The 144,179-nt window shown below is 45.6% G+C and overlaps 2 protein-coding genes and 3 long non-coding RNA genes across 9 annotated transcripts; 3 read left to right on the top strand and 2 right to left on the bottom strand.

Annotated features, from left to right (window-relative positions):
* The first annotated feature begins 36,725 nt into the window (after window positions 1–36,725).
* Window positions 36,726–79,598, top strand: LOC121576995 (vesicular glutamate transporter 3-like). 2 transcript variants are annotated; one of them, XM_041890664.2, is made up of 12 exons: window positions 36,726–36,988; window positions 43,543–43,795; window positions 63,652–63,770; window positions 66,687–66,801; window positions 67,033–67,120; window positions 70,208–70,294; window positions 73,919–74,061; window positions 74,376–74,525; window positions 75,100–75,232; window positions 76,897–77,007; window positions 78,181–78,308; window positions 78,593–79,598. In XM_041890664.2, the coding sequence occupies exons 1-12, from the start codon at window positions 36,888–36,890 to the stop codon at window positions 78,932–78,934; spliced, it is 1,770 nt and encodes a 589-aa protein (XP_041746598.1). In that variant the 5' UTR covers window positions 36,726–36,887; the 3' UTR covers window positions 78,935–79,598. The 2 variants fall into 2 exon arrangements, with proteins under 2 accessions (XP_041746598.1, XP_041746599.1); XM_041890665.2 differs by lacking the exon at window positions 74,376–74,525.
* A 7,921-nt stretch (window positions 79,599–87,519) lies between these two features.
* On the top strand, window positions 87,520–122,865 carry LOC121576996 (bile acid receptor). 4 transcript variants are annotated; one of them, XM_041890667.2, is made up of 10 exons: window positions 87,520–87,704; window positions 100,224–100,386; window positions 106,175–106,552; window positions 109,963–110,103; window positions 114,962–115,095; window positions 118,594–118,689; window positions 119,008–119,107; window positions 119,652–119,798; window positions 121,774–121,887; window positions 122,164–122,865. In XM_041890667.2, the coding sequence occupies exons 2-10, from the start codon at window positions 100,290–100,292 to the stop codon at window positions 122,400–122,402; spliced, it is 1,446 nt and encodes a 481-aa protein (XP_041746601.1). In that variant the 5' UTR covers window positions 87,520–87,704; window positions 100,224–100,289; the 3' UTR covers window positions 122,403–122,865. The 4 variants fall into 4 exon arrangements, with proteins under 4 accessions (XP_041746601.1, XP_041746600.1, XP_041746603.1 ...); XM_041890666.2 differs by having other exon boundaries at window positions 87,521–87,704; window positions 118,591–118,689; XM_041890669.2 differs by lacking the exons at window positions 87,520–87,704; window positions 100,224–100,386 and adding an exon at window positions 105,222–105,339 and having other exon boundaries at window positions 118,591–118,689.
* A 6,507-nt stretch (window positions 122,866–129,372) lies between these two features.
* On the top strand, window positions 129,373–130,124 carry LOC123491996. The gene is made up of 2 exons (XR_006661573.1): window positions 129,373–129,668; window positions 129,861–130,124. It is a non-coding gene; the product is annotated as an uncharacterized LOC123491996 (long non-coding RNA).
* On the bottom strand, window positions 129,665–131,355 carry LOC123491995. Its single transcript, XR_006661572.1, has 2 exons — window positions 130,583–131,355; window positions 129,665–130,504 (listed from the first exon to the last, which is right to left on the bottom strand). It is a non-coding gene; the product is annotated as an uncharacterized LOC123491995 (long non-coding RNA).
* Window positions 131,356–131,413: 58 nt separating this feature from the next.
* On the bottom strand, window positions 131,414–140,485 carry LOC123491997. Its single transcript, XR_006661574.1, has 2 exons — window positions 140,451–140,485; window positions 131,414–131,614 (listed from the first exon to the last, which is right to left on the bottom strand). It is a non-coding gene; the product is annotated as an uncharacterized LOC123491997 (long non-coding RNA).
* Between the last annotated feature and the right edge of the window lie 3,694 nt (window positions 140,486–144,179).

The raw sequence follows: 144,179 nt of genomic DNA, 5'->3' as shown, positions 1-144,179 counted from the left end.
TGCTCCCTATGGGTCTCCTGCGTAATCACAGTGACTGGTGCTGTAACCTCCCTAACAAAACCTGACCCTAATGGTCAACTGTCAAGTGCTTTGATGGGCAATGGAATGGACAGGGGAACCAATGTAATATGTAGACTAAGAGCTAAAGACCTGTCCATAAAGTTCCCAGCTGCGCCTGAATCTAACAGCGCCTTACACAGGGGAACTACCGTGTAAACAGGGAAGTTGACGTGGATGGTGAAATGCACAGCAGGGGGCTCTGAACAAGTGTGAGTTTGCGCTACCTGGGGTGATGCGAGAGCGCCCTGCCTGACGCCTCCAGAACCAGAAGAACTCTGACGACATCATGCAGCAGAATGTCCTCTCTTGCCACAAGAGTGACACTGGATCTGTCGTCCTCCGTTCTCCCGGATCGCTGCACCACCCAGCTCCATTGGAACGTGATCCGGGTTGAAGGGGGGTGAAATGGGCAGACCCTTTCCAGGACGTCCTCTCGAAGCCAGCAGGTTGTCCAACCGGATGGCCATGTCCACCAGTTGGTTGAAGTTCAACGTGGTTTCCCGGCAGGCTCCCTTCGGACATCCTCACGCAGGCTGCATCGGAAGTGGTCGATGAGGGCCCGCTCGTTCCACTTGCCTCTTTGGGGATGTCACTCAACGAGCGTGGCCCCTCCGCTTTCCCCGAGACATAACACGCTCCCGATCCGATGGAGCAGGCTATTTAATAGAGGTCCAGCTGCAGGTGGAAACCCTGGCAGCGGGCCGCTGTCCCGTCATATTCCCTCGGTCGAGACAGGTGAATACCTCTGGGTGCTGGGGTGTGGGTGGCTGGATCCGGTCGCTCAGCTGGTTCCGCAGGGTCGGGTCCTCTCCTCTCCAGGCGCTGGACGGCCTGGAGAACCCGATCCATCGCTTCCCCCAAGCTGGCTAACATGTTGGAATGCTCCTTGACCCGCTCAAAGACTCCAGGCATATTCCCCGCTTCTGCTGACTCCATGCTGTTGAGTGTGTGATTCTGTAGCGGGTGCAGGAGTCAGGCGCAGGAGGTGTAAATCACAGAATAATGGTTTATTCGGCCAATACAGCAGTTCGCAGCAATGCATAAAACAACTACAGTGCGAATTAAGGAAAAACAAAACACACGGGTGAATATCCCGGCGATAAAGTACATAATGCTCCAACGAGCTATCGACACCTCCACATGGAAACAATCAAACACAAAGACATGGGGGGCAGAGGGAATACTTATACAGGGACTGATGAGGGGCTATGAACGAGGTGTGTGTAAAAAACAAGACAAAACAAATGGAATGATGAGAAGAGGAGCGGCAGTGGCTAGAAGGCTGGTGACGACGAACGCCGAAGCCTGTCCGTACAAGGAGAGGAGGCAGCTTCGGAGGAAGTCGTGACAAATACGGCTATTGTCATTCTGTGTAACACAATTAGACCAGTAACTTGGAACAGCATTGTGTAAACCTTTGTCCATGTAAAAACTGTTATGCAAAAACAAATTATAGAAACATTTAAATTAAATTAAAGAATGGTTGAAATGAAAAAGTTTTGCATCACAAAATAGATGTACAAACTAATTTTCTTAAATAAGTCAGAAAATGCATTCCTGGCATAGGCGTCTGGAAACACAAATAGATATACAGTACATTAAACCAAAAAAGGCACTGTTGGAACACGCTTTGATGCTTTTAACTTCTTAAGAACTCTTTCATCACCTTACTCATTGGCCCTCCCACTGCCCCACTTACAGTCAGGTGCATATTTCAGGCAGGTTGACATCGCCTGTAGTATTTCTGCCTCTGTAGCCTTTGATTTGCCAAGACTCACACCTGCTGTAAAGGGGGAAAACAAATATTAGCTAGAGAAAGTATTCAAATGTCATGTAAAATGTAATGATTTTGACTCTATTTGCTGCAAAGGTTGGAGTCCTCAAAGGCCCTCTTCATGTTTTTTCCTTTCATGTTCACTGTTGACATAAGGCCATTTGTGACCGACCGGCTCGATTCGGTCTTATGTAGCAACATTTGAAATGGAGTTTTTTACATTGGATAAAAGTAGAGACTCTAGAAAATGGTACACTACAGTTGAGGAACAATGGGAAAGTAATTCTGCTTTGAAAGTTGATAAACTTGTAACCTCACTTTTGAGAAAATGGCCTTTGAATGTTTTGGTACCTCTTCTTTGTCTACACCCATTCAACATCGTTCACACCCTCTTAAGCTTTAGCCCCACCCATCTCTTTAAGGGTTGATCCGAGCTTTCTGTCCTAACAACAGCAGTCAAGCACCCAAGCTAGCTTGCGAGCTACTTCCAGACACAAATGAGAGAACAGCTCACTCTGACCATTTTACTCGCCCTAGCAGAGCTGGTTAGGCTGTTTTTATGTTCTCCAGAGCATTGGTGACTGCAACTGTGCTGCTGGCAACACTTTACGCTTTTTTGCCAATGTTTACTGACACAGCCATATTTAACGGGTGTTGAGCGTTCGTAAATTTGTCAGTTATTCTGTGCTCTTGCACACTCAGACGAGAGTGCTCTGAAATCGGAGTAGATAGCCAGAGTGAATTTATCAACTCCATCTATCAACAGTTGTCGCTGTGACATCATTAACATTCTATTGAAATGGTTACTTGCATAGTGGAGTCTTTTGTTAAGACAATGAACAATTAACCATAATCCCAACTCATGACGTTACTACCCTGCATGAATCTGCAGGTAGCTAACCAACCAGGTTCGATGTTAGCTAGCTAACATTAGGCTATAACTAGCAAAGCAAATGACTCTGAGATACAAATAATATTACTACATAGATCATACATGTAATGTTAGCTAGCTGACCTAACAGCAGCTGTCAAGCACCCAAGCTAACTGGCTAACGTTGGCTAGCTTGCTAGCTACTTCCAGACACAAATTAGAGAACAGCTCACTCTGACCATTTTACTCACCCTATTGAAATGGATACTTGCATAGTGGAGTCTTTTGTTAAGACAATGAACAATGAACCATAACCCCAACTCATGACGTTACTACCCTGCATGAATCTGCAGGTAGCTAACCAACCAGGTTCAATGTTAGCTAGCTAACATTAGGCTATACCTAGCAAAGCAATGGCTCTGAGATACGAATAATATTCCTACACAGATCATACACATAACGTTAGGTAGCAGGCCAGCCAGCTAACATTAGCTAGCTAGCTAGCTAGCTAACAGTACACTTTAACTTGAAATGAAAACAACTTAGACTAAATTAGAAACGTGTAATATCTGAAAATGTAGCTAGCTTGACTATCTTACCCGTATATATGGATGGACGCTTCTCCCTCTCTCATGGATGCCATGGTTGCCCTTAGTTTGAAGATGTAATCCGGAGACAGGTGTTTTCTCCATCTCCTTAGCTATCATACTCTAATTCCATTGATTTCAAAACTCGGTCCTCCAGAAGGTGGAGAGCAACACTTATGCAGTTCTACTACAAGATATATATTTTTTAAAAGCTGCGTTAGACAGGATTACCTGCACATACTGACCAGCTCAAATAGACAGAAGCGTGCTATATGGCAGACCAATCCGAACTCATCTCTCGGCATGTCCAGCCCACTCATTATCTCAGCCAATCATGGCTAGTGGCAAGGTTGCTGTCTTTTTCTGTGGCTAAACCAACTAGGTTTGTAATTTAACAATTTTATTCGTATTTACAGATGGCATACAAGTTTGTTATTAAGGCACATGAAAGTTCACATGTTCCAGATGGCATTTCTGCCCAAAAAAGTTTACGTTCAAATGGCTCTCCTGTGAAGTAGTGATGCGCGACATGCTCCTAGTTTCCTGAAACAAGTCACATTTTGTCAGAGTTCTGTATAGAACACAAAATACAGTATGTACTTTACAAGCAACACACCATGACCTAGTTTAAAAGTGAAACAAATATGGTAATAGTTTACCGGTAAATTGCTTTCTTCACCCAGTCCGGGATGTACAGTATTTCCCCCCAGCTTTGAGATCTGAGATATCTGTAATTTTACAGAAGGACACTAATGCATTTCAAGTGTACAGGATTTTTCCATCCAGTACTACATGTCAATATAATGTCATTCAACTCATACCAATGAAACATTCAATTTCTCGTATTTTCGAAAATAATTATCCATTAGCTGCACTTCCATCTTGAGTAAATCTTCCTCCGTCTCATTCAGGTTGTTGTCGAATTCCTTAACCGGCTCAGGCATCTGTCCTTTAAAAGGTCACGGATCTCACAAAGGAGATATAGGACGATTAAAAAAAAAAGTTAAACAAAGTCATTTTACATTTGTTCACTTCCAAGTATAACAGCCTAATTTCCATATTATTAAAAATGGTTTAAAAATATATGTCATACTTGCTTCCGGTATAGGAAAGGGGTCTGAGCCTGCAGCACTTTGGTGAGGGGGATCTCTCGTCTGAAGAGGCAGAAGGAGATCTCGGTCTCCCACATTACCTATTCCTGGAGCATGAAGGTTCAAGATTCTCTGCAGTAAAATATTGGACAACATTATGGCAATTCTTGGTACAATTAGAATACCTTTCCCAAATACATCGATCAAGAATGAGAATAAGGGGTTGGCTTATGTTGTGAAGGGTCCTCCTCACTATAATCACTTGGTGGCTTGTGTGGTGTTTTAGTTAGCCATTTTCCCTCACCACCAAGACTTGATGGCTTGCAGGGCGTTTTAGCCATTTACTTATTTTCTGGCATTTCGGAGCATATTACAGCGGGGGCTTGGGTAAGCCTAAAATAAATTACACATGCAAGTGTTAAATAACGTCCAGCATTTTTCTACACACATTTGTAAGGCAACCTAAAAGGCAACACAATCTAATTACAAATGTTTAAACCAAAATTCTAAATGGAGAGTTTCATACTTGCGTCTGTCACAGGAAAAGGGTCTGATCCTTTCCAGCGATTTGATGAGGGGGATCCCTCAATTACAGTATGAAGACAGAAGGAGACCTCAAGCCCTCAGCTCCAGGGTTAAGACGTGAGAGACCAAGATGATTATCACAAATAAAATACCATTTTTATTCTAATTGTTTTTACAATTAGAATACCTTTCTCAAATACACTGATCAAGAATACGGAGTTGGCTTACGTTGTGAAGGGTCGTCCTCACCATCATTACTTGGTGGCTTGTGCTGCGTTTTAGCCTTTTACTTCTTGGTAGCAGTGGCACAGGTTTTCTGGTGCTTCGGGGCATATTTTGGTGGGGGGGACCTTTGCCTGAAAATAAACATGCAAGTGTAAAATAACACCAAGCCTTTTTCTATACACATTTGTCATGTGTTTAAGTTTTATTGAAGTGGAAGAAGACTTTTATAAAGTCAACCTAAACACATTACCAAACTTTAAACCAACGTTTTACAACATGCCAAAGTTAACCTCCCAAGCCCCTATCCCAGAAATCCAGACAGATTTCAACTCAGTTTCACGTTTGTTTCACTACACTAACAATGGTGAAACATGGAGTGATTCCGTCTGGGTTGAGGCTACCTTCCCACTAACCACACGCTTGTAGATTTGAAAGGATCAGTTAAAGTAATACAGTAAAAGGTCCTCCCGGTCTATCAAAATGCAAGGTGGTTGTTCAAATCCTAATGAGTTAATTGTTATATGATTAATTTAATCGGGTAACAATTAAACATAGTTCGTTAATTAGAGAAATAACAGTCATCAGATTAATGTTAAGTCACGACAGCGGTGTTTATACCCACAGCTGTGCTCCCTGTCATGATACCTTTGCAAGGCTATGACATCAATGTCTGCCTTTACCTTCTGACCAGCTACTGTCAACATACAGAGGGTTGTTTTAACGTTGCCTAAAGATGAATGTCTAAAGGACTGATGTCCTAAACACCCACGTTGGCCTGTATTTCATGTGCAGTGTGTGAGCAAGCACCCATTAAGGTTCTGAGCCATTGTATGGCGCCACAATGGCTCCATTAAACTTAATATGATGTTGTAGGCTACCCTGTAAGGCTAAGTGGCAGATTTCTTTCCAGCTAACTGTCACGATCGTTGAGAGACGGGTCGGACCAAGGTGCAGCATGAAAAGCATACATGTTTATTAACTAAATAAACATTAAACGAAACAACGTAACGTGAAGTCCAAAGGGCTATACACATTCCAGCCTAACCGGAACAAGATCCCACAATACACAGTAGGCAATGGGCTACCTAAGTATAATCCCCAATCAGAGACAATGAGCGACAACTGCCTCTGATTGGGAATCATACCCGGCCAGACATAGAAATAGAATAACTAGAACGTAAAACATAGAATATATAACATAGATTTCCCCCACCCTGACTCAACAAACAAGAGTTCTATAGGTCAGGGCGTGACAGTACCCGCCCCCAAAGGTGCGGACTCCGGCCGCACAAACCTGACATGACAGGGGAGGGTCCGGGTGGGCTTCCCGCTTCAGTGGCGGCTCCGGGCGTGACGACCTCTCCCTCTCTGCCTCCCCGTTGCGCCCCTGGTCTGGTCTGGACCTCGGCGCGATGCTTCCCCTCTCCTTCCTCCAACGATGTACCAAGCCCTGTCTGGACCCTGGTGTGGGAGACCCCGAACCTGGAGAGGGGCTGACGTCTGGGCTTGGATCGGCCATCCTCCCGCGATACACCAAGCCCTGTCTGGACCCTGGTGTGGGAGGCCCCGACCCTGGAGAGGGCTGACGTCTGGACCCGGAGTAGAGCCGCTGACCGGAGCTGAACTGGACCCCGGTGAAGCGGAATGCTCTGGCCCCGGAGTGGAGCCGCTGACCGGAGCTGGACTGGACCCCGGTGGAGCGGAATGCTCTGACTCCGGAATGGAGCCGCTGACCGGAGCTGGACTACACACCGGTGGAGCAGACTGCTCTGGCTCCGGAGTGGAGCAGCTGACCGGAGCTGGACTAGGCACCGGTGGAGCGGATTGCTCTGGCTCCGGAGTAGAGCAGCTGACCGGAGCTGGACTGGACCCCAGTGGAGCGGAATGCTCTGGCTCCGGGGTGGAGCAGCTGACCGGAGCTGGATCAGGCACCGGTGGAGCGGATTGCTCTGGCTCCGGAGTGGAGCCACTGACCGGAGCTGGACTAGACCCCGGTGGAGTAGACTGCTCTGACTCCGGAGTGGAGCCGCTGACCGGAGCTGAACTGGACCCCGGTGGAGCGGTCTGCTCTGGCTCTGGAGTGGAGCAAACTTCCGGACCCGTATCCATCCCCATCTCTGGAGCAGGACTAAATGCCGTGCCCAGCCTGGGCACCGACGCAGAGGAAAATTCCAGCCCTGTAGTACGACTGGTTGCCGGCCCCAGACTGGGCACCGACACGTTTAGGAGCTCCTGCTCCAAAACGGGGCTGTACGTCGTGCCCACCCTGGGCACCGACGCAGAGGTGGTTTCCAACCCTGTAGTTGGGCTGGCACCCAGACTGGGCACCGACACGCTAAAGTGCTCCCTGCAGGGGACTGTCGCTGGAGGTCAGGCGAGTTGTGTGGTTGGAGAAGGTGTAGAAACGCCACCTCTCTCCCATCGCTCCAATGTACTCACCACGCGCTCCATTGCGCTGCCGAGAGCCTGGATCCTGCTTGCCTGCCGTTGGATACGTTCCTCCAAAGATCCAGACGGACCAACTGTACCTGCTGACTCCATTTTAGGTGCGTGTTTCTGTCCTGGAACAGGCCGTGCCGGACTGGGAACACGCACCACTGGCTTGGTGCGAGGAGCAGGCACGGGCCGTGCCGGACTGGGAACACGCACCACTGGCTTGGTGCGAGAAGCAGGCACGGGGTGTACCGGGCTGGGAACTGGCGTTGGAGATGTACGACTGCTCCAGTCCTTCTCTCTCCGCGCCCAATCCTCCTCCAGTGAGGACTCCTCCGGGAGCCCCCACGAGTTAGGGAACAGAAACTCCTCGTCGTCGTCATCCTCCGACTCCTCAGTGTAAAACTGTTCCCATTCCTGTTCCCATTGTCGTAGGGACTCCAACTGGAACCCCACCGGGTGCAGTGGTCAGGGCTCTTCTCTCTCGATCCCCGACCACCCCTCTAGCCCCCCCCCAATTTTTCTATTGGGGTTGATTCTCGGGCTTCCTCAGCGGTTGGTCCCGTTGGCGTTGTCGTTGATCCTCTCTTGCCAGGGCCTGTACCTTCACCCAGGGTCATTTCCCAGCGAATATCTCCTCCCATGACCACCATTTGCCCACCTGTAACAAAGCTATTCGCTCCGCCTCGGGACGCTGCTTGGTCCTTTTGTGGTGGGATCTTCTGTCACGATCGTTGAGAGACGGGTCGGACCAAGGTGCAGTGTGAAAAGCGTACATGTTTATTAACTAAATAAACATTCAACAAAACAAGAAACAGCGTAACGTGAAGTCCAAAGGGCTATACACATACCAGCCTAACCGGAACAAGATCCCACAATACACAGTAGGCAATGGGCTCCCTAAGTATGATCCCCAATCAGAGACAATGAGCGACAGCTGCCTCTGATTGGGAATCATACCCGGCCAGACATAGAAATAGAATAACTAGAACGTAAACATAGAATATATAACATAGATTTCCCACACCCTGACTCAACAAACAAGAGTTCTATAGGTCAGGGCGTGACACTAACATATTCCCCACAAAACTTTGTCAACAATTCCACCATTTTAGAGCATTTGAATGTTGAAAATGGTAGCCTAAGCAAAGTTTCAATTCTGTACATAAGTGCACAAAACTTCCTGAGACCTTAGCTTGAGGGGAGAGAGACCTCAACATAGATATAGAACAAGTGTTGCTGTTTGACCTAGATATTGTATAACTGTCACACTGCAGCCCTCAGCCTGCCCATAACAATAACACGAAGACAAGGAACTTCTTTATGATCTTTTACATTTTTTATTTTATTTTATTTATTTCACCTTTATTTAACCAGGTAAGCCAGTTGAGAACAAGTTTTCATTTACAACTGCGACCTGGCCAAGATAAAGCAAAGCAGTGTGGAAAAAACAACAACAACACAGAGTTACATATGGAATAAACAAAACGTACAGTCAATAACACAATAGAAAATCTATATACAGTGTGTGCAAATGTAGTAAGTTGTGGAGGTCTGGCAATAAATAGGCCATAGTGCAAAATAATTACAATTATAATTTAGTATTAACACTGGAGTGATAGATGTGCAGAAGATTATGTGCAAATAGAGATACTGGGGTGCAAATTAGCAAAATAAATAGCAATGTAAATAACAATATGGGGATGAGGTAGTTGGGTGGGCTAATTACAGATGGGCTGTGTACAGGTGCAGTGATCGGTAGCTGCTCTGACAACTGATGCTTAAAGATAGTGAGGGAGATAAGTGTCTCCAGCTTCAGAGATTTTTGCAGTTCGTTCCAGTTATTTGCAACAGAGAACTGGAAGGAATGGCGACCAAAGGAGGTGTTGGCTTTGGGGATGACCAGTGATATATACAGTTGATGTCGGAAGTTTACATACACTTAGGTTGGAGTCATTAAAACTTGTTTTTCAACCACTCCACACATTTCTTGTTAACAAACTATAGTTTTGGCAAGTCAGTTAGGACATCTACTTTGTGCATGACACAAATAATTTTTCAAACTATTGTTTACAGACAGATTATTTCACTTATAATTCACTGTATCACAATTCCGGTGGGTCAGAAGTTTACATACACTAAGTTGACTGTGCCTTTAAACAGCTTGGAAAATCCCAGAAAATGATGTCATGGCTTTAGAAGCTTCTGATAGGCTAATTGACATCATTTGAGTCAATTGGAGGTGTATCTGTGGATGTATTTCAAGGCCTACCTTCAAACTCAGTGCCTCTTTGCTTGATATCATGGGAAAATCAAAAGAAATCAGCCAAGACCTCAGAAAAAAAAATGGTAGACCTCCACAAGTCTGGTTCATCCTTGAGAGCAATTTTCAAACGCCTGAAGGTACCACGTTCATCTGTACAAACAATAGTACGCAAGTATAAACACCATGGGACCACGCAGCCGTCATAGCGCTCAGGAAGGAGACGCGTTCTGTCTCCTAGAGATGAACGTACTTTGGTGCGAAAAGTGCAAATCAATCCCAGAACAACAGCAAAGGACCTTGTGAAGATGCTGGAGGAAACCGGTACAAAAGTATCTATAGCCACAGTAAAACAAGTCCTATATCGACATAACCTGAAAGGCCGCTCAGCAAGGAAGAAGCCACTGCTCCAAAACCGCCATAAAAAAGACGGACTACGGTTTGCAACTGCACATGGGGACAAAGATCGTACTTGTTGGAGAAATGTCCTCTGGTCTGATAAAAAAAAAATAGAACTGTTTGGCCATAATGACCATCGTTATGTTTGGAGGAAAAAGGCTGTGTTTTGCAAGCCGAAGAACACCATCCAAACCGTGAAGCACGGGGGTGGCAGCATCATGCTGTGGGGTGCTTTGCTGCAGGAGGGACTGGTGCACTTCACAAAATAGATGGCATCATGAGGAAGGAAAATTATGTGGATATATTGAAGCAACATCTCAACACACCAGTCAGGAAGTTAGAGCTTGGTCGCAAATGGGTCTTCCAAATGAACAATGACCCCAAGCATACTTCCAAAGTTATGGCAAAATGGCTAAAGGACAACAAAGTCAAGGTATTTGAGTGGCCATCACAAAGCCCTGACCTCAACCCTATGGAACATTTGTGGGCAGAACTGAAAAAGCATGTGCGAGCAAGGAGGCCAACAAACCTGACTCAGTTACACCAGCTCTGTCAGGAGGAATGGGCCAAAAGTGACCCAACTTATTGTGGGAAGCTTGTGGAAGGCTACCCAAAATGTTTGACCCAAGTTAAAAATGTAAAGGCAATGCTACCAAATACTAATTGAGTGTATGCAAACTTCTGACCCACTGGGAATGTGATGAAAGAAATAAAAGCTGAAATAAATCATTCACTCTACTATTATTCTGACATTTCATATTCTTAAAATAAAGTGGTGATCCTAACTGACCTAAAACAGGGAATTTTTACTAGGATTAAATGTCAGGAATTGTGAAAAACTGAGTTTAAATGTATTTGGCTAAGGTGTATGTAAACTTCCGACTTCAACTGTACCTGCTGGAACGCATACTACGGGTGGGTGTTGCTATGGTGACCAATGAGCTAAGATAAGGCGGAGATTTGTCTAGAAGGGATTTATAGACCTGGAGCCAGTGGGTTTGGCGACAAATATGTAGTGAGGGCCAGCCAACGAGAGCGTACAGGTCACAATGGTGGGTAGTATATGGGGCTTTGGTGACAAAACGGATGGCACTGTGATAGACTACATCCAATTTGCTGAGTAGAGTGTTGGAAGCTATTTTGAAATGACATCGCCTCAAGGAGTCAAGGATCGGTAGGATAGTCAGTTTTACGAGGGCATGTTTAGCAGCATGAGTGAAGGAGGCTTTGTTGCGAAATAGGAAGCCGATTCTAGATTTAACTTTGGATTGGAGATGCTTAATGTGAGTCTGGATGGAGTGTTTGCAGTTTAACCAGACAATTTTTAGTTGTCCACATATTCTAAGTCAGAGCTGCCTGAGAGTAGTGATTTTAGTCGGGCAGGTGGGTGCAAGCAGCGTTCGATTGAAGAGCATGCATTTAGTTTTACTAGCGTTTAAGAGCAGTTGGAGGCCACGGAAGGAGTGTTGTATGGTATTGAAGCTCGTTTGGAGGTTTGTTAACACAGTGTCTAATGAAGGGCCAGATGTATACAAAATGGTGTCGTCTGCGTAGAGGTGGATCTGAGAGTCACCAGCAGCAAGAGCGACATCATTGATATACACAGAGAATAGAGTTGGCCCAAGAATTGAACCCTGTGGCACCCCATAGAGACTGCCAGAGGTCCAGACAACAGGCCCTCCAATTTGACACATTGAAATCTATCTGAGAAGTAGTTGGTGAACCAGGCGAGGCAGTCATTTGAGAAACCAAGGCTATTTAGTCTGCCCATTATCATATTCGGCAACATGTTTCACAATCTTCTCCAAGCCTAACGGTTTCTCCCCTCCCTGAGTTGGGAGGCCTATTTTCTATAATTGGTTTCAATGTCTGTCGACAGTTCTCCTTCTCCTTTGTTGTCTGACCTAACTCCTACTTATATTGCTAAATAGTAACACAATGTCCTACGCACACACATTACTAGATTATAGTCTTATTATTCTAATACATTTCACACCGTTATATAGTTCCAGGGAGGAATATTTTAGTCATTACAAAATTCTTCTATCAATCCACCCTTTGACTAAATATTACACACACTTAAAATACATTGTTATAAAATGAAACACACAACAAAGCATACAACTTGTTTTGTATATAAAATGAATCACTCGTATGAGTCACACAATAAAAATACAATTTGTCTTGCATGCTATCAAATTTTACTTCCATTCATAACACTTCTTGTTAGGACTTTTGTTATGATCTTCATTGAAAAGATAGCATACTAACATTAAAAATTGTCTCATTCAATTCAGGTTAATCAGGATTGAAATCTTCTGCATCATCCACCAGAGTGGGAGGCATGTAGCGTTCATTCTATTGGTCTGAGTCTGGAATGGGTCCATATCTCACCATCTGTTGGGTCACCGCTTTCTCCAAGACCTCTCACACACGGGATTAGGCAACATCCACATAGCATCAGCATGAACATCCCAGCCAGAGCCGCCCCCAATACAGTCGCTACAATAGTCTTCCATTTTCCAAACATGTTATCGAACCAACCAGTTAGTGAGTTATCGATACAAGAGTTCTCAGCTAATTCGTTCGCCTGCGTGGTGAGTCCCTGAAGAGCCTTGGTCACTGACCCATCGGGCGCTGTGTTATTGGGGATGAAAGTACAGCACATAGATCCAAACATCACACAAACCCCACCCTTCTCAGCCAAGAGCATATCTAAAGCTATTCTATTCTGCCATGCCATTAAGCTAGATGCCGCTGTCTGCTCAGCCAATCCCTTTATCGCAGCACGAGTGTGGTTAATAAATCTCTGCTGGTTGTAGTAGATGTAATTTATCCAATCCACATTATTATTAATTGTTGACCACCAGAAAAGACTTGACTCAAACCCAGCTGCAATCTTATTCCTAGCTTTGAATTTGTCTGGAACCCCTCGAGGTACTCCTATCCCATTGATATACACCCTCTCATCAAAGGATCCCGGGAGGAGGACTCGCTTTCTACGCGACAACCCACCAGTCTCTGACATGTTAGATTGTTTGATGAGCATGAAAGGCATTACCAGCTGAGCCAACGCACAGGTTCCAGTCCAATTTGCATGGAGTTTGGGCCATAGTCTGTTACCACCACCCAACCACCAGTTGTCATCGCGGGCCTGGTTCTGATCCCTAAAATCCCTGGGCTGCAATGCAGAAGAGTGATTAGTCATAGACTCCTTAGATGTAACATTCTCTGTATGGGAATAGGAGCTGAGGTATCCTACCTCATACCCTGTTTTGTCCATCCTTGAAAAACAATAATAAGACTCCCCCGAGACTTCGAACGGGGGTTATCTAGGTCGAGGAGACTTCGATACCGGGGGATACAGATAGTGCAAGTTAACACAAGACTCATTCACCACATTCCCAAGTGGCTTGAACAGTTTAACCATGCAGGATAAACCTGACTGATATTTAAAGCCTGTCAAGGGGAACGGAGTAGTGTTTAACCTAGGCTTAGCTGTTCCACAGGTGTAACAGTCCTCCTTGGACATAGTTCTTGCCGTACACTGTATCCATTCCAACCATAGGTTCGGATCCCGGAACCCAGTCTCCACTTCCACAACTTCTTTTAGGTCCTTGGTCTCCACTACCTGTATCATTCCCATTGAATTTAATGGTTCAGTTTCCTGACCTTTAGAGGAATTCACTATTGTATTATCAGTGGTGAGGTTGTATTGTGATTTGACCTGCTGCTTTTTTACCCATAGGGGCACTACGGTATCCACTCCATTTTGGTCAAAACCTACATACCATAGAGCGAAATCCATCGGCTGTACCTTTTTTATGTTTATTCGTACTTTTAAACAATATTTCTGTTGTCTGGGGTTACACTCCATTCCCCTGATGTATTTGCCTGCCTTCACAACCGTCCATCTGGACCTGTAACTGGTGTTTAAATGTACATATCCTGCAGGCTCTGTATGAGCTACAACATGATTCCAGGAGTTACATGGTGACCTACAGACATATCGTCCTCAGGTTGTGAGACTCTTAGCCTGCCAATTAGCCAGATTCCCCACTTGGTCTATAAAGAACTTGAATGAGACATCCTTTCCTACAGTCACTAGTACTTCCCCTTTCCCTACGTCAAGCTGTCTTTTCTGCCTGCTTTTGCTTTCCCCGGGCATTACCTTCCTAAATTGAGTTAGGTTAACTACTACTTCTGGCGGGTGAGGAAAGGGTTTGGGTGTGCTAGGAATATGGCTCCCACAATCAGACGGCCACCTACCGTCAGGAAACATGTAAATCCCCACCCTCGTCCTGCGAACATGTCAGACGCCAGAGGCCAACCCATTGCTTTACCTTCTTTCGAACTCACACAGGGATGATCAGACAGGGTAAGGGAATCTTCGTTAAGGAGCCAAACCCCGAGCCCTAGTGGTGATCGGTTCTTTCTCCTAACTCTGTGTTTGTTCGTCAGGGGTGGCTGGGTTTACCTTTTTGCAGTGTGTGACATGCACCCAGGTGGATCTTTCCGCAATTCTTACAGCGAAGGCCGTCACCAACAGGACCTGATATGGACCTTCCCAACGGGGCTGCTTCCAGTCCTTTTTCTTTAAGGATTTGATCCACACCCAATCACCTGGTTGGATAGAGTGGGTTACCTTCTCCTTTAGTTCTCCTGTGGGGCACAAAACCTTTGACATACGGGTGTGGTTAATAAACAACCTTCTCATGTGTTCGGCTAGGGTGCTCTCAGTTTATATCTCTGCCTGCTCTGGTCCTCCTAACTCTGGCATTCTGTATGGTCTTCCAAATACTTTCTCGAATGGGGACAGTCCATTTTTATCTGGGGTTATCCTTATAGTCATTATTACTATTGGTAAGCATTGTACCCTATTTCTACCAGTGCTCATGTGTGTTTTCCTTAACACCTCTCTAATTGTACCGTTCATATTAGTATTTTCTTTTTAGACTGTACCCAAATAAAATAACAAATTCTGTAAGTATTTAGTCCTCTCCTCCGTCTAGTTATCTTTAATCCTACCATCTACCACCATCCCCCCTGTTGACACCTGTCACGATCGTCGGGAACAGATGAGGACCAAGGCGCAGTGTTGCAGGCAAACATACTCTTTATTGAGCGAAACGCGATCAAAACAACAAAGACGGTAACGTGACAGTACACGGTCAAACACAACCAACTTGAAACAAGAACCCACAAAAACCAAAGGAAAAACCGACAGTTTAAATATGGCTCCCAATCAGAGACAACCAGCAAACAGCTGACACTCGTTGCCTCTGATTGGGAGTCACTCAGGCCAACATAGAAATAGAGAACATAGATCTACACACCCTGGCTCAACATAACAGTGTCCCCAGAGCCAGGGCGTGACAACACCTGACTTTACCCATGTGTCAATATTGACCCACTTAATCAAACCAGGACTCCACGTTTCATTAAATTCACTAAACCTATAAAATAACAAACCCATAACCACTTTCCGGTAATCTACTGATTTAAACCTGTTGCATTAATTTATTAAAATATAAACCTATTGTTTAATAAATCCAGAACCTACGAAAATGTTTTACTACGCCATCAGCCTAATAGTAAAAAACGATCTCCCATTGTTCAATGTGAACTGTCTGCATAACTCATTGTTGCATAAACAAACTATTCAGACATCCGCTTCACAATACCCTCTGCTTCGTTTACTAAATCCTGGCATTAGTAAATTCTATCCACACAACACCAAAAACAAATAACAAATTTGTATACACATAACTAGAAAGCATGAATTTAATATCATTCTTGCTAAAACAATGCAATTCAACATTTCTCATCACCCAATTACTTTTTTCACACAGGAAACCCTCTACAATCTCTATCCTCTACCGCTGTCTTTCCATCTAACATTACTTTAACAGATAACCAATTATTTCTAAGTTATAGTCAAAACAAACAAAACATCTATTCCCAGAGATGCAACTTAAACTACTATGTTATACTATCCGCCACTATCCGTTTCTCTAGGCGTCGTAAACTACATCCTATTACCTCTGTTATAAACTACAATTATAGCCACCTCTTATGAAACCCCCAATCCGTCATTATTAAGAATACAGCAGATCTAGGCAACTCTCCTTTCTAAGTAGGCTACAAGTAACACCAAACACATGTCGTAGTTACCAGCATATATTGAATTTATATCCATAGTATTAATATCCAATGTAGTTGTCAGTGGGTGCTGTAGGTGGGTGTGGTGCAGGAATCAGGCGCAGGACGCAGAAACTTAGTCCAAAAGACTTTAGTGAACAATCACTTAGAACACGAGCCAAAAAGCCCGGAGGCGAGTAAATACGCACACAGGCGTAAAACAAAATGTGCACTAACATGTGCGAGAACCCTCTCCAAACAGAGGAGGAAACAACGAAGCACAGACAACCAACAGTAGCGCAATCACACACAACACCTGACAAACACAACGAGAACGTATAGGACAATAATGAACGCTAAACGATAACAGGTGTACAACATCAAGACAAAACCAAACGAACATCGAAACATACAACGGTGGCAGCTAGTACTCCGGAGACGACGACCGCCGAAGCCTGCCCGAGCAAGGAAGAGAGGCAGCCTCGGCCGAAACCGTGACAGTACCCCCCCCTTGACGCGCGGCTCCAGCCGTGCGCCGACCCCGGCCTCGGGGACGACCAGGAGGACGCGGAGCAGGGCGCGTCGGGTGACTACGGTGGAATTCTGTCAGGAGAGACGGGTCCAAAATGTCTCTCCTCGGCACCCAGCACCGTTCCTCCGGGCCGTACCCCTCCCACTCCACGAGATATTGGAGACCCCCCATCCGACGTCTCGAATCCAAGATGGACCGCACGGTGTACGCCGGTGCCCCCCTCGATGTCCAATGGGGGCGGAGGAGTCTCTCTGATCTCATCTTCCTGGAGTGGACCAGCTACCACCGGCCTGAGAAGAGACACATGGAACGAGGGGTTAATACGATAGTCACTAGGCAGTTGTAATCTGTAACACACCTCGTTCAATCTTCTCAGGACTTTAAACGGCCCCACAAACCGCCGACCCAGTTTCCGGCAGGGCAGGCGGAGGGGCAGGTTTCTGGTAGAGAGCCAGACTCGATCACCAGGTGCGTACACCGGCCCCTCACTGCGGTGGAGATCGGCGCTCGCCTTCTGACGACGGATGGCCCGCTGCAGATGGACGTGTGCAGCGTTCCACGTCTCCTCCGAGCGCCGCACGCACTCATCCACCGCAGGAGCCTCGATCTGGCTCTGCTGCCATGGTGCCAGAACCGGCTGGTAACCTAACACACATTGGAAAGGGGTTAGGTTAGTTGAGGAGTGGCGTAGGGAATTCTGGGCCATTTCTGCCCAGGGAACATACCGTGCCCACTCCTCCGGCCGGCCCTTGCAGTTTGATCTAAGAAACCTACCCACATCCTGGTTCACGCGTTCCACCTGCCCATTACTCTCTGGATGGTAACCCGAGGTAAGGCTCACCGAGACCCCCAAACGCTCCATAAATGCTCTCCAGACTCTGGAGGTGAACTGGGGACCTCGATCAGACACAATATCCTCGGGTACCCCGTAGTGCCGGAAAACGTGGGTGAATAGAGCTTCGCGGTCTGTAGGGCAGTAGGAAGGCCCGGCATAGGGAGCAAACGACAGGCCTTAGAGAACCGGTCCACAACGACCAGTATAGTAGTATTCCCCTGCGAGGGGGGAAGGTCAGTGATGAAGTCCACCGAGAGGTGAGACCATGGTCGTTGTGGAACGGGCAGGGGTTGTAACTTACCCCTAGGCAGATGTCTAGGCACCTTACACTGGGCGCACACCGAGCAGGAGGAGACATAAACCCTCACATCCCTGGCTGACGTGGGCCACCAGTACTTAGCACTAAGGCAGTGCACTGTCCGGCCAATACCAGGATGTCCAGAGGAGGGTGACGTGTGAGCCCAACATATCAATCGATCCCGAACCTCGAGCGGGACGTACGTCCGACCCTCCGGGCATTGAGGAGGACTAGGGTCGGTGCGCAACGCCCGCTCGATTTCAGCATCGACCTCCCACACTACCGGTGCCACCAGACAAGACTCCGGCAGTATGGGAGTGGGCTCCACGGACCTCTCCTCCGTGTCATACCGCCGAGACAATGCGTCTGCCTTACCGTTCTGTGACCCAGGGATGTACGTGATCTTAAATACAAACCGGGCCAAAAACATGTTCCACCGCGCCTGGCGAGGGTTCAGTCTCCTAGCTGCCCGGATGTACTCCAGGTTACGGTGGTCAGTCAAAATGAGAAAAGGGTGTTGAGCCCCCTCAAGCCAATGCCTCCACACCTTTAGGGCCTGTACCACGGCTAACAGCTCCCTGTCCCCTACGTCATAATTACGTTCCGCCGGGCTGAGCTTTTTGGAATAAAAAGCACAGGGGCGGAGTTTAGGTGGCGTGCCGGACCGTTAGAAAGCACGGCCCCTATACCGGCCTCTGACGCGTCCACCTCTACCTGAAATGGTAAAGCGGGATCCGGATGCGCCAGCACCGGAGCCGAAGTAAACAGGTCCTTCAGTCTCCCAAAAGCCCTGCCCGCCTCGGCTGACCACTGCAAACGCACCGACCCCCCTTCAAAAGAGACGTTATGGGAGCTGCCACCTGTCCAAAACCCCGGATAAACCTCCGGTAGTAATTTGCAAACCCCAAAAACTGCTGCACCTCTTTAACAGTGGTTGGAGTCTGCCAATTACGCACGGCTGACACCCGGTCAACTTCCATCTTCACCCCCTGACGCAGACAACTGATAACCCAAAAAGGAGATAGACTCCTGGAAGAACAGACATTTCTCTGCCTTGACATACAGGTCGTGCTCCAACAGCCTCCTCAACACTCGGCGCACCAGGGCCACATGCTCGACTCGGGTAGACGAGTACACAAGAATGTCATCTATGTACACGACCACCCCCTGCCCCTGCATGTCCCTGAAGATCTCATCCACGAATGATTGGAAAACTGAAGGAGCGTTCATCAACCCGTATGGCATGACAAGATACTCGTAATGACCCGAGGTGGTACTAAACGCTGTCTTCCATTCATCGCCCTCTCTAATGCGTACCAAGTTGTAAGCGCTCCTGAGATCAAATTTTGTGAAGAAACGCGCCCCGTGCAATGACTCCGTCATGGTCGCAATCAGAGGAAGTGGATAACTGTACTTCACTGTGATCTGATTGAGACTACGGTAATCAATGCACGGGCGTAACCCTCCATCCTTCTTCTTCACAAAAAAGAAACTCGAGGACGCAGGGGAAGTGGATGGCCGTATGTATCCTTGTCTCAGAGATTCGTCTATGTAAGTCTCCATAGCTCTCTTCTCCTCTTGAGACAGAGGATACACATGGCTCCGTGGGAGCGCAGCTCCTGCCTGGAGGTCTATCGCACAATCTCCCTGCCTATGAGGAGGTAACTGCGTCGCCCTCGACTTACTGAACACAATAGCCAAATCCTCATACTCGGGGGAATGTGCAATGCGGGCACCTGGTTTGGACTCTCCACCGAGGTAGCCCCCCACGGAAACACCCTAAACATCGCCCCACACACTGGGCAGACCACTCCATCAGAGCCCTCTCCTGCCACGAAATAGATGGATTATGGATACTCAACCAGGGCATTCCCAGCACCACCGGATACGCAGGAGAGTCGATCAGATATAGTTGGATAATCTCCTCATGACCCCCCTGCGTACACATCCTAAGTGGTGCTGTGACTTCCCTGATCAAGCCCGATCCCAACGGACGGCTATCTAGGGCATGAACGGGGAATGGGACGTCAACAGGAAGAAGGGGAATCCCTAATTCTGAACAAAATTTTCTATCAACAAAATTCCCAGCCGCGCCTGAATCTACTAGCGCCTTATGCTGGGAATGAGGTGCAACCTGTGGAAATAGCACAGGTATACAGAAGTGCGCAACAGAGAGCTCTGGGTAAGTGGGGCGCCTACTCACCTGGAAGGACTCCCCAGTGCGGAGCCTGCCGTCTTCTCCCCTAGGAGACCCTCCCCAGCACCTAGCCGCGGTGTGTCCTCCACGGCCACAGTTGGTGCAGGGACGGCCCCCTCGTGCTCCGACCCTCCTCTCTCTAGCGCCAGCACCCCCGAGCTCCATAGGGCTCGGCTCGGAGGTGCTGGAGGATGGAATGGACGGACCCCCCTCGGAACGTCCGCGGGTAGCCAGCAGGGTGTCCAGCCTGATGGACATGTCCACTAACTGATCGAAAGTGAGGCTGGTATCCCTGCAGGCCAGCTCCCGACGGACGTCCTCTCGTAGACTACAGCGGTAGTGATCGATGAGGGCCCGCTCATTCCACCCTGCATCCGCCGCTAGAGTTAAAGCGAACTCCTGGGCGCTCCTCCTCCCCTGCCGGAGGTAGAATAGACGCTCTCCCGCCGCTTTCCCCTCAGGTGGATGGTCAAACACAGCCCTGAAGCGGCGGGAGACCTCTGAGTAGGTGATAGTGGAGGCGTCTATTCTCCTCCACTCGGCGTTGGCCCATTCCAACGCCTTGCCGGTGAGACAGGAGATGAGGGCGGACACGCTCTCGTGTCCCGAGGGCGCCGGGTGTACGGTGGCCAGGTATAGCTCCACCTGTAGAAGGAAGCCCTGACACCCGGCAACGGTCCCATCATATGCCCTCGGGAGCGAGAGCCGAATTCCCCTGGGTTCCGGAGCTTGTATGGGCTGACTGGCCGATGGTGATGGCACGGAAGGTGAAGGGGTGGGTGTCCCTCTGGGCTCCCAGCGTTGAAGCGTGTTGATCACGTCCTGAAAGGCGGTCCCGATACGTAGGATCTGGTCGTTCTGCTCGCGGACCCGCTCCTCCAGAGACTCAGGTGCTGCTGCGGCTCCTGCTGATTCCATCTTTGGTGTGTGATTCTGTCAGTGGGTGCTGTAGGTGGGTGTGGTGCAGGAATCAGGCGCAGGACGCAGAAACTTAGTCCAAAAGACTTTAGTGAACAATCACTTAGAACACGAGCCAAAAAGCCCGGAGGCGAGTAAATACGCACACAGGCGTAAAACAAAATGCGCACTAACATGTGCGAGAACCCTCTCCAAACAGAGGAGGAAACAACGAAGCACAGACAACCAACAGTAGCGCAATCACACACAACACCTGACAAACACAACGAGAACTTATAGGACAATAATGAACGCTAAACGATAACAGGTGTACAACATCAAGACAAAACCAAATGAACATCGAAACATACAACGGTGGCAGCTAGTACTCCGGAGACGACGACCGCTGAAGCCTGCCCGAGCAAGGAAGAGAGGCAGCCTCGGCCGAAACCGTGACAGTAGTGATTGACATTACGCCACCATTCTCAATTGTTTATATAGCAAACTTTTAGGCATTGAAACAAAATTACTACCACGCAATCGTTTCAAACCTTCCCTTCTACATCACCAAACCAGATACTCTGTAGTATCCGTTGCAGCAACACATACCAGCAGATGAATTACACTCATAAAGCCAGATTTATTCACTCTATGCGATTGAAATGACAAATAAGTCCCACTAATATCGCAATTACAATGGTTTGTCTTCTTACCATCTGATACAAAATTACATTCCTTAATGGAAACCCTAAATTGGCTTTGTTCAATATAATAACTTACGTCTTTAACCACATTACTTATGGTCAGTTTATCCCTTAAACCTTATCTGTATCACATTATCCAACTACGGTACAAACTTAGAAAACCCATATTAATTATGTCCCACCCATGACGTACGTCTATTGGGTGAGCAAGTTAATATATAATTATTATACCAATTATTATTTTATGAAATCTCTAGTCTCTCATTCAACACATCCCCTTCATCAACAATACTCCCAGTAGAACCAGACTGTGATTTCCAGGACACTGCCCCTGTTCTGGCCTCCTATCTCTCCGAGAGTTGCCAGGAGATACTCAACTCCCTACAGGTCTTTCTTACTCCTCTTTTCTCTCCCGTTCTGCTCATGGTGAACGGCATACCTTTTAAACTCAATCAGTGTTGCTATGCCCCAGCCAATCAGGGTCTTTTTTATTGTTTGAGAAATTTCAGGCCTCATTCCGCTTAAAAAGGTTATTTATAATTGTTGATGATACGGCCCATCTGCTACCTGTTTGCATTCATGGATTTTAGAAAAATCTGCATGTCTATGGTAGTAATCTCTAAGATTGTTACATAGTTGATTAAGTTTATCTCGATACTCTCCGTCTACGGCCCACTGTAAAATAACTCTGTCCCCCCCTTCCTGGGGTCCAGTCTCCCTTCACAGCTGCCCAATCCTTTCCTACCACTATCTGTTTCACTGCCCTTTCCAATTCCCCTGTGTTTAACTTCAAACTTGCAGTGAGCCCTTCCATATCTCCCCTGAATCCCTCTATTCCTGTTTTCGGGTGTACCACCCCTTCTACAGCTCGGACCACATCTCTCTGGGTCCATGCCCTGTATACATCTAAGGTTGCCGGGGCTCCCTCAGCCCCTGCCAATGGATTGGGTACTGGCCCCCTCCTACTTCCTCATCTCCTGACTCATACTGACTCCCTCCTGAGCTCAGCTCTGAGTCCTCCTGTTCCTCCCTCCTAACTGGACTTTTGTTGTGGGGTTCAAGTCTCCTCAGGGACCTGGATTTTCCACCCTTTGGTCCCTTAATCCCCCTATTGTACCCTAGTACTCTAGTTACTTCCTTAGCCTTCTTTTTTCATATCTCTCTCTCTCTTTTTAATTTCTGCAATTCCAATTGGGTTTGCTGCTGTTGTTTCTTAAGAACCTCAACTGTACCTTCTTCCTTTTCTTCCTCCTCACCTCCTCCCTGTCCTCCCTCAGCTTCCTCTTGGTTCTGGTAAGGGAGTGGAGGCTCCAAGGCAGCAGCCTGCTGTGGCACCCTTCCCCCTACCACCACTACCTCATCATCTGGATTTTCCCTCCAGGCCTGATCTACCAAGGAGGGGTATAATCTGGATCCAGACCGTTCTACAGGGGGAGCTGTGGGTTCTGTCTTTCCTTTCTTACTTTCCACTTCTTTCTTTTTAACTTCCCTTTTCTGTCTCTTTCGAGCCTCAGAGAGCCACACCCTAGCTGCATCTAGTCCCTCTACTCGCTCTCTGTCTGTTCTACCCTTACACACTTTGTGTATCTGTTTTACCATGGATTCGAGTTTGTCTGCGTCCAGACGCCCCTCGAACCCATACCTCTCCCTCCATCTAGTTCCATAGTGGAGATTCCTCTTATCCTTAGACTCCATATATTTCCTTATCCCCGGTTATCTCCGGGACCTCCTTTGAGGATTTGCTTCCCATGATCGAAAAAGAAGAAATCCCCCCCCCACCCCTCGAATAATTATATTATGACTGTTGATCGATTATTAGGTCTCACATGTATACATCGTTTCTTATGACTCTTGACTGATTAATATATCTATTTCACAAGTCAACAATTATTTTCACCCCCGTTTTATATTTATCTAGAATACTGGCACATGGGTTTTCTCTAGATAAATGTCTAAAAACGCCGAAGTTCACTTCCTTCTTGTGATCTATTGACTATCCCGGATTGAACGCAACACAAGGTTAGTTTATTTTTGGTAATGGCCTCAACTACCTGGAGTCAATTGCGGAACCATACTCCGTTTTTGATCTTACACCCGGCCTCAAACATCGTTTTATATTTATCTAGAATACTGGCGCATGGGTTTTCTCTAGATAAACGTCGAAAAACAGTATACCAGATGACGATCCCGTTTTGGATTATCGACGGATTACCTCCCTCACTACAGTAGATTTAAACTGTTAATTTTTTCTACTTCAGTTTCCAGATATCAATCCCCCAAAATCCATTGATAGAAATTACTGACCTTATCCTTGCAGCTGGGATTTCAATTTTGATTGGATCTCGTCACCATTTCTATCCGGCCTGAAATAGACCCTCAATTTCAGAGGTCAGGTCTTTGTTTTATGGATCCTGGACCCACCCGTGCACGGTTTCGGGGTTCCCTGGGATGACAGAAAATGGGTGTTGAGATCCGGCTCGAAGGACCTCACATATCAGTCTTCATCATATTCTGCAACATGTTTCACAATCTTCTCCAAGCCTAACGGTTTCTCCCCTCCCTGAGTTGGGAGGCCTATTTTCTATTATTGGTTTCACAGTTGTCACAAGTTGTCTGTCGACAGTTCTCCTTCTCCTTTGTTGTCTGACCTAACTCCTACTTACAGTGGGGGAAAAAGTATTTAGTCAGCCCCCAATTGTGCAAGTTCTCCCACTTAAAAAGATGAGAGAGGTCTGTAATTTTCATCATAGGTACACGTCAACTGTGACAGACAAATTGAGAAAAGAAATTCCAGAAAATCACATTGTAGGATTTTTTATGAATTTATTTGCAAATTATGGTGGAAAATAAGTATTTGGTCACCTACAAACAAGCAAGATTTCTGGCTCTCACAGACCTGTAAGTTCTTCTTTAAGAGGCTCCTCTGTCCTCCACTCGTTACCTGTATTAATGGCACCTGTTTGAACTTGTTATCAGTATAAAAGACACCTGTCCACAACCTCAAACAGTCACACTCCAAACTCCACTATGGCTAAGACCAAAGAGCTGTCAAAGGACACCAGAAACAAAATTGTAGACCTGCACCAGGCTGGGAAGACTGAATCTGCAATAGGTAAGCAGCTTGGTTTGAAGAAATCAACTGTGGGAGCAATTATTAGGAAATGGAAGACAAACAAGACCACTGATAATCTCCCTCGATCTGGGGCTCCACGCAAGATCTCACCCCGTGGGGGTCAAAATGATCACAAGAACGGTGAGCAAAAATCCCAGAACCACACGGGGGGGACCTAGTGAATGACCTGCAGAGAGCTGGGACCAAAGTAACAAAGCCTACCATCAGTAACACACTACGCCGCCAGGGACTCAAATCCTGCAGTGCCAGACGTGTCCCCCTGCTTAAGCCAGTACATGTCCAGGCCCGTCTGAAGTTTGCTAGAGTGCATTTGGATGATCCAGAAGAGGATTGGGAGAATGTCTTATGGTCAGATGAAACCAAAATATAACTTTTTGGTAAAAACTCAACTCGTTGTGTTTGGAGGACAAAGAATGCTGAGTTGCATCCAAAGAACACCATACCTACTGTGAAGCATGGGGGTGGAAATATCATGCTTTGGGGCTGTTTTTCAGCAAAGGGACCAGGACGACTGATCCGTGTAAAGGAAAGAATGAATGGGGCCATGTATCGTGAGATTTTGAGTGAAAACCTCCTTCCATCAGCAAGGGCATTGAAGATGAAACGTGGCTGGGTCATTCAGCATGACAATGATCCCAAACACACCGCCCGGGCAACGAAGGAGTGGCTTCGTAAGAAGAATTTCAAGGTCCTGGAGTGGACTAGCCAGTCTCCAGATCTCAACCCGATAGAAAATCTTTGGAGGGAGTTGAAAGTCCGTGTTGCCCAGCGACAGCCCCAAAACATCACTGCTCTAGAGGAGATCTGCATGGAGGAATGGGCCAAAATACCAGCAACAGTGTGTGAAAACCTTGTGAAGACTTACAGAAAACTTTTGACCTGTGTCATTGCCAACAAAGGGTATATAACAAAGTATTGAGAAACTTTTGTTATTGACCAAATACTTATTTTCCACCATAATTTGCAAATAAATTCATTAAAAATCCTACAATGTGATTTTCTGGATTTCTTTTTCTCATTTTGTCTGTCATAGTTGAAGTGTACATATGATGAAAATTACAGGCCTCTCTCATCTTTTTAAGTGGGAGAACTTGCACAATTGGTGACTGACTAAATACTTTTTTCCCCACTGTATATTGCTAAATAGTTACACAATGTCATAATCTTAACTTGTCCTACGCACACACATTACTAGATTATAGTCTTATTATTCTAATACATTTCACACCGTTATATAGTTCCAGGGTGGAATATTTTAGTAATTACAAATTCTTCTATCACTAGCCCAGCTGATTTGTAGGGGTCAAGATTTTGCAGCTCTTTCAGAACATCAGCTATCTGAATTTGGGTGAAGGAGAAGCGGGGGATGGGGGCATGGGCAAGTTGCAGCGGATGGTGCAGAGCTGGTGGCCGGGGTAGGGGTAGCCAGGTGGAAAGCATGGCCAGCCGTAGCAAAATGCTTGTTGAAATTTTATCGGTAGTGACAGTGTTTCCTAGCCTCAGTGCAGTGGGTAGCTGGGAGGAGGTACTCTTATTCTCCATGGACTTTACAGTGTCCCAAAACATTTTGGAGTTAGTGCTACAGGATGCAAATTTCTGTTTGAAAAAGTTAGCCTTTGATTTCCTAACTGATTGTGTATATTGGTTCCTGACTTCCCTGAAAAGTGACATATCGCGGGGGCTGTTCGATGCTAATGCCGTACGCCACAGGATGTTTTTGTGCTGGTCAAGGGCAGTCAAGTCTGGGGTGAACCAGGGGCTACATCTGTTCTTAGTTCTGAATTTTTTGAATGGGGCATGCTTATTTAAGATGGAGAGGAAAGCACTTTTAAAGAACAACCAGGCATCCTCTACTGACGGAATGAGGTCAATATCCATCCAGGATACCTGGGCCAGGTCAATTAGAAAGGCCTGCTCGCTGAAGTGTATTAGGGAGCATTTGACAGTGATGAGGGGTGGTCGTTTGACCGCGGACCCATTACGGATGCAGGCAATGAGGCAGTGATTGCTGAGATCCTGGTTGAAGACAGCGGAGGTGTATTTAGAGGGTAAATTAGTCAGGATGATATCTATGAGGGTGCCCATGTTAACGGATTTAGGGTTGTACCTGGTAGGTTCCTTGATAATTTGTGTGAGATTGAGGAAACATTCACACACAGTGAATTGTTTATAATATGCAGATGACAAAAAACATTGTTTTTATATAATTGTCCATACAATGCCAATAAATTTCAAATATAGGCCATGCTAACATTATTTTCTCTAGTCCTTAAAAAGTGTAATCATCTGGTGATTTGAAGAATGTAAAATATTGAACCTTATATATGTGTTTAATTTAGCGATGAATAGAATAATTTAGCTAAATACATATGTTTTTTAAAGTCTTACCAATAGCCTATAGGGCCATTTAGGACACTAGTGGTTGTGGTTGCATAACCACTAGGGCTAGGCTATCTCTTTACAGCCATAAAGGCAGTCATCAGGCAGAGCTTACAATAACGATTGCAAAAGTTGTTTAAAACCAAACATTTTCACTCCTATTTGGAGAGTTTGTTAACAGTAACTGAAACAAAGTAGGTGATTTCTTCAATTAACACTTCAAACATGACAGTAATATAATCACACAATTTAGGGCAAATAACGAACACAAAATGCAACCCAAAACTGTTGGATGTTCTACAATTGTAGCAATCAAAGATAAAAAGTAGCCACACCATTTAGGCAACACCATGGACTAAATATGTGGCTATAGAATTTAAATGTATTGCCTTTCGATGCACAGATTAAATAGCCTATAGAAGTAGGCCCATCAAAAATGAAAAGTATAACTTTTAGCCTATTAATAAGATACATTTATATTCCTAAATGATGGGGGGGTTACATCTACATTTTAGAATAATAGTGAAGGCAAGGCATCAAAACTATGAAATAACACATATGGAATCATGTAGTAACCAAAAAAGTGTTAAAAAATCAAAATATATATTATATTTGAGATTCTTCAAAGTAGCCACCGTTTGCCTTGATGACAGCTTTGCAGACTCTTGGCATTCTCTCAACCAGCTTCATGAGGTAGTCACCTGGAATGCATTTCAATTATCAGGAATGAATGTGGAATTTCTTTCCTTCTTAATGTGTTTGAGCCAATCAGTTGTGTTGTGACCAGGTATACAGAAGATAGCCCTATTTGGTAAAAGACTAAGTCCACATTATGGCAAGAACAGCTTTGCACACTCTTGGCATTCTCTCAACCAGCTTCACCTGGAATGCTTTTCCAACAGTCTTGAAAGAGTTCCCACATTTGCTGAGCACTTGTTGGCTGCTTTCCTTCACTCTGCTGTCCGACTCATCCCAAACCATCTCAATTGGGTTGAGGTTGGGGGATTGTGGAGGCCAGGTCATCTGATGCAGCACTCCATCACTCTCCTTCTTGGTAAAATAGCCCTTACACAGCCTGGAGGTGTGTTGGGTCATTGTCCTGTTGAAAAACAAATGATAGTCCCACTAAGCTCAAACCAGATGGGATGGCGTATCACTGCAGAATGCTGTAGTAGCCATGCTGGTTAAGTGTGCCTTCAATTCTAAATAAATCACAGACAGTGTCAACAGCAAAGCACCCCCACACCATAACACCTCCTCCTCCATGCTTTACGGTGGGAACTACACATACGGAGATCATCCATTCACCCACACCGCTTCTCAGAAAGACACAGTGGTTTGAACCAAAAATCTCCAATTTGGACTCCAGACCAAAGGACAAATTTCCACCGGTCTAATGTCCATTCCTCGTGTTTCTTGGACCAAGCAGGTCTCTTCTTCTTATTGGTGTCCTTTTAGTAGTGGTTTCTTTGCAACAATTTGACCATGAAGGCCTGATTCACACAGTCCCCTCTGAACAGTTGATGTTGAGATGTGTCTGTTACTTGAACTCTGAAGCATTTATTTGGGCAGTAATGTATGAGTCTGGTAATTCTAATGAACATCCTCTGCACCAGAGGTAACTCTGGGTCTTCCATTCCTGTGGCGGTCCTCATGAGAGCCAGTTTCATCATAGTGCTTGATGGTTTTTGCGACTGCACTTGAAGAAACTTTAAAAGTTCTTGAAATGTTCCGTATTGACTGACCTTCATGTCTTAAATTAATAATAATAAAGTGGACTAACTACAGGCACATATATCCTACCAACGGGACATTCAAAACTGTAATATCTTATGTTTCACCGAGTCGTGGCTGTACGAAAACATGAAAAACATACAGCTGGAAGGTTTTACACTGTATTCGCAGGATAGAACAGCAGCCTCTGGTAAGACAAGGGGTGGCGGTCTATGTATATTTGTAAACAACAGCTGGTGCATGATATCTAAGGAAGTCTCGAGGTTTTGCTCGCCTGAGGTAGAGTATCTCATGATAAGCTGTATACCACACTATCTACCAAGATAGTTTTCATCTATATTCTTTGTAGCTGTCTATTTACCACCACAAACCGATGCTAGCCCTAAGACCGCAATCAATGAACTGTATATTGCCATAAGCAAACAGGAAAACGCTCATCCAGAGGCGCCACTCCTAGTGGCCGGGGACTTTAATGCAGGGAAACTTAAATCTGTTTTACCTCATTTCTACCAGCATGTTAAATGTGCAACCAGAGGGAAAAAACTCTAGACCACCTTTACTCCACACACAGAGACGCGTACAATGCTCTACCTGGCCCTCCATTTGGCAAATCTGACCATAATTATATCCTCCTGATTCCTGCTTACAAGCAAAAACTAAAGCAGGAAGCACCAGTGACTCGGTCAATAAATAAGTGGTCAGATGAAGCAGATGCTAAGCTACAGGACTGTTTTGCTAGCACAGATTGGAATATGTTCCGGGATTTTTCTGATGGCATTGAGGAGTACATCGATGACGTCGTCCCCACAGTGACTGTACGTACATACCCCAACCAGAAGCCATGAATTACAGGCAACATCCGCACTGAGCTAAAGAGTAGAGCTGCCGCTTTCAAGGAGTGGGACTCTAACCCGAAAGCTTATAAGAAATCCCGCTATTCCCTCCGACAAACCATAAAACAGGCAAAGTGTCAATACTGGACTAAGATCAAATCGTACTACACCGGCTCCGACGCTCGTCGGATGTGGCAGGGCTTGCAAACTATTACAGACTACAAAGGGAAGCACAGCCGAAAGCTGCACAGTGACACGAGCCTACCAGACAAGCTAAATTACTTCTATGCTCGCTTCGAGGCAAGTAACACTGAAACATGCATGAGAGCATCAGCTGTTCCGGAAGACTGTGTGATCACGCTCTCCGTAGCCAATGTGAGTAAGACCTTTAAACAGGTCAACATTCACAATGCCGCAGGGCCAGACGGATTACCAGGACGTGTACTCCGAGCATGCGTTGACCAACTGGCAAGTGTCTTCACTGACATTTTCAACCTTTCCCTGAGTCTGTAATACCAACATGTTTCAAGCAGACCACCATAGTCCCTGTGCCTAAGAACACTAATGTAACCTGCCTAAATGACTACCGACCCGTGGCACTCACGTCTGTAGCCATGAAGTGCTTTGAAAGGCTGGTCATGGCTCACATCAACACCATTATCCCAGAAACCCTAGACCCACTCCAATTTGCATACCGCCCCAACAGATCCACAGATGATGCAATCTTTATTGCGCTCCACACTGCCCTTTCACACCTGGACAAAAGGAACACCTATGTGAGAATGCTATTCATTGACTACAGCTCAGCTTTCAACACCATAGTGCCCTCAAAGCTCATCACTAAGCTAAGGACCCTGGGACTAAACACCTCCCTCTGCAACTGGATCCTGGACTTCCTGACGGGCCGCCCCCATGTGGTAAGGGTAGGTAACAACACATCCGCCACGCTGATCCTCAACACGTGGGCCCCTCAGGGGTGCGTGTTCAGTCCCCTTCTGTACTCCCTGTTCACTCATGACTGCATGGCCAGGCACGACTCCAAAACCTTAATTAAGTTTGCCGATGACACAACAATGGTATGCCTGATCACCGACAACGACGAGACAGCCTATAGGGAGGAGGTCAGAGACCTGGCCGTGTGGTGCCAGGACAACAACCTCTCCCTCAACGTGATCAAGACAAAGGAGATGATTGTGGACTACAGGAAAAAGAAGAGGACCGAGCACGCCCCATTCTCATCGACAGGGCTGTAGTGGAGCAGGTTGAGAGCTTCAAGTTCCTTGGTGTCCACATCACCAACAAACTAACATGGTCCAAGCACACCAAGACAGTCGTGAAGAGGGCACAACAAAACATATTCTCCCTAAGGAGACTGAAAAGATTTGGCATGGGTCCTCAGATCCTCAAAAGCTTCTTGTCACGATCGTTATTAGAGGCAGACCAAGGCGCAGCGTGATAGTCGTACATCTTTTAATGAGTACTTTACACTAACAACAAAACAACAAAACGATACGTGAAGTCAAAAGGTTCACCAACACAAACCTACACAGAACAAGATTCCACCATCAACTGTGCAAAACAGGCTGCCTAAGTATGGGTCCCAATCAGAGACAACGAGCAACAGCTGCCTCTGATCGGGAACCACCCTGGCCAACACAGATCTAAACGATCTAGACAGAAAACAAGGAACAACTAAACATAGGAACTAAGACCCTGGCTCAACATTAAAGAGTCCCCAGAGCCAGGGCGTGACAGCACCCCCAAAGGCGCGGACTGCGACCACGCCAACCAAACACCACAGGGGAGGGACCGGGTGGGCCGGGCGGATCCGGCTCCGGGCGTGACCACCACTCTCTCTCTCGCCCTCGTGGTCTGGCCCTGCTGGAGCAGCTGACCAGTGCCGGACCAGGCACAGGTGGAACAGGCACGGACCGTGCCGGACTGACGACGCGCACCACTGGCTTGGTGCGGGGAGCGGGAACGGACCGGGCTGACGACGCGCACCACTGGCTTGGTGCGGGGAGCAGGCACAGGCCGAACCGGGCTGGCGACGCGCACCACTGGCTTGGTGCGGGGAGCAGGAACGGGCCGGACCAGGCTGGCGACGCGCACCACAGGCTTGGTGCGAGGAGCAGGAACAGGCCGGGCCGGGCTGGCGACGCACACCACAGGCTTGGTGCGAGGGACAGGAACAGGCCGGACTGGACTGTGGAGACGGACTGGAGGCCTGGAGCGAAGAGCTGACAAAACCCGTCCTGGCTGAATGCCTATTTCTACACACTCTGTGTGAGGCATCAGCACAGGACATACAGGGCTGTGCACTCGTACTGGCACTACAGCACGTGGCACTGGCGCAGGATATCCGGGACCGAGGAGGGGTACTGGAGGCCACGAGCGTTGAGCCGGCACACTCCGTCCTGGCTGCATGCCCACCTTAGCACGACACGTGCGTGGTGCTAGCACAGGACGTACAGGACTGTGCCGGACCACTCGCGGCACAGTACGCAGCTCCGCATAACTCGGAACCTGCCCAGTCTCACGCTGCCTAGCCTGAGTACGGGGAGTTGGCTCTGCTCTACCTCTAGGCTCCGCCAACCTCCCTTCCAGCCCCCCAAACCTGGTGGCCTCCTCTCCTAATCCGCCGATACGTCCTGTAGCTGCCTCCAGCATCCCCGTCGTCCATGCCGTGTGCCTCCCCTAAAACATTTCTTGGGGTTGCCTCTCGCCTGTCCGACGACGGCCCGGTTGGCGCCGCTTCTCCTCTCCTGCCTGGGCATCCTCCCTCATCGCCCTCTGGTAGCGGACGGCCTCCTCCTCGGTGATCTTCCCCCAACCGAGGAGGACATCCAATTCAAATCAAATCAAATTTTATTGGTCACATGCACCGAATACAACAGGTGCAGACATTACAGTGAAATGCTTACTTACAGCCCTTAACCAACAGTGCATTTATTTTTTTAAATAAAACAACAACAAAAAAAGTGTTGAGAAAAAAAAGAGCAGAAGTAAAATAAAATAACAGTAACAGGCCGGACTGGACTAGAGTAACCTTCTGTTCCTTACCCGGCGTTTGTTCCTGAACACGCTGCTTGGTCCTGTTTTGGTGGGATCTTCTGTCACGATCGTTATTAGAGGCAGACCAAGGCACAGCGTGATAGGCGTACATCTTTTAATGAGTACTTTACACTAACAACAAAACAACAAAACGATACGTGAAGTCTAAAGGTTCACCAACACAAACCTATACAGAACAAGATCCCACCATCAACTGTGCAAAACAGGCTGCCTAAGTATGGGTCCCAATCAGAGACAACGAGCAACAGCTGCCTCTGATCGGGAACCACCCTGGCCAACATAGATCTAAACGATCTAGACAGAAAACAAGGAACAACTAAACATAGGAACTAAGACCCTGGCTCAACATTAAAGAGTCCCCAGAGCCAGGGCGTGACACTTCTACAGCTGCACCATTGAGAGCAGGCTGACTGGTTGCATCACTGCCTGGTATGGCAACTGCTCGGCGTCTGACCGCAAGGCACTACAGAGGGTAGTGCGTACGGTCCAGTACATCACCGGGGCCAAGCTTCCTGCCATCCAGGACCTCTATACCAGGCGGTGTCAGAGGGCCCTAAAAATTGTCTAAAGACTCCAGCCACCCTAGTCATAGGCTGTTCTCTCTGCTACCGCACGGCAAGCGGTACCAGAGCGCCAAGTCTAGGTCCAAGAGGCTTCTAAACAGCTTCTACCCCCAAGCCATAAGAATCCTGAAAATCTAATAAAATGGCTACCCACACTATTTGCATTGACCCCCCCTTTACGCTGCTGCTATTCTCTGTTTATTATCTATGCATAGTCACTTTAATAACTCTTCCTACATGTACATATTACCTAAATTACCTAGACTAATCGGTGCTCCCGCACATTGACTCGGTACCGGTACCCCTGTACATAGCCTCGCTATTGTTGTTTTTAGTGCTGCTCTTTAATTATTTGTTATTTTCATTTCATATTATTTTATATTGTATTTTTTTGTGTGATTCTTTTTGGTATTCTTTCTTAAAACTGCATTGTGGGTTAAGGGCTTGTAAGTAAGCATTTCACTGTAAGGTCTACACCTGTTGTGTTCGACGCATGTGACAAATACAATTTGATTTGATTTGATTTAATGATGGACTGTCTTTTCTCTTTTCTTATTTGAGCTATTCTTGCCATAATATGGACTTGGTCTTTTACCAAATAGAACTATCATCTGTATACCCCCCCTACCTTGTCACAACACAACTGATTGGCTCAAATGCATTAAGAAGGAAAGAAATTCCACAAATTAACTTTTAAGAAGGCACACCTGTTAATTGAAATGCATTCCAGATGACTACCTCATGAAGCTGGTTGAGAGAATGCCAAGATTGTGAAAAGCTGTCATCAAGTCAAAGGGTGGCTATTTGAAGAATCTCAAATATAAAATATATTTTGATTACTTTAACACTTTTTTGGTTACTACATGATTTCATATGTGTTATTTCATAGTTTTGATATCTTCACTATTATTCTACAATATAAAAAATAGTGCAAATATAGAAAACCCTTGAATGAGTAGGTGTGTCCAAACTTTTGACTGGTTGTGTATATTTGTAAATATATTGATGTGCTCAAGTTATACATTTCCTAAATATATTATGTTCATGTAAATATATTTTTGAATTACCCTGCATATATGTACATATATTATAATAGATTTGTTTTCCGTATGAGTATATTTAACAGCGAGGCGTTGGTCTACAGTAGCTATAATGGCAGTGCAAAGCCATGACTGTCCATGACACACCAACGACAGCTCCAAGCCCCTCCACATTCATCCAGCATATGTTTTGATGTATTTAAATTTAAGTAATCTTGAATGGTGGGCTGAGGCTATAACATGGAAATAGACAGACGTAGGCTACTATCAAATTCAATAGATTCACACACACACACACACACACACACACACACACACACACAACAGTGTAGTGTACAACATGATACATTATTTCCTTCCTCCTTCAGCTTCTCTGTTCATTCTGGAATTATTGACAAAGAAGAGGTGAGGCAATATTGCTTTGAGAAAATGGAGTACCACTTTGCATTACAGCACCCTTTAAAAGAGTTTATAAATCCTTCAGTATGTACCACAACTTGGTCGGGGCCTGTACCTCCTTCTAACCACTAGATGGTAGGCAAGACTTTTCCTGAAAGTGTATTGAGAAGAACCCTCATGGAGTTGAATGTACACTCCGGGCCCCATTGTCTCCGAAAGGTGGCATAATTTTAACGTGACGCGTCTCAAATGAACATTAATTCAGACATTAAGAGTTGTTACTTTATCCGACGTGAGACCACGCTCCGGGCCCTAGTTTTAGGGCCCAATCAAAGAACCATCACATGAAACCACAACCAACTTATCATGTCATCCCAGATAGCATCTCCATCGACATATTGAGTTACACTACCAGAGTATCATCTCCACCTCAAAGAAAACAAAATCCAGAATTCCCTCATTCCCTCATCCCCTGGAGGGTCTGGAAAGTGGGTCCTTGCAGAAAGAGTGTGTGCAGGGCATTTTTACAACACACACACACACACACAGTGTGAGTATTAACATATACATAGTACAATACATGCATTTCCTGTACATGCCTACAGAGAAAGGAAACAGGCTTCATGTTACACTGACAACTGGCCTGTTATATTTCTGGCATGAAGGGCCTTATTTATTAAGAGAGAGCCCACTCGGGAGCCGGATCCACCGTTTATTTATGGAGCTCACAGACTAGTGAAGTAGCAGCACTGCCCCAGGCCATCACTCTGGAGCAACCCATCAGTAAAACAGAGCCTGAGAGCTCGTTGCACCACCCGACAGTCTACTGATTCATTTTTAAAATTTCTACATCGGAATTTTTAAAACCCCATGCATATTTAATGACCTGGCAAATAAAGAGAGTCACACTGGACAAAGATTGGGTTGTGGGGCTTGCCTGTACCAGTTAAATAAGCATTTAGTTATGGGAAACCCCCATAAAGGTGTAATTTGGTGTGACTGTGAATAGATGCGCAATCAGGTAAGTGTATATCTGTCTGAATAGCTCATGGGTAGCTAGCTCTGTTGCTGCTGACAGCTAATCCAAATGATAGTCCTAAGGAAATGCTGGCAAAGAATGGGAGTGGTGTACCGCGAACCTGATGATAGTTGAGTCTTATGTTTCACCTGCGCACATCTTACACCACAGCAGTCATGCTGCTCTTGTCTCTCTGAATGTAATCATTCATCCACTGGGTTGATATCAGATGAAAAAAGGTGGGGCTAGAGGGCCGGGGAGCTAATGAGGGAACAGCGGGTGGGCTTTAGGAAGCAGACAGGTACCCCAGACCCTCTTCGCAATGGGTGGTGGAGCTATCAGAAAGAGAGGAAAGCAAAGGGGGCTGTTCAGTCCAGCTGTACCCACCCACACACAGCTCACCATGCCAAGATACTGAGGTGTACTCTTTCACTATCTCTCTCGCACTCCCTCCTTCCCTGTATCTCTCTTTCCACCGGACCTTCTGGAGGTGAGCTGACCTATGCCATGCTAGGAGCTGTATCTGGTGCCTTGGACCTTGAGGAGTTCATCTGACGCACCCTTAGCCTCAACACAATCACCTTTCACCTCCACCTAGCCCATCCTCACTTTGCCCATCATCCCCTTGTCTCCCAGTCTGATCACGCCAGAGAGGAGCAGACAGCAGAAGCCCATCTCACATCTGAGGAACGTCTGAGGGACCCGTGGCACCACACAAAGGCGGAGCAAGCCCCTTTGTGCCTAAAAACTCAGGAGGAATGAGCAACCACATCTAGCAGATCTTTTTTGTCTTTCCCAGAGAAAAGCGCGCAATAGAGAGGGGGAGATACATACTCCTGTATAATAAAGAGAGGGAGAAGGACAGGGAGAAGCAGAGGAAGATGCCTTTCGGGGGGTTTGCGGGGCTGAAGGAGCAGATTCTGAAACCAGGGAAGGAGGAGGTGAAGAATATAGTAGGAGACAGCCTGGGGAACCTGCAAAGGTGAGTCTGGGACTGTCTGGAAGTGATGGGAGAACTGGCATTGAATGGGTGTGAAAGTCTGCTCTCTGACTGAGATATGTGTGTGATAGTATTCTATACTATTCTACCTGTATTCTATACTATTCTACTGTGTCTTAGTCCATGCCGCTCTGACATCGCTCGTCCATATATGTACAGTATATATTCTTAATTCCATTCCTTACTTAGATTTGTGTGTATTGGGTATATGTTGTGAAATTGTTAGTTATTACTTGATAGATATTACTGCACTGTCGGAGCTAGAAGCACAAGCATTTCGCTACACCCGCAATAACATCTGCTAAACAAGTACATGTGACCAATACAATTTGATTTGATTTGGACTCAATGGGGTGAAAACGGCACAGTGCAGGTTTGCTATCTACTTGAAGCAATAGATCAGATAATTTCATAAGTATATATAATTTATTTCTCAGTACTGTTAGGTATTTTATCTTAGTTATCTTATTTTATTTTAGGATCTTTATATAGCTTGTTCAATATTCTAATCCAAATTCTAGTCCTATAGGCTAGCATAAAACATCTCTATATCCACTGGTAAACGATTGCAGTGCTATAATCCCAAACTCAGATCATTTGCTCAAAATTATAAGAACTATGAACAAAGCCAGTGGTGGAAACCAGGAGGATTGAAGAACCTTGGATGCAGAACATTAAGCTCACCATGTACTGTACCCAGAGATCTCAGAGATAACTAAATATTTAATGGTTTTGCTTGCCAGGCAATGCCAGTGATGTAATCACAGGTTTTATCATTATGATGCATATTTCATATCTGATACATATTTCACAAGGGGAGGATGATGAATATGGAACTTCCACATATGAGGTGGATTGTTGTCTTAAAAGAGATAAACCAAGTAAGTGGGCAATTTCCTGTGAAAGGGAATTATTGCATGTTAAGAGCCAGTGTTCACTGTGCAGTCTGAAATAGATTCAGTTGAAATGATATAAAGAAAAAAAGTGAACTGGACATGCTGTATTTATCCAACAAGCGATTATAATTTATATTAAGGTTGTAATATCAGTACAATGAAAACGTGTCATCATTACATTTGTGTAAAATGAATGACGTTGTCAGCTTACTTTCTATTTTATATCAGTTTTATTTTAAACACTATACAAACACGGGGAAAAGGCAAAGTGAAATGTTTCATCAAAGTCCACAAGGATCCATGCCGTGGGAAAATGCAATCCAACCAAACTGGTAAAATCAATACTAGCAGGTGAATCCAGAGAGACCAAGAGAGGAAAAGAGAAATTAAGCCTGAGTATAATAAATCATTAGGCGCAATCACATTTTTGGATGTAACCAGATTTGTTTTCAAAAGAAGGTAATCGAGATTGCGCTGGGACAGACTACATTATTCATTGAGTTATCTATATACATACATATATATTCTACAGGTAATTTCTACCAAAGAAGTGTGCTGGTAATAACTGGTAATAACACAGTAATAGCTTGACACCAAAGCAACATTATATTTCCTATGAGGCCATACTTCACTCAGACTTCATTTATTGGCCAAAATACTAAGATCTATGGGAATGGCATGGTTTTCTTAATACGGTCTCTCTAGGATGTTGCTGACCAGTCTGTCAGTGAACTGACACAGTTTTAGTCCATTCTGAATTGCTTCTTGAATTGTAAGCTGTCGTTGGTACAAAAAAGGTTGGGTAATAATGACATTGAACAACAAACACTCAACTAACTGACCACTCAACAGTCATAGAACTTCATAGACGTAATGACGTCATGGACCTAATGCAGACAGGATGACGTAATTTTGGCCTACTTGAGGATTTAAAAAATGTATATAAAAAAGAAAACAAGACAAGTGTGATTTCTTTCCTCTGATAATGATCAACCATTCACATAGCATTGTCCAGTCTATTTTAGATAGTGGAGAGCAGGATATGTGAGTTTGGAAAGAGGGATGGGACTGGGGATGACAGGGGTGAGTTTGGAAAGAGGGATGGGACTGGGGATGACAGGGGTGAGTTGGGGAAGAGGGATGGGACTGGGGATGACAGGGGTGAGTTGGGGAAGAGGGATGGGACTGGGGATGACAGGGGTGAGTTGGGGAAGAGGGATGGGACTGGGGATGACAGGGGTGAGTTGGGGAAGAGGGATGGGACTGGGGATGACAGGGGTGAGTTGGGGAAGAGGGATGGGACTGGGGATGACAGGGGTGAGTTGGGGAAGAGGGATGGGACTGGTGATGACAGGGGTGAGTTGGAGAAGAGGGATGGGACTGGGGATGACAGGGGTGAGTTGGGGAAGAGGGATGGGACTGGGGATGACAGGGGTGAGTTGGAGAAGAGGGATGGGACTGGGGATGACAGGGGTGAGTTGGGGAAGAGGGATGGGACTGGGGATGACAGGGGTGAGTTGGGGAAGAGGGATGGGACTGGGGATGACAGGGGTGAGTTGGGGAAGAGGGATGGGACTGGGGATGACAGGGGTGAGTTGGGGAAGAGGGATGGGACTGGGGATGACAGGGGTGAGTTGGGGAAGAGGGATGGGACTGGGGATGACAGGGGTGAGTTGGGGAAGAGGGATGGGACTGGGGATGACAGGGGTGAGTTGGGGAAGAGGGATGGGACTGGGGATGACAGGGGTGAGTTGGGGAAGAGGGATGGGACTGGAGAAGGCAGGGGTGAGTTTGGAAAGAGGGATGAGACTGGAGAAGGCAGGGGTGAGTTTGGAAAGAGGGATGAGACTGGAGAAGGCAGGGGTGAGTTTGGAAAGAGGGATGGGACTGGGGATGACAGGGGTGAGTTGGGGAAGAGGGATGGGACTGGGGATGACAGGGGTGAGTTGGGGAAGAGGGATGGGACTGGTGATGACAGGGGTGAGTTGGGGAAGCGGGATGGGACTGGGGATGACAGGGGTGAGTTGGGGAAGAGGGATGGGACTGGAGAAGGCAGGGGTGAGTTTGGAAAGAGGGATGGGACTGGGGTTGACCAGGGTGAGTTGGGGAAGAGGGATGGGACTGGGGATGACAGGGGTGAGTTTGGAAAGAGGGATGGGATTGGGGATGACAGGGGTGAGTTGGGGAAGAGGGATGAAGGAGGCAGGGGTGAGTTGGGGATGATGGATTGGGGATGGAGAAGGCAGGGGTGAGTTGGGATGAGGGCCGAGCCGGCGCCAGAACGAATCAGTTGGACGGGTGTGATGAGTACTGAAGAGGCAGGACGCAGACGTAGGAATAAACAAGGTCAAGGTTGACTTAATAATGAGAAAGAGAATAACAAAGAGAGAGTAAACGACACAACGCTTAACAATCACACACAACACAATACTGAACAGTCCAGGGCTAAATAGGGGTGGTGATGAGATGAGGTGCAGGTGCGCTGGAGGTGATTAGGGTGCGTTGGGTTTCCATTCCGGTGTTGCCGAGGTGGTGCGCTCAGACCGGTGGCTCAGTAGACCGGCGAATCAGAGCGCCGGAGGGGAGCAACGGGAGGAGACGTGACAACAGGTAGCTTAGTGGTTAAGAGCGTAGTGCCAGTAACCGAAAGGTTGCTGGTTCTAATCCCCAAGCCGACTAGGTGAAAAATCTGTCGATGTGCCCTTGAGCAAGGCACTTTTTATTTTATTTTTTATTTCACCTTTATTTAACCAGGTAAGCCAGTTGAGAACAAGTTCTCATTTACAACTGCGACCTGGCCAAGATAAAGCAAAGCAGTGCGATAAAAACAACAACACAGAGTTACATATGGGGTAAAAAAACATAAAGTAAAAAAATACAACAGAAAATATATATACAGTGTGTGCAAATGTAGCACTTAACCCTAATTGCTCCTGTATGTCGCTCTGGATAAGAGCATCTGCTAAATGACTAAAAATGTAAAATGTAAATGAGTTTGCAAGACTCTCTACAGTTTGCCCACCTGTCCATCAAACACTCTGTCTGTAAGCTGCCAGGAGGAGTGCTGAGGATATCTATTACACTGTCAACCATTGGGATTGTGCTGTACTAACCTAACGTAGCAGACGCCTGAGCCCTGTTTCTTTCTTTCTGGTCCTGGTGAGAAAAAAATGTCGGGGGAGGTTCTCTTCAGCACTGTTCAACAGACCAAGTTAATGTGAATAAGGAGTTAAGATGGAGTGTCACCTTGTTAACGTCCAAAAGTGGAAGGCGCGTCACAGGCTCTCTTTCCATTTCCCCTGACAAACATATGCATCATATTGTTTCCAACCTCACTGAGGGTGGTTCTGTAAAAATGAACTCCACACACCAATGTAACACAAAAATACTTATGTTTACATTCAGTCCATTTGTGACGAATGGGATGACGCTTCAAATACTGACCGTATTCCCCTGTGAATCACTACAGCTGTCCATATTAGATGGATTGAAAACATACAGCCACCCTTTGCCTTGATGACAGCTTTGCACACTCTTGGCATTCTCTCAACCAGCTTCATGAGGTAGTCACCTGGAATGCCTTGTTAAAAGTTAATTTGTGGAATTTCTTTCCTTCTTAAGAATTTGAGCCAATCAGTTGTGTTGTGACAAGGTAGGGGGGGTATACAAAAGATAACCCTATTTGGTAAAAGACCAAGTCCATATTATGGCAAGAACAGCTCACATAAGAAAAGAGAAACGACAGTCCATCATTACTTGAAGACATGAAGGTCAGTCAATCTGGAAAATGTCAAGAACATTTATTTAAGTGAAGTCACAAAAACCATCAAGCGCTATGATGAAACTGGCTCTCACGAGGACCGCCACAGGAAAGGAAGACCCAGAGTTACCTCTGCTGCAGAGGATAAGTTCATTAGAGTTAACTGCACCTCAGATTCCAGCCCAAATAAATTATTCACAGAGTTCAAGTCACAGATACATCGCAACATCAACTGTTCAGAGGAGACTGCGTGAATCAGGCCTTCATGGTCAAATTGCTGCAAAGAAACCACTACTAAGGGACAGCAATGAGAAGAAAATACTTGCTTGGGCCAAGAAACTTGAGCAATGGAAATAAGACCGGTGGAAATCTGTCCTTTTGTCTGATGAGTCCAAATTTGAGATTTTTGGTTCCAACCGCCGTGTCTTTGTGAGACGCAGAGTAGGTGAACGGATGATGTCCGCATGTGTGGTTCCCATTGAGAAGCATGGAGGAGAAGTTGTGATGGTGTGGGGGTGATTTGCTGGTGACACTGTCAGTGATTTATTTAGAATTCAAGGCACAATACCACAGAACTCTGCAGCGATACGCCATCCCATCTGGTTTGCACTTAGTGGGACTATCATTTGTTTTTCAACAGGATAATGACCCAACACACCTCCAGGCTGTGTAATGACTATTTGACCAAGAAGGAGGGTGATGGAGTGCTGCATCAGATGACCTGGCCTCCACAATCACCCAACCTCAACCCAATTGAGATGGTTTGGGATGAGTTGGACCGCAGAGTGAAGGAAAAGCAGCCAACAAGTGCTCAGCATATGTGGGAACTCCTTCAAGACTGTTGGAAAAGCATTCCTCATGAAGCTGGTTGAGAGAATGCCAAGAGTGTGCAAAGCTGTCATCAAGGCAAAGGGTGTCTACTAAAATATATTTTGATTTGTTTAACACTTTTTTGGTTACTACATGATTCCATATGTGTTATTTTATAGTTTTGATGTCTTCACTATTATTGTACAATGTAGAAAATAGTAACAATTGAGAAAAACCCTTGAATGAGTAGGTGTGTCCAAACTTTTGACTGGCACTGTATATACTTAGGATATGCCATTCAATAACAGTGGATGTATGTGCAAGGGAGACCAAATGCATGATAAAAACAGACCCCTTGAACCCCATTATAATTTCTGCCCAGAGAGAGGAACTCAGGTGGAGATCTGAGATGGCTAGATGAAAGCAATTCCTGCTAAGGGGATGTTGGGTATTGGAACAGGTGTACAGTAGTGGGGGGAAGGGGAGCCAAATATCAGATGCAGAGTGACCTTTTCAGAACTGCATCCTGGTTTCACCTTGTGACCTCTCATGGGGAGTGGGCGGTTGGGAGTCTCCTCTCCTTCCTCAGTTAAAAAAAAATGAAATAATAGTATTGAAGACAAAAAGGGTAAGATCAGGAATGGTCTTTCTATCTTTTAAAGACTGTTTTAAATACATAGTAGATTTAACGTAAAGTGTAATTCAAGGGAATCAGGTATACAAATACTTGTATACAGCATACTTGTTTGTAGGTCACTCTTAGAAAAAAAGGTGCTATCTAGAACCTAAAAGTTTTCTTCAGCTGTCCCCATAGGAGAACCCTTTGAGGAACCCTTTTTGGTTCCAGGTAGTACCCTTTTGGGTTCCATGTAGAACTATTTCCACAGAGGGTTCTACATGGAACCCAAAATGGTTCTGAAACCAAAAAGGGTTCTACCTGGAATCAAAAGGGTTCTCCTATGGGTACAACGTCACCAATTAATCACTTACCAATGTCATCCTGTCGAACATTGTAGGAAGGTTGACTGTTTGCTGGGTATCTGTCTCAACTTCCATGTTTTGTTTTACAGGAAAATCGATGGCACCAATGCGGACGAGGAAGACCAGATGGAGCTGACAGAGGACGGGGAACCGGTGGCCCCTCGCCACAGTGCCCCTCTGTTTGACTGTGGGTGCTGCGGCCTGCCCAAGCGCTACATCATCGCCATCCTCAGCGGCCTGGGCTTCTGCATCTCCTTTGGCATCCGCTGCAACCTGGGGGTGGCCATCGTGGAGATGGTCAACAACAACACGGTCTACATCAATGGGACACCTGTACTCCAGGTGAGAGAGAAAGAAAGATATCAATGACATAACAAAGACTCCATAGATTGAGGTGTGCATTGTGGAGTGTGAAAAAATTATAAACTTTGTAGCAGTCATTAGGGCAATGAAGCAGCAGGAGGTAGGCAGGTAGAGGCAGTGGTTAAATTGAGTCGGGGCGGCACCTATGATCCAAATGAGAGCCTGGTACCTGCTTTGGTTATTTGAATTTTCTCATGAAATATTGTGGTCCACATTTAAAACACGAGTAAGCTTCAGCCAAATCAGACAACCCCATCGTAGAATAGGTTACCTATTCAATTGTTCAGCCTGTCGCATTTATGTGAAAAAACAATATTCATCTCGAGGTGCATTCAAATTGCCCGTGCCGCACAGGGAGAGAAATATGCATGCACAGCAGTGGCGGTCGGTGCTGTTTAAGATGAGGGAGGACGATTTCTTTTTTTCATGAGCATGGCCTTATTCTATTACAGCATATTGGATGACTGTCATTCATATTCCATTCACTCAGGTCAGTGTAACATCGATAAGTTCTGGCTACTAGTATGACCTAGTCTATGAATGAAAGTTTACAACGTAGGTGCACAGGTTGAGAGAAATTTGAGTAATCAAGGTGACAGACATTGACACATTCAATACCGCCTTGCACACTCTTGCCTGCATCTGGATGATCTAGTGGGTATTCATTAGCCTAACAGTTGCAAATGAGAGTTTCTATTGGACAAATTCATGTGTTTATCCCTGTTTCGTTCCGGCAGAATCGGCAGAATGAATACACCCCTGATCACACGCAAACACAGTTCACATTCATAGCAGCCACTTACAAACAGCATGATCCCTTTGAGCGTTGTATAATTCCTTCTCGCATCTATGCACTCTCCTCTCACTTTTTCCCTTCGCTTGTGGTTTCAGTGTACAACACATCAGCTGTCTGTGAACAGGCGAAAAAACCTTAATATAATAACCACTACACACAGCCTACATTGTTGTCACCATATTAGCTAATGTCATAATCAACATAGCTACATTTTAGTCATTTAGCAGACACTCTTCTCCAGAGCGACTTACAGTTTGTGAGTGCATACATTATGTTATTTTTCATACTGGTCCCCCGTGGGAAACGAACTCACAACCCTGGCGTTGCAAACGCCATGCTCTACCAACTGAGCTACATCCCTGCCGGCCATTCCCTCCCCTACCCTGGACGACACTGGGCCAATTGTGCGCCGCCCCATGGGTCTCCCGGTCGCGGCCGGCTACAACAGAGCCTGGATTCGAACCAGGATCTATAGTGTCACAGCTAGCACTGCGATGCAGTGCCTTAGACCACTACACCACTCAGGAGTGGCTACTAGAACTAACGCATTAGTAAACCCGCTACAATCATGCAGTACAGTGTACAGTCAGCAAGCAGTTTAGCAGTTACACCAACGGGCCCTGGTGGCAATAAATTAATCAAACCAAAAGCTTACCATGACTTGGAAGAGTTCCAGTGTTGGATAGCCATAGCCAGCTAGCTAACATAGTATTCTTCTCTGTTTGAGCCAGGTGTTTGAGTAGGCTATACTAGCTAGCTGCACTCGCTAGCTAAGTAAGTGAAAGTGAAAAACTGTTAAACTATTGTCTTTTTCTCTCTTTGAGTCAACTACTCACCACATTTTATGCACTGCAGTGCTAGCTAGCTGTAGCTTATGCTTTCAGCACTAAATTCATTCTCTGATCCTTTGATTGGGTGGTCAATATGTCAGTTCATGCTGCAAGAGCTCTGATAGGTTGGAGGACGTCCTCCAGAAGTTGTCATAATTACTGTGTAAGTCTATGGAAGGGGGTGAGAACCATGAGCCTCCTAGGTTTTGTATTGAAGTCAATATACCCAGAGGAGGACGGACGCTAGCTGTCCTCCGGCTACACCATGGTGCTCCCCTACAGAGTGCTGTTGAGGCTACTGTAGACCTTGATTGCAAAACAGTGTGTTTTAATTAATTATTTGGTGACATGTGAATATATTTAGTATGGTTTTATCTAAAAAGGATAACTTTTTTAATGTTTTTATGAAATTCACTGAGGAGGATGGTCCTCCCCTTCCTCTTCTGAGGAGCCTCCACTGGTCTGTAGCGTCCAAACCATTTGTGCTACACACTAATGACCCCTATGTGCAAAGGTGAGACTCTCACAAACATGTGAGGATGGGGTTCTCGGGGTGATGAGAGGTTTTGGGTTTGCGCCAGACATAGCATTTTCCTTGATGGCCAAAAAGCTCAATTTTAGTCTCATCTGACCAGAGTACCTTCTTCCATATGTTTGGGGAGTCTCCCACATGCCTTTTGGCAAACACCAAACGTTTGCTTATTTTTTTCTTTAAGCAATGGCTTTTTTCTGGCCACTCTTCCGTAAAGCCCAGCTCTGTGTAGTGTACGGCTTAAAGTGGTCCTATGGACAGATACTCCAATCTCCGCTGTGGAGCTTTGCAGCTCCTTCAGGTTTATCTTTGCTCTCTTTGTTGCCTCTCTGATTAATGCCCTCCTTGCCTGGTCTGTGAGTTTTGGTGGGTGGCCCTCTCTTGGCAGGTTTGTTGTGGTGCCATATTATTTCCATTTTTTAATAATGGATTTAATGGTGCTCCGTGGGATGTTCAAAGTTTCGGATATTTTTTTACAACCCAACCCTGATTTGTACTTCTCCACAACTTTGTCCCTGACCTGTTTGGAGAGCTCCTTGGTCTTCATGGTGCTGCTTGCTTGGTGGTGCCCGTTGCTTAGTGGTGTTGCAGACTCTGGGGCCTTTCAGAACAGGTGTATATATACTGAGATCATGTGACAGATCATGTGACACTTATATTGCACACAGGTGGACTTCATTTAACTTTTGTGACTTCTGAAGATAATTGGTTGCACCAGATCTTATTTAGGGGTTTCATAGCAAAGGGTGAATACATATGCACGCACCCCTTTTCCGTAATTTTTTTCATTTCACTTTTCCGTTATTTTTTTCATATCACTTCACCAATTTCGACTATTTTGTCTATGTCCATTACATGAAATCTAAATAAAAATAAATTTAAATTACAGGTTGTAATGCAACAAAATAGGAAAAACGCCATGGGGGATGAATGCTTTTGCAAGGCACTTGGAGAAGGTTGGGAGATTGGGAACCTAAACCCAACTTCATAAGATTGCTAAGTGGCCAGTGGCGACCCATCATTAATACGTGTAAAATATCAGTTTGCAAAGAATGTTAAAAAATATATAATTGAGTTAATAAAGCCGCATACAGATATGGTCTATTTTTTGCTTTCTTGAGTAAGGCAGCTCCAAAATGCAGGTGTTTCAGCCTAGCTCAGTGCTTTCTGTGGTGGTGGGGCAGCCAGCGGAAAATATGGAGCGCAGGGGTTGGTAATGTTCTCTAATTGCGCTGTGATTGGCTCAGTGTTCTGTCACTCATGGGTACATTACATCATCGCAAAATCTAAGGGTAGAGCTCGAAAATTCAAGCCCCTTGGGTGCTGCTATAGAGTTACATTAGAAGTGCCCATCCAAGAAGGCTCAAGGTCATTGGCCACAGATAAAATGACGTCCAATCACATTATATCTACCGTAGCTTTGATTGGACTAATCATGTCAACATCATACTTTCAAAATCTGAGCTAGCAAGCTAGCAGTCATCATCATGAATCAAGTCGACTATCTACTGGCAAATCCTTTTCTATCCTTATCATATGAAGATCAATTATGAAGAGAAATTATAGATAAAACATATCGGTGCTCATCGGCCATTGCACATAAACATTACACAACAAGTTGGAAATTGCAAATTCAACAATGAGTGGTTTGGAAGGAATCAGTGGCTAACTGCAATCGTTGCAAAGCAATCACTAGCCTGCTATTCAGTGGAGTGGGTGTGTGGTCCAAGTCTGGGTTTAAGGATCTCTTTTCCAAGTCGGGAACTCTGCCCTCTTTCTAGAGCTCCAACCTGAAGATCACTGACGTCATGATTCAACCTTGTTTTTTTCCGAGTTCCCAGTTGTCTTGAAAGCACCATAAATCCAGAGAATGCCAGACTTTGATGACAAAGTATGATGACAAAAATTTGCCCACAAAGGACCGCCGCACCACGTTCCTGTTCAAGTGAGCACAGCACAACAAGGTGAGTCCAAAAATGTATTGTATGCTGCTGCATAAATGATGTAATGTGCCAGGGAGATATGTATACTGTAGCTAAGAAAGTAATACTAATTGTATGTTGTGTAGTAAGCTGTTAGTAGCCCATGTGCCTCACCCTAATAATCTGGTCTATTTTCCCCTCATATTTTAGCCTACTGTTCTGACTTGATGGTGCACATGTAGCCTATAGCCTGTTTTAGAGAAATGTAATCATAGAATATTGTAAGAGCTTTCATTGTCTGCTTATACGCCCCCTTTATTTATCCTACGGTTCTGACTTGGTGTACATGGAGAATACTGTAAGAATGGCCCATGTTCTGAATTCTGTCGCTGTACATTTCAAAAGTGCTGAACAAATAGTTATATTGACTACTTCCGTCATTGTCACGGATTCAGCCAAGGCTGCTCCTCCTCCTTGCTTGGGCAGGCTTCGGCGTTCGTCGTCGCCGGAGTACTAGCTGCTACCGATCTATGTTTCTGTGTTCTACTTGTTTTGTCTTTATTGTTCACACCTGGTTCCCATTATGTATTGATTTCTTCCCTATTTAACCCTCTGGCTCCCACTGTGTTTTGTGCGTGTTTGTTCATGTTTGGTTGTCATCTTGTTCCTCCCTACGTGGAGGTTATGTTATTTACGTTACCTATGAGTAAAGTACGCTTTCGATTAGCTCTGTGTCCTGCGCCTGACTTCGCCCTACCGCATCACACTGACCTCCTGACGGAAACATACACCATAAATGGAGTCAGCAGGTACATTCATTTTGTCCGGATCAATGGATGAACGTGTCCAACAGCAGGCGACCATGGAGCGCGACCATGGAGCGCGTGTTGAACACCATGGAGCGATGGGAGAGAGGTGGTTATCCTACACCTCCTCCAACTACACAACCACCCACACCGCTGTCCACCCCTTCGTCACCTGGGTCTAGTGGGATTCGGCTCTCGCTCCCGAGGGCATACAGCTGCCGGGTGCCAGGGTTTTCTGCTCCAGGTAGAGCTCTACCTGGCTACCATCCACCTGGCTCCCTCGGGATATGAGAGCGTGTCCGCCCTCATCTCCTGTCTGTCGGGGAGAGCGCTCGAGTGGGCCAACGCCGAGTGGGGAGGAATAGACGCAGCTTCAGTACGCTATTCAGTACGTCTATTCCACCTCAGACAGGGGAAGAGGAGCGCACAGGACTTTGCACTGGACTTCAGGACTCTGGCTGCCAGCGCAGGATGGAATGAGAGGGCCCTGATCGACCACTACCGATGCAGCCTACGGGAGGACGTTCGTCGGGAACTGGCCTGCAGGGACACCACCCTTAACCTGGACCAACTGGTGGATATGTCGATAAGGCTGGATAACCTGTTGGCAACCCGCGGACGTCCGGATCAGGGGCCGTCCATTCCATCCCCCAGCACCTCCAATCCTACCCCTATGGAGCTTGGAGGTGCTGCGCTTAGGGAGACCGGAAGAAGGGCCGTCTCCTGCACCAACTGTGGCCGCAGAGGACACACTGCTGGTCGGTGCTAGGGGGGTCTTTAGGGAGTCGAGGCAGTAGGCAGAGCACTGGTGGACCGTCTTAGGTGAGTAGGCACCCGACTCACCCAGAGCTCCCTGTTGCGCATATGTGTATTGATATCGTATTTCCAGAGTTTTCCCCTCATTCCCAGCATAAGGCGCTCGTAGATTCAGGCGCAGCTGGGAACTTTATTGATCGTCAGTTTTCCCGTAGTTTAAGGATTCCTAGTGTTCCTGTTGATGTGCCCTTCCCTGTACATGCCTTAGATAGTCACCCTTTAGGGTCAGGCCTAATTAGGGAGGTCACAGCTCCACTCTGGATGAAGACGCAGGAGGGTCATGAGGAGAAAATTAGTCTCTATCTGATTGATTCTCCTGCGTTTCCAGTGGTGTTGGGGCTTGCCCCTGGTTAACTTATCATGACCCCACGATTTCATGGCAACAGAGGGCTCTCAAGGGATGGTCAAGTCAGTGCTCGGGGAGGTGTGTAGGTGTTTCCATAGGGGCAACTATGGTGGAAAGTCCAAACCAGGTCTCCACCATGCACATTCCCCCCGAATATGCCAATTTGGCTCTCGCCTTCTGTAAAAAGAAGGCGACTCAATTACCACCCCATCGACAGGAGGATTGTGCGATAAATCTCCAGGTAGGCGCTGCACTTCCCCGGAGTCACGTGTATCCCCTGTCACAGGAAGGGACGGCGGCTATGGAAACATATGACTCCGAATCTCTGGGGCAGGGATACATTCGGCCATCCGCTTCACCTGTCTCCTCTAGTTTCTTTTTTGTGAAGAAGAAGGATGGAGGAATACGCCCGTGCATTGACTACTGGGGTCTCAATCAGATCACTGTCAAGTACAGTTATCCACTACCGCTCATTGCTAGTAAGACAGAGTCATTGCACGGGGCGCGCTTCTTCACAAAATTGGATCTCAGGAGCGCGTACAACCTGGTGCGTATCCGTGAGGGAGATGAGTGGAAGACAGTATTTAGTACCACAGATGGAGATTGACCAAATTTCGGCTGTGCGTAATTGGCCGACTCCAACCATGGTTAAGGAGGTGCAGCGATTCTTAGGGTTTGCCAACTACTACCGGAGGTTTATCCGGGACTTTGGTCAGGTAGCGGCTCCCATTACCTCCTTGCTGAGGGGGGGACCGGTGCGACTGCAGTGGTCAGCCGAGGCGGACTGTCACGGATTCTGCCGAGGCTGCTCCTCCTCCTTGCTCGGGCAAGCTTCGGCGTTCGTCGTCCCCGGAGTACTAGCTACCGCCGATCGATGTTTCGGTGTTTGTCTTGTTTTGTCTGGAGTAGTACACCTGTTGTCTATTATGTTTGATTGTTTAGCCTATAATTTCCCTTGTCTCACGTTTGCTATTTGTGTGTTATTGTTGTATGTCTAAGTCGATGTTCGGCATTGCTATTTTTCCATATTACGTATATGGTGTTTTCTCCTCCAGTTGTGGAGGCGTTTGTTTTGCACTTTACATTTAGTAAAGTAGTCTACCTGAATCTCTGTGTCCTGCGTCTGACTTCACTCGCCGCGTACACACCACCATGGAGTCAGCAGGATCAGCGGTACCGACGGGGTCATTGGAGGAGCGCGTAAGCAGCCAAGACGCCATGATCCAGAGACTCAGCACCGTCATGCAGGATGTAATGGACACTTTGAGCCGATGGGAAAGAGGAGGTTTGCCCACACCTCCTCCAACAATACCACCACCATCGGCCAGACCCATCGTTCCATCTCCGGAGTCCAGTGGGATTCGGCTCTCGCTCCCGAGGGCTTATGATGGCACCGCGGCCGGGTGTCAGGGGTTCCTGCTCCAAGTAGAGCTCTACCTGGCAACCATTCACCCGGCGCCCTCGGGATACGAGAGCGTTTCCGCCCTCATCTCCTGTCTGTCCGGCAAGGCCTTGGAGTGGGCCAATGCCGAATGGAGGGGAATAGACGCCGCCACCGTCAGTTATGCGGAGTTCTCCCGCCGCTTCAGGGCGGTTTTCGATCATCCCCCAGAGGGGAAAGCGGCGGGGGAGCGTCTGTTCCACCTCAGACAGGGGAAGAGGAGAGCGCAGGAATTCGCACTGGATTTCCGGACTCTGGCGGCCAATGCGGGATGGAATGAGAGGGCCCTCATCGACCACTATAGGTGCAGCCTACGGGAGGACGTTCGCCGAGAGTTGGCCTGCAGGGACACCAATCTAAGCTTCGACCAGTTGGTGGACATGTCGATCCGTCTGTCTACCCATGGACCCGCGGCCGTCCCCTGCACCAACTGTGGCCGTAGAGGACACACTGCGGTTCGGTGCTGGGGAGGTTCTCCTAGGGATCGAGGCAGCAGGTCACGCACTGATGAGTCATTCCAGGTGAGTACGCGCCCAACTCACCCAGAGCTCTCTGTTGTCCACTTGTGTATCCAAGTTGTGTTTCCCCAGGTGTCTTCTCACTCCCAGCATAAGGCGCTAGTCGATTCAGGCGCAACTGGGAATTTTATTGATCGTAGTTTCTGTTATAGATTAGGGATTCCCCTCATACCAGTTGATGTGCCCTTCCCTATCCATGCCCTAGATAGCCGCCCTTTGGGGTCGGGATTGATTAGGGAGGTCATGGCGCCACTTAAGATGAAGACGCAGGGGGGTCATGAGGAAATTATACAATTGTATTTGATCGACTCTCCTGCGTTTCCCGTGGTGTTGGGGCTTCCTTGGTTAGCTTCTCATGACCCCAACATTTCGTGGCAACAGAGGGCTCTCAGGGAGTGGTCTGATCAGTGTGTAGGGCGGTGTATAGATGTTTCCGTAGGGGCGACCATGGTGGAAAGTCCTAACCAAATGCCCGCACTGCACATTCCTCCTGAGTATAATGATTTGGCACTCGTCTTCAGTAAGAAGAGGGCGACTCAATTACCACTTCATAGACAGGGGGATTGTGCGATAGACCTCCAGGCAGGCGCTGCACTTCCGCGTAGTCATGTGTATCCTCTGTCTCAAGAGGAGACGGCGGCTATGGAGACATACATCGCCGAATCTCTGGGACAGGGATACATACGGCCCTCCACTTCTCCTGCGTCCTCGAGTTTCTTTTTTGTGAAGAAGAAAGATGGAGGTCTGCACCCGTGTATTGATTACCGTAGTCTCAATCAGATTACCATTAAATACAGTTACCCTCTCCCTCTGATTGCAAGTATGACGGAGTCATTACACGGAGCGCGCTTCTTCACAAAATTGGATCTCAGGAGCGCTTACAACCTGGTGCGCATTAGGGAAGGAGATGAATGGAAAACAGCATTTAGTACCACCTCGGGTCACTATGAGTATCTCGTCATGCCATACGGGTTAATGAATGCTCCTTCAGTCTTCCAATCATTTGTGGACGAGATTTTCCGGGATTTGCATGGACAGGGTGTAGTGGTGTATATTGACGACATTCTAATATACTCTGCTACACGAGCCGAGCATGTGGCCCTGGTACGTCGGGTGTTGGGTAGGCTGTTGGAGCATGACTTGTATGTGAAGGCGGAGAAATGCCTGTTTTTCCAGGAGTCCATTTCCTTCCTGGGACATCGGTTGTCCGCATCAGGGGTGGAGATGGAGATTGACCGCGTTTCAGCCGTGCGTAATTGGCAGACTCCTACCACGGTTAAGGAGGTGCAGCGGTTTTTGGGTTTTGCCAATTACTACCGGAGGTTTATCCGGGGTTTTGGACAGGTAGCAGCTCCCATCACCTCCCTGCTAAAGGGGGGCCCGGTGCGTTTGCAGTGGTCGGCTGAGGCGGACAGGGCGTTTAGACATCTGAAGGACCTGTTCACCTCGGTTCCAGTGCTGGCACATCCGGACCCCTCTTTGGCGTTCCAAGTGGAGGTGGACGCGTCAGAGGCGGGGATTGAGGCTGTACTGTCTCAACGCTCGGGCACGCCTCCTAAACTCCGTCCCTGTGCCTTTTATTCTAAGAAGCTCAGCCCGGCGGAACGTAATTATGACGTGGGGGACAGGGAGCTGCTAGCGGTGGTTCAGGCCCTAAAGGTGTGGAGGCATTGGCTTGAGGGGGCTAAACACCCTTTTCTCATTCTGACTGACCATCGTAACCTGGAGTACATCCGGGCAGCTAGGAGACTGAACCCTCATCAGGCTAGGTGGGCCATGTTTCTGGCTCGGTTTGTCTTTAAGCTCACGTACATTTACATTTTACATTTTAGTCATTTAGCAGACGCTCTTATCCAGGGTCCCAGAAGCAGACGCGTACATACCAGGGTCCCAGAACATTAAGGCAGATGCCCTGTCCCGGCGATATGACACAGAGGAGAGGTCCATTGAGCCCACTCCCATACTTCCGGAGTCTTGTCTGGTGGCACCGGTGGTGTGGGAGGTCGATGCGGAGATCGAGCGGGCGTTACGTACCGACACTACTCCTCCAGAGTGTCTGGAGGGGCGGAAGTACGTACCGCTCAAGATCTGTGATCGACTGATTTATTGGGCTCACACGTCACCCTCCTCTGGTCACACAGGTATTGGCCGGACAGTGCACTGCCTGACCGGAAAGTACTGGTGGCCAACCTTGGCTAAGGACGTGAGGGTTTATGTCTCCTCCTGCTCGGTGTGCGCCCAGTGTAAGGCACCTAGATACCTGCCCAGGGGGAAGTTACAACCCCTACCCGTTCCACAATGGCCGTGGTCTCATCTATCGGTGGACTTTGTCACGGACCTTCCCCCCTCCCAGGGGAATACCACAATTTTGGTCGTTGTGGATCGGTTTTCTAAGGCCTGCCGTCTCATTCCCATGCCAGGTCTCCCTACTGCCCTACAAACTGCTGAGGCCCTGTTTACACACGTCTTCCGGCACTACGGGGTACCTGAGGATATAGTGTCTGATCGGGGTCCCCAGTTCACCTCTAGAGTCTGGAGGGCATTTATGGAACGCTTGGGGGTCTCGATTAGCCTTACCTCTGGTTTCCACCCTGAGAGTAATGGGCAGGTGGAGAGAGTAAACCAGGATGTGGGTAGGTTTCTGAGGTCCTATTGCCAGGACCGGCAGGAGGAGTGGTCGGGGTATATCCCCTGGGCAGAGATTGCCCAGAACTCACTTCGCCACTCCTCCACTAATCTGACTCCTTTTCAGTGTGTGTTGAGGTATCAGCCGGTTCTGGCACCCTGGCATCAGAGCCAGATCGAGGCTCCTGCGGTGGATGAATGGTTTCGGCGCTCGGAGGAAACATGGAACGCTGCGCATGTCCATCTGCAGCGGGCTATCCGTAGGCATAAGGCGAGCGCCGATCACCACCGCAGTGAGGGTCCAGTTTATGCACCTGGAGATTGAGTCTGGCTCTCGACTCGAAACCTGCCCCTTCGCCTGCCCTGCCGGAAGCTGGGTCGGCGGTTTGTGGGGCCATTTAAAGTCCTGAGGAGATTGAACGAGGTATGATGACTGCATTAACCCCTCGTTCCATGTGTCTCTCCTCAGGCCGGTGGTAGCTGGTCCACTCCAGGAGAATGAGATACGAGAGGCTCCTCCGCCCCCACTGGACATCGAGGGGGCTCCGGCGTACTCAGTCCGGTCCATCGTGGATTCGAGACGTCGGATGGGGGGTCAGCAGTATCTCGTGGAGTGGGAGGGGTACGGTCCAGAGGAACGGTGCTGGGTGCCTAGGAGGGACATCTTAGATCCCTCCCTCTTGACGGAGTTCCACCGGAGTCATCCAACTCGCCCTGCTCCGCGTCCTCCTGGCCGTCCCCGAGGCCGGGGTCGGCGCACGGCTGGAGCCGCGCGTCAAGGGGGGGGTACTGTCACGGATTCTGCCGAGGCTGCTCCTCCTCCTTGCTCGGGAAGGCTTCGGCGTTCGTCGTCCCCGGAGTACTAGCTACCGCCGATCGATGTTTCGGTGTTTGTCTTGTTTTGTCTGGAGTAGTACACCTGTTGTCTATTATGTTTGATTGTTTAGCCTATAATTTCCCTTGTCTCACGTTTGCTATTTGTGTGTTATTGTTGTATGTCTAAGTCGATGTTCGGCATTGCTATTTTTCCATATTACGTATATGGTGTTTTCCCCTCCAGTTGTGGAGGCGTTTGTTTTGCACTTTACATTTAGTAAAGTAGTCTACCTGAATCTCTGTGTCCTGCGTCTGACTTCACTCGCCGCGTACACATCACCATCTGACACGGACAGGGCGTTTGGTCACCTGAAGGACCTGTTTACCTTGGCTCCAGTGCTGGCTCATCCGGATCCCTCCTTAGCATTCACAGTAGAGGTGGACGCATCCAAGGCAGGAAGAGGAGCTGTACTGTCTCAGCGCTTGGGTACGCCACCAAAACTCTGCCCCTGTGCTTTCTTTTCGAGGAAGCTCAGCCCGGCGGAGCGCAACTATGATGTGGGGGACCGGGAGCTGTTAGCTGTGGTTAAAGCTCTGAAAGTGTGGAGTCATTGGCTTGAGGGGGCTAAACACCCTTTTCTCATTTTCATTGACCACCGCAATCTGGAGTACATCCGGGCGGCGAGGAGATTGAACCCTCACCAGGCAAGGTGGGCCATGTTTTTCACTCGTTTTGTGTTCACCCTTTCTTACAGACCAGGTTCCCAGAACGCTAAGGCAGACGCCCTGTCCCGACTGTATGACACAGAGGAGAGGTCCATTGAGCTCACTCCCATACTTCCGGCGTCGTGTCTGGTGGCGTTACGTACAGAGCCCACTCCCACCCCCAGTGTCCAGAGGGTCGTATGTACGTGCCGTTAGAGGTCCGCGATCGATTGATCTATTGGGCTCACACGTCACCCTCCTCTGGTCATCCTGGCATCGGTCGGACGGTGCTGGGTCCCTAGGAGGGACATCTTCGATCCCTCCATGTTGAGGGATCCTACCGCATCACACTGACCTCCTGACAGTCATAGCTCGCTCATTAATATCTTAATCGAAATTACAAATTGCCTCTTATCCACTCGTCGTCCCCTTATGCCATCTTTTGTACATCTCAATTGTCAGTAGAAACCACATTTGTTTAAGCAAGTCAGCCATATCAGCTAAGTTTTTTAAAAGGCAGTAAATAAGGCTGAATGAACTGTTTCGCTGCCAGACAAGGTTCCGCTGATAGCCAGGTGTAGCAGTAATAAGGATTCACTCCATGGTGCTGAAAAGAAAGCTCTGTTGTTGGGACAGCTTTATGTAGGCCCTAACAGTTTGTGGGCACTGTTGGTCACCGTTATAGTGCAATTCATGTATTGTTTAGTGTTTGGTTGTGTAGTGGCTTTGCTGGCATGCATCAAAAAAATATTTTGGGAGTTTGCCCCACCAAGATTTACATGCTAAAATCTCCACTGTAAGTGGCTAGTAGTATTTCAGAGAAGAAGAAAAATATACAGTACCAGTCACAAATTCCACAAAGTAACTTTTAACAAGGCACACCTGTTAATTGAAATGCATTCCAGGTGACTACCTGGAGAGAATGCCAAGAGTGTGTAAAGCTGTTATCAAGGCTACTTTGAAGAGTCTCAAATATAAAATATATTTTGATTAATTTAACACTTTTTTGGTTACTACATGATTCTATATGTGTTATTTCTGTCTTCACTATTATTGTACAATGTAGAAAATAGTAAAAGCCTTGAATGAGTAGATGTGTCCAAACTTTTGACTGGTACTGTAAGGTTCTGTATTTATTTTCTTAGTTCACCTTGTGTTCTTGAACGTAGCCCTGTTTCTTTGTGTTCTTGAACGTAGCCCTGTCGTTCATTTTTGTTCATTGATTTCACCTGTTTTAGTTACTCACCTGGTCTCATCAGCTCCTTATTTAGTTCAGTTCATTTTGGTTGTGCCTTGTGAGGTATTGTTCATTTTGACTCTACTAAGCCTTTTCCTAGCTCATTTGTGAGAACCAGTTATAGCCTTCAGTCCTAGTTTTGATTCACCTGCCTGTTTGCCTACCTGTGTATGACTATTGCCTGCCTGTGACCACGATTCCTGCCTTCTGCGAAGGCAAAATAAACACCTGCCTCGCTCTACGCGTGAATCTACACCTTTTTCTCCCTGAGTATTCATTACAGAATACCTCCCCCAAAAACGGAATGGATTCAGCGGAGCTACAGCGGCGCCTAACCCAGCAAGAGGAGCGTATGGAGGTAATCTGCCATCTTCTCCGCCAGCCTATCCCTACTCCTCCGATGCCAGATATCGTAACCCATAGCACTCCTTCATTCATATCCATGCCTGGAAAATATGACGGTTCACCTGGGAAATGTCAGGGATTTCTGATGCAATGCAGCAAATACATTGACTTCGCACACCGACAAGAGCAGGGTGGATTTTGTCGTGTCTCTACTCACAGGCAAAGCCCTGGATTGGGCCACCGCCATATGGACTGCCAACAGCACAGAACTCGGATCCGAGACCCATTTCCATACCCTCTTCAAAGAGGTATTCGATCCCTCTCCTTCCGGTCGTCCTATAGGAGACCTCCTCATAGAACTTCAACAAGGACGCAATTCAGCTGCCGAGTATGCCCTCGAGTTCCGCACCATGGCTGCAGGGAGTGGATGGAGTAAGGCTGCTTTACTTACCGTCTACCGAAGAGGGCTCAACAGGGAACTTCAGGCGGAGCTGGTCTGTAGAGGTGACCTTCAGGATTTAAATCAATACATTCGTATGTCCATCTCCATTGACCACCTCATCGCCGACCGCTGAAGAACTCTGCTACCCAGGAACCCGAAACCTTATTTTTCCATGATTCCGTCATCCCGTCCGAGTCTTCCAGAGCCCATGCAGTTGGGCCATGCTCCTCTCCCGTGTATCGAATGTCAAAGGCGGATCCAAGAAGGGCTCTGCCTATACTGTGGGGGAAAGACCATCTACTCAGCCATTGCCCTGTTCGCCCTCCACGGAGAGATGAGAAGGGTCCCTCCGCTGCCATGCAGATAGGCATGTCCTTATTTCTAAATATCTCCCAGAAGCAATTCTCCATCCCAGTATTGATAACCGTGAAGGGGGTTACTAAGTATGTAGAGGGCTTGATAGATTCGGGAGCAGCAGGTAATTTTATTGATCACCAGCTAATACAAGACCTTGACATTGATCTTACACCTGTCACCCCTCCCTTAAGGATTAACACCCTGGACGGGCAGCCATTGGGCACGGGCTTCATTACGCACCTGACACAGAGCGTCACCCTCCAGATTGGAGTCTTCCACACCAAAACCATTCAACTCATGGAACTCTCATCCCCCAAACAGCCACTCAACCTCGGACACCCCTGGCTTTGTCATCACGACCCTGCCATCTCGTGGCGACAAGGTGAACTACTGTCCTGGTCTTCTACCTGCTTCACCAGTTGTCACAGCCTACCCTGCAGAGCCACCACCATTGAGGACTCCGCCTCTGCAGTGCCACCCACCATACCATCTGAATACGCCCAGTACAGCAATGTCTTCAGCTAAATCAAGGCCTCCACTCTGCCACCACATCGCCCAGGGGACTGTGCTATTGACTTACACCCTGGAGTGTCCCCACTGAAGGGCCATGTTTACCCCCTATCTATCCCGGAAAATTGAGGCAATGGAGAACTACATTGATGAAGCACTCAAACGGTTTCATTCGTCCTTCTTCTTCACCGGCTGCGTCCAGCTTCTTCTTCGTTGGAAAAAAGGACGGTGGTCTCCGTCCATGTATTGATTACCGTTCCCTGAATGACGTCACGGTCAAGAACCGTTTCCCTCTTCCTCTGATCCCAGCGACCCTTGAACAAGTGGGCCGCGCCAACATCTATACAAAACTCGACCTGCGAAGTGCATATAACCTTGTCCGTATACGTGAAAGCGACGAATGGAAGACTGCCTTTATCACCGGACGAGGGCACTACGAATATCTGGTCATGCCCTATTGCCTTACTAACACCCCCGCCGTCTTCCAATCCTTTATGAACAAGGTTTTCCAGGATATGATCAACCGCTTTCTCATCATCTACATTGATGACATCCTGATTTACTCCCACTCCCTGAAGGAACACATTCAGCATGTACAAAAAGTTATTCAACGGCTCCTTGACCATAACCTTTTTGTGAAGACTGAAAAGAGCACCTTCCATGTAACCTCGGTAAACTTCCTCGGTTTCGTACTGACACCTGGAGGGGTCAGCATGGATGAGAACAAAGTCACCACCGTCAGTAACTGGCCCAAACCCACCACCGTTAAGGAACTCCAACGTTTCATTGGGTTCTCCAACTTCTATCGCCGGTTCATTCGGAACTTCAGTTCTACTGCCGCTCCCCTCACTGCCCTTACCAGCCAAAATACCCGGACCCTTCAATGGACTGATACCTCCCTGACTGCTTTCAACACCTTGAAACACCTCTTCACCTCAGCTCCTGTCCTTCGCCAACCTGATCCGACCCTTCCTTTCACCCTGGAGGTGGATGCCTCCGAAGTTGGAGTAGGAGCCATACTTGAGGTGCAAACACCTCCAAAATCACATCCCTGTGCCTTCTTCTCCAGGAAGTTATCCTCCGCTGAGGGGAATTACGATGTGGGGAACAGAGAACTCCTCGCCATCAAGCTGGCCCTCGAGGAGTGGCACCACTGGTTGGAGGGCGCACAACATCCCTTTCTCGTCCTAACAGATCATCGTAATCTGGAATATATCAGAGGGGCCAAGAGGTTAAACTTCAGACAAGCCCACTGGGCTCTCTTCACACGCTTCCATTTTCATGTTACTTACATCCCTGGAAAGAAAAACGTAAAAGCTGATGCTCTCTCCTGCCAGCTGCTGGTACGTAACTCAGACCCTACGCCCATTCTTCCTTCCTCTTGCATTATGGGACCGGTACAGTGGGGGGTTCACTCTGCCGTACAAGAAACACTAACCTCAGACCCGGCTCCTCCTGAGACAACAACTGGGAAGAGTTACGTACCAGCAGCTGTTAGACCCCAACTGATGCAATGCTGTTACACGTCCTTGGGGCCAGGACATCCGGGCATTACACGAACCACCAAACTTCTAGCCCGTAAGTTCTGGTGGTCCTCACTGGCATCTGACGTAAGGGATTACATACTTTCCTGTCCAGTCTGCGCCCAAACCAAAAGCCCTCGTCATCTCCCTTCCGGTAAGCTTCAGCCTTTTCCAATCCCTCACAGACCCTTGTCCCACATAGCTGTTGACTTCATCACAGACCTTCCTGAATCCTCTGGAAACACCACCATCCTTGTCATAGTAGACGGTTTTTCAAAAATGTGTCGTCTGGTTCCTCTTCCTCATTTACCTAACACCATGGAATTGGCTGAGTGTATGTTCCAGCAGGTGTTCCGTCTGTATGGGATTCCGGAGGACATCGTCTCTGACCGTGGGCCCCAGTTTGTCTCCCGGGTGTGGCGAGCATTCTGTGACCGACTGGGGGTCGCCCTCAGCCTCTCCTCCGGGTACCATCCCCAGATCAACGGGAAGACGGAACGCCTGAACCAAGAAATAGGGAAGTACCTCCGCCAACAATGTTCTGCCTCTCCACACGACTGGAGTCGGTATATGGCCTGGGCCGAATACGCTCAGAACTCACTCATGCATTCATCCCTCCGCCTTACTCCGTTTCAGTGTGTACTTGGTTACCAACCTCCCATGTTTCCCTGGGAGGCGGAGCCTGGTACTGTCCCAGCTGTCGACGACTAGTTTCGGCGTAGTGAGCGGGTATGGGAGACCACTCACCTGCATCTGCAGGAAGCCTCTAATACCCAGAAATGCTTTGCTGACAGACGCCGCCGACCTACGCCATTCTTTCACCCTGGACAGTGTGTGTGGCTCTCTACCAGAGACATCCGGCTCCGCCTCCCCTGCAAAAAGTTCTGTCCTCGCTTCATTGGTCCCTTCAAGATAACCCATCGCATCAACCCTGTCACGTACCGTCTCCAGTTACCCCGTCAGTATAAAATCTCCTCGTCCTTCCATGTGTCTCTGTTAAAACCGGTCACCTACAGTCCTCTTCATCCTCCAGTCTCAACCCGCAGTGCGCCCCCACCGTTAGATGCCGGAGGGGAACCTGCCTACGCCATTCAGGCCGTCCTTGATTCCAAACGCCTGAGGTCGCATCCACTATCTAGTGGAATGGGAAGGTTATGGGCCTGAAGACCGGTCCTGGGTCCCCGACCAGGACATCCTTGACCCAGAGATGATTCAAGCATTCGTCCCGCTCCCCGACCTCGGGGTCGACCCCCGAACAGACCCACTGGACATCAGCCTCGACGCAGAACGTTGGGTCAGTCCACGACCTTGTCGAACCAGCCTGCCAGACCTCGCCCCCGAGATAGGAGGCCGCCTCTGCTCCACCCTTCGGTGCCGTTGGTTCGTCAGGAGCCTCCCTTGGGGAGGGGGGGGGGGGTGCTGTAAGGTTCTGTATTTATTTTTTAGATCACCTTGTGTTCTTGAACGTAGCCCTGTCGTTCATTTTTGTTCATTGATTTCACCTGTTTTAGTTACTCACCTGGTCTCATCAGCTCCTTATTTAGTTCAGTTCATTTTGTTTGTGCCTTGTGAGGTGTTGTTTGTTTTGACTCTGCTAAGCCTTTACCTAGCTCATTTGTGAGAACCAGTTATAGCCTTCAGTCCTAGTTTTGATTCACCTGCCTGTTTGCCTAACTGTGTATGACCATTGCCTGCCTGTGACCACGATTCCTAAATAAACACCTGCCGCGCTCTACGCGTGAATCTACACATTTTTCTCCCTGAGTATTCATTACAGGTAGTGTGTGTGTGTGTGTGTGTGTGTATATATATATATATATATATATATATATGTGTGTATGTATTAGTATTATTATAATGTTTTTACAGGACAAATCTGAGGGGGTATGTGCCCCCTGTTGGCATGATGCCTCTGCCGCACCCAACTGGGTTAAAATGTAATAGCAATTTCGCCAAAATCCTACGTGGTTATCTGGTCAAAATATAAACTTTCATGTTCATGCAGGAACCTTATTACCGGTAGATAAACAGTAGAAGTGTCACGAACGTCGTATGAAGGAGTGGACCAAAGCGCAGCGTTAGTTGCGAACATACTTGCTTTATTTAATTAAAGCATACACACGAAATAACAAAACAATAAACGACTCGTGAAGTCCTCAGTGACAATGACCGAACACGGAACAAAAACCCACAAACACAAAGTGAAACACAGACAGTTAAATATGGCTCCCAATCAGAGACAACCAGCACACAGCTGACACTCGTTGCCTCTGATTGGGAGTCACTCAGTCAAACATAGAAATAAACAACCTAGAACACCCAACATAGAAACAGAAAACATGGAATGAACACACCCTGGCTCAACATAATGAGTCCCAGAGCCAGGGTGTGACAAGAAGAATATCACTAGCCGGCCTCCACCCAGTACCCTGCCCTGAACTTAGTCACTGTCACTAGCCGGCTACCACCCGGTTACTCAACCCTGCACCTTAGAGGCTGCTGCCCTATGTACATAAACATGGAATCACTGGTCACTTTAATAATGTTTACATAATGTTTTACTCATTTCATATGTATATACTGTATTCTAGTCAATGCCACTCCAACATTGCTTGTCCTAATATTTATATATTTCTCAATTCCATTATTTTACTATGAGATTTGTGTCATTTTGTTTATTGTTAGATACTCCTGCACTGTTGGAGCTAGGAACACAAGCATTTCGCTACACCCGCAATAACATCTGCTAAATATGTGTATGTGACCAATAACATTTGATTTGAGAATAATGCGTGTGCGCACTCAGTGGCTTGACCAAATGCGGGAAGGCCATGAATAAACTTGTGAACGCTCAGGCGCGCACTGATAGCATTGTCACCGAAAAGTCCGGACACAAGACAGAATGTTAGGAGTGCATCACACATTTCGGGGACACACAGACTCTAAATAAGGAAACATGTATTGAGTGAATCAAACTAACTGTTTCCTCATGAGTGTAACATTGTTTGTCAGTCCCGAACACCGCTTTCATATCAAACGGTAAATAAATGGGCCTATGGTATGAAAATTGTTATTCAACAGCTGATATTTGGATGGGAAAGTTCAAGTGTTGTTCTGAAGGACAGCAGCATCACCCAAACAGTCCTCTGGTTCTATTTCCAAAGTCTAACAACATAATAACCCCCGACACACACACACACACACAAACACTTATTATGTGAAATAACTCGTAACCAGTTAAAGACCCTATATTATCTCTCTTCCCCAGCCAGCTCAATTCAACTGGGACCCAGAGACTGTGGGACTGATCCATGGCTCCTTCTTCTGGGGTTACATCGTCACACAGATCCCTGGAGGCTTCATCTCCAATAAGCTGGACGCCAACAGGTGAGACCTTCCCACTGCTAATGCTCTCACTCCTTGTGACTCTGGGGCTGTCCTAATATGGACACTGTATACTATATTGAAACACTCAGGAAATTCAAGAAATATTCATAAGGTATTTTGATAGAACTGGTTTGTGGGTGGACTAGAGTGTTAAATAGGTGACTGGGGTGGCTCAAGATCATTGACTATAGATACCGGTGGTTTGGAATGGATACATGTGCTAAGGGCAGGAACATACACATTGGGTGTCTGAACTAGGCAGTCAGTCAATGTGTGTGGTGAGGTTTAGAACAGAAATATGGGGTATTTGGCATTGGTAGTCAGTGTGTGGCATCAGAGCTATATCTGAAAGGTTTCAGTTGCCTAAGAGAAAAAGGCATGCAGTGTTTGTGTGTGTGTGTGTGTGTGTGTGTGTGTGTTAGGTAATGGTTAAAGCAGCAAGGGTTGACACCGTCCGGTGTGTGTGTGTGGTGAGCGTGCAGCTCTGATGGGGCTGATAGTAGTCCTGTAATAAAATCTTCCCAGGAAAAGAGGACACGCCACTGACAGAGTTAATAATGAAAGATCCTGCCTCTGATTTCTCCCTGAGACGCCAGCCACTGGAATATTACAAGTGTCACTTACACTCTGTTTTGGAAAAGGGGAGGGTGGAAGGAAGAAAGGGGGAGCAATGGGGATGAAGCAGAATCATATGGGATCTCTGTCCCTCAAAGGCAGATATATTACATCTGTCATATTGTTATGTTGGATTGGTCATTTTGAGCTGTCAGAAGGGGAGACCTAGTCTTGCAGTGCCAGAGATCACACCATATTCTCCTAAATCTAGAACATCTGGAGTCGAGGCTAGGGGAGACCTGGGAGGGACTGACTAGTTCAGGAACATTGATGATTGGTGTTGAGTCAATGGAGGTAGTCTTGGGTGCTCACATTTTTTAAAACCTGTGACTGCTTATAATGTTTAGATCTACAGCGGTACAGGCCCTGACAGTAACTGTGGTGGGTTGTTGTTGACATGGTTGTTGTATTTCAAGTGTCTTTCAAGATTTTATAATTTTCTATGTAGCTGTTACTGTATCATACACTCCTGCGTATTTATTTGGACAGTGAAGCAAAAACGTTTCATTTGGCTCTATATCGCCAGCATTTTGGATTTGAGATCCAATGTTTTATATGAAGCGACAGTACAGAATGTCACCTTTTATCTGAGGGTGTTTTCATACATACAGTGGGGAGAACAATTATTTGATACACTGCCAATTTTGCAGGTTTTCCTACTTACAAAGCATGTAGAGGTCTGTAATTTTTATCATAGGTACACTTCAACTGTGAGAGACGGAATCTAAAACAAAAATCCAGAAAATCACATTGTATGATTTTTAAGTAATTAATTTGCATTTTATTGCATGACATACGTATTTGATCAAAAGGGGCAAACTTTGAGCACTTTTATCTCTTGAATTGTTTTGCTTTCAGGACCAAAAAGGAACTTTCTGAGCACTTATACAATGGGCAAATACTGTATGTATGGAAGGTTTCTTTCAAATCAAAACGGGTGCTGTCAAAAAGTGATTGAATTCAAATAGATTTACCCATAAGTATTTGGACAAATTCACATTAGTGTTTTAAATGTAGTCAAAAGTTTAGTATTTGGTCCCATATTCGTAGCATGCAATGACTACATCAAGCTTGTGACTCTACAAACTTGTTGGATGCATTTGCAGTTTGTTTTGGTTGTGTTTCAGATTATGTTGTGCCCAATAGAAATGAATGGTAAATAATGTATTGTGTCATTTTGGAGTCACTTTTATTGTAAATAAGAATGTAATATGTTTCTGAACACTTCTACGTCAATTAAACAACAGTTTCTCTCAAATAAAAAGCCTGCCGAGATAAAATGATGATTAAAAGCATCACTTATCCCATTCTTCTCAGTTACTATGTCATAATCAGACAGAACTTGCTTAGGCAGGGAAGAAAATGAAAATGCATTTACTGTTTTCCAAAACTTTGAAGGATCACCAGCAGAGTCAGAGATAGAGCTTAAAAAGTAGCTTGATTTAGCTTTCTTAGTCGAGATACTACATCTGTTTCTCAATTGTCTAAATGATTGCCAGTCCACTACAGAGTCAGTTATCCTTGCTTTGGCCCAGGCCCGATTTCTCATTTGAATGAGCTCAGATAGATCTAACCCTTGGTTTTCTTCAGAGCTATCTTTGACTCTGAATTGTTTAAAAGGGGTGTGTTTATCTGCCAGAGGAATAAATATAGAGGATACATTTTCTAGAGCCAACTCAGGGTCAGGAATACAGGAGACAGTGGCTAAATCAGAGTAGAACATGTTATGTAAAAACCCTTGAGGAGAAAACTTTAACTTTATTTTCTTAATTAAACAAGGATTAGAATTTTGCTGTTTTCGTATCTCTAATACATACTGTGGGATAATGATCACTGAGATCATATGCAAATATTCCACTAGACACATATTTATGGGGGTTATTAGTACAAATTAAATAAATCAATGAGGAGTTAACAGGGTTTTTCACATTTAGCCGTGTGGGTTTTGAAATAAATTGAGTCAGATTAAAATGAATGGATACTGTATACTCTTAAATTGATCTGAGGCCAGGGATAGACAATCCAGATTCAAATCCCCTAAAATGACCAACGTTGAGGACAGAAAAGGTGTTAAACACTCAGCTATAGCACCAATAGCATCCGCCATGGCAGCAGCGGGGGGCAGTAAATCCCAGCAATAAATAAATGTGTAATCTGGTTTGTGGACACATTCACAACCAGGAGCTCAAATTTCTAGGAACAGAAATATTTACAGGTATTCAAATATTGGACGATGCTACCCTTTGTAGTAATTTTTGCTCACCATTGTTGTCTATACACTATGATGTAATGTTTCCCCAGAGTGTTTGGGGCGGCCATTTTCCTCACGTCCATACTGAATATGTTCATCCCGTCAGCAGCCAGGAGGCAATACGGCTGTGTCATGTTAGTCCGCATCCTACAAGGCTTGGTGGAGGTGAGTCGTCTTCAGTGTTGCCGGATTTCATTGACACTTTCATTGCCAAATTTAAACCAAATCTACTAAATGTAGCCCAATTGAAGGTGGCAACATTAGTCATCATAATTACTGATACATTTGACCAAGCTCATATACAGTACGGGGACACAATTTACATCTGTATTTCTTTATTCAGGTTGATTATTTGACCATTCAGAATAATTATGCCCTGTAATGTTTCCTCTACAGGGTGTTACCTACCCAGCATGCCATGGAATGTGGGCCAAATGGGCTCCTCCCCTAGAGAGAAGTCGACTGGCCACCACCTCATTCTGTGGTAAGTGAAATGAACACTAACCACGTTTCCATCCACAGTTTTTATGCGAGGAAAGTCATACCGTATTTTAAAAATTACGAGAGCTGTGATGGAAACAAGACTTCAAGGCACAATTTTATAAATACAGACAGATCATTTGTTCATTCGACATGGTGGGATCTTTTTGTTTCTGTAAAATTAATTATGCGCGAAATGGCGGTGTGCAAATATTGATAATATGAGCCTCCACCATCTTCCCCCTTGCAAAGATATCAATAATAGCCATCATATCGAAGTAAACTTGGAGTCATGCGATGATATGGTGTGTGGTCCTCCCACTACGACTCAGGGAAACCATGCAATTTATTAGGCTACAGATTAAATAAGTTATGATGAACTTCACAGGGTGGTGAAAGTGCAAAAATCTAATTCATTCAGTAAATCGAATGGATATTCAAAAACTACCTTGCCTGCCTTTCTGTTGTACCCATAACCACAGTTAACCCTAATAGATTAAATGAAGCCATTGAATAGATATCTCATTGCTGGACAGATGCACTGGGTGTCCAAGATTAGAAAGGTTGGAGGCTCAATAGGCTCTAATTACCTACCTGTGAATGTGCATTCTTCACAATCTCAACTCAATGTTGTTGTTAGCAGTTGCCCCCCAAAAGTGTATAATCTGTGTTCATTTGGCTGAGTTTACAAAAACTATATATATACCATTAATGTACTTACTACTCATTACCAAGTGAAATCAACCAAAAGATGAGCTTCTACTTTAGTAAACTTTATTGTAACATGTAAAAAGACTACAAAATAATAATGATTTTTATTGTTGGATTCATAATTTGATTAATTAGAATAATCAAAGATATAGGCCTACTCAATAACATAAAATAACCATTTTAGTGGTGACTGAAATCTGCAGCGTATAGTATGTTGAGCAACCTGGCTAGCTAGCTAGCTAATTCAGAGAAAATGGGATTGTCTTTTTCTCCCCTTTTTAACATTATAAGTAACAATGGAAATCGACAACGTCTGTGTTTTCATCTGTCTCTGTGTTTTCCAATCCTGGAGTCTGAGACCTTGTGGGAATATAATAATAATAAATAATATGCCATTTAGCAGACGCTTTTATCCAAAGCGACTTACAGTCATGCGTGCATACATTTTTGTGTATGGGTGGTCCCGGGGATCGAACCCACTACCTTGGCGTTACAAGCGCCGTGCTCTACCAGCTGAGCTACAGTCTGTGGCGGAGAAAAAGAATGTAGCTACAGAATATGACAATTTAGCAAAGACAATTAGCCTACTAGCTAGCTATCAACAGAGATGGTACAGAAAACTTCCTCCAATATCTCTGCTATCATTATTATATGTTTTTGTAGGGTTTAAGCCTATATCTAGACCTAGCTACCTAGTTAGTTGTTGTGTTATCCAGCTACCATAATACTTATAATGGTGTTTGCTTACACTAATAAGCTAGCTAGTGTTTACATTGAAAATGAACTATTCATAGGTGTGTTGACACAAGCTAACGCTAACATGCTAGGTGTGTCTCACATAATACACTTGGGTATGGATACCCTGAGAACAAGGTTCAGGGAAGATAAGACCATGATCGAGCCCAGCTAGCTAGCTATTTTCCAGCTGTAGGTAGCTAGCTAGCTAAAGTTAGCTGTCAAGGCATGGAAAGTCTATTCTGTGGATGTTAACTAAGTTAGCTATCTAACATTAGCTAGCTAGTTTTTGGTATTCTGCTGGATGATTTAGCATAGGTAGAATGCTAGCTAGCTAGCTAACTACCTATGCTAAATCGTCCAGCACAATTTCTGTATCCAAAAAGCAAAACAAATTGCATGGTTACATTATGAAATAAGAGGTTGTTTTATGACCATTTTAAGTGCATTTATAAACCATTATTCAACCAAGCTTAATAGGCTCACAATTTGGCAAACACTGAATGACTATCCCCACATCTTTTGCCGTAACTTTTTATTAATGTGTTAAAAATGTTTGATTGATTCTTGATAAAGTAATTCACCCTTTGTCATGCCCCGCCCTCCTTAGCTACTGTTGCTTTACATGTCAAATTCACCGTTAAACTATTTAACAATTTAAACTATTTATTGATGTAAAACCCTGTTTTTGCCATAGTGCTCATGAGCTTCCATGCATTTCAAATGAAAGCAGGACCTGGGCCTGGACCTGGGCATCAGACTCCAGAGCCCTTTATAGCTTGTGTTGTGTCAATGAGGTGGTTGGTTTTCAATTGGCTAATATTTCTAATGTGGTTTGTGCAGGCTGAAAAATGGTGTGTTCAGATGCTATCGGAAAATTGAACATTTGTAACAAGCATGGTAACAAGCATTAGTTTACATCTCTGTAATTACAGACTGCAATTACCACCAGTTACATGTTGTTAGTACAGTGTAACATTGAATTATTACAATTAATTACAATACTTCTTACAGTGTAATTACATATGTAATTACACTGTAATAAGGACCCCTTAAACTGATGTGTTACCGAGGTGGTTTTGTTTTGCAGATGTCGGCTGTTGTTCCCCCCTGAAAATGCTTTAAAACAACCATCTTTCATAATAAACTGGTGCCATGACAACCGGTGCTTCCAAACCCTTTTGACATCGCTTCTGAATGAAAGATTGCCCTCAAACGCTTTACCTGCTCACTCTGAAGGAGGTTGCTCCCCGGCCTATTCAAATGGAGAGTGTTTATAAGGCCATCAGATAATAAAATATACATTAAAAGATCCTCTTCCAAGGACGGTGCCAATGAGTCCTAATTTGATGAGTCCAATAGGGTTGCTGTTGCATGACATTTACGCTTACTGAGATGATTCATGTTTTTGCGACATGTCATACTTTTTTTCTAGTAGTACTTTTCTAGTGTTGAAGAAGAGTTGCTGAGGGCCTGAAGAGTAATGATAATGTAATAGTCAAAGCTTTTTTCAGTCGAAGCTACCTCTGGATTGTTTTGATACCTTGGCATCACTACTTAGTGATTTTCTTGGTTACCTTTAGATGCTGACAGAATTGAACTACAACAGTGGCATGATCATGTTTTCCCTTTTCTTTATTTCCAGGTTCATATGCAGGTGCTGTGGTTGCCATGCCTTTAGCAGGTGTACTGGTTCAGTATGTTGGATGGCCCTCAGTCTTCTATATCTATGGTAAGATTCAAAAACTCAATTTTAAATTGTTAAATTGCTAAATTGAACCAATGTGGATTGTATAGGTGTTTTTACAATTCTTTCATACAGGTACAGTGGGGAAAAAAAGTATTTAGTCAGCCACCAATTGTGCAAGTTCTCCCACTTAAAAAGATGAGAGAGGCCTGTAATTTTAATCATTGGTACACATCAACTATGACAGACAAATTGAGAAAAAAAAATCCAGAAAATCACATTGTAGGATTTTTTATGAATCTATTTGCAAAATATGGTGGAAAATAAGTATTTGGTCACCTACAAACAAGCAAGATTTCTGGCTCTCACAGACCTGTAACTTCTTCTTTAAGAGGCTCCTCTGTCCTCCACTCGTTACCTGTATTAATGGCACCTGTTTGAACTTGTTATCAGTATAAAAGACACCTGTCCACAACCTCAAACAGTCACACTCCAAACTCCACTATGGCCAAGACCAAAGAGCTGTCAAAGGACACCAGAAACAAAATTGTAGACCTGCACCAGGCTGGGAAGACTGAATCTGCAATAGGTAAGCAGCTTGGTTTGAAGAAATCAACTGTGGGAGCAATTATTAGGAAATGGAAGACATACAAGACCACTGATAATCTCCCTCGATCTGGGGCTCCACGCAAGAGCTCACCCCGTGGGGTCAAAATGATCACAAGAACGGTGAGCAAAAATCCCAGAACCACACAGGGGGACCTAGTGAATGACATGCAGAGAGCTGGGACCAAAGTAACAAAGCCTACCATCAGTAACACACTACGCCGCCAGGGACTCAAATCCTGCAGTGCCAGACGTGTCCCCCTGCTTAAGCCAGTACATGTCCAGGCCCGTCTGAAGTTTTGGATGATCCAGAAGAGGATTGGGAGAATGTCATATGGTCAGATGAAACCAAAATAGAACTTTTTGGTAAAAACTCAACTCGTCGTGTTTGGAGGACAAAGAATGCTGAGTTGCATCCAAAGAACACCATACCTACTGTGAAGCATGGGGGTGGAAACATCATGCTTTGGGGCTGTTTTTCTGCAAAGTGACCAGGACGACTGATCCGTGTAAAGGAAAGAATGAATGGGGCCATGTATCGTGAGGTTTTGAGTGAAAACCTCCTTCCATCAGCAAGGGCATTGAAGATGAAACGTGGCTGGGTCTTTCAGCATGACAATGATCCCAAACACACCGCCCGGGCAACGAAGGAGTGGCTTCGTAAGAAGCATTTCAAGGTCCTGCAGTGGACTAGCCAATCTCCAGATCTCAACCCCATAGAAAATCTTTGGAGGGAGTTGAAAGTCCGTGTTGCCCAGCGACAGCCCCAAAACATCACTGCTCTAGAGGATATCTGCATGGAGGAATGGGCCAAAATACCAGCAACAGTGTGTGAAAACCTTGTGAAGACTTACAGAAAACGTTTGACCTGTGTCATTGCCAACAAAGGGTATATAACAAAGTATTGAGAAACTTTTGTTATTGACCAAATACTTATTTTCCACCATAATTTGCAAATAAATTCATAAAAAATCCTACAATGTGATTTTCTGGAATTTTTTTTCTCATTTTGTCTGTCATAGTTGACGTGTACCTATGATGAAAATTACAGGCCTCTCTCATCTTTTTAAGTGGGAGAACTTGCACAATTGGTGGCTGACTAAATACTTTTTTTCCCCACTGTATGCATACTAAGGTTTGCATATTGAGTTTTGGTAGGGAAAATCATTGAAATATATGCACTGAAGTTCAGATACTCTAGATGGCGGAAATTACCAAAGATAGTGATCTTTGTAAAACAGGGAGATGACTATGACCTAACTAGCAATAGGGGGGAGAAACTGAGTCTTGAGTTGCAAAATGTATATTCAGTCTCAACTTTAATTACTTAAATGACTTAACAGCTTTCACAAGACCTGGCCCAACTATGATAAAGTAGGTGGGTGATTCCCATTTGAGCAACATTCCATGCATTACGCTAGGTGTCACTAGTGTGACATGCAAAGCACCATGGTCATTATGTCATCAGTTTCACATTTACATTTATATAATTTAGCAGACGCTCTTATCCAGAGCGACTTACAAATTGGTGGGACAACCACCTTATTTTTATTTTTTTATGGGGGGGGTGGGGAAAGAAGGATTAGGATTATACTATTCCAGGTATTCCTTAAAGAGGTAGGGTTTCAAGTGTCTCCGGAAGGTGGTCAGTGACTCCGCTGTCCTGGCGTCGTGGGGGAGCTTGTTCCACCATTGGGGTGCCAGAGCAGCGAATAACTTTGACTGGGCTGAGCGGGAACTGTGCTTCTGTAGAGGTAGGGGAGCTAGCAGGCCAGAAGTGGATGAACGTAGTGCCCTCGTTTGGGTGTAGGGTCTGATCAGAGCCTGAAGGTAAGGAGGTGCCGTTCCCCTCACAGCTCCGTAGGCAAGCACCATGGTCTTGTAGTAGATGCGAGCCTCAACTGGAAGCCAGTGGAGTGTGCGGAGGAGCAGGGTGACATGAGAGAACTTGGGAAGGTTGAACACCGGGCTGCAGCGTTCTGGATAAGTTGTAGGGGTTTAATAGCACAGGCAGGGAGCCCAGCCAACAGCGAGTTGCAGTAATCCAGACGGGAGATGACAAGTGCCTGGATTAGGACCTGTGCCGCTTTCTGTGTAAGGTAGGGTCATACTCTGCGAATGTTGTAGAGCATGAACCTGCAGGATCAGGTCACCGCTTTTATGTTAGCGGAGAACGACAGGGTGTTGTCCAGGGTCACGCCAAGGTTCTTTGCACTCTGGGAGGAGGACACATTGGAGTTGTCAACCGTGATGGCGAGATCATGGAGCGGGCAGTCCTTCCCCGGGAGGAAGAGCAGCTCTGTCTTGCCGAGGTTCACCATTTCAACAGTCTTAGATTGTTCTCTAATTTCTTTGCTTCATCTGTTTTGTCCATGTTATCTTAATTGTTGTTTGATTAAGATATTCACAATCTCATAAGACACTTTGTGCCTGCTGCGTTTCAAAATCATTTCTGTAACTCTCTTGTGATCTAAACACATGATTAATTGACTGAAATGAATGTTTTCCCGTCTGGGATTCCTACATTGTCATTTTATTTGAATATTGAAAGATCCTTTAGGTCTAGAATAGGTCAAGACCCAGTTATAATTAGGCTGCCATATCACTTACATGTACATGGAGATGGATAGAGGGCGCACTTGCCACAAAGTCTGTTTAGCATGGGCAGCACCATTGATGGCTTTCATAATTTTAAAGTAGTCAAGTGGGGGGGACTTCCTATGGGTTAGAATTCCTTCCAAGTCAGCAGGAAAGATGAGCCAATGAATGAGGTGTGCCGTCTTTCCATCTCTGATATATAACAAAGCCCTTAGACGCGGTTTCTCTGACACACATTAAGCCTAATCCTGGACTAAAAATCATTTTCAATGCAGATTCCCAATGGAGCTTGCTTTTTAGTGCAGGACTATACTTAATCTGTGTCCAGGAATCTGTCCCTAAGTGCTTCATAATTACAATATTAACCGTAATCTGGAAATCTAGTAAAAACAGACTATTTTGTTATACCCATATAACAATAAGAGCATTGCTGATGACCTGTGTTGTTTATTTCTGTGTATTCAGGTGTATTTGGGATCATATGGTACATCTTCTGGCTCCTGCTTGCTTATGGGAGCCCAGCCGCCCATCCCACTATAAGCGATGAGGAGAGGATCTACATAGAGACCACCATTGGCGAGGGGGTCAAAATATTGAGCGCCACTGAGGTATGCTGCTGCTCACTCTGGCTGCTGTCAGATACATTAGCGTAGTATAATAAAGACTTATGTTATTTCAAATATCATGCTCTTGTAAGTACTTATAGAAGTTTTGTGACACATATCTAAAATGTTATCAAGCTTGACAAATGAAAACATTACCCGAGACTCAAGCCAGGTTAACAACAGTAGGCTACCTACCCTGAAATCGGTGACACGCTTGAAAATGAAAACATAACCCAATACATAACCCAGGTTTAACCCTGAAATTGATCCCTGAGATTGTCAGTAAGGTCAGATCCCCTATTTCTGGCCCACCACAGAAATTCAAGACTCCATGGCGTCGTTTCTTCACCTCCATGCCTGTCTATGCCATCATTGTGGCTAATTTCTGCCGTAGCTGGACCTTCTATCTGCTCCTGATCAGCCAGCCGGCCTACTTCGAGGAGGTGTTCGGCTTCTCCATTGGCAAGGTGGGTCTTCTCTGTGTGGTGTAGATCTAAGAAGTCTCTTTGCAATTTGTTATCCATAGTAAATGGGACAACACTCTCATTATCATAAGACTCAAGTGGATCATAATACATTTTCAATTATGTCTTACATAAGAGAAAGTACAGTATGTTAGAGAAATGTTTGACATAATACTGAAAATAAAATGTATAAATGAACTGCATGACACATGTATCTACAGTATAATCTAGAGCACTGTTTACCAAACCTCTCCTTGAGTACCCCTAGCCTGTCCACGTATTTGATGTGTTCCAGAACTAGCACAGCTGATTCAAAAGGTCACCTAATCCTCAAGCTCCTCATTAGTTAAATCAGCTGTGCTAGTTCTGGAATACATGAAATAGGAAGACTGGCTGGTGGTACTCAAGGATAGGTTTGGGAAACACTGGTCTAGAGCAACGTTTCCCAAACTCGGTCCTCGGGACCCCAGGGGGTGCACATTTTGGTTTTTGCCCTAGCCGATTCAAATAATCAACTCATCATCTAGCATCACGCTCTTAAAACAATTTCTGAGTGTTGTCTTGTTCCTCCTCAAAGGTGGGGCTTCTGTCTGCTGTTCCTCACATGGTGATGACCATCATAGTGCCAATCGGTGGCCAGCTGGCCGACTTCCTACGCAGTCGTAAAATCTTGTCAACTACAAACGTCCGGAAAATCATGAACTGCGGAGGTATAGTACCCAGGACAGAAGGACTTCATTTCCCTTACATTGTGCATTCAGTGCCTTCAGAAAGTATTCATACCCCTAGACCTATTCCACATTTTGTTGTGTTACAGCTTGAATTTAAAAAGGATTAAAAGGATCTGTCAAATTGGTTGTTGATCATTGCTAGACAACCATTTTCAGGACATGCCATAGATTTCAAGTAGATTTAAGTCAAAACTGTAACTTGGCCACTCAGGAACATTCACTGTCTTCTTGGTAAGCAACTCCAGTGTAGATTTGGGCTTGTGTTTTAGGTTATTGTCCTGCTGAAAGGTGAATTTATCTCCCAGTGTCTGGTGGAAAGCAGACTGAACCAGGTTTCCCTCTAGGATTTTGCATGCTTAGCTCCATTCCATTTATTTTTTATCCTGAAAAACTCCCCAGTCCTTAAAGATTACAAGCATACCCATAACATGATGCAGCCACCACTCTGCTTGAAAATATGGAGAGTGGTACTCAGTAATGTGTTGTATTGGATTTGCCCCAAACATAACACTTTGTATTCAGGACAAAAAGTTAATTGCTTTGCCAATTTGTTTTTCAGTATTACTTTAGTGCCTTGTTGCAAACAGAATGCATGTTTTTGAATATTTTTATTCTGTACAGGTTTTCTTATTTTCATTATGTCAATTAGGTTAGTATTGTGGAGTAACTACAATGTTGTTTTCTCCTATCACAGCCATTAAACTCTGTAACTGTTTTAAAGTCACTATTGGCCTCATGGTGAAATCCCTGAGCGGTTTCCTTCCTCTCTGGCAACTGAGTTAGGAAGGACACACATGTATATTTGTAGTGACTGGGTGTATTGATAAACAATCCCAAGTGTAATTAATAACTTCACCATGCTCAAAGGGATATTCAATGTCTGCTTTTTATTTTATTTTTACCCATCTACCAATAGGTGCCCTTGGAAAACCTTCCTGATCTTTGTGGTTGAATCTGTGTTTGAAATTCACTGCTCGACTATGGGACCTTACAGTTAATTGTATGTGTGGGGTACAGAGATGGGGTAGTCATTAAAAAAATAATGTTAAAAACTATTATTGCACACAGAGTGAGTTCATGCAACTTATTATAGGATTTGTTAAGCATATTTTTACCATAACAAAGGGGTTGAATATTGACTCAAGACATTTCAGAGCATGAAATGAAAATCTTTCGAAAAACATAATTCCACTTTGACATTATGGGTTATTGTGTGTAGGCCAGTGACAAAAAATCTCACTTTAATCATTTTAAATTCAAGCTGTAACACAACACAATTTAGAAAAAGTCAAGGGGTGTGAATACTTTCTGAAGGCACTGTGATTTCCTCTTAGGTAGGGCATAAAACTTGCCGATATTGCAAGACTCCATACTTTCTTATAACCATTATGGCATGTTCTTCTACCAATGTTCATGATTTAATTTTTTTTTAAATTACATTTGTGGGATGTTGTCACGCTAATGTAACGTTAACTGGAAAAAAAATAGGGTCTCCCTTGGAACGTTACCTAATGTTGTAGGAATGTTCACTGTTTGCTGGGTATGATACTGTATCAGGTCTGATAAAGCTAGTACAGCATTGCATACCAATCAGGATGTGGTAAGGTAGCCTTTGATCTTTGTGTGCCCTGTGACCCCTGCAGGTTTTGGTATGGAGGCCACTCTGCTGCTGGTGGTGGGGTTCAGTCACACACGTGGTGTTGCCATTTCCTTCCTGGTGTTGGCTGTGGGCTTCAGTGGCTTTGCCATCTCGGGTATAAAGCTTCAGTTCAGAGCAATTTTAGATGTATTTACGTTTAATATGTTTAATTTATGTTTAATAACCTTATTCAGTCGAATTAGGTTACAAACATCATTATTTGTGTGTTTCTGTTGTAAAGTTGTGAAAACATGAATAAATGTTTAGTCTGGAGATGTATCCTTCTGTTACTGCTGCAGAACTATGTTTGATAAGCCTCAGTTCAAGATTCAACGTTTATTCACCACGTGCACAGAATACAACAGGTGTAAAACAGTACAGTGACATTATTACCTTGAGAGCTCTTTCTGAACAATGCAGTGATAGTAATAATAATATATAATAATACATTAATCGAATATTTTAAAAAACACAAAAAAAAACACAAGAAGTATGATATAAGTTGAAGCAACACGAGAATGTTAGTATATACAGGTCAGTGCCAGTACCTTTTTCAATGTGCAGGGGTACTGGAGTGGTACGATGAGTTGTATGAGGTTTTCTATCTGTTGTATAAAGTTTACCTTTTGCTCTGCTGTGAGCAATTTCTCTATTGCACCCTACATTGGCAAAAAGCAGCTGAAAGCACATTGCAGTAATTAATTTACAGTGAGGGAAAAAAGTATTTGATCCCCTGCTGATTTTGTACGTTTGCCCACTGACAAAGAAATTATCAGTCTGTAATTTTAATGGTAGGTTTATTTGAACAGTGAGAGACAGAATAACAACAAAAAAATCCAGAAAAATGCATGTCAAAAATGTTATAAATTGATTTGCATTTTAATGAGGGAAATAAAAATCAAATACTCTTTTCCCTCACTGTATATACCCTACCCCTTAGGGTCCGATGCAGTATGCATTCAATACTATGTCTGCCGTACCTTCACTATGGCACTTTCCTAGAATATAGACTGTTGGCAGAGCAAGCAAGAGTTAGACAGATATTTAGTGTTTTCCTCTTGAATTCATACATTACATTACTGTTTGGCTAAATTGTTATTTATTAATCCAAATGGATGATCCAAAAGGAACATTTGAATAGTGACAGCATGAATAGTGTGTGGTATTCAGTATCTAATAATAAATAATACATAGGAGTTTATGTAGTGCTTTTTAATTACCCAAATATACTTTGACAGTGGCATAAACAATTTATACTGATGGACTGTACTTGTTACTGCATCCCCAGGGTTCAATGTAAACCACTTGGACATTGCCCCTCGCTATGCCAGTATCCTAATGGGCATCTCCAATGGCGTTGGCACACTGTCTGGAATGGTGTGCCCCCTCATCGTTGGAGCACTGACTAAACACAAGGTATTGTAACATTCAACATTACAGACCAATTCTAACAGCTGTCAATGAGATTAGCAAAATGAGCCAGGATAAGACTACGGCATCAATATTAAGAAGTCCCTTAGTTGTCAGGCGAAACTCCCCCTGAGGGACTTCCTAATATGAATACCGTATAGGACACGAGTAACACGACTGGTCACCGAGACAATGAGATACTTATTTTACAACATTGTCAATCAAATCAAACATTATGTCAGACAAGTGTGACAGTTTGGTCACTGAGTCAAGTCTTTCTCCCTCTGTAGACCCGTCTGGAGTGGCAAAACGTGTTTGTGATTGCCGCCATGGTGCACTACACGGGGGTCATCTTCTATGCTATCTTCGCCTCGGGCGACAAGCAGGACTGGGCCGACCCGGAGAGCACCAGCGACGATAAGATCGGCATCATCGACGAAGACGAGCTGGCCGAAGAGACGGAGCTCAACTGCGAGATTGCCATGGCACCGAAGAAGAGCTATGGAACCACAGAGAACCCGTCGGGTTGCAAACAGGGCTGGAAGAAGAAGAGAGGAGTCACCATGCAGGAGGATGAGGAGGATGGGAACTCCCACCATATTAATGGTAACTACCAGGAGCAGTATCAGTGATGTGCCCTAAGGATCAGGGGCATTGGCTGTCCTTGTTCTGCACCTTTTTCCTGAAGCGTGCACTTGCACACTTAATCACATGGCTTCAACAATGGTGGAAACTTCCTCCAGCCAATGCATAAACCAATCCTATGCTTTAATATCCATGACGTGACGTGCGCTAAAGCCCACTTCTGGAAAAGGGTAGAGAACCGGGACACAACATTATCTCTGATGACCCCCTCCCTATTCAATATATAGTGCACTACTACTACAGGGAATAGGGTGGCACTTGAGAAGCACTGCAGGACTTCCCCTTCACGTCAACATCAAGGGTCAAATTCACACAGACCGGCAGAACTGTCAATGGTCATTCTGCTGAGAAGTTAAAAAATAAGTTTCAGCAGCCATCTGTCAATTATCACAAACTTGCCTTTTGTTGTTGTTTGGTCATTTTATCCATTTGACGGTTTTACCTCGTACTGAGACATATTTCCATTATTGTGTGGTCCCTGATGATGAGGTCACATTGTCACTTGCCAGGTGTTGAGTCTGAGGCTGAGTAAATGTTGTCATACGAGAGAGAAATTAGACACATTTGTCTGGTAGGAACTCAAAGATGAAGGGACATTACAATTTGTGTAATGTAAACAAAACAAAAAAATATATATATACAGTGAGGGAAAAAAGTATTTGATCCCCTGCTGATTTTGTACGTTTGCCCACTGACAAAGAAATGATCAGTCTATCATTTTAATGCTAGGTTTATTTGAACAGTGAGAGACAGAATAACAACAAAAAAATCCAGAAAAACGCATGTCAAAAATGTTATAAATTGATTTGCATTTTAATGAGGGAAATAAGTACTTGACCCCTCTGCTAAACATGACTTAGTACTTGGTGGCAAAACCCTTGTTGGCAATCACAGAGGTCAGACGTTTCTTGTAGTTGGCCTCCAGGTTTGCACACATCTCAGGAGGGATTTTGTCCCACTCCTCTTTGCAGATCTTCTCCAAGTCATTAAGGTTTCGAGGCTGATGTTTGGCAACTCGAACCTTCAGCTCCCTCCACAGATTTTCTATGGGATTAAGGTCTGGAGACTGGCTAGGCCACTCCAGGACCTTAATGTGCTTCTTCTTGAGCCACTACTTTGTTGCCTTGGCCGTGTGTTTTGGGTCATTGTCATGCTGGAATACCCATCCACGACCCATTTTCAATGCCCTGGCTGAGGGAAGGAGTTTCTCACCCAAGATTTGATGGTACATGGCCCCGTCCATCATCCCTTTGATGGGGTGAAGTTGTCCTGTCCCCTTAGCAGAATAACACCCCCAAAGCATAATGTTTCCACCTCCATGTTTGACGGTGGGGATGGTGTTCTTGGGGTCATAGGCAGCATTCCTCCTCCTCCAAACACGGCGAGTTGAGTTGATGCCAAAGAGCTCGATTTTGGTCTCATCTGACCACAACACTTTCACCCAGTTCTTCTCTGAATCATTCAGATGTTCATTGGCAAACTTCAAACAGGCATGTATATGTTCTTTCTTGAGCAGGGGGACCTTGCGGGCGCTGCAGGATTTCAGTCCTTCACGGCGTAGTGTGTTACCAATTGTTTTCTTGGTGACTATGGTCCCAGCTGCCTTGAGATTATTGACAAGATCCTCCCTTGTTGTTCTGGGCTGATTCCTAACCGTTCTCATGATCATTGCAACTCCACGAGGTGAGATCTTGCATGGAGCCCCAGGCCGAGGGAGATTGACAGTTATTTTGTGTTTCTTCCATTTGCGAATAATCGCACCAACTGTTGTCACGTTCTCACCAAGCTGCTTGGCGATGGTCTTATAGCCCATTCCAGCCTTGTGTAGGTCTACAATCTTGTCCCTGACATCCTTGGAGAGCTCTTTGGTCTTGGCCATGGTGGATAGTTTGGAATCTGATTGATTGATTGCTTCTGTGGACAGGTGTCTTTTATACAGGTAACAAACTGAGATTAGGAGCACTCCCTTTCAAAGTGTGCTCCTAATCTCAGCTTGTTACCTGTATAAAAGACACCTGGGAGCCAGAAATCTTTCTGATTGAGAGGGGGTCAAATACTTATTTCCCTCATTAAAATGCAAATCAATTTATAACATTTCTGACATGCGTTTTTCTGGATTTTGTTGTTGTTATTCTGTCTCTCACTGTTCAAATAAACCTACCATTAAAATTATAGACCGATCATTTCTTTGTCAGTGGGCAAACGTACAAAATCAGCAGGGGATCAAATACTTTTTTCCCTAACTGTATATATATATATATTTATTCAGCAATGTAAATGTATGCAACTTTGGTATAATGCTGCCTTCAAATGCTCCTTGGAGTCTCATTTCCCATTTGTGAAGTCGTAAATACATCATGATTGTGTTCAAGTTTTGAAGTCGGAACAATTATCCGACCAATGGAATTTAGCTAGCTAGATGAGCTAGCTAACATTGCTAATAATAAAGTAAGCTAGCTTGCTAACGTTGCCAACAATAATGTCAAACTAGCTACATTATCCACATTGTCAAAGTTTGACATTGTTTGACATGGCTTTATTTCATCATCTTTTGGTTGAAAAGGTGAAAGTTCAGCGATTAAATGTCACAACTCATAAACTTGGGTATCAAAATGATCACTGGCTTTTCCACTTGTAATTGGTTATTTCTGACTCGGAACCTCGTATTTCTGAATTTCTGACAGCACTTGAAGGCAGCATCAGACATGATGAAATTAAATTAATATTCAAATAAATCTAATCAACATCATTTTTATTTATCAAGCGCTCATTTATATTGGTCTGTATATAGAAGTAAAAACGTATTTCATACCTCTCTTTCTCTTCCTTTCAACTGCTGACCAACGTTCTTTGCACAGTATGTGCAGATTAAACATAGTGTAGTGTGGCTTACCTTTAATGTGAATTGTTTTGTTTTGTGTCAGCTATGCAACTAAGGGGGATGTGCATATCATGAATGTGACTGGTTTGCTTTCAGCATTATTGAAGTAGACCACAGTGTTAAAATGATGGCCCTTTTTTTGTTGCTTGTACCGATGCTACTGTTTAGTGACGACACTCTACCACACCTGTCAGCCTGCTGTCCATGCCTTAGCAGGCCCTAGTCCCACTGTTCCCCTTTAATGCACTATTTTCAGCATTGCTATGTGTATTTATGGTGCTGTAAGCTCTCAGTAGTACAAATGTACTGTGGAAGGTAAAACTGTGCACATACAGTTGAAGTCGGAAGTGTACATACACTTAGGTTGGAATCATTAAAACTTGTTTTTCAACCACTCCACAAATGTCTTGTTAACAAACTATTGTTTTGGCAAGTCGGTTAGGACATCTACTTTGTGCATGACACAAGTAATTTTTCCAACAATTGTTTACAGACAGATTATTTCACTTATAATTCATTGTATCACAATTCCAGTGGGTCAGAAGTTTATATACACTAAGTTGACTGTGCCTTTAAACAGCTTGGAAAATTTCAGAAAATTATGTCATTACTTTAGAAGCTTCTGATAGGCTAATTGACATCATTTGAGTAAATTGGAGGTGTACCTGTGGATGTATTTCAAGGCCTACCTTCAAACTCAGTGCCTCTTTGCTTGACATCATGGGAAAATCAAAAGAAATCAGCCAAGACCTCAGAAAATAAATTGTAGACCTCCACAAGTCTGGTTCATCCTTGGGAGCTATTTCCAAACGCCTGAAGGTACCACGTTCATCTGTACAAACAATAGTATGCAAGTATAAACACCATGGGACAACGCAGCCGTCATACCGCTCAGGAAGGAGACGCGTTCTGTCTCCTAGAGATGAACGTACTTTGGTGCGAAAAGTGCAAATCAATCCCAGAACAACAGCAAAGGACCTTGTGAAGATGCTGGAGGAAACAGGTACAAAAGTATCTATATCCACAGTAAAATGAGTCCTATATCGACATAACCTGAAAGGCCGCTCAGCAAGGAAGAAGCCACTGCTCCAAAACCGCCATAAAAAAGCCAGACTACGGTTTGCAACTGCACATGGGGACAAAGATCGTACTTTTTGGAGAAATGTCCTCTGGTCTGATGAAACAAAAATAGAACTGTTTGGCCATAATGACCATCGTTATGTTTGGAGGAAAAAGGTGGTAGCTTGCAAGCCGAACAACACCATCCCAACCGTGAAGCACGGGGGTGGCAGCATCATGCTGTGGGGGTGCTTTGCTGCAGGAGGGCCTGGTGCACTTCACAAAATAGATGGCATCATGAGGAAGGAAAATTATGTGGATATATTGAAGCAACATCTCAAGACATCAGTCAGGAAGTTAAAGCTTGGTCGCAAATGGGTCTTCCAAATGGACAATGACCCCAAGCATACTTCCAAAGTTGTGGCAAAATGACTTAAGGACAACAAAGTCAAGGTATTGGAGTGGCTATGGCAAAGCCCTGACCTTAGTCCTATAGAAAATGTGTCGGCAGAACTGAAAAAGCGTGTGCGAGCAAGGAGGCCTACAAACCTGACTGTTACACAAGCTCTGTCAGGAGGAATGGGCCAAAATTCACCCAACTTAATGTGGGAAGCTTGTGGAAGGCTACCTGAAACTTTTGACCCAAGGCAATGCTACCAAATACTAATTGAGTGTATGTAAGCTTCTGACTCACTGGGAATGTAATGAAAGAAATAAAAGCTGAAATAAATCATTCTCTCTACTATTATTCTGACATTTCACATTCTTAAAATAAAGTGGTGATTCTAACTGACCTAAAACAGGGAATTTTTACTAGGATTAAATGTCAGGAATTGTGAAAAACGGAGTTGAAATGTATTTGGCTAAGGTGTATGTAAACTTCCGACTTCAACAAAAAAAATGTATGCACTCACTAACTGTAAGTCGCTCAGGATAAGAGCGTCTGTTAAATGACTAAAATGTAAATGTAAAATGTATTTATCTATTTGATATTCATGTTTATTTATTCATTTTAAAATTGTCTGAATAAGTGGTTGATTGACTACTCCTCAAACAAAATAATGTCAATTTTTGTCAGTAGTGTATAAGATCAAATTCTTATAGCTATTCATGGGACAGTGATTTTTCAGTTTTTTTGTACAGTATATAATTATTTGTCATTCCATTTTTTTATATGCACTTTACTATTTTCAGATTGTTCAGCTTTTAACATGAATATTGTCTATTCTGTATTGAGAGGTTTGTTTAAAAAAGTAACCACCCTGAACAAGTCTTAACTATGGATCACTGAGTAATGTGAACCAAGTTGTTCTTCATTCCACCACTGATTGTTCATTTCAAAGGTCTTTGTGGTAAATCCACAATCCAGTGCAATTTGTCAATTGCTTTAATTCAAAATAAATCTTACAGTTTGAAACACAATTTGTCAGATTGTAAATGGGGGGGTGGGGGCAAAGCTGCAGTCAGGATAGTGTGGACGTGATTATATACACTCCAACTTTTTGAAGACCTCAAACTGCCCACAAAACCACAAGGCCTTACAGTAAATTCCATGTATGGATAGAAGGTAAACATCATTAGCCATGAGTAATTGAACACATGGTTAAAAAATAACATTCATACCGTTTTCCTCCCATGCAAGTTTGACTGTCTTTATCTGTTACTACTTTGAGACAAAGTGGATGCTCTACAATCAACACTAAGCTTTGTGTTTACTCAAATTAGCTTTCTGAATCATTGTAATAACTCCACAGACCGCTCTGTTTCCCATCATCTCTCAGTAAACATCCTTCACCTTATCTGTTCTGTTCCTAAACAGTTACATCCACCAGTAAGCTAGCAAATTCATGGGACACTTTAGTTTACAGTCATTTGTGTAGGCAAATACTGTGTTTATTGTAATTCCTGATTTAAAATGGGCTACTATAAGTGGAACCATCATGCTCGAGAGGTAATTTAGGATGAATATAATCAATAGAAACTAATGAATGAAAGCATTTACTTTTTAAGATGGGCTGTTACCTTTTCTGTATAGCTTTACTGTAAGGCTAATTGTAGTGATTTCCAGAGGAGGGAAATGCTGTGTAATTACATTTGGTTCTTAAAGACCAGCTTGCTATATTCTTGTTATCTGCCATTGTATGTTAATGTGTTGTTCTGACCTGGGAAGGGTTCAAGGTTATGGACCTTGTTATTGGTTTATATTCATTGCATTTTTGCGACAGTCTTTGAGAGCTTGTTTGAGAAGACGAGCAGCTCTCTGCTGCCAGTTTGAAGCCCAGTGTTTGATTAACTTATCTACTCATCTCCCTTTACAAGTTGGAGGTGGTTCAAAACAGTGAACACAGCTTTTCACTTCACAATCAACAACCAAATGTGAGCTAAAAGGAGAAAAGGCAAGAGTAATCAATAAGTAATAGGGGAAAGCATATCGTACACCGCTAAAAAGAAATGTAATTTGCGGTTCTACATAGAACCTTTTTGAGGGCCAAGTATGAAGCGAGCCACTGAACCCTTGTCTGTGCTGTGACACACCAAAAAATATATTGCATCTGTAGCACCATTTCTTCACAACCCAGTCCCCCCCCAAAGCCCTCGGACACACAGCAGCTAGTGAGTCCACAAACAGACAGCAGCCATTGGCAAAGGTCCTGTTTATTTCAGATTGACTGTCTGTTCTGTTGACTCAGAAGGGCCTCTTTGGATGGAGCAACAGACCCATCAATGATTAAACACTTGTTTTTGAATTTATAGAAGGTTATAGAGCCACTGGGGCCTATTTCCAGCTTTATTCTCGTCAACGCTTTCCTCCTACTACATCCAGTTGTGAATGGTCAAGCAATGAGGTGAATGGCTTCTTACTGTAACACATTGGCTAAACAAACTAAAACCAGGCCACAAATCAAGACACCCTTCTGAGAACAATGTCTTATGAAGAGGATCCCTTATCAGAATAGAGACTGCCAACCTGTCTACCTGCAAAGGAAATCTTAGTTTTCTTCAGCACTACAATAGTTATTTCCCGATACGGTTACATTTTCCTACTTTAGTTGTTCTCTCTGCAATCCATCAAAACTTAGAGTGCTCCAGGAGGTCAGAGACCTGGCCGTCTGGTGCCAGGATAACAACCTCTCCCTCAACGTGACCAAGACAAAGGAGATGATTGTGGACCACAGGAAAAAAAAGAGGACTGAGCACGCCCCCATTCTCATCGACGGGGCTGTAGTGGAACAGGTTGAGAGCTTCAAGTTCCTTGGTGTCCACATCACCAACAAACTATCATGGTCCAAACACACCAAGACAGTCGTGAGACTGGAGACTGAAAAGATTTGGCATGGGTCCTCAGATCCTCAAAAGGTTCTACAGCTGTACCATCGAGAGCAACCTGACTGGTTGCATCACCGCCTGGTATGGCAACTGCTCGGCCTCCGACCGCAAGGCACTACAGAGGGTAGTGCGTACGGCCCAGTACATCACTGGGGCCAAGTTTCTTGCCATCCAGGACCTCTATACCAGGAGGTGTCAGAAAAAGGCCCTAAAAATGGTCAAAGACTCCAGCCACCCTAGTCATAGACTGTTCTCTCTGCTACCGCACGGAAAGCGGTACCAGAGCGCCAAGTCTAGGTCCAAAAGGCTTCTTAATAGCTTATACCCACAAGCCATAAGACTCCTGAACAGTTAACCATGGCTACCCGGACTATTTGCATTGCCCCCCCACCCCACCACCTCTTTTACGCTGCTGCTACTCTGTTTATTATTTATGCATAGTCACTTTAACTCTACCCACATGTACATATTACCTCAATTACCTCGACTAACCTGTGCCACCGCACATTGACTCTGTACCGGTACCCCCTGTATATAGCCTCCCTACTGTTCTTTAATTTTTCTTACTTATCTATTTTTTACTTAACACCTTTTTACTTAACCCTCCCGTTGTCCTAGGGTCAAAATGACCCGCCACTGTGTTGAACCAACTTTATTTAATTTTTATATTTTTTGGATCATTTGTGAGAAGGAGGCAGTGATACTTTCTTTAAAGTCTCACTGCCTCCTTCTCACAAATGATCCCAAAAATATAAAAATTAAATAAAGTTGGTTCAACACAGTGGCGGGTCATTTTGACCCTAGGACAACGGGAGAGTTAACACTTAGGTTTTCGACTAACGTGAATTCAACGTGAAATCAACTAAAAATGTCACCATGTCATTGGATTTAGGTTAAAAGTTGGGTGAATAAAATACAAAATGCCCTTACGTTGATACATTTTTGCAAATCCAATCAGTTTTCCACGTTGATTCAACGCCATCTCATAGATTTCTTTGGTTGAAATGATGTGGAAACGATGTTGATTTTACCAGTTTTTGCCCAGTGGGTTGGCTCTCGGCTTGTTCACGTGGGCCTTATCCAAGACCTAGTTGCCTGTGACTAATTGTGTGTGTGTGTGTTTGTGTGTGTGTGTGTGGGGGGGTGGGGGGTGCTGGTCTGGTTATCTCTGTGTTAGGGAGTAGACATGGCCGCCAGATTGCTTTGCTGAATGCAGAGGATTCTGGGGGGATGGGAGGAGGCGGGAGGAGGGGGAAGAGGGGTAGTGCGTTCATGGAGAGGAATGGACAGTTTAATTAATAACCACTGTCCCCTTTCTCCGTGACCCCAGCCAGTCACACATACTCTCCCTGCAACCCCAGACAGCCAGGAGCAGCTAGATGCTCATTAGCAAATATTGATGGTGCTGTACAATGTGGAGATCAGAGAGAGAGGGTGAAGGCTGGGACTAGACTGGACTTACACTGGGGAAATCAACAGGAAGGAATAAGGTAAGAACGAATGATAGAGAGGGATAGGTTGACTTTGTGTGGGCTGACAAACTGGCCTGGAGGCCCTTGTTGGGATCTTCATGTGGGCTGCTGTTTAATCTCTTGGGAAATTAGCCCTGGTTAATTAATTAAAGCTATGTCAGGTGAGATTTATAAAACCAGTGGTTCACATGGTGATTTACCTCCTCTCTGCTCACTGCAGCATGGTGTCAGTTAACGCCGCCATGGGTGCTGCTAGTCAGTGACAGATTCAGGTAGTCCATGGAAAAGTTTGGGGAAATGATTGTGTTCATTTTACTGTGATAACAGAGGAATAGAATAGCAACTCTCAAGGATCTATTTAATTATGAATGTACTGCACAGGAATAGACCTAATTCAATACAGAATATAACCTAAAGGGAATACTCTGCAGAATAATTGTTTTGGAATTATTGTGTCGGGTACATTGTGGTTATGGTCACAGCAATAAGGGAAACATAACACAAGACAAGAAGGTCCTGGGGAAATTATATTTTCAGTGGCTTTATGCAGCCCATCTTATCAAATATAACCAGCAAAGCACCAACTGAAATAAGATTGTTTGACAATGCATGCTATTGTATTATACACAGCCTGTTATAGAAAGTAAATGTAGACTTTTTCTACTTTTTATGCACCATTATTTGTAACAGTTCATTATCAAGTACAATAATCCAATAAGTGTTGGATTATCCAATTAGGTACGGTGAACCTCAATTCTTCTGCTTTCTCACGTTCGTTCCAGTAGCCAAGAGAATTGGCGGTCTTTTCAATCCATATTGCGGAAATTCAGTGTTACAGCATGATTGACATTCAAAGACAATGTTTCCGTGTTTGCAGAGACTGGATTCACGGTAAACGCTGCATCTGTCGGCTCAACCGGAAATTACCTTTACATTTTTATCACGTAATGTGTAATGCTTCAGCAATACAGATTGAATAGAGCCCTTGGAAGTCTGTTGTGTTACAGCCTGAATTTAAAATGGATTAAATTGATATTTTGTGTCACTGGCCTACACACAATACCCCATAATGTCAAAGTGGAATTATGTTTTTAGAAATGTTTACAAATTAATTATAAATGTAAAGCTGAAATGTTTTGAGTCACTAAATAAGTTCAGGAGTAAGTCACATAACAAGTTGCATGGACTCACTCTGTGTGCAATAATAGTGTTTAACACTATGTGGTCCTCTGTACCTCAATTGGTAGAGCATGGCGCTTGTAACGCCAGGGTAGTGGGTTCGATCTCCGGGACCACCCATGCATAAAAATGTATGCACACATGACTGTAAGTCGCTTTGGATAAAAGCGTCTGCTAAATGGCATATTAACACAGGGGTCTCCAATATTTTCTAGCATGAGAGCTACTTTTAAAAAATGAAACATGTCCGAGCCACTAATTATTTTCTAGCTTTCAAATAGGCACATTCTTCTCTTTTCCTCTACCCTGCAACTCTTCCCCAAGTCCTTAGTCTACAAGAGAAAGTAGTGCACTATGTTCTCTGTCAATATACCTGGTAAAATCAACAAACAGATTCATATTTTTAGGTGTAATTCCCCTTTAATTGTGTATCTGGCCCTTTAATTGTGAATCTAGAAAGTGAGAAATGTGCTGTCTAATGTGCAGGTCTAGTGATGGTTCTGTAATGCTGCTGCTCATTTCATGGCAAAGTTAGCAAATACAAAGTAATAGATACAAATTATATACTTCCTCATGATATACTTCTGCCAAGTAAGCCTACTTTGCAGTTAACATTTAATTGAGAAGGTTTTGGGGAAAGTACTGTCTGTCAACCCACAAGATGGTTATCACAACAGCTGGCTACACACAGAAATGAGTGAAAGACAAACATGCGCACCACACAGACAGACAGGGGCAATATTGCTGGAAATTAATTGGCAGATATTGTGTTAGGTTTGGGTTTTTAAGCCAATAGTGGCTAACCAGGGGTGGAATAATGTCAGTGTTGCGTTGATTAGATAGTAGCTGGGAGCTTGCAGTGTCTAATACTTGTGAGATTTGTTAATGACAATTTGTGGTGGAACATGTGAAAATTGCATGTACTTTCAGAATTGTTTGGGGATCTACTCATAGCTGGGCTATGAGCTACTGGTAGCGTGCGATCGACCTCTTGGTGACCCTGGTTTAACATGATCTTTGAATGACTACCTCATCTTTTTACCACACATACAATTATCTGTAAGGTCCCTCAGTCGAGCAGTGAATTTCAAACACAGATTCAACCACAAAGACCAGGGAGGTTTTCTAATGCCTCGCAAAGAAGGGCACCTATTGGTAGATAGTTAAAAAATATAAAAAGGCAGACATTGAATATCCCTTTGAGCATGGTGAAGTTATTAATTACACTTTGGATGGTGTATCAATACACCCAGTCACTACAAAGATACAGGCGTCCTTCCTAACTCAGTTGCCGGAGTAGAAGGAAACCGCTCAGGGATTTCACAATATTATTATTATTATTATTATTATTATTATTATTATTACTTTAAAACAGTTACAGAGTTTAATGGCTGTAATAGGAGAAAAATGAGGCTGGATCAACAACATTGTAGTTATTCCACAATACTAACCTAAATGACAGCGTGAAAAGAAGGAAGCCTGTACAGAATACAAATATTCCAAAACATGCATCCTGTTTGCAATAAAGCAATAAAGTAAAACAGTAGAAATGTGGCAAAGAAATTAACTTTATGTCCTAAAAACAAGGCGTTATGTTTTGGCCAAATCCAACACAACACATCATTGAGTACCACTCTTCATATTTTCAAGCATGGTGGTGGCTGTATCATGTTATGGGTTTCCTTCTTATTGGCAAGGACTAGGGAGTTTTGTAGGATAAAAAGGAAAATAATAGAGCTAAGCAAAATTCTAGAGGAAAACCTGTTTCAGTCTGCTTTCCAACAGATACTGGGAGACAAATTCACCTTTCAGCAGGACAATAACACAAGGCAAAATATACAGTGGGGAAAAAAAGTATTTAGTCAGCCACCAATTGTGCAAGTTCTCCCACTTAAAAAGATGAGAGAGGCCTGTAATTTTCATCATAGGTACACGTCAACTATGACAGACAAATTGAGGAAAAAAATTCCAGAAAATCACATTGTAGGATTTTTAATGAATTTATTTGCAAATTATGGTGGAAAATAAGTATTTGGTCACCTACAAACAAGCAACATTTCTGGCTCTCACAGACCTGTAACTTCTTCTTTAAGAGGCTCCTCTGTCCTCCACACGTTACCTGTATTAATGGCACCTGTTTGAACTTGTTATCAGTACAAAAGACACCTGTCCACAACCTCAAACAGTCACACTCCAAACTCCACTATGGCCAAGACCAAAGAGCTGTCAAAGGACACCAGAAACAAAATTGTAGACCTGCACCAGGCTGGGAAGACTGAATCTGCAATAGGTAAGCAGCTTGGTTTGAAGAAATCAACTGTGGGAGCAATTATTAGGAAATGGAAGACATACAAGACCACTGATAATCTCCCTCGATCTGGGGCTCCACGCAAGATCTCACCCCGTAGGGTCAAAATGATCACAAGAACGGTGAGCAAAAATCCCAGAACCACACGGGGGACCTAGTGAATGACCTGCAGAGAGCTGGGACCAAAGTAACAAAGCCTACCATCAGTAACACACTACGCCGCCAGGGACTCAAATCCTGCAGTGCCAGACGTGTCCCCCTGCTTAAGCCAGTACATGTCCAGGCCCGTCTGAAGTTTGCTAGACTGCATTTGGATGATCCAGAAGAGGATTGGGAGAATGTCATATGGTCAGATGAAACCAAAATATAACTTTTTGGTAAAAACTCAACTCGTCGTGTTTGGAGGACAAAGAATGCTGAGTTGCATCCAAAGAACACCATACCTACTGTGAAGCATGGGGGTGGAAACATCATGCTTTGGGGCTGTTTTTCTGCAAAGGGACCAGGACATCTGATCCGTGTAAAGGAAAGAATGAATGGGGCCGTATCGTGAGATTTTGAGTGAAAACCTCCTTCCATCAGCAAGGGCATTGAAGATGAAACGTGGCTGGGTCTTTCAGCATGACAATAATCACAAACACACCGCCCGGGCAACGAAGGAGTGGCTTCGTAAGAAGCATTTCATGGTCCTGGAGTGGCCTAGCCAGTCTCCAGATCTCAACCCCATAGAAAATCTTTGGAGGGAGTTGAAAGTCCGTGTTGCCCAGCGACAGCCCCAAAACATCACTGCTCTAGAGGATATCTGCATGGAGGAATGGGCCAAAATACCAGCAACAGTGTCACAAACCGGGCTAGAAACTCCGGTCTCAGATGTGGAGAGCTGGGGGTACTACCCCTTAGCCACAGAGGAGGTGTTGTAGGACCCAAATGAAACACCCAAGGCAATACTCCAGGCAAGTAGATTTAATGTTCCAAAACAGGAGGCAAAACAAAACAACTCCACGAGGGGAGAAAAACAAACTAAAGATAACTTTGAACAACTTACTAGGACAGACACGGTGGGACAAAGCAGGAGACACATAGTCAGGACGCAATAACCAAGTGAGAAACAAGGGGAAAACACACAGCTAAAATACACAAGGGGAAACAAGGCACAGGTGACCTGGATCAAGCTAATTAGGACACATGAGGAAGAACTAAGGCAGAGGGGAACACAGATGACCTCTAGAGGCCCGGAGACAAACAGGAGGCAGGAAGCTGACACACACGAGGAAGAACTAAGGCAGAGGGGGAACACAGATGACCTCTAGAGGCCCGGAGACAAACAGGAGGCAGGAAGCTGACAGGACCCCCCTCCTCTAGGAACGACTCCTGACGTTCCTTCCAGAACACCCCGGCCCCAGGGTGCGAAAATCTCGGATCAAACCTGGGTCCAGGATGTCCCTGGCTGGAACCCAGGAGCGCTCCTCTGGCCCGTAGCCCTCCCAGTCCACCAGATACTGCAGAGAGTTCTGGACCCTCCGGGAGTCCAGTATCCGGCGGACTGTGTAGGCTGGCTGGCCGTCAATGATCCTGGGAGGTGGCGGGGGTCTGCGTGGGGGGGCAAAGGGAGAAGACAAGACAGGTTTAAGGAGTGAAACATGGAAAGTGGGGTTAACTCTAAGGGAGCGAGGGAGAACCAAACGATACGACACAGGGTTAACCTTTCTAGCAATGCGGAAAGGCCCGATGTATCTCTGGGAAAGCTTCCTGGATTCGACCCGGAGGGGCAGGTTCTTTGTGGCCAACCAAACTCTCTGACCAGCTCGGAAACTAGGGGCCGTCCGGCGGTGGCGATTAGCCTGACTTTGGTATCTCTGGGAGGTCCGAAGGAGGGCACGCCTGGCCTTCTTCCAGGTCCGCCTACAGCGTTGGACAAAGCGCTGGGCCGAGGGAACACCAACTTGCGCCTCCTCCTCTGGAAACAATGGAGGGTTGTAACCGAACTGGCATTCGAAGGGGGACAATCCGGTGGCTGAGGACTGGAGGGTGTTGTGGGCATATTCAGCCCAAATGATATAGGTGGCCCAAGACGTGGGATTACTGGCCGCCATACACCGCAGGGTGGTCTCCAGATCCTGATTAATCCGTTCCGTTTGGCCATTAGACTCTGGATGGAACCCCGACGATAGGCTGGCTGTGGCCCCAACAAGCCTGCAGAAGGCCCCCAAAACCGGGACGAGAATTGGGGACCTCGGTCAGAGACCACGTCCAGGGGAATACCAAATATCCGGAAGACATGGTTCATGAGGAGCTCAGCAGTCTCCTTAGCCGAGGGGCAGCTTGGGCAGGGGAATAAACCGGGCAGCCTTAGAGAACCGGTCTACCACCACTAGGATGACGGTGTTGCCCTGGGATAGAGGAAGTCCCGTAACAAAGTCCAGAGAAAGGTGTGACCATGGCCTTCGAGGAACAGGTAAGGGATGGAGCAGTCCCTGGGGGTCGCTGGCGTGTCGACTTTCCCTGGTTGCAGACAGGGCAGGCCTCAACATAGACCTGCACGTCCTTCTTGATGGACGGCCACCAAAACCGCCGTCGGAGGAACTCCAGTGTGCGAGCACTGCCTGGATGGCATGTCAAGGGCGACTCATGACCCCACTGCAAGACGCGGCCCCGAACAGAGAGAGGAACGTACAGGCGACCGGCAGGACCACCGCCTGGATCGGGCTCCTGGACAAGAGCTTCTCGTACCCCTCTTTCTAGTTCCCACTGAAGAGGTGCGACGATCCTAGACCTCGGAATAATCGATGCCAAGGGCTTCTCTTGTAACTCGGGAGAATAGACTCGAGACAGAGCATCCGGCTTGACGTTCTTGGTGCCAGGTCGGTAAGTCAGGAGGAACTGGAATCGATTAAAGAAAAGGGACCATCGTGCTTGCCGAGGGTTCATCCGCTTAGCCTGTTGGAGATATTCCAGGTTCTTGTGGTCTGTGAGAACCTGGAAAGGGTGCTGAGCCCCTCAAGCCAATGGCGCCACTCTTCCAATGCCAGTTTTACCGCAAGCAACTCTAGATCCCCCACGTGGTAGTTGCGCTCGGCCTCAGACAGGCGGCGAGACATGAAGGCACAAGGGTGTAATCTCCCATCCGCACCCCTCTGTGACAGGACGGCTCCCACCCCCACCTCTGAGGCGTCCACCTCCACCACGAAAGGTCTCTCTGGGTCAGGGGTCACCAGAATCGGAGCAGACGTGAAGCGGCGCTTGAGATCCTCGAAGGCCCCTGCTGCTTCCGGACCCCAGTGAATCTTGGTCCCTCCTCCCTTGGTAAGCGTCGTCAAGGGGGCTACCACCGAGCTGAAATTCTTAATGAACTTCCGATAGAAGTTAGAAAAGCCAATGAACCGTTGAACCTCCTTGACCGTGGCAGGTGTGGGCCAATCGTGGACCGCCTTGACCTTCTTGGGATCCATCTCTAGGTGCCCGGGAGTGACAATAAACCCGAGAAACTGAGTCTGAGAAACATGAAATTCACACTTCTCAGGCTTAACGTAGAGGTGATTGTCAAGGAGCCTCTGGAGAACCCTGCTAACATGCCCCTCATGCTCCTTCAGTGACCTCGAGAAGATGAGGATATCGTCCAGGTACACGAAGACGAACAGATTAAGCATATCCCGGAGAACATCATTAATCAGGGCTTGGAATACTGCGGGGGCATTGGTGAGCCCGAACGGCATCACCCGATATTCATAGTGCCCCGTGGGCGTAGTTGAAACGCCGTCTTCCATTCGTCTCCTTGCCGGATCCGCACGAGATGGTAAGCATTGCGGAGATCCAGCTTAGTAAAAATGGAAGCCCCTTGAAGCAGCTCAAAAGCAGTGGCCATGAGAGGAAGGGGGTATCGATTCCGAACCGTGATCTTGTTGAGTCCCCGGTAATCAATACAAGGCCTAAGACCCCCGTCTTTCTTTTCAACAAAAGAAGCCCGCCCCAGCCGGGGGAAGTAGAGGCATAGATGAGGCCGGCTGCCAAGGACTCCTTAATGTAGGTGTCCATAGCTGCGTGCTCGGGGAAAGACAAGGAAAAGATCCGACCTCTAGGAGGGCAGCACCCAGGGAGTAGATCAATGGCACAGTCATACGTGCGATGAGGCGGTAAGGAAGTAGCCCGGGCCTTGCTGAACACTGCCTTGAACCGATGGTAAACACTGGGGACTCGGGAGACGTCAACAGACTCTTGAAACTGGGTACTAGGGGCTGAGGGACTCTGAAGCATGCAGGTGAGTTGGCAGGCGGGACCCCAGCTTAGAATGGTGCCCGTAGGCCAGTCGATCTGGGGATTATGTCTGCATAGCCAAGGGTGACCCAGGATAATAGGATACTCGGGAGAGTCAATGAGATAGAAGGTCTCCTCCTGCTGGTGTTGAGAGATGGTAAGTCGCAGGGACTGAGTCGCCTCGGTAACCTTTCCTGGTTCCAGAGGTCTGCCATCTAAGGCTGTAACTGCCTGGGGTTGAGGAAGTAGTTGGGTAGGGATCTTAAGTTCCTTAGCCAAGGTTACATCCAGGAAATCACCTGCGGCACCGGAATCGATCATAGCCTGGACCCGATGCTGGTGGCCCCCAGGACAGAGTGGCTGGAATAGCCAGGACAGCGTTAGTAGGAGGCGCTCTAACTCTCCCCATCACAGCCCTCCTGTAGCTGGGCGGGGACAGGCGTTTCCCAAGCTCGGGGGCAAGTGGAGCGGAAGTGGCCGGCAACCCCGCAGTAGAGGCACCGACGTTCCCTCATGCGACGTTCCCTTTCGTTGGGAGAAAGCCTGGAACGGCCTAACTGCATGCTCTCCGGGGAATCCTGGAGCAGTTCAGGAGCCGGGGCAGCTCTGAATGACGGAGTCCAAACAGGAGAAACAGAGCTGCTCAGAGGAACTTGGGAATGAGACACCTGACGGCGAGCCGTTCTCCGCTCTCTTAGACGATTGTCCAGGCGGATGGCCAAGGCTATGAGGGACTCGAGATCACCAGCTGGTTCTCGGGTGGCTAACTCATCTTGAAGGGGCTCAGATAACCCTCCCTGAAAGCAGACCCTCAGCGCTTCATCATTCCATCCGCTCCTTGCTGCTATGGTCCGGAAATCAATGGCAAAATCTGCCGTGCTTCGGGGCCCCTGACGGAGAGACAGTAGGCGCTTGGAAGCCTCCCGCCCACTGACAGGATGATCGAACACCCGCTTGAACTCTTCTACAAATGCAGCGTGGGAGTCACAACAGGCCTCCTGGGACTGCCACACCGCAGAAGCCCAGGCGAGCGCCTTGTCTGAAAGAAGGGTAATGATGTAGGCAATCTTGGAACGGTCTGTGGGAAAACTTGAGGGTTGGAGCTCAAGGTGAGGGAGCATTGGGTGAGGAAACCCTGGCAAGAGCTTGGATCCCCAGAAAAGGGCTTGGGAGGTGGTAGTCGGGGCTCCGCCAACCGAGACGACCTGTCGTCACTGGGGGGTGACCTGGGGGAAGGGAGAGGACCAGGGAGGCGTTCAAAGAGCTGGCGGAGGGAACTCATCATTTCGGCCAGGAGTTGAGAATGACTAGCCATCAGCTCCTCTTGTCGGCTGAGAACGGCTTCATGGCGCTGGAAAGAAGCCTCATGTCGAGTGATCACCGCCAACAGGTCCGGGGAACTGAGTGTTTCTGGGTCCATGATTGACTTGGTTATTCTGTCACAAACCGGGCTAGAAACTCCGGTCTCAGATGTGGAGAGCTGGGGGTACTACCCTTAGCCACAGAGGAGGTGTTGTAGGACCCAAATGAAACACCCAAGGCAATACTCCAGGCAAGTAGATTTAATGTTCCAAAACAGGAGGCAAAACAAAACAACTCCACGAGGGGAGAAAAACAAACTAAAGATAACTTTGAACAACTTACTAGGACAGACACGGTGGGACAAAGCAGGAGACACATAGTCAGGACGCAATAACCAAGTGAGAAACAAGGGGAAAACACACAGCTAAAATACACAAGGGGGAAACAAGGCACAGGTGACCTGGATCAAGCTAATTAGGACACATGAGGAAGAACTAAGGCAGAGGGGGAACACAGATGACCTCTAGAGGCCCGGAGACAAACAGGAGGCAGGAAGCTGACACACACGAGGAAGAACTAAGGCAGAGGGGAACACAGATGACCTCTAGAGGCCCGGAGACAAACAGGAGGCAGGAAGCTGACAAACAGTGTGTGAAAACCTTGTGAAGACTTACAGAAAACGTTTGACCTGTGTCATTGCCAACAAAGGGTATACAACAAAGTATTGAGAAACTTTTGTTATTGACCAAATACTTATTTTCCACCATATTTTGCAAATAAATTCATAAAAAATCCTACAATGTGATTATCTGGATTTTCTTTTCTCATTTTGTCTGTCATAGTTGACGTGTACTTATTATGAAAATTACAGGCCTCTCTCATCTTTTTAAGTGGGAGAACTTGCACAATTGGTGGCTGACTAAATACTTTTTTTCCCCACTGTACACTGGAGTTGCTTTCCAAGACGACGTTGAATGTTCCTGAGTGGCCTAGTTGCAGTTTTGACTTAAATCGGCTTAAAAATACATGACATGACTTGAAAATGGCTGTCTAGCAATGATCAACAACCAACTTGACAGAACTTGAAGAATTTAAAAAGAATAATATGCAAATATAGTACAATCCAGGTGTGCATAGCTCTTAGAGACTTACATAGAAAGACTCACAGCTGTAATCGTGGCCAAAGGTGCTTCTAAAAAGTATTGACTCAGGGTTGTGAATACTTATGTAAATGAGACATTTCTAAAAACATATTTTCACTTTGTCATTATGGGGTATTGTGTGTAGATGGGTGGGAAAAAATATGGAATCAATTTTGAATTCAGGCTGTAACACAACAAAATATTGCATAAGTCGTGTGGTCAGGTTACACAAAGAGGGACATAGGAAAATTGCAATTGGCTCAGAACAGGGCAGCACGGCTGGTCCTTGGATGTACACAGAGAGATAACATTAGCATGTCAATCTCTCCAGGCTGTCAGAGCGGGCGTAGGTGTGGTGTAGGAATCAGATGCAGGACACAGATGCTAGTCCAAAAATACTTTAGTAAAGTCCACAGAATGAACGGCTACAAACAGAGCCGGAGGCACGAGAAGAATAACGCACACAGCGTATAAAAGCAAAACACGCACAACAAGTGCGGACTCTCTATCTAACACAGAATAGAGCACAAACTGACTGGAAACACCTGCTGACAAGGAACAACTACACACAACCACAAGACAGAAACAACGAGAACTTAAAGGACACATAATCAAGACAAAATGAGAAACAGGTGTACCAAAACAGACCAAACCAAACAAACACAGAAACCACGAACGGTGGCAGCTAGTACTCCGGGGACGACGACCGCCGAAGCCTGCCCGAACAAGGAGAAGGAGCAGCCTCGGCAGAAACCGTGACACTGGCTCAAACTGGAGGAGAGATTGACTTCATCACTACTTGTATTTGTGAGAGGTATTGACATGTTGAATGCACCGAGCTGTCTGTTTGAACTACTGGCACACAGCTTGGACACCCATGCATACCCCACAAGTCATGCCAGCAGAGGTCTCTTCACAGTCCCCAAGTCAAGAACAGACTATGGGAGGCGCACAGTACTACATAGAGCCATGACTACATGGAACTCTATTCCACATCAAGTAACTCATGCCAGCAGTAAAATTAGATTTAAAAAACAGATAAAAATACACCTTATGGAACAGCGGGGACTGTGAAGCAACACAAACATAGACACATGTATACAAACACACGATAACATACGCACTATACACACGTAAACATGGATTTTGTGTTATAGATATGTGGTAGTAGAGTAGAGGCCTGAGGGCACACACTTAAGATGTTGTGAAATATGTTATGAATGTGTTGTAATGTTTTTAAAATGTATAACTGCCTTAATTTTGCTGGACCCCAGGAAGAGTGGGGATCCATAATAAATACAAATACAAATAACAAAGGGGTTGAATACTTATTGACTCAAAACGTTTCAGCTTTACATTTTCTATTAATTTGAAAACATTCTCTAAAAACGTAATTCCTGTTTGACATTATGGGGTATTGTGTGTAGGCCAGTGACACAAAATCTCAATTTCATCCATATTACATTCAGGCTGTAACACAACAAAATGTGGAAAAAGTCAAGGGGTGTGAATACTTTCTAAAGACACATTCCATGATAAGAAGTGTAGAGGTATGGCCATTATTAAACTTACATAAATCGTCAAATATCATAATCACCATAGAGTAGGATAATGCTTGGCCAATGTATACAGTGCCTTGCCAAAGTATTCAGACCCCTTGGATTTCTTCACATTTTATTGTGTTACAAAGTGGGATTAAAATGTATTTAATTGTCATTTTTTTGTCAACAATCTACACAAAATACTCTGTAATGTCAAAGTGGAAGAAAAATTATAACTTTTTTAATACTTTAATAATTATATAACTCAAATATAGTCATTGCATAAGCATTCAGCACCGAGTCAATACATCCATTACAGCTGTGAGTCTTATTGGGTAAGCCTATAAGAGCTTTGGACACTGTCTGCTTGATAAGCAACTCCAGTGTAGATTTGGCCTTGTGTTGTAGGTTATTGTCCTGCTGAAAGGTGAATCCCTCTCCCAGTCTCTGGTGTAAAGAAGACTGAAGCAGGTTTTTCTTTAGAATTTTGCCTGTGCTTAGCTCCATCCCATTTCTTTTTATCCTAAAAAACTATGTCAAGCATACCCATACCAGGATGCAGCCACCACCATGCTTGAAAATAAGGAGGCAGTTACTCAGTGATGTGTTGTGTTGGATTTGCCTCAAACATAAGGCCAAAAATGGTATTCCTTTGCTGTGTGTTTTGGTCTGAATACTTTTGCAAGGGCTCAAGAGTTGTCAGTGAGGTATCCGTGAGTTGTCCGTGAGGTAAGCTACTGTATCACAAAGCTGCTTAACAAAATGTAAAAACTCATACTAACATTATGTCTGGGTGTATCTTCGTTTCTTACAGGATTGGACTGGAAATAATTTACATCCATCATCTTTATTCTGAGCTGAGGTCCATCCAGATTTGTGAATGAATGAGTGGGTGGGCCCCGACGTCAATGTGGTGGGACCACTACAGATCCCACACAGCGATGGATTCCAATTGTCCGAGAGCTCACACTTCTTTGGTAAGCAATCTCCAGTGACTAGCCTGGACCCAGATCTGTACTGTATAGTGCCTTGCAAAAGTATTCATCCCCCTTGGTGTTTTTCCTATTTTGTTGCATTACAATCTGTAATTTAAATAGATTTTTATTTGGATTTCATGTAATGGACATACACAAAATAGTCCAAATTAGTGAAGTGAAATGAAAAAAATAACTTGTTTAAAAAAATTTGAAAGAATAAATAACGGAAAAGTTGTGCGTGCATATGTATTCACCCCCTTTGCTATGAAGCCCCTAAATAAGATCTGGTGCAACCAATTACCTTCAGAAGTCACATAATTAGTTAAATAAAGTCCACCTGTGTGCAATCTAAGTGTCATATTATCTGTCACATGATCTCAGTATATATACACCTGTTCTGAAAGGCCCCAGCATCTGCAACGCCACTAAGCAAGGGGCACCACCAAGCAAGTGGCACCTTGAAGACCAAGGAGCTCTCCAAACAGGTCAGGGACAAAGTTTGGAGAAGTACAGATCAGGGTTGGGTTATAAAAAAATATCTGAAACTTTGAACATCCCACGGAGCACCATTTAAATCCATTATTAAAAAATTGAAAGAATATGGCACCACAACAAACCTGCCAAGAGACGGCCGCCCACCAAAACTCACGGACCAGGCAAGGAGGGCATTAATCAGAAAGGCAACAAAGAGCCCAAAGATAACCCTGAAGGAGCTGCAAAGCTCCACATCGGAGATTGGAGTATCTGTCCATAGGACCACTTTAAGCCTAGCACTCCACAGAGCTGGGCTTTACAGAAGAGTGGCCAGAAAAAAAGCCATTGTTTAAAGAAAGAAATAAGCAAACACGTTTGGTGTTTGCCAAAAGCCATGTGGGAGACTCCCCAAACATATGGAAGAGGGAGACTTCCCAAACATATGGAAGAAGGTACTCTGGTCAGATTAGACTAAAATTGAGCTTTTTGGCCATCAAGGAAACCTCTATGTCTGGCGCAAACCCAACACCTCTCATCACCTCGAGAACACCATCCCCACAGTGAAGCATGGTGGTGGCAGCATCATGCTGTGGGGATGTTTTTCATTGGCAGGGACTGGGAAACTGGTCAGAATTGAAGGAATGATGGATGGCACTAAATACAGGGAAATTCTTGAGGGAAACCTGTTTCAGTCTTCCAGAGATTTGAGACTGGGACGGAGGTTCACCTTCCAGCAGGACAATGACCCTAAGCATAGTGCTAAAGCAACACTTGAGTGGTTTAAGGGGAAACATTTAAATGTCTTTCAAAGCCCAGACTTCAATCTAATTGAGAATCTGTGGTATGACTTAAAGATTGCTGTACACCAGCGGAACCCATCCAACTTGAAGGAAGTGGAGCAGTTTATGTTTATGGGGGGGGGGGGGGGGGGAATAGTTATGCACGCTCAAGTTTTCAGTTTTTTTGTCTTATTTCTTGTTTGTTTCACACGAAAAAATATTTTGCATCTTCAAAGTGGTAGCCATGTTGTGTAAATCAAATGATACAAACCCCCATAAAATCCATTTTAATTCCAGGTTGTAAGGCAACAACATAGGAAAAATGCCAAGGGGGGTGAATACTTTTGCAAGCCGCTGTATGTGCTTCATCTAACAGCTCCGACAATTTTAGTCATGCGTAATATCGTGGTCAAAAGTTTTGAGAATGACACAAGTATTTGTCTTCACAAAGTTTGCTGCTTCAGTGTTTTTAGATATTTTTGTCAGATGTTACTATGGTATACTGAAGTATAATTACAAGCATTCCATACGTGTCAAAGGCTTTTTATTGACAATTACATTAAGTTTATGCAAAGAGACAATATTTGCAGTGTTGACCCTTCTTTTTCAAGACCTCTGCAATCCGCCCTGGCATGCTGTCAATTCAATTCTGGGCCACATCATGACTGATGGCAGCCCATTCTTGCATAATCAATGCTTGGAGTTTGTCAGAATTTGTGGGTTTTTGTTTGTCCACCCACCTCTTGAGAATTGACCACAAGTTCTCAATGGGATTAAGATCTGGGGAGTTTCCTGGCCATGGACCCAAAATTTCGATGTTTTGTTCCTCGAGCCACTTAGTTATCAGTTTTGCCTTTTAGCAAGGTGCTCCATCATGCTGGAAAAGGCATTGTTCGTCACCAAACGGTTCTTGGATGGTTGGGAGAAGTTGCTCTCGGAGGATGTGTTGGTACCATTCTTTATTCATGACTGTGTTCTTAGGCACAATTGTGAGTGAGCCCACTCCCTTGGCTCAGAAGCAACCCCACACATGAATGGTCTGAGGATGCTTTACTGTTGGCATGACACAGGACTGATGGTAGCGCTCACCTTGTCTTCTCCAGACAAGCTTTTCTCCGGATGCCCCAAACAATCGGAAAGGGGATTCATCAGAGAAAATGACTTTACCCCAGTCCTCAGCAGTCCAATCCCTGTACCTTTTGCAGAATATCAGTCTGTCCCTGATGTTTTTCCTGGAGAGAAGTGGCTTCCTCGCTGCCCTTCTTGACACCAGGCCATCCTCCAAAAGTCTTTGCCTCACTGTGCGTGCAGATGCACTCACACCTGCCTGCTGCCATTCCTGAGCAAGCTCTGCACTGGTGGTGCCCCGATCCCGCAGCTGAATCAACTTTAGGAGACGGTCCTGGCGCTTGCTGGACTTTCTTGGGCGCCCTGAAGCCTTCTTCACAACAATTGAACCTCTCTCCTTGAAGTTCTTGATGATCCGATAAAATTGTTGATTTAGGTGGAATCTTACTAGCAGCAATATCCTTGCCTGTGAAGCCCTTTTTGTGCAAAGCAATGATGACGGCACGTGTTTCCTGCAGGTAACCATAACAGATGAAAAACAATGATTTCAAGCACCACCCTGCTTTTAAAGCTTCCAGTCTGTTATTCTAACTCAATCAGCATGACAGCGTGATCTCCAGCCTTGTTCTCGTCAACACTCTCACCTGTGTTAACGAGAGAATCACTGACATGATGTCAACTGGTCCTTTTGTGGCAGGGCTGAAATGCAGTGGAAATGTTTTTGGGGGATTAAGTTCATTTTCATGGCAAAGAGGGACTTTGCAATTAATTGCAATTAACCTGATCACTCTTCATAACATTCTGGAGTATATGCAAATTGCCATCATAAAAACTGAGGCAGCAGACTTTGTGAAAATTAATATTTGTGTCATTCTCAAAACTTTTGACCACGACTGTACTATATTACAGTATATACAGTAAATGCATATGCAGTGGCGATTTTAGCAGGTCAATCTTGGTGGGGCAAACTCTTTATTTTTTATGCATGCCAGCAAAGCCACTACACCACACTAAACAATACATTAATTGCGCTATAACGGTGACATAAAGCTGTCTCAACAGCAGAGCTTTCTTTGCAGCACCATGGAGTGAATCCTTACCACCGCTGCACCTGGCTATCAGCGGAGCCTTGTCTGGCAGTGAAACAGTTCATTCAGACTCATTTACTGCCTTTAAAAAAAAACATAGCTGATATGGTTGACTTGCTTAAACAAATATGGTTTCTACTGACAATTTAGATGTACAAACTATGGCATAAGGGGATGATGAGCGGATAAGAGGCAATCTGTAATTCGATAAAGACATTAAAAAGCGAGCTAAGACGGACGTAGTCAATATAATTTTGTTCAGCACTTTTGAAATGTACAGCGACAGAATTTAGAACATGGGCCATTCTTACAGTATTCTCCCTTTACACTAAGTCAGAACCGTAGGATAAATAAAGGGGGCATATAAGCAGACAATTAAAGTTTTTACAGTATTCTACAATGACGTTTCTCTAAAACAGGCTATAGGCTACATGTGCACCACCAAGTCAGAACATGAGGGGGAAAGGTACCATATTATTAGAGTGAGGCACATGGGCTACTAACAGCTTACTACACAACATACACTTAGTATTACTTTCTTAGTTACAGTATACATATCTCCCTGGCGTATTACATAATTTATGCAGCAGCATACAATACGTTTTTGGACTCTTGGACCTTGTTGTGATGAGCTCACTTGAACAGGAAGGTGGCGCGGCCGTCCTTCTTTTGTCATCAAAGTCTGGCATTCTCTGGATTTATGATGCTTTCAAGACAACTGTGAACTCGGAAAAAAACAAGGTTGAATCATGACGTTAGTGATCTTCAGGTCGGAGCTCTAGAAAGAGGCCCGCGTTACCGACTTGGAATTCTGAGTTGGATGACTATTCAATAAGTATTTTCCCAGTCGGAGCTAGTTTTTTTCCGAGTTCCCAGTTGGCTTGAACTCTGAAGTCTGAGATTTCCCAGTTCCGAGTTTCCAGTTGGCTGGCCCATGGTGTTGCATGTGAATGTTTATCCTTTAAGTTTGGAAAATATACTTTTAAACCCAGACTTGGACCACACACCCTTTCCACTGAATAGCAGGCTAATGATTGCTTTGCAACGCTTGCAGTTAGCCACTGATTTCTTCCAAACCACTCATTGTTGAATTTGCGATTTCCAACTTGTTGTGTAATGTTTATGTCCAATGGCCGATGAGCACCGATACGCTCTGCCCCACCTGCCCTGAATGACGGGTTGCCACTGTGCATATGGCATGCCTATGATAGTTAGGAGAGTTGGCACATGCAGATCTGGGATCAGGCAATCCAGTGGCCAGCTCTGACACATATTACACCTCAGGCAGTAGCAGCCAGTCACACAAGCCAGATGTCAAAGTGACTTTACACATTACCGAACCAACTACCTGTAATGATGGGCAGAAATGTCTGTCAGGTTAATAAGTAGCCATGACAACCTTTGCTCCCCTTTGGCACTACTGAGTCAGTCCTCAAGCAAGCACCAAGGTGTTCTGTTCTAGAACTTCTGTAGCGGAATTTTTATGGAGAAGTTCCTTTACCGAAGATAATAGAGGGAGGTATGCTGAGGTAGAATAAATAAAGGTAAGAGTAGAGCCGCAGAAGGGGATTACTTTTCAGGTGGTCAGGGAGAGAGAGGGGAGGTTTTTATCCTGGGTGTGCTGGGTCACCCTGAGATGGCCATGGTCTAGAACAAATCTTCAGGTCAGTATCTCATGCCTGACGATCTTGTTGCGTCAGCTTGGGTTATGTGTGTTATCAGATGAGTTTAGATTAACTCAACCCTATAGAACTATACGGCTTAATTCCAGCAGCTTTTTTGTTGTCCAGGATTTACTTTTACCTTAATGTATTTTAATGAATAGAATTGATATGACATGGTTCCAATGCTAGCTGACGTCTAACTTTCAAGGGTTCATGCTGACATAATAGAAATATAATTATTATAATTTATGACATAGTAGGTACACCTGATGATAAAGCATTGTGAAATATAAATATATGTAAAATATAAGTATAGATAAGTACTATATATCTTTGAAGAATAGTTGGAAAACTCAAGCTGTCCCGTCATTCTGCTATGACAGTGTGTTCTGTGAGAGTGTGAGTGGCTGAGTTTATGTAGGTTACTATCCCCTGTTATGTTAATGTTTAAATACTCAGATTAAGTCACTATCTAATACTACTGTAACAGCTGGGAAGTGAATTTGACAGTCGTACTTCACTATCCTTGGGAAAATACAGGAGTTATTGGCTTGTGAAATGTGTAGCTATTGTGGATTTTCTGAACCATGCTGAAATCAAGCTGACTTTTTAGTTGGCTAAAGAAACAACACATGATTCAAAAAATGAGGTGATTGCACACTTCTTTTCAGTGATAGTATAATTTAATCTATGCATCTTTCTTTTCTCCACTCAGATATTCTGGCAGAGCAAGGGAGCCCTCTGCTCCAGGATCAAGAGGTCTTAGCCTTCACCAGCTATCCCAGCATGCAATACCCCTCGGTGGAGCCCACCATGTCCTCCCTTCCATACTACTCCAGTCAGAATTACTACCCCCAGTACAGCGGCGAGGAGTGGTACTCACCCATAGAGATGTATGAACTGAGGAAAGGACCCCTGGAGGGTAGCTATGATGCTGAAATGGAAGAGGCATCCGCCATAGTGCCTCCGGTGTGCAAGAGGACCAGGCACACTTCCCACACAGGCAGGGTCAAAGGGGAGGAGCTGTGTGTGGTGTGTGGGGACAAGGCATCCGGGTACCACTATAACGCTCTCACCTGTGAAGGGTGTAAAGGTAAGTGCAGTGGTTAAGTGTGCTACATCTTGATCATAGCTGTAGACATTGAAGTGTTATGGACTACAGATCTTCACCGTCTTCTACAACGTAGATCCAAATAAGAGCCTCTTCCACATTCAACACAAGAAACTACTCTATGGATGGGCTCACTTCTTCTAAAAGCCTGTGTTGATCACTTCTGGTTTTGCTCCGTAGCTATTGCTAGAACAGTATTGTAATCTGAATATAGTTGGGAGATTCTATAATGTAATATGATGTCTACAGAGTAGCCCACTGGTATGACAAACATCCAGAAGGTGATCAGTATGATATTTTGTCATGACGAGGATGAATGAAGGAATTGTCTCTGGACTCAATAACAGGAGTAAGCAGCATGACTTTACAGCACCTCTTCATGTAAAAATTACGAGCTCAGTGACACCCAATGTGACGAATCACAACTAACAACACCTCCCTAACTTTCTTAATCACAGCATTTCTACTCAATTTCTTGCAAAACCTCAGGTGAATGGGTACACGTGTAATTTCACCCTCTTAGGATGGACAATGGCATGGTTGCAGTCACTGGGCTGTCCTGCCTCGTGTCTGAGTGTAGGTTTGAGGTTAGGTTGTCCCTCGTCGGTTCACCCTCCGGATATCGTTCCCACTCTATAATGGCATAGGGAACCAGAGTTAAGCAATGTTAATGTGTGTCACTGTACTCATCTCCCTACGCTTGAATGTCTAATTACCTGTTACAAAGCTATCGTGTGTGTGCCCACTGTATGGAACCAGTCCAAAAAGGCTCTCAAAAGGCTCTCAAAAGGGCATCTTTCTCGCACTGGTAGTTAGTGTCAAAATAAAATGTTATTGGTCGTGTATACATACATTGCAGATGTTATAGCGAGTGTAGCGAAATCCTGATGTTCCTAGCTACAATTGTGCAGTAATACCTAGCAATACAAAACAATACATGCAAATCCCCCAAAATAAATATAAAATAATTAAGAAATATATAAATATTAGAACGAGCAATGTCAGAGTCCTCAATATAAATATGCATTCGGAAAGTATTCAGACCCCTTCACTTTTTCCACATTTTGTTACGTTACAGCCTTATGCTAAAATGGATACAATTATTTATTTTTTCTCATCAATCTACACACAATACCCCATAATGACAAAGTGAAAATAGGTTTTTAGATTTTTTTTGGCAAATGTATTAAAAATTAAAAACAGAAATACCTTATTTACATAAGTATTCAGACCCTTTGCTATGAGACTCGAAATTGAGCTCAGGTGCATCCTATTTCCATTGATCATCCTTGATATGTTTCTACAACTTGATTGGAGTCCACATGATTTGGAAAAGCACACACCTGTCTATATAAGGTCCCACAATTGACAGTGCATGTCAAAAACCAAGCCATGAGGTCGAAGGAATTGTCCGTAGAGCTCCGAAACAGGATTGTGTCGAGGCACAGATCTGGGGAAGGATGGCCAATCAATTGAAATTACCACAGGTGGAAACAAAATGCACCTGAGCTCAATTTCGAGGCTCATAAGACAGAGGGTCTGAATACATATGTAAATCAAGTATTTCAGTTTTTTATGTTTTATAAATTTGCTAAAATTTCTAAAAATCTGTTTTCACTTTGTCATTATGGGGTATTGTGTTTAGATTAATCCATTTTAGAATAAGGCTGTAACACAACAAAATGTGGAAAAATTCAAGGGGTCTGAATACTTTCCGAATGCACTGTACATATGAAGTGGATAAAACAGTATGTAAACATTATTAAAGTGACCACTGTTCAATTATTACAGTACCAGTCAAATGTTTGGACACACCTACTCATTCCAAGGTTTTCCTTTATTTTTTTAAATGTTCTACATTGTAGAATAATAGTAAAGACATCAAAACTATGAAATTGAGATGGTTTGGGATGAGTCGGACGGCAGAGTGAAGGAAAAGCAGCCAACAAGTGCTCAGCATATTTCGGAACTCCTTCAAGACTGTTGGAAAAGCATTCCAGGTGGAGCTGGTCGAAAGAATGCCAAGAGTGTGCAAAGCTGTCATCAAGGCAATGGGTGGCTATTTGAAGAATCTCAAATATAAAATATATTTTGATTTGTTTAATACTTTTTTGGTTACTACATGATTCCATGTGTGTTATTTCATAGTTCTGATGTCTTCACTATTATTCTACAATGTAAAAAAAAAGTAAAAATAAAGAAAAACCTTTGAATTAGTAGGTGTGTCCAACCTTTTGACTGGTGGTGTACGTACCTAGCGGAGCAGTCTCTAAGGTGCAGGGTTGAGTACCGGGTGGTAGCCGGCTAGTAACAGTGACTAAAGTTCAGGGCAGGGTACTGGGCGGAGTCCGGCTAGTGGTGACTATTTAACAGTCTGATGGCCTGGAGATAGAAGCTGTTTTTCAGTCTCTCTGTCCCAGCTTTGATGCACCTGTACTGACCTTGCATTCTGGATGATAGCAGGGTGAACAGGTCGTGGCCGTTGTGAGGGTTAACACGCTTAAATGTCTTACTCACGTCGGCCACAGAGAATTAGAGTTCACAGTCCTCGTAAGCGGCGGTGGCCCGTGTCGGCAGCGCTGTGTTTTCCTCGAAGCGGGCGAAGAAGGTGTTTAGTGTGTCTGGGAGCAATGCATCGGTGTCCACGATGTGGCTGGTTTTCCCTTTATAATCCGTGATTGTCTGGAGTCCCTGCCACATACGTCTGGTGTCTGAGCGGTTGAATTGCGACTCCACTCTGTGCTGACGTTTTGCATGTTTGATTGCCTTACGGAGGGCATAGCTGGACTGTACGCTGTGTTACACTGTTAAAAGGGGATAATGTTAATGGTTTGAAGCACCCCTTGGGCATAGGTCAAGACCAAGGGCATAGATCAGCCACAAACCAATGCCATCACTCCATTAGAGGTTTAATTTATGGGAGACGGTGTATCTGTATCGTGTCATAGGGTTTGTAGGGCAAGGCTATCAGGTTTATTCCAATGTTCCTATTGAGCTAATCCGATTCAAGGCACAGTCCACCTCTACAACATACAGATGTAGGATCCTAATTCGACCTATATTGCTACAGGAAAATAATCCTGCAGCAACAGGATTTGAACGTTTAGTCCATAATGTTGCTTGATCGGTGGTTAGGCTATTATAGCTTGCTAAAAGTAGGCTACATGAAAAGTGCAATACTGTTAATAGAACCGTGTGTTAGTGTGGGTTTTCAGTGGATTTATGTAAATCACAAAGCTCATCTCCAAATTCCCAGCAACAAAAGAGTGATCAAAGTAAGATCCTGCATCTGTAGTGGTGTTATTTGCTTTACAGTACGTAATATCACTAGTATTTCATCATATGACCAAAGACTGAGGTCACTGGGTAATTGTGCTGATCACTGCCTTCAGGCTTCTTCAGACGGAGCATCACGAAGAACGCCGTGTACAAGTGCAAGAGTGAAGGGACCTGTGAGATGGACATGTACATGCGCAGGAAGTGCCAGGAGTGTCGTCTCCGGAAGTGCAAGGAGATGGGCATGCTGTCAGAGTGTGAGTATATCAGCACTCACGCCAACAGCTGTTGGCATCTCTCCATTTATCCTCATGGGATACTGTACCCATTATGTCAGACTTAATGGTACAGACTGTGAAGTACTGGTATTATTGATAAGGAAAGGGACTAATAGTCAAGGGAAACCATAAACCATCATTACTGAAAGAAGTTTTACACTGAATTCTACAAGAAAGGTGGTCATGACATATGGAGGATAGTCTTTACTCCAGAATCCATGTAGTTGTAGATCTCCTATTGCATCGCTAAGCATATTGCTATTTCTTATGTGCAACGGAATATCTTGCCAACGTCAGGAAATGAATTTGGTGATAACACCAGCTCTTTGATATACTACTATGTGCATTTATTACTTGAGAGATTACATTGCAGGTTTTATTAACTCATGGTACTTGTTACTTGATGCACATACTATACCATATTACCTGCCCGTACAAAAAATAATATTCAACCCCTTTCTTTTAATTCAACTGAAGCACTGGCACATTTAAGGGGACCTTTAAGAAGAAGTGCCCCTGCTATTTCCCTATAGAGCTTGTAAACAAATTGTATTGCATTTTAACATTCATCTATCCATTTACTTTTAATCAGTTTAGGATCAACATGGTTAAACAGTCACTCACTATCAGTATTTGATTCAGATTGACATGTGTCTAGCTGTGAGTCTGTCCCCCTGACTATCTCTTCAGACTGTATGATAGCATCATAATGTTCTTTCAATGCACTGGGGACATTCTCAGATCATAGCAGAGAATTCTCATTGTGAATTCTAACACGACTATTTTGATTTTCACTGAGGGACAGTGTGTTATACCTCTCACAATAGAAAGGTCTCACCATTGTTGCTCTTCAAGGAAAAGAGAGAGAGAGAGAGAGAGAGAGAGAGAGAGAGAGAGAGAGAGAGAGAGAGAGAGAGAGAGAGAGAGAGAGAGAGAGAGAGAGAGAGAGAGAGAGAGAGAGAGAGAGAGAGAGAGAGAGAGAGGAGAGAGAGAGAGAGGAGAGAGAGAGAGAGAGAGAGAGAGAGAGAGAGAGAGAGAGAGAGAGAGAGAGAGAGAGAGAGAGAGAGAGAGAGAGAGAGAGAGAGAGAGAGAGAGAGAACACTTCAACTGGAGGATAAGGTATTTTGGCATAAATAAAAGAAGAATGGTGAAATTAAGGTGTAAAACATTATCAAAAATACATGGTGATGATGAAATCTTTGTGTCCTTCTCTCTAGCTTAATCCTACCACAAATGACACCCAATTAGTGTATTTGGGGTATCAGGAGGACGGAGTTGTTGCCCATAAATGTTGTAAGGAAGTTACAGGTAGCAGGTGTGATGCGTGATTTGAAGGAGTCAGGCGCAGGAGGGTAAAGTATACAGAGTTTATTCTGTAATCCAGCGTAACCAGTCCAGTGCGCAAAAGAGGCGCACTGGAACAAACATGCACAAGGGGAAAATACATTTACATTTACATTTACGTCATTTAGCAGACGCTCTTATTTTTTTGGGGGGGTGTGGGGGGGGGAAGGGGGGTAGAAGGATTACTTTATCCTATCCCAGGTATTCCTTAAAGAGGTGGGGTTTCAAGTGTCTCCGGAAGGTGGTGAGTGACTCCGCTGTCCTGGCGTCATGAGGGAGCTTGTTCCACCATTGGGGTGCCAGAGCAGCGAACAGTTTTGACTGGGCTGAGCGGGAACTGTGCTTCCGCAAAGGTAGGGGGGCCAGCAGGCCAGAGGTGGATGAACGCAATGCCCTCGTTTGGGTGTAGGGACTGATCAGAGCCTGAAGGTACGGAGGTGCCGTTCCCCTCACAGCTCCGTAGGCAAGCACCATGGTCTTGTAGCAGATGCAAGCTTCAACTGGAAGCTAGTGGAGTGTGCGGAGGAGCAGGGTGACGTGAGAGAACTTGGGAAGGTTGAACACCAGACGGGCTGCGGCATTCTGGATGAGTTGTAGGGGTTTAATGGCACAGGCAGGGAGCCCAGCCAACAGCGAGTTGCAGTAATCCAGACGGGAGATGACAAGTGCCTGGATTAGGACCTGTGCCGCTTCCTGTGTAAGGCAGGGTCGTACTCTCCGAATGTTGTAGAGCATGAACCTACAGGATCGGGTCACCGCCTTGATGTTAGTGGAGAACGACAGGGTGTTGTCCAGGGTCACGCCAAGGCTCTTTGCACTCTGGGAGGAGGACACAACGGAGTTGTCAACCGTGATGGCGAGATCATGGAACGGGCAGTCCTTCCCCGGGAGGAAGAGCAGCTCCGTCTTGCCAAGGTTCAGCTTGAGGTGGTGATCCGTAATCCACACTGATATGTCTGCCAGACATGCAGAGATGCGATTCGCCACCTGGTTATCAGAAGGGGGAAAGGAGAAGATTAGTTGTGTGTCGTCTGTGTAGCAATGATAGGAGAGGCCATGTGAGGATATGACAGAGCCAAATGACTTGGTGTATAGCGAGAATAGGAGAGGGCCTAGAACTGAGCCCTGGGGGACACCAGTGGGGAGAGCACGTGGTGCGGAGACAGATTCTCGCCACGGCACTTGGTAGGAGCGACCTGTCAGGTAGGACACAATCCAAGAGTGAGCTGCGCCAGAGATGCCCAACTCGGAGAGGGTGGAGAGGAGGATCTGATGGTTCACAGTATCAAAGGCAGCAGACAGGTCTAGAAGGACAAGAGCAGAGGAGAGAGAGTTAGCTTTAGCAGTGGGGAGAGCCTCCGTGACACAGAGAAGAGCAGTCTCAGTTGAATGACCAGTCTTGAAACCTGACTGGTTTGGATCAAGAAGGTCATTCTGAGAGAGATAGCAAGAGAGTTGGCTAAAGACGGCACGCTCAAGAGTTTTGGAGAGAAAAGAAAGAAGGGATACTGGTCTGTAGTTGTTGACATCGGAGGGATCGAGTGTAGGTTTTTTGAGAAGGGGTGCAACTCTCGCTCTCTTGAAGACGGAAGGGACATAGCCAGCGGTCAAGGATGAGTTGAGGAGCGAGGTGAGGTAAGGGAGAAGGTCTCCGGAAATGGTCTGGAGAAGAGAGGAGGGGATAGGGTCAAGCGGGCAGGTTGTTGGGCGGCCGGCCATCACAAGTCGCAAGATTTCATCTGGAGAGAGAGGGGAGAAAGAAGTCAAAGCATAGGGTAGGGCAGTGTGAGCAGGACCAGCAGTGTCATTTGACTTAACAAACGAGGATCGAATGTCGTCAACCTTCTTTTCAAAATGGCTCTGGCACCCCAATGGTGGAACAAGCTCCCTCACGACGCCAGGACAGCGGAGTCACTCACCACCTTCCGGAGACATTTGAAACCCCACCTCTTTAAGGAACACCTGGGATAGGAAAAACAGACACTTTTCTGCCTTGGCATAAAGGTCATTTTCCAACAGTCGGGCCAGCACTGGATGGATCATTCATCAAACCAGGTATTCATAATGCCCCGTGGTTGTGCTGAATGCTGTCTTCCACTCATCCCCCTCTTGGACACGCACCATGTTGTACGCACTCCGGAGATCTAATTTGGTGAAGAAGCACGCCCCATGCATTGACTCGATCACTGAAGGAATGAGGGGGAGAGGATAACTAAATCGTATCGTCTCCTTGTTCAGTGATCGATAATCAATGCAAATGGGCAGACCGCCGTCTTGATTCTTCACAAAAAAGAAACTTGAGGAGGCGGGAGAAGTGGAGGGTCGTTTAAACCCCTGGCGCAGGGACTCTGTGACGTTTGTTTCCACAGCCTCCGTTTCTGCCTGTGACAGGGGATACACATGACTCCTGGGAGGCACAGCGTCTATCCCCCGCCCGATGAGGTGGTAACTTGGTCGCCTGCGTTTTGGAAAACACGTGCGCCAAATTGAGGTATTCGGTGGGAATGCGCACGGTGGAGCTATGTCTGGACTTTCCATCCATGGTGATTGGTGCGGTAACATCCCTAACAAACCCGGACCCTAATGGTCGACTGTCAAGTGCTCTGATGGGGAGTGGAATGGATAGGGGAACGAATTAATTGCCTAGCCTGTGTGAGAATGCTCTGTTCATAAAGTTCCCAGCTGCGCCTGAATCGACTAGCGCCTTACACTGGGGAACTACAGTGTGATCAGGAAAGTAGATGGGTAGGGTACAGTGCGCAGCAGAGGGCTCTGAACAAGTGTAGGTGTTCGATACCTGGGGTGATGCGAGAGTGCCCTGCCTGCCGCCTTCAGACCCAAAAGAACGCTGACGACATCATGCGGTGTAATGTCCCTCCGTGCCACCAGAGTTACACTGCCGCTGTCGTCCTCCGCTCTCTCGGATCGCGGCTCCACCCAGCTCCATCAGATTGTGATCCGAGTCGGCTGGGGTTGGAACAGGCAGACCTCCTCCAGGACATCCTCTGGCCGCCAGCAGGTTGTCCAAACTGATGGCCATGTCCACCAGTTGCGTGAAGGACAACATGGTTTCCCGGCAGGCTAGCTCCCTTCGGACGTCCTCCCGCAGATGGCACCAGAAGTGGTCAATAAAGTTTTCTCTCTCATCGTGGAGAAAAGACGTTTAGGGACCAGGGAGAAAATGCAATAACTGAAAAAAAACTTGTAATATTTTCTGTTTAAAATTTGAAGATTAAATGTTTGACTGGTTGTAAGGAAATAGAAAGCTGTGAAAACGACCCAACATGTTCAAAACTTTCTCAATAACTTTCTCAAACCCATAGTTACACTATAAAGCCAATTGAATAAAATATAAAATGCCCTGCTGTATCATTGGGCATCAGGCCTTTTCTGGATGGCTACAGTGCATTCACAAGGAGAATCACTATTGAACAAGTAGGGGTGAAATTCTCCTTCAACACATTTTGTTTGAACCCATCATCACTTCCCACAGGTCTGCTGACAGAGATCCAGTGTAAGTCTAAAAGGCTGAGGAAAAACACCAAGGCCTCACCAGGAGAGTCCACTGGGGACGAGACAGAGGGGGGAGACAGCAAGCAGGTCACCTCCACCACCAAACTGTCAAAGGTAAAAGCTCCCCTTTTTGCTCTTTAGAATGGTTTTTGCTCTTCAAAATGTGAAACGTCAGTGATTCCAAATGGAGGAATCTAAGTACAGAAAATTATTTACTAGAAAATGATTTACTAGAAAATGGTGTTAGATGTTTATAGACTAAGACAAACTAACTATTTATTGAATGACCTTCCTTTGTTAAAAAAATATGATGGTCTATATTCCCAAGAACTCCAAGGTAACCTGCCTAAATGACTATCTCCCTGTAGCACTCACATCTGTAATTTGTAAGTGCTTTGAAGGGCATGACACACATCAACCCCATCACCCCAGACACCCTGGACCCACTCCAATTCACATACCGCCCCAAAAGATTCACAGATTATGCAATCTCAATTGCACTGCACACTGCCCTCTCCCACCTGGAGAAGAGGGGAAATAACTATGTGAGAATGCTGTTCATAGACTACAGCGCAGCGATCAAAACCAAAGTCCCCTCCAAGCTCATCACCAAGCTCGAGACCCTGGGACTGAACACATCCCTCTGTAACTGGATCCTGGACATCCTGACGGGCCGGCCCCAGGTGGTGAGGGTAGGCAACAACACCTCTGCCACGCTAACCCTCAACACGGGGGTGCGTGCTTAGTCCCCTCCTGTACTCCCTGTTCACCCACAACTGTGTGACCACTCACGACTCCAACACCTTCATCAAGTTTGCTGACGAAGCTACAGTGGTAGGCCTGATCACCGACATCAATGAGAAAGCCTACAGAGAGAAAGTCAGAGACTTGGCAGTGTGGTGCCAGGACAAGACCCTCACCCTCAGAAAGAGGGGAGAGCACGCCCCCATCCACATCGACAGGGCTGTAGTGGAGCGGGTCAAGAGCTTCAAGTTCGTTGCCGTCCACATCACTAAGGACTTAACATTGTCCACATGCACCAGTACAGTCTTGAAGAGAGTAAGACAGTGCCTCTTCCCCCTCAGGAGGCTGAAAAGATTTGGCATGGGCCCTCTGATCCTCAAAAAGTTATACAGCTGCACCATCGAGAGCATCTTGACTGGCTGCATCACCTCTTGGTATGGCAAATGCACTGCCCTTGACCTCAAAGCGGTACAGAAGGTGTTGCGGATGGCCCAGTACATAACTGGGGCCGAGCTCCCTGCCATCCAGGACCTCTATATCAGGCGGTGTCAGAGGAAGGCCCCAAAAATTGCAAGACTTCAGCAACCCCAGCCATAGACTGTTCACTCTGCTACCGTCCGGCAAACGGTACCGGAGCATTGACTCTCCGACCAACAGGCTCTGAGACCGCTTCTACCCCCAAGCCATAAGACTGTTTAATAGCCGTAAGACAGCTAAATAGTTATTTAAATGGTTACACAGACTATCTGCATTGACACAGTGTCTGGGTTCATCAGGAAGTGTATAGCGGATGTTGTGATTATTAAAACCTACCCAAACCAAAAACCGTGGATAGATGGCAGCTTTCGCGCATAACAAGGACTGTGGGCTCTCGTTCTCTGTGGCCGACGTGAGTCAGACATTTAAGTGTGTTAACCCTCGCAAGGCTGCCGGCCCAGACGGCATCCCTGGCCGCATCCTCAGAGCATGCTCAGACCAGCTGGCTGGAGTGTTCACGGACATATTCAATCTCTCCCTATCCCAGTCTGCTGTCCCCACTTGCTTGAAGATGTCCACCATTGTTCCTGTACCCAAGAAAGCAAAGGTAACTGAACTAAATCAATATCACCCTATAACATTCACTTCTGTCAACATGAAGTGCTTGAGAGGCCAGTTAAGGATCATATCACCTCCACTTTACCTGACACCCTAGACCCACTTCAACTTGCATACCGCCCCAATATATCCACAGACGATGCAATCGCCATCGCACTGCACACTGCACTATCCCATCTGGACAAGAGGAATACCTATGTAAAAATGCTGTTTATTGACTATAGCGCAGCCTTCATCACCATAGTACCCTCCGGCAGGTAGCTTAGTACCCTCCGGCAGGTAGCTTAGTGGGTAAGAGCGTTGTGCCAGTAACCGAAAGGTCGCTGGTTCTAATCCCCAAGCCGACTAGGTGAAAAATCTGTCGATGTGCCCTTAAGCAAGGCACTTAACCCTAATTGCTCCTGTAAGTCGCTCTGGATAAGAGCGTCTGCTAAATGACTAAATTGTCAATTGTAATTAAGCTCGGGGCCCTGGGTCTGAACCCCGCCCTGTGCAACTGGGTCCTGGACTTCCTGATGGGCCACCGCCCCCAGGTGGTGAAGGTAGGAAACAACACCTCCACTACGCTGATCTTCCATGATTGCGTGGCCACGCACGCCTCCAACTCAATCATCAAGTTTGCAGACGACACAACAGTAGTAGGCCTGATTACCAACAATGACGAGACAGCCTACAGGGAGGAGGTGAGGGCCCTGGCGGAGTGGTGCCAGGAAAATAGCCTCTCCCTCAACATCAACAAAACGAAGGAGCTGATCGTGGACTTCAGGAGACAGCAGAGGGAGCACGCCCTTATCCACATCGACAGGACCGCAGTGGAGAAGGTGAAAAGCTTAAAGTTCCTCTGCATACACATCACTGAAAATCTAAAATGGTCCACCCACAGACAGTGTGGTGAAGAAGAGGCAACAGCTCCTCTTCAATCAGGAGGCTGAAGCACTTCGGCTTGGCCCCTAAGACCCTCACAAACTTTTACAGATGCCCAATTGAGAGCATCCTGTTGGGCTGTATCCTCACCTGGTACGGCAACTGCACCGCCCGCAACCGCAGGGCTCTCCAGGAACATAAGCATTTCGCTACACCCGCAATAATATCTGCTAAATATGTGTATGTGACCAATAACATTTGATTTGATTTGACCATATCTTGCACATTCACAAGACTATGTAAATGCACTTTATACACACTCACTCTCTCACACACTACACTGACACTCTCACATAAAACCCACACACATTCACACACAATTTTACACTGCTACTCTGTTCTTTATTTTACTCGTATTATTATTTATTCTGATGCCTAGTCACTTTACCCTGCCTTCATTTACATATCTACCTCAAATACCTCTTACCCCTGCACATTGATCTGGTACTGGTACTTCCTGTATATACTGTAGCTTAATTCTTGTGTATTTTATTCCTCTTGTGTTACTATTTTTTATTATTATTTTGTAACTCTGAATCGTTGGGATGGGCTCGAAATCAAGCATTTCACTGTAAAGTCTACACCCGTTGTATTCGGCGCATGTGACAAATACAATTTGATTTGTTTTGAAATGTCCTACACTGATTACTGGATATGGGAATAGCATGATAATGACAGCCCAGTGTTAAAATTAACTATGAATATTTCAACATTTCTAAAGCCATGTTGCCACCAACAGATTGTATTACTCACAGCTAAGACTGCCTCTTTAAAGTAATGACTCATAAATAGCCCTAGTGTTAAACAGAAGAGATTCAAAACTGATTGCTAATGGTTTTCTTTCAGGAGAAAGTTGAGCTCAGTCAAGAGCAGCAGGCTCTTTTGAGCTTCATCGTAGAAGCTTACCAGAAACATCGAATCCCTCAAGACATGGCCAAAAAACTGGTATGTGATATCTCCTACAATTCTATCAAATGATGTGTCTTTCAGCAAGCCATCGTGTATGCTTTTACAACTCAGACTTATTCATAGTTCATAGAAGACACAATAAGAGACCCTTGTAACATATCCCAGAGTAGATGATTTCCAAGTAAGACTCCAGCAATGACTTAAACCACATGCTCTCTATCCCAGTAGAAGTCAGACTGTTCTCTCCCTCATGTCTTAGATGAAGTTGCATAACTCTCCTTATCAGCCAGCAGTGTCATAAAACTTCACACACATTCTGTAATTCTCTTTTGTGTGCCCTTGTTGTTTCTCCAGCTACAGGAGCAGTTCAATGCAGACGAGAACTTCCTCCTTTTGACAGAGATGGCCACCAGTCATGTTCAAGTGCTGGTGGAGTTTACCAAGAACATTCCAGGTCTGGACTTCTATGACAATGGTCATTCCAACCTTTTCTCTTTAAGGAAGTAGAATATAGGATACTCCTATTAATTATCAGTCAACCTCTGGCCTTTTGTGCCTCGGTACTCCTTAATAATAGTCTAATCGGCTCCTTGGCACCATCATAGCAACATGATAACAACAATTAACTTGTATGACTTAATATCATAGGTCAGAGCGGGTATTGACCCAAGACTGTGTTAGTCCACTGAGCAAAGGTCTAGGCATTAACTCAGGAAGCTAACACTAGTCTTCAGGTCTCCGGCAAGGTTACTCATCACACAAGCATAGTTCACCAAACCACCTCTGTTACACTGCATTGAAATGGAAAGATAAGTCTACTGAGTGAGTTTATTTAGCATAGTTTTATTTACTAGCAGGATTTTTTTATGTTTCATTATTTTTTATTTCTCACAAACCATAAGGGAGGTCCATTCTCCCCTTCCTCCCTGCAATAGCCTCTCCTGACTGTGCGTGCGTGCTTACATGCTTGTGTGCATGCGTGTGTATGGCCCTGACAGGTTTCTCAGCCCTGGACCATGAGGATCAGATAGCTTTGTTAAAGGGCTCGGCAGTGGAGGCCATGTTCCTGCGCTCAGCACAGGTGTTTACCAGGAAGCTACCCCATGGACACACAGAGGTGCTGGAGGACAGGATACGCAAGAGTGGTACGTTCATACTGGGAATCTGGAGCATGTAAGGGAAAATACTATGACAATACTCCAATACACATCCACATGTCTACTACTGTTGCTAGAACTAAATTGTGGTTATCATCACTATGTACAAATACACTATGTACATGTACAAAGCCTCTCTGATTCATCACCTTGGGAGGCCTCCGGCCCTCTCATCCACCACACACACACACAAACACACACACACACCACTCCCATGGCCATACTGTACTATAGATTAGATCTGTCTGCAGGCAGCCAGGCAGGTCTGATGTGAATAATGGATGGGCCTGCTCTATCTGACGATCTATTTGACGAGGATGCTGGCAGACTAGCAGTGTACTGACCTGTTGATCCCTGGCCAGGTGTGGGTTACCCATGTAAATGGACCACTGCCCGCCGGATACGTTTTCATTCCATTGTGAGCGTGTATGGGCATTGTGCCAGGCAGTGTAGTAGGGTAAAAGAGGGATGCCTTCTGATGCTAGACTGGATCAGTTAGAGCTATGCCCATGATTTATCGCCCATAAACTCTGGTAGTGTTGGCTGTCGGATGGCAGTGTGGTGTGAGGAGGCATGAATAATGCACTAAACATCCAATTAATTGTACTGGTCATAACACGTTAAACGAGAGGATCTGACTTTGATATTCTGATATTTGCTTTATGCCATTTCATGGATTTGTGTGTATAGTACAAAACACAACACCTCACCCCAGCGGGCAAAGATGTCTGAAATGATTTCAACCAGCTTTACTATGGGGTGATGTGTTGTGTTCTAGATAGCACAAAAAGGTGCTATCTAGAACCTAAAGGGGTTCTTCGGCTGTCCCCATAGGATAACCCTTTGAAGAACCCTTTTTGGTTCCAAGTAGAATCTTTTTGGGTTCCAAGTAGAACCCTTTCCACAGAGGGTTCTACTAAATAAACCAAATAGGGTTCTCCTATGGGGACACCCGAAGAACACTTTTGGAACCCTTTTTTCTAAGAGAAGGCCATATTTGTAGAAAGTCAATAGATTTTTCTCTGAGAAATTAGCATCTTCATACTCCTCCCTGACTAAACTTATCTTTATTTATGAAACTCACTTTAATATATTTAATTTTAAAGAGTGCAGCAGTCTGGCTATCTTGATTTTCAAAGTCTACCATATTGCTGTCATATGCATATTGTTGTTTTATTCCTTTTCCTAATTTTCTCATTTAACTGTAAGATGTAAATATTGTGTTTTTTATTGTTCCTGGAGGCTGTTGCTATAGTGATAACCAAAAGATACCTGTGTTGTCCAGTGTGTGTGTGTTTGCGTGTGTGTGTTTGCGTGTGTGCGTGTGCGTGTGCGATTTACACAGTAGGCCAACATGCAGCTGTCATTTTGACATCCCATTTTGACATCCCTGGTTGGACTGTTGAATGCAGAGTGGTAGAGATGGCCGCTATAAGTGCGTTACTCCGTCCCTTGGCACCTCTCCAGAGTGAATGGATTGGTTGAGAGATATTCAAGCTAAAGGCCTGTCCGAGGGAAAAGAGAGATATGATGTCTAAAGAGGCTATTGTTCTTTATCTAAACATCGAGAGCCCTATTGTCCCCCTCTCTCCCGCTTTGTGCGCTCCTGGCATTTCTGAAGGCTTACGGCTCTGTGATGTGTCTGACTGGAGGGGGTGAATTGTTTTGATGGTTTTGGTGGTAGTAGTGGTGGAGGTGGGGGTAGTCCTGCTCTCCGGATTTTTTAAACAGAAATCGGTAAAAGTCCAATGGTATCCTCCAATAGTATGTTACCTCTAATCTTTTAACATATATTTGGTTCATTATAGTGGGACTGTATGGGAATTATACTAGGTATATGTATATTATCTACACTTACACCTTTGTACCTCTCAATGTTTGAACCCATTCCCCTCAGTGATATATGGATAATACTGCCATCTACTGGTTATGTATTGAACACGCACCTCCACATGTTTTCCAGGAATATCAGAGGAGTTCATTACACCCATGTTCAACTTCTACAAAAGCATCGGGGAACTCCAGATGATGCAGGAAGAACACGCCCTTCTCACCGCCATTACCATCCTGTCACCAGGTGAGCTGCCTGCTGGGCATGTGGCACAAGTAAAAATGTAATGGTCAAATCAACTGAAATAAACTCAATTATTTGGTTTGACATTACTTGAAGTTGATGTGCCGCATGCCCATATCAAACCTTTTTAGCTCGCCGTGGCTAAAGTTAGTTGAAGTTTGTAAACCGAACTAAGGAATACAGTTTCTCCTCGCCTATAGACTACTTTCAGGGTGAAAAACCATTTATCATTCGTTTGTAAAATACTGAACTTCCCCTTTAATTTATTCTCTTCTACAGACAGGCCGTACCTGAAGGACCAGCAGGCAGTGGAGAGGCTGCAGGAGCCCATGTTAGAGGTGCTCAGGAGGTTCTGTGCAATGCAGCACCCGCTGGAGCCCCAGCACTTTGCCCATCTCCTGGGCCGGCTGACCGAACTGCGGACCCTCAATCACCACCATGCCGAGATGCTTACCTCTTGGCGCATGAGCGACCACAAGTTCACCCCCCTCCTCTGTGAGATCTGGGACGTACAGTGAATGGTACATAGAGGCTGCATGGATGGATGGATGGATGGATGGATGGATGGATGGATGGATGGATGGATGGATGGGGGAGAGGAGAGGAATAACAAACATTTCAAGCTGAGTGACTTCTCAGACCATTTCAGAAACTGCAACCATTTCGAAAGCTGAACATCGGACCATATCAGAAGTTCTGACTGCGATGCAATAAGACATAACACCACTTTGAGATGTTGTGAATTCATATTGTGTAGGCTTTGCTCAGGGGTTCTGTGAGCCTTTGTGATGGGCTACTTGAATGTGACCGCCCGTTGCAGACCAAAGAAACTTGGAGACGTTATTTTAAAGAAAAGATCTCCCAACGGGATAATGGACTTATATTGTCAAGTTTGCCAGATTTTGGAGAAAGTAATCTGATAACAACCCTAGTATTGACAATTAGTGTTTTAATCACTCATTAAACATATTTTGACTAATACACTTTGTTTACTTGTAGTCATGATATTGTTCGGACCACAGCCACAGGAGTTCGGACTGGATCAGTTTGACATGCGATCTCTCTTGTGGTTTACAAATGTACTGAACAAAAATATAAACACAACATGTAAAGTGTTGGTCCCATGTTTCATGAGCTAAAATAAAAGATACCTGAAATGTTCCATATGCACAAAAAGCGTATTTCTTGTTAGTAAGCATTTCTCCTTTGCCAAGATAACCTTGTGCTCGGACAATAAAAGGCCACTCTAAAATGTGCAGTTTTGTCACACAACACAATGCCACAGATGTCTCAAGTTTTGAGGGAGCGTGCAATTGGCCTGCTGACTGCAGGAATGTCCACCAGAGCTGTTGCCAGATGGTTGAATGTTAATTTCTTTACCATAAGCTGCCTCCAGACCACGTGTAACCATGCCAGCCCAGAACCTCCACATCTCGCTTCTTCACCTGTGGGATCGTCTGAGAGCAGCCACCCGGACAGCTGATGAAACTGTGGGTTTGCACAACCAAATAATTTTTACACAATCTGTCAGAAACAGTCTCAGGGAAGCTCATCTGCGTGCTCGTCGTCCTCACCAGATGGCAGACTGTCACGATCGTTGATGAACGAGAAGGACCAAAACGCAGCGTGAAATGCATCCATGTTTATTGAACTGAATAAACATACAAAAACAACAAACGTGACGTCGGAAGGCTAACACTAACAAGCCACACTAACCGAACACAAACAAAAACCCACAATACAGGCAGGAAAACTGGCTGCCTAAGTATGATCCCCAATCAGAGACAACGAGCGACAGCTGCCTCTGATTGGGAACCACACCCGGCCAAACATAGAAATACAAACATAGATATTCACACCCTGACCAAACTAGCTAGAGTTATATAGGCCAGGGCGTGACAGTACCCCCCAAAGGTGCGGACTCCGGCCGCACAAACTTGACTGAATAGGGGAGGGTCCGGGTGGGCCTCCAGCCTCGGTGGCGGCTCCGGAGTGGAGCCGCTGACCGGAGCTGGATCAGGCACCAGTGGAGCGGACTGCTCTGGCTCCGGAATGGAGCCGCTGACCGGTGCCGAACCAGGCACCGGTGGAACGGGCACGGGCCGTGCCGGACTGGCGACGCGCCCCACTGGCTTGGTGCGACGAGCAGGAACAGGCCGGGCCGGACTGGCGAAGCGCACCACTGGCTTGGTACGAGGAGCAGGAACAGGCCGGGCCGGACTGGCGACGCGCACCACTGGCTTGGTGCGAGGAGCAGGAACAGGCCGGGCCGGACTGGCGACACCTACCACTAGCTTGGTACGAGGAGCAGGAACAGACCGGGCCAGACTGGCGACGCGCACCCCTGGCTTGGTGCGAGGAGCAGGAACAGGCCGGGCTGGACTGGCGACGGGCACCACTGGCTTGGTGCGGGGAGCAGGAACAGGCCGGGCCAGACTGGGAACATGCACCACTGGCTTGGTGCGGGGAGCAGGAACAGGCCGGGCCAGACTGGGAACACGCACCACTGGCTTGGTGCGGGGAGCAGGAACAGGCCGGGCCAGACTGGGAACAAGAACCACTGGCTTGGTGCGGAGAGCAGGTACGGGGCGTACCGGACTGGGAACCGGCGCTGGAGGTCTATGACTGTCTCCGTCCTTTACACTCCGCGCCCCGTCCTCCTCCAGTGAGGACTCCTCTTTGAGCCCCCACGAGTGCAGTGGTCGGGGCTCCTCTCTGTCGCTCCCCGACCACCCTTTTAGCCCCCCCCCCCCAAAAAAAATATTGGGGCTGTCTCTCCTTCTCCACCCTGATCCCTTTCAGGGCCTCCATCTTCCTTGCCAGATCCTCTCTCATCTCTCGCCAGGTCCATCCTCTCTGCTCCTCCTGGGCACGCTGCTTGGTCCATTGGTGGTGGGTTTTTCTGTCTCGTTCGTTGATGAACGAGAAGGACCAAAACGCAGCGTGAAATGCATCCATGTTTATTGAACTGAATAAACATACAAAAACAACAAAACGTGCCGTCGGAAGGCTAACACTAACAAGCCACACTAACCGAACACAAACAAAAACCCACAATACAGGCAGGAAAACTGGCTGCCTAAGTATGATCCCCAATCAGAGACAACGAGCGACAGCTGCCTCTGATTGGGAACCACACCCGGCCAAACATAGAAATACAAACATAGATATTCACACCCTGACCAAACTAGCTAGAGTTATATAGGCCAGGGCGTGACACAGACAGCGTGTATGGCGTCGTGTGGGCGAGTGGTTTGCTGATATCAACGTTGTGAACAGAGTGCCCCATGGTGGCAGTGGGGTTATAAATACAGTGCTATGAAAAAGTATTTGCCCCCTTTCTAATTTTCTCTACTTTTGCATATTTGTGATACTGAATGTTATCAGATCTTCAACCAAAACCTAATATTAGATAAAGGGAACATAAGTGGACAAATAACACAACAATTACATATTTATTTCATTTATTTCATAAACAAAGTTATGCAACACCCAATTCCCCTGTGTGAAAAATGGAGTGTAATTGCCCACTTACAAGTAATGAGTGTAATTGCCCACTTACACTCATTAACTGGTTGTGCCACCTTTAGCTGCAATGACTCCAATCAAATGCTTCCTGTAGTTGTTGATCTGTCTCTCACGTCGCTGTGGAGGAATTTTGGCCCACTCTTCCATGCAGAACTGCTTTAACTCAGTGACGTGTGTGTTTTCAAGCATGAACTGCTCGTTTCAAGTCCTGCCACAACATCTCAATTGGGATTAGGTCTGGACTTTGACTAGGCCATTCCAAAACTTCCAATTTGTTGCTTTTTAGCTATTTACATGTAGACTTGATTGTGTGTTTTGGATCATTGTCTTGCTGCATGACCCAGCTGCACTTCAGCTTCAGTTCACAGACGGATGGTCTGACATTCTCCTGTAGAATTCTCTGATACAGAGCAGAATTCATGGCTCCTTCTATTAAGGCAAGTCGTCCAGGTCCTGAGGCAGCAAAGCATCCCCAAACCATCACACCACCACCACCACCACCACCATGCTTGACCTTTGGTATGATGTTCTTACTGTGGAATGTAGAATTTGGTTTTCGCCAGGCATTACTGGAACCATGTCGTCCAAAAAGTTATACTTTTGAATCATCTGTCCATAGAACGTTCTTCCAAGAGTCTTGATGATCATCCAGGTGCTTTTTGGCAAACTTGAGTCAACTTTTTAGACGAGATGGGTCCCATTATGCCTGGCGAAAACCAAACACTGCATTCCACAGTAAGAACATCATACCAAAGGTCAAGCATGGTGGTGGTGGTGTGATGGTTTGGGGATGCTTTGCGGCCTCAGGACCTGGACGACTTGCCTTAATAGAAGGAACCATGAATTCTGTTCTGTTTGCAGTAGCGGTGCGTGAGTAAAATCACTAGAGAAGCCAGACAAAAAAGCCATATTACAACTTATGTGTTGTGATAATTGCGTTGTTTGCTCTATAACCTGTTAGTTCTAATTTTGATGATGTTGAAATGTTAAATTTAAATGGTGCTGGAATAGTGGAGGCAGCTCCTGTTTTCATTGCGACTTGCGGTAACTCTCATTGGTTCTAAATCAATAGTTGTTTAGTGGTCCAAAAAATGTCGGAAACATTAACTTGCTTGACCATGCTATAGGTCATGTAACTGTTTGTTACATGCAATATGCTTTGTGTACTTCACCGGACAGAGATTGCTCTCTGGTTTTGTGATGAAACAAAGGTTTGGTTGAATTTATTCTGCCACTGTGTCTTCTTATTGTCCCGGCCTTTAGGCCTATATATCACGGTCACAAGGCACATGAGCTAACAGGCAATTATCACAACCCATACAGTGCCTTGCAAAAGTATTCATCCCCCTTGGCGTTATTCCTATTTTGTTGCATTACAACCTGTAATTTAAATAGATTTTTATTTGGATTTCATGTAATGGACATACACAAAATAGTCCAAATTGGTGAAGTGAAATGAAACAAATAACTTGTTTCAAAAAATTCTAAGAAATAATAATGAAAACTGGTGCGTGCATATGTATTCACCCCCTTTGCTATGAAGCCCCTAAATAAGATCTGGTGCAACCAATTACCTTCAGAAGTCACATAATTAGTTAAATAAAGTCCACCTGTGTGCAATCTAAGTGTCACATGATCTGTCACATGATCTCAGTATATATACACCTGTTCTGAAAGGCCCCAGAGTCTGCAACACCACTAAGCAAGGGGCACCACCAACCAAGCGGCACCATGAAGACCAAGGAGCTCTCCAAACAGGTCAGGGACAAAGTTGTGGAGAAGTACAGATCAGTGTTTGGTTATAAAAAAATATCAGAAACTTTGAGCATCCCACGGAGCACCATTAAATCCATTATTAAAAAATTGAAATAATATGGCACCACAACAAACCTGCCAAGAGAGGGCCGCCCACCAAAACTCACGGACCAGGCAAGGAGGGCATTAATCAGAGAGGCAACAAAGAGACCAAAGATTACCCTGAAGGAGCTGCAAAGCTCCACAGCAGAGATTGGAGTATCTGTCCATAGGACCACTTTAAGCCGTACACTCCACAGAGCGGGGCTTTACAGAAGAGTGCCCAGAAAAAAGCCATTGCTTACAGAAAAAAATAAGCAAAGACGTTTGGTGTTCACCAAAAGGCATGTGGGAGACTCCCCAAACATATAGAAGAAGGTACTCTAGTCAGATGAGACTACAATTGAGCTTTTTGGCCATCAAAGAAAACGCTATGTCTGGCGCAAACCCAACACCTCTCATCCCCCCGAGAACACCATCGCCACAGTGAAGCATGGTGGTGGCAACATCATGCTGTGGGGATGTTTTTCATCGGCAGGGACTGGGAAACTGGTCAGAATTGAAGGAATGATGGATGGCGCTAAATACAGGGAAATTCTTGAGGGAAACCTGTTTCAGTCTTCCAGAGATTTGAGACTGGGACGGAGGTTCACCTCCCAGCAGGACAATGACCCTAAGCATACTGCTAAGGCAACACTTGAGTGGTTTAAGTGGAACATTTAAATGTCTTGGAATGGCCTAGTCAAAGCCCAGACCTCAATCCAATTGAGAATCTGTGGTATGACTTAAAGATTGCTGTACACCAGCGGAACCCATCCAACTTGAAGGAGCTGGAGCAGTTTTGCCTTGAAGAATGGGCAAAAATCCCAGTGGCTAGATGTGCCAAGCTTATAGAGACATACCCCAAGAGACTTGCAGCTGTAATTGCTGCAAAAGGTGGCTCTACAAAGTATTGACTTTGGGGTGGTGAATAGTTATGCACGCTCAAGTTTTCTTTTTTTTTGTCTTATTTCTTGTTTGTTTCACAATAACAAATATTTTGCATCTTCAAAGTGGTAGGCATGTTGTGTAAATCAAATTATGTAAGGCAACAAAATACGAAAAATGCCAAGGGGGGTGAATACTTTCGCAAGCCACTATAAGTTGTAATATGACTTTTTTTTCTGCTTCCCCTGTGATTTTACCCACGCACCGCTACTGCAAACAGTACAGTACATTGCACAAGAAGAGTATAGGCTATTTTAAGAAATGTAAGAGAATGAATGCAAATGTAGCTGCAAATGAATAATAACTAGGCCCAATCGATTACCTCGAAACTATCCTCTTTGAACTCCCAGATCTGAATAAATGGGTTGAATGGATGGCTTCAATTGTCCAGCAATCTAATTGCAAGTCGTTCATATGTTAATAATCAAAATATTCTGCTTAAAAAGACCTTGCACTGCTACCCTCAGCATTCATTATTTTTAGAGGTGGTCAGAACAAGTATATAGGGACGTCACCAGAGTTTCATAACCAGGGGCTCAGCCCTGAAGACCAGGGGTTGAGAAAACATAGCCTTTTCTAAAATAATTTCCTGTACTTCTACATCATTTTACATGACTGGAGACATTACAATAATATTTTTTAATAACACACAAATTACAAAAATGACAAGATACTCTGACATTGACATATTGAGATCAATAAAATGAATGACTCATGTCTTAAATGCAACCAATAGCATAGGCCATTGAAAAGAGGACATTATAGTCCACCAACTTTCCAGTGGCACTCACTTATCCAAGGTCCTGGGGCCTCATGTACAAAGACTTGCGTTGAATTCATACTAAAACATTGCGTACGGACAAAGCCATAAATGTGCGTACGCACCAAAAGAATCTGATGTATGAATCTCTGCGTACGCAGCATTCCACATACATTCTCTTTGTACATCCCAATCAACGCGAAATTGAGCGCACATGCACGAGCACCACACCACACCCTGTCTCCTCCCTCAATTAAATCAATTTAAATATGGTAATTAGTCCAATTTGGCAAAAGAAACCTGCAAGAACATGGCTAAAGCAAGCAAGAAACGAAATTTCACTGAAAACGAATTAGAGGTGCTACTATCAGAGGTAGAAACAAGAAAACATATTTTATTTGGAAATCTGTCCTCTGGAATTAATAACAAAAGAAAGAAAAAGAGTGGGCGAGTTTGTCTGATGCCGTCAACGCGGTGGGATCTGAGAGTCGCACCGTAAATGAACTGAAGAAGAAATGGTCAGACATAAAGGTGGAAGTTAAGCGGAGAACTGCTGCGCACCGACAAAGTGTGGGCAGAACAGGCGGTGGTACAGGGACCGATGAACTTGCACCCTTTGATCAGAGAGTTGCCTCTATTGTAGGAGACACGTTAATCTCTGGAATCGTATCCGCTGATGTAGGAGACTCGGATATACTACAGGACTGCCAGCAAGGTGACTCAGATTTATTTCCTTAACTTTGATATACATAGCCAGCCACCGTTTAATTTTAAAATGCATGCAATATAGCAAAAGGTACACCAGAGATTTCACGTATCCACTGCTTTTATTGCAAATGCGTGTACCCATTAATAAGGAACAGACTCAAATTACTGTTAAGATGTGCCTGTGTTTAATTGGACTTAGGAACCGCAGGAACGTCCACTGGCACGCACTCAGAGTCCGCACCACCTGAGCAGCCAGAGCCCATTCAGTCCAGCGTCTCCCGTGTCTCTAATGTTCCCCCCAGTGCTGAAGCCCGTCCATCTGGCCGTGTCTTGACGCATGCTGTTCTGGAGTCACAACAACAAATTGTTAGGGCCATTGAAGAAATGAACAGTCACCTTAAAAATGTCACTGACGCACTCACAGAAATAAGCCATTCATTAAAAGAATTGGTCAAAAAATGAACTTTGTGTCTGAGTACCATTTATATTGTCGCAATTACACGTTGACGGGCCTGAATGGCTTGTTGATTGTGCTGCACATATACTGGTCCTGGGTCAGGGTCATCTGGCGGTGCCCCCACCTCACCAAGGGGTATGCCATGCCTGTGCGTGACATTGTGCAGCACTCCACAGGCCAGTATGATGCGGCAAACCTTGTCAGGGCGGTATAACAGCATCCCCCCGGTCCTGTCAAGGCAGCGCCACCGACATTTCAGCTGCCCAATCGCCCGCTCCACAACTGACCGAGTGCGGGAATGGGCATCATTGTATCTGCGCTCTCGGTCAGTTTGTGGGTTGGTGAGGGGGTTAACAGCCACGTCTTTAGTGGATAACCACTGTCTCCTGATGGGCAGTAATAATAATTACAGACACAAACATTTTACTTTTAGATAGAACCATACATTTAAATGCATAACTTACCAAGTAGCCACCCATCGCGCACCCTGCCAGCTTGGAGTCTCATCCCAACCATGCTGTTTGTAAGGATATATGAATCATGGGTTGACCCAGGCCACCTTGCCACAATATTTGTTAGGCGCATTTGTGCATCACATATAATCTGCACATTTATTGAATGGAAATGTTTCCGATTCACATATGCAAATTCGTCTTCAGATGGCGCCTTTATAGCAATATGTGTGCAGTCGATCGCTCCGATTACATTAGGAAAACCGGCTATCGCTGCAAATTGTGCTTTGATGTTTGGCTGGTCACCTGCATCGTATGGGAACGTTATATACCTGGTAGACAAGCGGATGATGCCGTCCCATACAGGTGGCATTGCACGGCTCAAACACGACTGGCTTATTCCTGAGCGGTCTGCCAGTTCTCTTTGGAAAGAACCGGTTGCTAGGAAACCAAGTGTAGTAAGCACCTGTAAAGGAACGGGTAATGCGTGGCTCCTCACTGTCTCTCTTTCCAAATTCGGACCCAACTCAGCGCAGAGCTCCAAGAGTATAGCCCTTGGAAATCTGAAACGGCTGATGAGCCAGTCATCGTCGTGGGCCAGAAAATCACCGTGGTCCCTAAAAACTTCGTTCTCTCCGGATTTGTCCATTGAAAATGTCTTCTAATAAAGCCAAAGCTGCCATTGCTAGACGGGTTGTATCAATTTTCACATCCTTTATATATGTTCTTACTTAATTGCATAATTAATAGAATATTCTAATAAGACTCGTGTGACAATAATATGGCAAATCAATTACAAATTATAAGCAATATCTGGCAGGTGCGATAGAACAGTTCGTAGTGTAATGTTTGCCACTTCACTTTATTGCCTCTATGAGTCGCCAACGGACAAACATCACAAAAATGTACGTACGCCAGGCCTGAAGTTTACGTGGAAGAACGCACATTCTTACGTTAATTTCACTGTTAGTACATCTGACCGTGAACGTGAAAGCTGGCGTACGCCGTGTTTTCGTGCGTACGCAAGATTGATACATGAGGCCCCTGGTGATGTCCCTGACAAGCAATGGAAACCGAATTGATCCTCTCTGTGCTTCAAAAAACGATATATGCGCATGAAGGCTACACCTACAGATGGGAACAACAGACCGTAAATAAATGAATGCCAAGGTCACATAACACTCACAGACGGGGTTATTTCCAAGTTAAAGCCAATTTATGCTTGCTCCGGAATGTGGTCGAAGGCTTTGTATGGAGGGTGTGACGCAATTGGAGGCATGCGGAGGCTAAATCAAGCTCCGTACCGCATCGATGTGTACCTCTCAAATATTGGTCAGACGTCAATCCGACGTCTGCATTGGCCATACAGCATTAAAGTCTACTTTTGTCCGATGTAAAAAACACAATTTCAAATTTTGCTACATAAGACCGAATCGAGGTGGTCAGTCACATTTACTGTGATACGGCCTCTGCAGAGGTCAGCGCAAACATACTTTTTGCGCCTCGCAAAGCAACGCTGAGCTGTTCTGAAGGAAGTTGTCACAGAAGTGAGTTTGTGTTTTGTGATGCCACGAGAGGCTACCGCTTCCAGCGGGGTTGCCCAAGTAGTGCAAGGAGTCCAGGTTCAACCAAAACAAGGATTTTTATTAAAGGTCTTCGGCAACAAACAAAATTATAACACAATTCTCTCTCTCCCAGAGCCCAACCTCGAGACCGTGTCTCTCCTCTTCCAAAACAACACCAGCCTATCAGCCCCTGATTGGTTTCAGCTGCGTGGGAAGATTGGCCACAGAGGGTTGGAGTTCCCGACCATACCAGCAGATGGAGCCATAGCTGTCTGGGTTTGCAGCCACCTCAGGGGGATGTAACGTCCCTCCAGGACACAGCCTCTCGTGACATCACACATCCCCCTCCTCGGGACCGACGTCCTCGTCGGGGTAAAGGCAGTGAAGAAGGCATCACGCCGGGAGAGGGCGTCCGCATTTCCGTGGTGCTTGCCAGCCCTGTGGACAACCGAAAAGTTAAACGGTTGCAAGCTCAAAAACCATCTGGTTACTCTACTGTTTGATTCCTTGTTCTTGGCCATCCACTGCAGAGGGGCGTGATCAGATACCACCATGAAACGTCGGCCCAGGAGATAGAACCGAGAGGGACTCCAGGGCCCAGACTACAGCCAGACATTCCTTCTCCACCGTTGAATAGTTCTTCTCTCTTGGAAGTAACTTCCTGCTTAGGTAGAGAATGGGATGTTCTTCCCCGTCATGTGCCTGGGTGAGGACAGCACCCAGACCCACCTCCGAAGCATCCGCTTGGACCATGAATTCCTTCTTGAAGTCTGGTGCCACCAGGATCGGACTGGAGCAGAGTGCTCGCTTCAGGTTGCGGAAAGCCGCCTCCGCCGCAGGGTTCCACTTCACCATTCGTGAGTGGCGTTTGGTCGTCAGCTCCGTCAATGGTGCCGCTATGGTAGCAAAATCTGCAATAAAGCGTCTATAGTAGCCAGCGAGGCCCAAAAATGACCTTACTTGCTTCTTGTTGATGGGCTGCGGCCAGTCCTGTATGGCCCGCAGTTTGGCTTCCTGTGGTTTGACCAACCCCCGCCCAATGGTGTACCCCAGGTAGTTTGTCTCACTGAAGGCCACCTTGCACTTCTTCGGGTTTGCCGTGAGCCCTGCTTCCCTGAGCGAATCCAGCACCGCTTGTACCCGGGGTAGGTGGCTGGCCCAATCCTGACTTTGTATAACCACATCATCCAAATAAGCCGCTGCGTGCCTCTTGTGGGGCGCAAGGACTCGATCCATCAGGCGTTGGAACGTGGCAGGTGCCCCGTGGAGACCAAACGGAAGTCGGGTATACTGGTAGAGCCCCTCCCGGGGTGGCAAAGGCTGTCTTCTCCTTAGACGCCGGGGTCAAGGGCACCTGCCAGTAGCCTTTTGTGAGATCAAGAGTGGTTATGAAACGAGCATGCCCCAAGGAGTCTATTAAATCATCGACACGAGGCATTGGGTATGCATCAAATTCAGACACTTCATTCAACTTTCGATAGTCATTACAAAATCGTACTGAACCGTCTGGCTTGGGAACTAGTACTATGGGACTTGCCCAGGCACTGTGGGACTCTTCGATTACTCCCAACTCCCGCATCTTCCTTACCTCCTTCTGTATAACCACTTTACGAGCCTCTGGCACGCGGTACGGGCGCTGGTTTACCGTTCGGCCAGGCATGGTGCGGATCTCATGTTGGACCACCTCTGTGTGACCGGGAAGGGAGGAGAAGACATCCTGGTTCTGCTCCACGAGTTCCAGGGCCATCTGTCGTTGATGTGGGGACAGATTTGGACCCAGCTGAACCTCTTCTCGCGCCGGTTCCTGGGTCTCTGTGGGGGGTAGAGAGCTAAACAGCGCCTCTCTGGCGTGCCACTTCTTTAAAGGTTAACATGATAAATCTGCTCAGTTTTCCTCTTATCTGGTTGCCTCACCTTGTAGTTTACTTCTCCCATGCGTTCAATGACCTCATATGGTCCTTGCCAGGTTGCCAGGAATTTGCACTCAACGGTTGGCACCAGGACCAGCACTCTGTCCCCCGGCTTAAACTCCCTGGGCTGAGCAGATCTGTTGTAGGAGGCTTGCTGTTGCCGCTGACTGGCCTCCATGTGTTCCCGCATCATGGGATAGATGGCCTTCATTCTCTCCCTCATAGCCCCTACATGGTCGATCAGTGTCCGCTGTTGGCATGGCTGCTCCTCCCAGGCCTCCTTGGCGATGTCGAGCAGTCCTCTGGGTCTGTAGGAAAGCAAGAGCTCAAAGGGTGAAAAACCAGTAGAAGACTGAGGTACCTCTCTCACCGCAAACAATATGTATGGTAACAGCTGATCCCAGTTGCGCCCATCTTCCCCTACCGCTTTCCGCAGCATGGATTTTAGTGTTTTGTTAAAACGTTCGACTAGGCCATCTGTCTGGGGGTGGTAGACCGAGGTTCTCAGCTGTTTGATTTTCAGTAAAGCACAGAGTTCTTTCATCACCCTGGACATGAATGGAGTCCCTTGGTCCGTCAATATCTCTTTTGGGATTCCCAGACTAGTTGAGAGACGGAACAGCTCCTTGGCGATTTGTCTGGATGTAGCCTTCCTCAGCGGAATGGCCTCCGGGTACCGGGACGCATAGTCCAGAATGACCAGAATGTATTGATGTCCCCTGGCACTTTTCGGTAAGGGCCCGACTATGTCTAATCCAATCCTCTCAAAAGGGGTTTCGATAATGGGCAAGGGAATGAGCGGGTTTCTATATGTGGGCTTTGGCGCAACCTGCTGACACTCAGGGCAACTACGGCAGTAGTTCTCTATCTCTTTGTGTACTCCTGGCCAAAAGAAACGTTGCATGATTCTTTCCTTAGTCTTCTCTACCCCCAAGTGGGCCCCTAGCGGGTGTGTGTGGGCTAGGTTGAGTACTGTGGCCCGATAGGGCTGTGGCACGAGGAGCTGTTCATGCACTTCCTCATTTTTCTTGACTATCTGATATACTAACCCCCGGTTTACTGCGAAATGGGGGTAAGTAGGGGTTGTCTTATCACCTAACACTACACCTTCTAATACCTGCACATTTCTTAAGGCATTTGCAAGAGTAGGATCTTGTAATTGAGCCGTACCATACTGGCCTGTGAGAGGGGGAAGCTCTTGGGTGCCTGGGACGTCTTCTTCACTGGAGAACGGAGCACTTTCCTGGGCTGCGTTCTCTTCTCCCGTATCCGGACCAGTCTCGGTGTCGGTCTGGGCACCTGCCATCCCTATCAGAGCCCGGGCGGGAGTGAGTAACTCGGAGGATTGCACCGGAGCCTTCCCAGGATGAGTCTTGCCTCTCCGTTTCCGAGGTACTCGGGTTATCCTCTCCTGAGACTCTCTCCAGAGTGGGTAAAAGGCTGGGCAGTCTCGTCCAATTAGGACAGGGACGGGGAGGGAATCAACCACCCCCGCCGTCGTGTGTATGGTTCCCCGTGTGCTGGTCATTGTAAGTTCAGTAATGGGGTATTCTCTGGTGTCCCCATGGACACAGGAAACTGGGAGGACTTTCCCCGGGGTCAGACACGTTGGGCCCACCAAATCCTTACGCACCAGGGTGGCCCGGCTACCAGAATCCAGTAAGGCCTCCACATCATGGTGATTCACAGTTACCGGGCAGGTGGGGGGTCGATCGGGGCCGCCATCTACGACTCCCAAGAGCGAGGCAAAACGGTGGGTGGGTGCTGAGCTGGAGGACTCCGCAGTGGGCATAGGTTCATCGGCTGGTTTCCCACACTGCCAGGAGATATGTCCCATCTCCCCACACCGGTAACACTGTCGAGTTTCCCCCTCCTGGTGTACTCTTCTTGGACCCGCCTGGTTTCTGGCTCCCCCTGGAGCCGGGATAAGTCCTGACGTGGCTGGGTTCGAGACCTTGGGGTCTTTTCGGGAAGCATTCAGCATCTCCGCTGTGGCCTGGTACTTTTCCACAGCTTCCACGGTCAGATCAGCCGTGGTCAAGGCCTGTTGACTGATGAACCGTTTTGCCTCATAAGGCAGGGCGCGTAGGTAACGATCCACCACAACGGCCTCCACCACCGCCGCTGCTGTATTCCTCTGCGGATCCAGCCATTTCCTTGCGATTCGGACAAGTTCATGCATCTGCGCCCGAGGAGGTTGGTCTGGTTGGAAGGTCCAGCTGTGAAAGCGCTGGGCCATACCAAACTTTGTGAGTCCATATCTGCTGAGGATCTCAGACTTCAGGGCATCATAGTCAGTAACCTGGTCAGGGCCCAGGTCCCGGACAGCATTCAGCGCTTCCCCGGTTAGAAAGGGGGCTAACAGACCAACCCACTGTTGCTTGGGCCAGGCTTCCCTAGTGGCCGTGGCCTCAAATGCATGCAGGTATGCCTCAATGTCATCGGTAGCTCCCATCTTAGATATAAAGTCACTTGCCTTTATTGGGCGGGTATTCTGGACCACCCTCTGTCTCTGCAACTGCAATTCCTCTGCCTTCAGAAGGTTGGCTTTCTTTTGCTCCTCCAAGAGAGCCACGTTTGCTTGCATCTGGGCTTGCTGGCCAGCAACAAGGGCTTTCAATATGTCCTCCATTTCAGTCGGCGGGGAGCCTACGGCCAACTTGGAAAACTGGGTGATCAAACCTTCGGTATCCTCCTCTGACATGCACTATTACCGCTTGAGCGTGCCCGTATTCTCCACCATCTGTGATGCCACGAGAGGCTACCGCTTCCAGCGGGGTTGCCCAAGTAGTGCAAGGAGTCCAGGTTCAACCAAAACAAGGATTTTTATTAAAGGTCTTCGGCAACAAACAAAATTATAACACAATTCTCTCTCTCCCAGAGCCCAACCTCGAGACCGTGTCTCTCCTCTTCCAAAACAACACCAGCCTATCAGCCCCTGATTGGTTTCAGCTGCGTGGGAAGATTGGCCACAGAGGGTTGGAGTTCCCGACCATACCAGCAGATGGAGCCATAGCTGTCTGGGTTTGCAGCCACCTCAGGGGGATGTAACGTCCCTCCAGGACACAGCCTCTCGTGACATCACAGTTTATACAGGACATCCCACCCTCACCTACTGTCAACCAATCATGTCAATGCGGAGCTATACAGAGCTCTCCGCATTGTTATACAATTTGAGAGGCGCAAAGCGATGCAGTACGGAGCTCAATTTGGCCTCTGCATGCCTCCGGAGGCGGCACAATTGCGTCACACCATCCATACAGCGCATCCGACCACATTTGCGGATCAAGCATAAATTGGCTTTTACAATGTGAAGGGCTCCGTATAGCTCCGCATTGACATGATTGGTTGACGGTAGTTGGGGACAGGAGGTACTGTACAAACACAAACTCACTTCCTTGACATCTTCCTTCACAACAGCTCTGCTCTACTCCAGAAAGTGCAAAACGTATGTTTGCTCTGACTTCTGCGGTGGCCGATTTATGCTTGATCCGAAAATGTGGTCGGATGCGCTGTATGGATGGTGTGACGCAATTGTGCCGCCTCCGGAGGCATGCAGAGGCCAAATTGAGCTCCGTACTGCATCGCTTTGCGCCTCTCAAATTGTATAACAATGCGGAGAGCTCTGTATAGCTCCGTAATGCTGTACGGTCAATGCAGATGCCGGATTAAACATGCAGAGCCTTTTATGCTGGATATGCAGTTCTTTCAGCGCAGGAACATCAACTGGAGAAGGGAGCTCCTGACATACTTCCAGGCAACATGGGTTGGGGTTAAGGTCGGACGCATTCGAAGAAAGCCAATGTTTCACATAGGTATGTCTTGTTTAACATAATAATGGCTTTATTATTCTTATTATTGATGACATCATGCCCAAGGCCAATAACATGGTTGCTAATCTGCTTCTCTTTTTTTATTTTCAGAATTATGGAACTGCTACGATGCTGTCCTGCAAGACTTGGCGAAGACCAACAACAGAGTGGAGTGCTGGCATCAACATTTTTTGCCGAATCTTGGCGCTATCCAACACATCATTTGGAAATTAGGTGAAATGAGAATGGAGCAGCAACTTGCTGCCATTTCTCCGACATGGCAAAGACCCTGCTACGGCAATAAACAGAAGGATCTGAAGTCACTGGTTTGGAAGTACACCACGACTGAACAGCTGAAGTCTTAAAGGCCCTACATGGTTGTTCTGATTATCTGCATTGGCCATGCAGCATTTACGGTGATACGGTCTCTGCAGAAGTCAGGGCATTCATACTTCTTGCGCTTCGTGGAGCAGCGCAGAGCTGTTGAACAGAGCTATTGAGCAGAGCTGTTGTCAAGGAAGTGAGTTTGTGTTTATACAGGACCTCCCGCCCCCACCTATCGTCAACCAATCATGTTAATGCAGAGCTATATGGAGCCCTCCACATTGTTACAACATTTGGGAGGTGCATGGTGATACGGTACAGAGCTCAATTTAGCCTCTGCATGCCTCCGGAGACTCCGCAAATGCGTCACACCCTCCATATGGAGCCTCCGACCACATTTTCAGATCAAGCATGAATTGGCTTTTACCTGAAGAGCGTTGCCTACGCTTTGAAGTTGCAGTTGTGAATACTCCATAATCCATCTTAGAAAAATTAGCACCTAGCCTACTTGGACACTTATTCATGACACATCAATTTCAACCCTTTCAATGACTCCAAAATCCTTATGAAACCAGAACATTAAGCACATTCTTGGAAGATGTGACGAGTACTGAGGAACGAAGAGGGAGGACGCAGACCCAGGAATCAACAATGTAAAGGTTTACTTAACACTGAGCAAGAGAACAACAGAGAGTGAGTACACAACATGACACTAACAAGCACACACAACACAACACTGAACAGTCCAGGGCTATATAGGGGTGGTGATGAGATGGTGAGGTGCAGGTGCGCTGAAGGTGATTAGGGTGTGTTGGGTTTCCATTCCGGTGTTGCCGAGGTGGTGCGCTCAGACCGGTGGCTCAGTAGACCGGCAAATCAGAGCGCCGGAGGGGAGCAACGGGAGGAGACGTGACAGAATACTTGTTCCTGAACTTGTTTTTATGGCTCTGCTCTGCATTGTCATGTAGCCTACTTTATTTTTGTATTTTATTATTTTATTTTAAATAAATGTTTTAGACTTAATTTTAGTATTTTGCTAAGTTTTTTCTGATAAATAAAGGTTTTATAGTGAATGGTTGGTGTTAATGGATGGTGTAAAAAACTAGATAAAACGAAAATACAATATAAAAAATAAATAAAAATACATTGTAGAAACTAGATATTGGCAATTTTTAGCATTTAGCCTTTATATAACCCTATGAACTAATATATATACAACATTCTGCCCATATGAACAAATGTATATAGGCCAAGGGAACAATATTCTGCCCATATGAAGGAATGTATATACAATATTTGTAGCCATACATGATTTAATGAAATGCAGTAAACATGTACATTTAATAACAGACTCATGAATACAATCAGGCAATAGTTAACGTACACAACATTGTTTAACATTCTTTAATAACTGACTCATATAAATACAATCATACAATAGTCTACAGCTGGCTTCACAGCTTCCGCAGTGCTTCACAGCTTCTCGGGGAAACTCGACTTACTGTAGCCTCAAGCGGATGAAAGAGTAGCAGAAGGAGTTTGCTTCTGCTGCAGTGTTTGAGGTAAAATATAATGCGTTGTGGCGGTGCTTCGGACCATCCCGCAGGTGAAGAAGCCGGATGTGGAGGTCTTGGGCTGGCGTGGTCACACGTGGTCTGCGGTTGTGAGGACGTTTGGAAGTACTGCCAAATTCCTCTGCTGCAGAGGATACATTCATAAGAGTTACCAGCCTCAGAAATTGCAGCCCAAATAAATGCTTCACAGAGTTCAAGTAACAGACACCTCTCAACATCAACTGCTCGGAGGGGACTGTGTGAATCAGGCCTTCATGGTCGAATTGCTGCAAAGAAACCACTACTAAAGGACACCAATAAGAAGAAGAGACCTTCTTGGGCCAAGAAACACGAGCTATGGACATTAGACCTTTGGAAATGTGTCCAAATTTGAGATTTTTGGTTCAAACCGCTGTGTCTTTGTGAGACGCGGTGTGGGTGAACGGATGATCTCCTTATGTGTAGTTCCCACCGTAAAGCATGGAGGAGGAGGTGTTATGGTGTGGGGGTGCTTGCTGGTAACACTGTCAGTGATTTGTTTAGAATTCAAGGCACACTTAACTAGCATGGCTACCACAACATACGCCAACCCATCTGGTTTGGGCTTAGTGGGACTAGCATTTGTTTTTCAACAGGACAATGACCCAACACACCTCCAGGCTGTGTAAGGGCTATTTTACCAAGAAGGAGAGTAATGGAGTGCTGCATCAGATGACCTGGCCTCCACAATCCCCTGACCTCAACCCAATTGAGATGGTTTCGGATGAGTCGGACAGCAGCGTGAAGGAAAAGCAGCCAACAAGTGCTCAGCATATGTGCATTCCAGGTGAAGAGGTGGAGAGAATGCCAAGAGTGTGCAAAGCTGTCATCAAGGCAAAGGGTGGCTATTTGAAGAATCTCAAATATAAAATATATTTTGATTTGTTCAACACTGTTTTGGTTACTAGATGATTCCATATGTGTTATTTCATAGTATTGATGTCTTCACTATTATTCTACAATGTAAAAAATTGTAAAAATAAAGAAAAACCCTTGAACGAGTAGGTGTGTCCAAACTTTTGACTGGTACTGTATGTAAATGAGATATTTCTGTATTTCATTTTCAATAAATGTGAAAACATTTCAAAAAACATGTTTTCACTTGTCATTATGGGGTGTGTAGATGGGTGAGAAGAAAAATCAATTTAATCAATTTTGAATTCAGGCTGTAAGACAACAACATTTGGAATAAGTAGAGGGGTATGAATTCTTTCTGAAGGCACTGTTTGTCTTAACACACAGCACTCGCTAGCATCCTAAAATCACCACATAAAAATCTTCTAATCTAAAAAATGTGGTAAACAGAAACCAAATGAACAGATCTCTTAAAACCTCAAAATATTCTGCATCCAATTATAGCATTGTCATATCAGGAATACTAACCTAGAACTACAAATTAATTGTTGGAAATTACATGGGAATGCAGATGGGAGACTCCATCCTTCCAAAGCCTATTCAAAATGTATTTTGAATTTGAAGCTTGCTGGCTATACCCTATCTTGAGTCTAAATCAATGTTGATCAGTTATATAAGCTAGATTTTAATGTTTCCCAGTAAAATAATAGGCCTACAGAATATTAGGTTACAGACAAAAGTGAACTATTCGCTGCTCTTAGTCTGGCATGTGATAATCATCACATAAAAAAATCATCCTACTCAAATACTGTATTTGGTCAACAGAAATAAGGAAAACATTTCAGAAAACCTCATAATGTTCTCCATCTAGCTATAGGAATGTAAATATGAAAATGCTAAGCTGTAGACCACAAATCAATTATTTTAGATATAACTGAAAATGCACATTAAAGTTCACTACCAGACAAGTCAAAACAATTTCGCTGGCTTACATGGCAATAAAGCTGCATTATTAATCTTTTGGATCCATTTGGGTAGGATACAGACCCGACCCAATTTGGATCCGATTCTCTCTCAGCTCTGACATGTCAGATGACGCAGATGCTAAGCTACAGGACTGTTTTGCTAGCACAGACTGGAACATGTTCCGGGATTCTTCAGATAGCATTGAGGAGTACACTACATCAGTCACTGGCTTCATCAATAAGTGCATCGATGATGTCGTCCCCACAGTGACTGTACGTACATACCCCAACCAGAAGCCATGGATTACAGGCAACATCCGCACTGAGCTAAAGGGTAGAGCTGCCGCTTTCAAGGAGCGGGATTCTAACCCGGACGCTTATAAGAAATCCCGCTATGCCCTCCGACGAACCATCAAACAGGCAAAGAGTCAATACAGGACTAAGATTGAATCGTACTACACCGGCTCTGACGCTCGTCGGATGTGGCAGGGCTTTGCAAACTATTACAGACTACAAAGGGAAGCACAGCCGCGAGCTGCCCAGTGACACAAGCCTACCAGACAAGCTGAACCACTTCTATGCTCGCTTTGAGGCAAGCAACACCGAAGCATGCATGAGAGCACCAGCTGTTCCGGATGACTATGTGATCACGCTCTCCATAGCCGATGTGAGTAAGACTTTTAAGCAGGTCAACATTCACAAGGCCGCAGGGCCAGACAGATTACCAGGACGTGTACTCCGAGCATGTGCTGACCAACTGGCAAGTGTCTTCACCAACAATTTCAACATGTCCCTGACTGTGTCCGTAATACCAACATGTTTCAAGCAGACCACCATAGTCCCCTTGCCCAAGGACATTAAGATAACCTGCCTAAATGACTACCGACCCGTAGCACTGACGTCTGTAGCCATGAAGTGCTTTGAAAGGCTGGTCATGGCTCACATCAACACCATTATCCCAGAAACCCTAGACCCACTCCAATTTGCATACCGCCTCAACAGATCCACAGATGATGCAATCTCTATTGCACTCCACTGCCCTTTCCCACCTGGACAAGAGGAACACCTATGTGAGAATGCTATTCATTGACTACAGCTCAGCGTTCAACACCATAGTGCCCTCAAAGCTCATCACTAAGCTAAGGATCCTGGGACTAAACACCTCCCTCTGCAACTGGATCCTGGACTTCCTGACGGGCCGCCCCCAGGTGGTAAGAGTAGGTAACAACACATCTGCCACACTGATCCTCAACATGGGGGCCCCTCAGGGGTGCGTGCTCAGTCCCCTCCTGTACTCCCTGTTCACTCATGACTGCATGGCCAGGCACGACTCCAACACCATCATTAAGTTGGCCGACAACGATGAGACAGCCTATAGGGAGGAGGTCAAAGACCTGGCCGTGTGGTGCCAGGATAACAACCTCTCCCTCAACGTGACCAAGACAAAGGAGATGATTGTGGACTACAGGAAAAAAAGAGAACTGAGCATGCCCCCATTCTCATCGACGGGGCTGTAGTGGAACAGGTTGAGATCTTCAAGTTCCTTGGTGTCCACATCACCAACGAACTATCATGGTCCAAACACACCAAGACAGTGTTAGGCCTACTGCTGCTAGGTAGCTCTCTCTGCTCTCTCCCTCCCCTCTGTCTGTCCTTGATTGCAGGAGTGAAGTCTGGTGTGCGGGAGTCAGGGTTCCAGCTGCAGCTCATTCACCATAATCACCTCAGCCTTTAAGACCCGGTCAAACTTACCACTCATCGTCAGATCATAGTCAAGACGACCATGTTAGTCTCGCTGCCAACTCAACCTGGTTATTTTTTGCTCTTTGTGTTTTTTGTCTGTTCTATTTACTTTTTCTCCTGTGCCACAGATATTTGGAACCTGACTCCTGCCTCCGCTTCACTCCTGCCACCACCATCCTGCTCTCCACTACCGGACCTCTCTTTTGGACTCATCACGGACACTAGGACATTACGGTACCACACCTGCCCTGATCTGGATCTGTTACCCTCCCTGTAACCTGGACTTGCTCTTCCCCTATATTTGGAAACCTGGACTTTGAACATTGTAAATAAACCTGTTAATACTTCTCTGGCTTCGTGTACTTGTCTGCATTTGGGTTCTTATCCAGTTAAATCATAACAGTATGATCTGACCAACATGAACCCAGCAGACAGTAGCTCGGATACCACCCCAGAGTGCACTGAAATTTGGACTGCCATAGCCAATCAGGGCATTTTACTTGGCCAACATGATACCCTGTTTAAGACGATTGCTGAGGACAGTCAGGTGCTGCTTAATCAGGTTCAATTACTCACCAATCAAGTGTCTGCCCTTACTACCCCTTCAGCCCAGATCAGAGAGCCTTTTGTTCCTGCTCCAGAGCGCTATGACGGGAACATGGGAACCTGTGGCGATTTTTTTGACTCAATGCTCGTTAGTGTTTGAACAACAGCCCCTCACCTACGCCTCAGAAAGAGCCCGTATTGCCTACCTTATTAACTCTACTAGCGGTTCCGCTCGTGCCTGGGGATCCGCGGTCTGGGAGAGTCAGTCGGACATTTGCAACGCTTACGTTGCCTTCA

The sequence above is a fragment of the Coregonus clupeaformis genome, chromosome 11, assembly GCF_020615455.1.
Source record: "Coregonus clupeaformis isolate EN_2021a chromosome 11, ASM2061545v1, whole genome shotgun sequence".
In the NCBI taxonomy this organism is placed as follows: domain Eukaryota; kingdom Metazoa; phylum Chordata; class Actinopteri; order Salmoniformes; family Salmonidae; genus Coregonus; species Coregonus clupeaformis.
This window is presented reverse-complemented; position numbering and strand designations above follow the sequence as displayed.

Excerpts from the sequence above, each read along its gene's own strand:
- LOC121576996 (XM_041890666.2), top strand. The coding sequence starts at position 100,290 with ATGAATGAGTGGGTGGGCCCCGACGTCAATGTGGTGGGACCACTACAG. Across the intron at positions 115,096-118,590 it reads CCACCACCAAACTGTCAAAG|GAGAAAGTTGAGCTCAGTCA; the intron begins GTAAAAGCTCCC and ends GTTTTCTTTCAG. Across the intron at positions 119,108-119,651 it reads GTTTACCAAGAACATTCCAG|GTTTCTCAGCCCTGGACCAT; the intron begins GTCTGGACTTCT and ends TGGCCCTGACAG.
- LOC121576995 (XM_041890664.2), top strand. The coding sequence starts at position 36,888 with ATGCCTTTCGGGGGGTTTGCGGGGCTGAAGGAGCAGATTCTGAAACCA. Across the intron at positions 43,796-63,651 it reads ATGGGACACCTGTACTCCAG|CCAGCTCAATTCAACTGGGA; the intron begins GTGAGAGAGAAA and ends TCTCTTCCCCAG. Across the intron at positions 78,309-78,592 it reads GAGCACTGACTAAACACAAG|ACCCGTCTGGAGTGGCAAAA; the intron begins GTATTGTAACAT and ends CTCCCTCTGTAG.